At 42.0% G+C, this 144,179-nt stretch overlaps 1 long non-coding RNA gene across 4 annotated transcripts; it reads right to left on the reverse strand.

Annotated features, from left to right (window-relative positions):
* Positions 1–36,325: 36,325 nt before the first annotated feature.
* LOC138832219 (uncharacterized) lies at positions 36,326–100,219 on the reverse strand. Of its 4 annotated transcripts, XR_011373532.1 has the most exons (5): positions 99,657–100,219; positions 98,777–99,066; positions 94,174–97,800; positions 39,115–39,653; positions 36,326–36,538 (listed from the first exon to the last, which is right to left on the reverse strand). It is a non-coding gene; the product is annotated as an uncharacterized lncRNA (long non-coding RNA). The 4 variants fall into 4 exon arrangements; XR_011373533.1 differs by lacking the exons at positions 36,326–36,538; positions 39,115–39,653 and having other exon boundaries at positions 93,683–97,800; positions 98,777–98,883; positions 98,990–99,066; XR_011373534.1 differs by lacking the exons at positions 36,326–36,538; positions 39,115–39,653 and having other exon boundaries at positions 93,683–97,800; positions 98,990–99,066.
* Between the last annotated feature and the right edge of the window lie 43,960 nt (positions 100,220–144,179).

The following is a 144,179-nucleotide window of genomic DNA, read 5'->3' on the forward strand; positions in this document are numbered from 1 at the left end:
TAGAGAGCTCCTCCCTCAGCTTCTGGCTTTACACAGATTGGTTGAAGGCTTGTACAGAGGCTGTTTTCACTAGTTGAATGGCTACCCAGTGCTCTATAGGGGAAAGTGTTTGGGCTGGAACTCATAGCCTTATGGAATGAAGCAGCATTTGATCAGAAGCCCAAGGCACTATGGTAACAAGCAACACCATGAAGAGACACATGTTATCTGCAACCGTGTTATGGTGCTACTTTTTATCATTTTTTCCCTTTTTTTTCTCATTCTCCCTTCTCATATGGAAGACTTCGCTGCTGAGAGGGCAGAGTAGGGGGTAAGGCAGTATGGGATCCTCCAGGAAGGGTCTTTTAAGTCAGATTTTATGTAGGTTGTGTGCTGTTCCCATGGACTACAGTAAAATTACAAATGAGAGTTTATATGAAATTTGATGGATTCTAATCTAGAAAAAAAAAACAGGTTGATAATGGAGGGGCCAAATATCAGAATTTTTATACTAGATAGGGGTTCCAGGAAAAGGTCATAGTCAAGACAAGTTGATCCAGGTGTGTCTCCTGAGAGCCATCCATCCTTGAGTAGCTTACTGTTTAAGTTGACAGGCCTTGTGGATTATTGCAGAGGCTGCATGGCTTATTATTTCAGAAATAAAGCCCAGTCCTAGTGGATGGTAGGAGAAGGATATTTCTTACAGAATAGCCTAGCATAGCTGGGTGCCAATGGCTCATGCCTGTAATCCTAGCTATTCCAGAGGCTGAGATCTGAGGATTATGGTTCGAAGTCTGCCTGGGCAGTAAAGTCCCTGAGACTCTTACCTCCGATAAACTACTAAAACAAGTCAGAAGTGGTACTGGTGCTCAAGTGGCAGAGCACACACCTTGAGCAAAATAAGGTCAGGGACAGCCAGAGTTGAAGCCCCAGGACCAGCAAAACAAACAAACAAAAATAGCCAAAAATAGCCTAACAGTATGTATACTTCTATGCCCATAAGAAATAATGAAATCTCTTCCTAATGAAATCTCTTCCTTTCATTTTTTCTTATGAGTTGAATTTAAGAGAAATACCAATCCTGATGGATTCTGCATATAAACTGATGGTTTGAATGGTATCTCCTTTGTACAGATACTTAAAGATAATTTTTAAAATGCCATTTCAGGGGGGAAATGGAGAACCTATTTCAAAATAGCACTGTTTCCCAAGAGGTTAGTTTTTTTGTGGAAATGTTATTTTATTTTACTTACCTAATTTTTAATCTTCAAATGTTTACACAACAGAATTACAGTTTAACATACCCTTTTGTGGGTTAGTCATCTTGATCAGAATAACCCTTATTTTTTTACATGCAGATACTAGCCTCTAGAATTGAATTCCTTGCTCTTTCAAATGTTCTTTCACTCCCAAGGCCAGTAAAAGTAAGAATGTTTTCTGAAAAATTTAAAGACAACCCTGAATTCTTTCATGTAGAGAATGGTGGAGAGAGAGAAAGCAGAGAAAACTACATTCTTAAAACTTACGGAACTAACAGTGTTTTGGCTAGTATTGAGCCATACTTGCAATGGTGACCATATTTGGTTGTCTGTCCCTGTTGCATTATCTCCCCTGGCTGCTCCTTGTTTCCCAAGTAAGAGAACAGGATTTTTAGGTACTCTAGGATTTGAAGATCAGGAGCTTTAAGGATATATGCCTAGTCTTGTTTCACTTCACTTAATGAAGCAAAAATTTTAAACTAAGCCATTTCCATCTTGAGTATGAATACCAAAAGATAAAGTTTTTTTATGTAAGTAAACACATTACTTTCTGCCAGTATACCAAGATGCTGTTTCTGACATGGTTTGCTCAGGATAGATTAGTATAGTTCAGAAGTAATTCAATTTAAAAATTGCCATTGCCAAAAAAATGGAAAAGCAAAGTCATTTGTTGGTGATACAAACCTCATCCCTTTCCTAAAATGTCAGGAAGAGAGAGACTAAAAAATTATTGATCAGACCTGCTCAAAGTATCCTGTAATCTTACATTATTTCAGAATGACTTTTAATGCTGTGCTAGATGGAAGGAGGCTTCAACTTTATGTAGATAAAGGGTAAAGATTGGAGAGTTGGGAAAGCACATTCCTATATCATGCAGGCTCTCATTTCATGAGGAACAGGTTTGTAAATGAAATACGTTAGTTACAGAAGGAAGAAAAGGAAATCTAAGATCACATCGATTACTCTTATGTAAGATGGACTGTAGAATTACATTGGACTGCCAAATTATTCAAGGAGCAAGAGAACTAACTAGGTTCTTAAATGTTGGCTCTGGGAAGCTCTAAGACCATAAATTCTCTAAAGTGGTGCTCACTCTGTGGGGATATATAAAGACCCTCACAGAAACTGAGATTAGAACAAAATGATACAGAGTCTCAGAGGATAAGACTTAATATATCTAGTAATGTGAACCAGTTAGTACATAAAGTACTAAGAGAAGTATAATACTATATTCTTTAAAAGCCTGCCCAATTGATGAGGACAGAAAAAGGGGCAAATAGTTAAAGTACTCTGAAGTACAGATGATATAAACAGGGTAATGAATGATCCTCTTGAAATCTGAGTTCTTTGGATTTTTGCAATTCAAGAGGTATTTGTGATCCCTGGAGGTGGTTCAAAGTAGCCTGAGCAATTATAATAAAAAAAAGCAATAGATTACCAACATGGACAAGGAAAGCCTCAAAATAAAGCTCTGAGATTAATCAACCTTCTCCTCAAGAGAAAACTTAAATATAAACTATGAATTACTGAGTCTCTCAACTAACCACACAATGAGAGTCCCATCACCATAGGACTAATGATAGCAGTAAGCTAGAAAATAACATATTACCCTTGTTGTGAATACCAAAAATTGGAGATAACTTAAAATGAATAAATCTAGCTCATACATTTAAGAACCCAGAAAATTAGCAATACTGGCACTGACACAGGAAAAGGTAAATGAAAATGTAAACCTTATTTGAAATAGCAATAATAAATGAGATTTATAAAAGAGCCTTACTAATAGATTCACCAAAATATCACCAGTCATGAATATATTAGCTGGCTCCCAGAGGATTCGTGGAATATCACAGACCTTTAAATGGTTATCACAATACAAGATCTAGACAATCAAAGATCACATTCAGGACAAGCTTACTTTCAAATCAGATCAGAGAAAACACATCATGCACAAATACCAATCAATCTAAATTAAACCTAGAAACAACTAGACACCAAGTCTGCAACAACATAATTTTCAGATATAGAACACCTTTCATCACAGCAATAAAAAACATGCAAAATGATACATGAACAAACAGAGATATGTTTCAAACCCTGACAAGGCCCCAGGTGAGAAATACCTTCATAACATCTGGATAATACACCCTATATACAATCAATGATAAATAATCAGGAAAAAAATAGGAAGACACATTTTCAGTACACAGTTTCCCAGATATCTTTATTAAACTTGAATGAAAGCAGTAGCCCAACAAAAAAATAGAAAGATTGGGTGGCAAGATAGCTACAAGCAAAACAACCAGAGCAAAAATAGTAATAGTGATCCAATAGACTTAACTACATATTATTTACCTCTGGTAGAGAATATTTGGAGCATTAATGGAGTACCAGTAATATAAAATGTTTGATGGCCAGGAAAATATGTAAAAATTATGAAATTACTACCAAAAACATCAAGATATTGAATTTATAAACTTCTTTAAGTAGTCGTACAAAGAAGTAGCCATTTAACAAAGAAGTTTATAAATACAATATAAAATACTTAAAGATAATAATAGAAAAAACAAATAAAACTTATAAAGAGAACACCCATTATTCTTCCTACTTCCAATCATGGTAACTGATTATACAAAACAATAACTATTAAAGTATGGATATAAAGACATAACAGTAAATTCCTGGCTGAGCAAACAATTTAAACACAATATGGCCAGTTTTAAAACCTCATAGATCATAGAGACCAACAATAGAATGCAGGAAATTAAACAAGATACTTCTTAAACTCCCAGATGCCATACTTCATAAGAAAAACTACAAGTAAAATGATACAAATAGTGGGAATTATTGTTTTACAGTGGATATGTCTGTAAAGTAAGGTCTTTGTAATGCTTGTTAGTAAATTAAGAGAAAAATATACAATTCTACATGAAGAACCAACAATACTGATTTATAAAACTCCATAGGCTATTTCAATATTTTAGCAATAAATAGCTCATTCAATACTGTTTTTCCATACTAATCAGGAGAATTATGATTCATTAATCATATCATCTATAAGTGATAAAATAATAAGACACTGAAAAATTAGGAACATAAAAGGAGCAAATAATAGAGGGAATTAGAAAGAAAGGTGATTATTACTATGGAAAAGACAACAGATACATATCAGTTTTTGAGTTACACAGTCATGCAGAGATAATCAAAGACAGTGACAAACAAAAATATGGTAATAGAGATATCAAAGACAATGATAGACACCATGTAAAAGAAGCACAAAAGCTGTTAAAATTATTTAGTTAATAGAGACAACATATTATTTAAATATCATACTAACCACTTCAAGTAAAATTACAAAGAAGTCACAGCACTTTGTGTGAGGAGCAGAATAGGAGAGAAGCACTAAGTACATTAAAACAGTATATGTCTACCTTCACAAGGCTATTGTCAACTGAAATCAGAAATCTTGATGACATAACATTATGGCACCTGATCATTATGGACCAATAAACTTACACAACAAAGTTTTGTTTCAGTAGGACTCTACTGTGCATCAAACAAGTACATATTTTCTGAAAAATATTTTGCCTAACTTGTGAGTTTCTGACTAATGAGAGACCTATTACCAAAAGATGTATGGTACCTGTGCTCCACTGAGTAGAGCTGAGTCCTGAAGAGTTGACTTGTATCCAGAGTGATCAAAAACTGGTTACCTGAAAAGCAAAAAGTTGGAAGTAGAGGCATGACTCAAGTGGTAGAGAGCCAGGCGTGAACCAAAGAAAGGTAAGAACGCCATACCCTGAGTTCAAGCCCAGTACCAACAAAAATGTGTCTACTTGGAAATGGTAGATACAAAAAGGGATGCTAGCTTGAAAGGGCCAACCAGGACTCCTCACAGAGGAGAAAATATGCAAGATGGAAATAGACTTGCCGGAATTTTTCCGAGGGCAGAACATATCCACCTCAAAACTGGGAAATGGGGTTCTGCCTGGTCTAATAACCTCCATCATAGCTGGTTTAGACTGATCAGCCTGGAGAGAGACTTGCCGAAATTCGTTTCGAGGGTAGAACATATCCACCCCCAAACTGGGAAATGGGGTTCTGCCTGGTCAAATGACCTCCACAATGCCTGGTTTAGACGGATCAGCCCCCGTGGCCCAGGAAAGCAGCATACCCCAAACCTCAGGACAAAATGAGCCTCAAGGAGTGGTACTTCACTGTCTGCATGACATAAGTAATCATGGCAATGGTACTCACAGTCAATCCATAATTGAAAAGCAGGCAAAATGTAATTGTGGACTCATGGGCTGCCTTGTGATCACACAAATGCACACTAAATGTTTACAAAGGAAGTGGCAAGGGCCACTTTCTTTCTGCCAATGTTGGAAAAATTTACAAGAAGTCTCACAACATTTAACATAAAGGTCACATACATAATAGTGTACCAATTCAGAAACAACCACATACAATAAGCAAGATAGATGTATTAACATAAAGCGTTTAAGGTAGAAGGCAAAATATTAAACTAGCTCCTACAGTGACACAGATAGCAAGCACAGAAATACACTTTGATCTAGGGAAAAGGAAGATGACTCATGTAAAATTTCTAAAATGAAAATGAAAGAAGAGAAGGGGAAAAGAAAAAGATCTGTAAGCTAAAATAACATCTCAGGAGTTTTCCAACCATACATGCTTTCAAAGAACACATGGACACTCATGAGCAGTGTAAATGGATGACAGGTGGGAACTAGAAAATTAGCTGGCCTGAAATGATAAGGATAGTACAAGGTTGTGGGGCATGCACAAACTTTTGATGAAATTTAAATAGACTAGAATCAGACTACAAACATTTAATTAATAAATTTATAAAAATAATAAATTCAATAATACCACAATATAATACAATAATATAATACATACAAAATATGAATTCTATCTATGGAATATATTTCATAAAATAAAATTTCAGTGTACAAACCACTACATACTTTTAAATTCATAATGTGTATATATTATATAGGACCACTACAACATTAATGCCCAGAATAATATGTAGTAAGAATGGTAGACATAAGGCTTTGTGTAGTATTACTCAAACCATCAGCCAGTTTTATAATCAGGGCACTGTTGCTGTGGAGTGCAGCTTAGGAGCCTCCAGAATAATAAAATGTAGTCAAGAAACCCACTTCCCAGCAGAGGGAGTGCAGCATCTATGCAATGAATGGGATATACAATGGAAATTTCTTCAGTAAGAAGATATGGAAAGGTTTAATAATTTACTTAAAAGACAATCATCATTGTTACCAGATTTCCCAACTTTCTGAATCAGGAGGAAGCAATAGTGAAACCTACATATATGTATATATATATACCAATATATATATACCAATATATAAATACCAATAATAAATATATACCAATAATAAATAGAAATAATGGAAACCAAAAAACAAATGTGCTACCTGAGAAGGTGCTCGTCAATTGAAAAGATTAACCTACAGGGTGCCCATGAGAAATCTTGGCAACAAGAGATGAAAATACCTACTAGACAACAGGACACAAAAGAACAATGAAACAAAAATTCAGTAATGTCAGCTCAAATAACTAGATTCATAAATGAACTAATTATTGGCCATACTTCTGCTGCCATCTTGACTACTGCTGCCAAACAGCAGCAACAGTTGCAAACCCTGAACAGAACCCACTAGGAAGTTTAGCAGCTACAATCTGTAGCTGCAACTGTAGCATTGATGTTTGTTGGATAACAAATATTTTGGCTCAATTGCACTTTTATCATAGCTAAGTTATTGAGCCATCATCCTTGTAGCATCTTAGGCACACTTATTTATACCACCATAATTATCACATCCTACTGCCCTCACTGGCGTGCCCTGAAAGGCAGTGTTAATTGCTCGCCTATTATTGTTACACCTACATCTACAACTAGCATAGTAATTAACTCTATAATGAATAACCAAATTAAAGTAGCATAGATAAACATCATTGTAGGGACTTCATTAACAGTTCTCTTGGAATAATAGAAATTCCTACTAAGATGTGATGCTTTACCATCCTAATGGGCCTGATTATCAGGTGTTCCTTTCATCTCACCAAAGACTACTCCATTCAAATGACATATTCTATAAGTGAAAAAGTATGCTGGTGCTTAGGCTGTACTTACACATCAGATCATGAACCAGTAAGTGGAACACACCTACTATTATTAAATGAAGCATGTTTGAAAAATTACGACATTGATTGGCTAGCCACTAGCATGGCTGCTTCTCCATCTGATTGGATGTATTTCTAAACTGGAACGAGTTAGGACTGTTGATGAACTATAAATATTGAATTGAAAAGAGGCACCAATTTTCCTTTTGGCTTTGTAATGCCATATTTCCAGCCTTAGAATAAGATCTGTACTATTCAGGTGAATATTTAATGCATATAACTTTAATGCTTATCCTTATTATATCTCTCCTGTCAGAATAGTGTAAAAAATGTACCTAAAACATTTATACAAACAGTATTTTTTAGTGGTACTATAAAGAAAATAAGTATTTAGGACCCTTACCTCAACTACGTTGAACCTCCATTTGGAGATATTATAGTGCTGCCTACTTTATCAGGGCTTATCTAGTGTAGTTCCTTTTACATCATTACTGAAGATGTCGCTTAAACAATTAGTAAAGGAATTGAGTTATAGCACACTCTCAAGGAGGGAAGCTTTTTCTAACCATCAGAATTTTTATGCTTATATTATGTATTGAAAGCAGTGTTTATCCTATTTTTCCAAGCAGTTCAAATAGCTAAGGGATGGGAAGATTTTTCTCAATTCATCCTCATCTTCAGAATGTAAGGTGGATATGTACAAATGTAATGAATTAGAGTTTTATACATACAGTGAAAATTTAAAGATGTAAGGAGAACTAGTGATTTGCATGTTTCATGTACAATTATGTATAATGATGAGGAAACACATTGTTTATACACACATCAGTCTTGAAGCTTAAAACTTTAGAAACCCAAGACTGCTTGCACGAATCATTTTACATCTTTGTTCAAAAGACTTACTGCATTAGTTCTTGTATTAACTAGCAAAATAAGATATTGGGAATAGAATTATGGAACTGATACAGAATTTTGTGTATATAACACCTAACAGTTTCCCAAATTTTCCATTTTTTGGCAACTACTGTGTAGGAGTTGACTCTATAACAAATGATTTAGATGATATTGCATAGTAGACAAAAATTACTTGATCTGTTAGGTTTTTTTAATTAGAAGCCAGTGCAAGTAAAAGAAGAACTGAACGAAATAAGCACTGGATTCTGCCAGTGCTGCTTACATAACCACACACACACACACACACACACACACACACACACACACACACACACACAAACACACACACACACACACACACACACACACACACACACACACACACACACACACACACACACACACACACACACAGAGAAACATGGCAACCTCAAGCACCAGATTTGACATTATACATCAACTGGTACCATGGACCAAATTTATTTGATAGAACTATGGTAGAAATATAACACGTTGGGAGAAATGCCACCACAATACCATGAAATATATGAGATTATAGCAATTTTAGTATTTTTTTCAACTAAATATGACCTCAAGGCAAACAGCATCCTAAAATCAATCTTTTCTTCAACATCTGTCCCTCTTTAAGGCATGAAAAAAGTTAAGTAACTTAAGTAATTTAAGAAATGAAGTTAAAATAATAAAAAACAACAATAAAAACTAAAAATAAGTCATGCCATTTAAGATATGTAATAAATACAGAGGTGGTTATTCATGGAGATTCAGCATCCAGGTGTGGGTGATAGAGGCAGTACCCTAAGGTGAACATCTTCATCACTTGAAAGTATTACATCATTACTCAAAAGATGTTGTTGCAAGAACATAAAAAAATGAGCTTTCTGCTCAACCCATTGAACACATTCTTAATTGACAACATTTGAGTGAGATCTGGGTGGGTCAGGGAAGGTTGTCCCCAGCAACCATTATAGAAGTTAGAAAAAAAACTTGAAAATATCTTTAGTAACTAGAAGGACTTTTGGAGTAGGCAGATTGACTCCAATGATGATAATGATGACAAAATCCCCATTAGCATGTAAATTTGGACTATTTTTAATTCTCATTATATCATAGTCAGCCCTTTATATGGTGCAGAGCTACTTGTCTTATTTAAAAACATAGCTTAAGGAGACTAATTGTCAAAACCTGTTATGTGCATTAGCAGTAATGCATTAAATGGAAGCCTAGTGACCTGAGTTGATGTAACTCCCTTTTTGCCAAAGCGAAAATTGCCAACAGTACATTGTCACTTAGGCAATTTGGACATCTTATTCAGTGGATAAAATTAAAAATACAATATGGTAACTTCCGCTGTGGAGTTTGTAGCCAAATCAGAGCCAAGACTATAGACTAGCAACCAAATAAATGTAAATAAATAGGGATTTGGTGGGTTTAAATCACCATACAAAATAAACATTGAAAATGCAAGCTACTTTGCTTAAAATTCTGAAATCAAGAATTTCAGATGAGAGTTACTTTTGTCAGCAGTGCAAAAATTGTTCAAGAATTGTTATTCTGTTGTCAAGGCTCATTTCTTGAAGATATCTGTGTTATTTGCAAGAACTTCTATAACAATTACCACAGATTAGGTGATGTAAATAAGTTATTTTCTTTGGAGGTTTGAAATCCAAGAGCAAGGTGTCAGCAGTTGGTTTCTTGTGAGGCTACACTTTGGCTTGCAGATGTTCACCCACTTTCACATCGCTTTCCTTTTATACTCATTCTGTATCCTTATGTGTCCACATTTTCTTGTATAAGGTAACTGGTTATTAATGGATTTGGGTGCATCCTATTTGTTAGGAGAAAGAAAGGAAGTAGGAAGTAGAAAATGAAACCATGACCTCAAACCAAGCTTTAACGAGCATGGGAGAGGAGTGATAGATATCCACTTGAGTAGAATCAGGAAAGAATGGGAAGGGAGAAGGGAGGTTTAAATGGGATTGAAATGGGAAAGTGTGTTGTGGTGTTAGGGTCTGGCCCGTCATAACTGAAAGTGCACTTTCGACCTTACTGGGGAAGAGTAGCTGGATGTAAAATTTCGGGAGTTTGTCCTAGGACTTTCCAACTTTTGGGAATGGAGGGTATGGGTGTGGATTGATACTGTCTCATTATTTGAGACCCTAAGCAGGAATAAAAAGTTGCAGGACATTTGTTCATATCTCAGGCCACTTCCTGCTGGCATGGAGGCAAAGAGAGGTACGGGTTGAGCAGGTTTCTGCAAGCCTGGAGGACTAAGATAGTCTTCCATTTGCTCTCTTTCTGCTGACTAAGAGAATATGGAAATAGGAATTTCTGTAAGAGGTTCAAGATGCAAGGCAGAAAGGTTAATTAATAGAAGGAAAATAAGCATCAGAGGAGTTAACATTGGCAGGAGCCATATTAGGAGTAGGATTGGACTATTAGATCATTTGCCAGTTCCCGAAGGTTTTTGGTTCTGATCCTAACTATCAGGACTTATTGACAAAGAAACAACTATCTTCTCCCAAGAACAGGCAGAAGCCACCCTTTTCCATGGTTAAGTCTAAGCCTCTGGTGAGATTTTGAAGTACCATGGTTGCTGAGGAATCTATCTAGTCCTAGAAATGGGTAAGTTGGAAGGTGATATTGTCTAGGGCCTCATGGAGAGACCTAAACAGCCTCTCAAATTTGTCTAAGGATACTCCAATCCCTGCCACTCAGGTGGCTGCAGTTGTCAGTATTCAAGTTGTCAAGAGTGAGGAGGGCTGGGCTCCTCAATTTCTAATGAAGGTACTACAGGGATGGGAGAATATAGAAAGCAATAGTGTGAGGTGGGTGGTTAGATATGTCAAGGTGCAGGTCCCTGTCCAATTAGAGGGGAGGCAAATTGCCCTGTCTTAGCAGACAAAAAATACTTCCCGTTGTGACTGTTTAGAGATATGTAAAGATATATATATAGAGAGATATAGACAGATGATAGAGATACAGAGATATAGTGATAGTTCAAAGAAGGGATTCTACCCAGTCCTCTTTCACCTCTTGATAATAGACTCTGAGAGTGATGGCCAGGAGTGCTGTCCTGAAGGGGTGGCATCTTGTTTTAATCTGTAGAGGTAATCTAGAGTTCTGCTGCTAATCTGGTGTGTTTTGGTGGGAAATAATGTAGAAAGGTTTTGGTAGAGAATGTAGTTTGCAGTCAATTTTCTGGAAGGGGTTTGGGTTATGGAGGCTGAAAAGGGAGCTTCAATATGGGGAGCACTTCCCTGCCAGAAAGCAAAGATAGTGGTGGAATCTATTTGAAGGTGGTAAGTAGAGTCAGAATGGGCCATGGTCTGTTATTTTTTCCAGTGGTGGCTGAATATAATTTGTCCAAAATGGAGAGGTGGGAGAGATTGAAAATCAATGAACATAACTGAAGATAAATTCCCATGAGTTGTCAACCAGGAAGGGAGAGTGAGTGATACATAATGGGACCTGTCTTGTGGCAGTCCCTTCAGGATGTCCCCCATAATGGCTGTGGCCTCCTTTGGTGAGAGGGCCACTTGGAGGAGTTTCTTTGTAAGATCTCCATTCACAGTGGGGGAAGCACATTGTATTAGAAAGCCCTCATTCTCTCCAGAATTAGGATATTGGAGGGAATGATGTTATGTGTACATTTTGAATCAGTGTATATGTTAACAATGTTGTACAAAAATGAGAGCCCTGGTTAGGGCTATGAGTTCAGCCTGTTGGGAAGAAGTCTTGAGAGGTAAGGCTATAGCCTTGATTACTTTTCAGTGTGTGGGGGGGGCATGGTAACAGAACTTACCATAGTATCTTTCTGTGATAACATTGATTGGATCTTTTTGGGGGGGAGGGTTGTCCAGTCTTGGGGCCTGAACTCTGGGCCTGGGCGCTGTCCCTCAGCTCTTCAGCTCAAGGCTAGCCCTCAACCACTTGAGCCACAGCACCACTTCCGGCTTTTTTTCTTTTTGCTTATGTGGTGCTGAGGAATCGAACCCAGGGCCACATGCATGCAAGGCAAGCACTCTACCACTGAGCCACCTTCCCTGCCCAAGATTGGATCTTTTGTGAACTTCTGTCTGTGAACCAGTCTGGAGCTCCCAGGGAAGGTGGACATTAGAGATATGGTTGAAGGGAGTTATGGCAAGTCAGTAGTCTCGTGCAGGAATGTATGGGTTCATCTTGTGACTGGGATAGTGGGAGGAGTGTTGCTCCCTGAAACCTGGAACAGCATGACAGGATACCAGAGTTGAAGAAATGAGAACAGAGAGTGAAAAAAGTGGGGACTCAGGGGTCAAGGCTCACTGGCTCTTGAACATCAGATTTCCATAAGCAATCCTATTTATTTAATTTAATACAGGGAAGATTATCATAAGTAATGCAGAAAACAAGGCATCAATCTATTGTTATTACAATCATTGACATGAAACAGAGTTTGTGTACATAATGAATATTTGGCTTCCTTGTTTGGAGGGCAAAGACTGCAACTTTAACTTGCATGTCCAATCCTGCCTTATCTGTTTCCACTTTTCCAGGGAGGCAGCCTTCTAAACTCTTAACTCTTTCCTGGCCTCATAGCCAGATTGAGGTTTTTGCGCTATTGGAAGAAAACATGAGGATCCAGAAAGGGATCTACTACACTTACTATAGTAGGTGTATTTTGGATAATGGAAGGGATAGAAAGGCCTTATAAACAAGTCATTGAGGGAACGGATAGGACCTAGAGGGGATTGTGAAGAGTTTGTTAGCCTCAGGAATGAGAATTGGAACAGTAGCCATGATACAGAGGCAAAGGGGCCATCTGCTTCAAGAGATATGGAGCGGGACCACATGTAACCTCCATCCTCTGGTATAACAGATCCAAAGCATGTCCCTTATTGAGTGTAGGAAGACATAGAATGGCTTGGGTAGGATTGGGGAGATAGAAAGACAAGGGATGTTTTTAGGGCTTTAAAGTTAGGTGTAAGAGAAGAAGTAGGAGTGATTCCTATAATGGCTTCATATAATGGCTGGACAATGAGAGAAAAAAATAGGGATTTAGGTACTCAAATAGTTGAAAAGGGCTAGAATAGACAAGAGCTTCTCCTTTCTAGATGGGAGAGGGATATGCAAAAGACCTACAAGTTTTTCAGGGGGAATAGAGAATCTGCCAGGAGAGATTTGGAAACCAAGGTAGAGGACTGAAGTGGACACTAATTGGGTCTTGTATTTTGATACCTAGCAGCCTCAAGTTGCTAGAGCATTAAGGAGTAATATGGTGTGCTATTCTCAGAGTTCTTGGGTGGGACTGCAAAGGAGGTCATTGACATTGGAGGAGACAGCTGGGGAGTAAATCTAGAGAGAGAGGATCTTTCTGGAGGGCCTGGCCAAAGTAATGGGGGCTGTCCCTGAATCCCTGGGGCAGGACTATCCAGGTCAGCTGTTGTGAGTTGAAAGCATCAGGATCTGACCATGTGAAGGCTAAAAGAGATTGAGAGTAGTGGTTTAGACGGATAGTAAAGAAGGTGTCTTTCAGGTGTAGGACAGTATGGAACGCAGTGTGGGGATGAATAGTGGAAAGCACGTTATAAGGGTTAGGAACTACAGGATGAGTGGGTAAAATGTCCTCATTCATCTAAAAGAGGTCATACATCAGCTGATACTGACCATTAAGTTATGTTAGATAGAAATATTATGGGAAGAACAGATGGATATATAAGGAGTTCGGCTGTCAAAAGGGAAGTAATAAGTTTGAGTCCCTGAGAGTACAGGTTTATAAGAGGTATTGAGGAGAAGTGATGAAAGAATTTGGGTCTTTTAGGGAACTAGGACTGGCGTTCTGGTGTGTTACAGACTAAAGGATTAATCTGAGGATGAGCAGGATTGATTTAGGGAGAAAGGAGAGTGGGGCTTCAGGAATGACCAAATCTTGTCTGGGAGCCTTCTGTAAGAGAAAAAAATCATGGTTGAAGGCGGTGGATATGAAGTATTCTCCCAGCTTTCAGAGCAAGTCCAGGCCAAGTAGAGGTACCAGGCAATGGGGCATAATGAGGACTACTTGTTTGAAAATGCCTCGGATTTTAAGGAAATATTCAGGGGTCCCCCCCTAGTATTAGCATTTTGTTTTTGATGGAGGACCTCAGCCAGAAATAATGAGGGAGAAGGAAGCCCCAGTATCAGCCACAGAAGAAATCGTTCAACCTGCCACTGTCCTTGATATCCTTGGTTCGTCATACTAGGTAAATTGTGCAGAACCCCAGCCTCCTCATTCTAATAATTGATGATAGGGGCCTCTGGCATTTATATAGAGGTCAGGATAGGGTGGTCCTGGGGACAGCCCGTTTTCCAGTGCTCCATTAGCCACACATTCGGCAGGATTTGGAAGGGGGCCTTAGGTTAGCACATGCTTTAGCCCAATAGTAGAATTTCTGCAGCAAAAGCCTTGCCTGGTGAAGTAGCGGCTGGTGGGTGGCCAGGGCTGGTAGTAGAAGCCACCCAGATGCCCAGAGATTAAGGACAGAAGCCATCAGCTGGTATTTGGCCTTAAGGTGCTTTTCCTTCTTCGTGAGTAGTCTCTGCCTTTTTCTGATTGGCAAAGTTTTTCTGCAGATATCTGGAGTGGATGGACTAATCAACTGAATGTGCAGAGAGAGCGCCATCAGGTATAGACAAATTCAAATGAGTGTACTTACTTACTGCTTGTGTAAGACAAGCAATAAAGAGTGAGTTTTTCTTCTGGGCCCTGGTGATTGACCTAGGTATGAGCATTGTTTTGCCTTCCTTCTAGGAGGCATGCCATCAAGTGGTTAGTGAGGGAGGACTCATAGGTCTCCAGGCCAGTAGGTCCACACTGGATTTAATGCTGTACTTTGACTGTGTAATCACTGGGCATATTCTTTAGCCGATTGTCATCAGGGGTCAGGATGGAAGTCAAGATGTAATTGTCTGACCAGGTAAGATGATAGGCCTGGCTCAGTGGGGGAATTCCTTACAGAATTTGGTCAGGTTTTCAGAAAGGATACTCAGATGTTCCTCAATTTGTGATACATCAATCATAGAGAAGGAGATATGATCCTGGATAGTATCAGACTCCTACTACCTCTTGTGGGGGAAACTTGTGAGCCATTTACAGAATACATGATCAGGTGTGGGGATGGGACCAGGGATAGACTGGCAGAAGAAGGGAGCTCAGAAGACACTGGTAGAAGGGAGGAAGAGGAAGAAGGGGTTATGGACAGGAATAAGGGAGGATGCCAATTGGCAGGGGGTGGCTCATCATCAGAATCATGAGACTCAAGTCTAGGGTGGAAGCGGAATGGGTGTTTGTGGGAATTGAGTTCTTGGGAAGATCTGAGAGCAAGAGCTGAGGAGCTGAAATAGTGGAGCAAAGAGAGGGAAGGAGCAGAGGAGAAAAAAGCTTTTACATTAGAAACCTGTGATCTATTGCTATTGAGGGTTGAAAGTCCTAAATTTTCTAGAAGATATTGGGGCCAGAATTGTATGCATGGGGACATTAGATTTTTGGTTTTAGTTCAGATGAAGGGCCTAGAGTGCATAGGTTTATTTTAATAGGTAGATCCAGAGGGCTGACTATGGAAAAAATACCATTGAGACCCCATAATAGAGCATGATTGTGTGATAGAAGAGAGGGTCAACCATCTGTGCAAAGGTATCTCCAGGCAGCAGATGTAGGCTGGAGAGAAAAACTTCCGATGAGTGCTAAAGCATCCCTTAAAATGATCTGTCCAACCACTTTGGAAAGCAGTTTGGAGCGTCCTTAGAAGGCTAAAGATTTACCTCCCTTATGACCCAGCCATACCATTTCTAGGCATCTACCCTGAACAACAGGAACCAATATAAAAGGACACATGCACCTCCATGTTTATTGCAGCACTATTCACAATAGCTAGGATATGGAAACAACCCAGATGCCCCACCACAGATGAATGGATCCAAAAATTGTGGTATCTATACACAATGGAGTATTATGCAGCCATTAGAAATGACAAAATAATGGCATTTCCAGGGAAATGGATGGAGCTAAATGGAATCATGTTGAGCGAGGTAAGCCAAGAGCGAAGAGACAAATGGTACAAGGTCTTCCTGATAAGTGGATGCTAAATCCAAAATGTTAGGTGATAACGACAAAACCAACAGGACTTAAGAAAGAAAGAACTCCCACTCAACTGGTCCAACCACTACTAAATATCCCCATGCTGCTGATCACATGTATGGTGTATAACATGTGAACACCGTTATATGTTATAGAATGTGATAGACAATTTGCTCCAGGAAAGTTAGAATGAACTTGTGACTTTAAATGAGCATCATTATTCCATAATACTGTGAAATTCGGGAAATTATGTAATTACTTAATCACAATCAAAAAAAAAAAAGAACCTCGGGGAAGGTAGGGAGGGAAGGGATGGTAGGAGGAAAACAATGGAGGGGGTAACAATGATCAATAGGAAGTGTACTCATTACCTCACTCATGTCACTGTGACCCTCTGTATAGCATCTTTATAATAATAAAAAAAAAAAAGATCTGTCCAAGTAGATCCCCAGAACCTGGAAGGAGAGAGAGAGGTCTCCTATTCTTACTTCACAATGCCCGTGATGAGTTTGGCTGGTGATGGATGTAGATTAGTCCAAATGGCAAATGACCTCTGATCTGGAGGTTGCTGGGAAGGAAAAGGTGAGAAGTAAAAAGACAACAGAGTTCACCAGATTCACCAATATGGACATCAGCAGATAAGGTCTCATCTCCCTGATGTGAGACCAGTAGAGCCAAGCTCCCTGACAGTGGAGGCTTCTGGTTACTTGCAGGCAAAGAAAGGTGGAGGGACTGACTAATTCTTAGAATTCTGTTGCCAGAGAGGAAAGGGTTAAGGGAGAGTGGTGATAGATCCCCAAGCAGAGATTGATGCCCTGTGGGAACTCTGTCCCAGGCTTCAGCACCAAATGAGACAGAAAATGAAACCACAGCATCAACAGATTAGGCCAAGCTTTTTAATGAGCACTGGAGAAGGGTGACACACATTCACTAGAGTCAGGAGATGTGGCACGCTTTGGGGAAGGAGAGGGAGGTTTAAGTGGCATCACAATGGGGAAGTGTGTGTGGCAATTTTGGCATCTGGCAGGTCTTTAATGAAAGTGTAGTTTGGACCTTTTGGGGGAAAAGCAGCGTGCATAAAGTCTTGAGATCTTGTCCCAGAACTTTCTAACCTTTGGGTATGGAGCGTGTGGATAAGGGTAATCAATATTGACCTCGTTTTAACTTAACTTTAGCACACAGTCAAGTGAAAAGCCAGTGGCAGAGAAATGTTCTGTAAAGGCTCTTTAAGCCTTTATGAGGAAACGTATCCAGCATTTGGAACAAGGTGTCTTACGGTTACTTTTCTTAGTTTTCCTCTACGAACAAATTATTTTAGTAAGAAATCAAAAGAAACCTTTTTGGGTTATGAAAGAGAAAGGTCTCAGCTGTACAGCTCCTGAGAAATGTCTTCTGAACCAAACCTCTATTTTGTTTGAGGAATGGTTTGAGTTTGGAGGGGAATGCAGAAGATTAAGTGTTGTTTGGCCTTGTTGGTTCTTCATTCCATAGGCCATATGGCCATGATGGATTTTCCTTTCACAATATTGGGTAAAACAGAAACTTCATATTGTGACGAAAGAGTAACTTCTAGAAGTCTAGAGGAAAGGCTTGGGATGGTAGTGCATTATTTCTGGTATCTAAGGTAAAAGCAATAAGGTGAGTCAAGCTCACAAGCAAATTGGATTTCCTGGTGTGTGGCTCAGCCTCTTGATTCTCCTGAGAGTTAATCTTAAAACAGTTTTATGGGAATACAGACAATGAGAGTTGAATTTTTAAGTCAGTAAGCAGGAAAAGCAAATCCTTGTCAACCAGTTCCAGGGTTGTAAAAGTAGGTAAAGCACAGGTGAATACCCAAGGGGGTCTTGAGGCACTGTTCTACAGGGTTAAGTAGGAGAAGCATGAATGGCACTTCCCACAAACCATCACTTAGGTCTGCCACCCGGGACAGAACCTTTGCACAGAAGGGGTGTCCCTTCCTCGCTGCACACAGGAGCTCAGCAATGGATGCTGGGATGGCTTGTCCCAGTTGGCGTTTACCAGGTTTGGACTCAAGGCCTGGGCACTGTCCCTGAGCACTTGTGCTTGAGGCTAGTATCCTACCAGTTTTAGTCTTCCACTGGACACTTAGAGCCATGCCTTCAGCCTGGCTCGTTGCTGATGGAGATGGAGTTTCAGAGGTATTTTTTGTGCCCAGATGGCTTTGAACTGTGTCAAAAGGAGTCTTTGTTACAAAAGCCCTTTTATTTACAATTACAGCAACAAGGAGATCAATGAGATAGAGATTACCTATAACTTGTTAACAGTTGACTAACAATTACTTGTCAGAGTTTTTTCAATAAAACCCAGTATCTGTTTTTAACCTGTGACTGATTGGCGCTCTAAGCACCACTCAGAGCCTCTGGGAAGCCTGTTTAAAATGGCTTATATACAACATTTATCCTTTACCAAATGTACAGGGCTACAGCAGCATAGCCTATTTAACATCCTGGTTTGTAAAAGCATTTTTGCCTGGCGGAGGAACCTGATTTCTAGCGGCCCCAACAATGCCTACCTGTGTAGGCCTTTAGACAGATCTCAATAGGGACATAATTTCAGCTCCACAAGCTTTTTAACAAATGAATTCAACCCAGCTTAAAAGTTACTGCTAATTAGGTCTTCGAGAAGATACAGGGGGCTTGGGATTTAAATAATTTTTTACATTTTACAACCTTAGGTTTTACTGTTCATTATCACAGATGACTGGCAAGTTTTGCCCAGTTAGACCAATATAGGCTAACATTAGGCATGTTTAAAAATTATCTTTCCGTGACCACCTGACTTTGATCAATTTTTTTGGAGGGCCAAGCTCAAGTAACTCAGGATCTGACATTATTTTTGTCATCTGAGCAATTGCTTGTAATTGCCTCTGGATGTGTTAACATTGCCGGGGTCCCCACAGTGCCCTTTTTATGTTGGGATAAATGCACCTTTGGCATTTTCCTTGGTCAGTCGCTGGACTTGAACTCAGGGTTTGAGTGCTGTCTCTCAGCTCTCTACATTAGGGCTAACACTTGGCCACTTTGAACTCCAAAGCAACTCAGCTTTTGAGCACTCTGCTGGCAGATTAAAGATGACAGTCTCACAGGGTCTTTTATCTTCCTGGGCTGGCTTTCAACTGCAGTTCCCAGATCAACGAGTTTTACTAATGGCCACTTTTACTTCTATTAAAAGCAACAAAGATGGGTCACTGGATGTAGCTTTATAAGCATGGTGTTACCTGGAACTTATTAAGTTACATTTGACAAACTTGTTCTTTTACTGTGGGCCTACTGGAAACTTACAAAAAACTTTAAAGGAAAACTGGAATAATCCTAATTTATCTTTTTTTTTTAACTTTGAAATAAACCTTTACAACAATTTCATCTTTTAAACTTTTGTCTGGGAGCCAGCCATTCCCCACAACTTCCCAAATTTTTACTAAGGGGACTCCATTTTAATCCCTTTTTGTAAAGTTACTTTAATTTGCATTTAAATGCCTCATTGAAACACTGGGCTACACTCTTTACCTCTTAGCAGAATCTTAGCGGAATCATTAAACTGCCAGTTTTTTTCCTGAAGTCTGAGTGACCTGCTGGCAGCATAGTGAATTGAAAGACTGGTCATTTTTCTGCAGTCTTGAGTAAACTTTAGGAAATAAGCAGGGTTTTTTTTTTTTTTGTTTTGTTTGGTTGGTTTTTTCTTTTTTGGGGGGGGGGGTCCGGTCTTGGGCCTGAAGTCTGGGCCTCATGCATCCAAGGCAAGCTTTCTACCACTGAGCCACATTCCCAGTCCTGTTTGGTTTTTTTTTTTTTTATGTAGTAGCACTGTAGCATCTCTTTTCCTTTAGAAATACATCCAATGGTAAAGTACCATAGAAGTCAACTTATGGCCTTTGCTCATATACCCCCTTATGGTCTAATTTGTGGGGATTAATGTTTACAGAATCAAATATCTGAAGTGGCTTGTGTTTTACCCCAAATTAGTAGGGTTTTGGTCATGTGTGATGGAGCAAGGCCAGCAAGGTCTGGGCAAGGCTGTGGCATCTCCCAGCATGTATGGAGTGGCACCTCCCGTTGGTTATCTGTAAAATTCTATATATATTGGTTAAAGGCCTGGTTTACACTGGCTTTTGTAGGTTAGTGTCACTGATTTAAGTAGTTGTTTTTGTTTCCTGGGCATTTCTCATTCAGAGGCCACACTGCATCTTGAGTTACTCTGATCCCTTGATCTTAAAGGGAGTTGATCGGTGCACAGGGGAGAAAACAGAGAATTAAAGCCTTAGTCTTAAATCACAGACTACTTAATATTACCAGTATCATTTACTTTGTAAAGGCAACCATCTTTTTTAACTCGTTTACCAAGGCTTTTTATAAAACTGCCTGCTTTTATTTTGGCTTATAATCAGGTCACAAAGTTTTAAAACAGTCTGGATTAAATCACAGCTTCCATTGACAAAGATTTTTTAGTAAGCAGAATAGTTGGTAACCTTGAAACCATAACCGTTTTTATATAGACAAATAGACATGTTTGTGTACACATTATAGGGCATGCTTAGATTTTAAAGTTGGCCATTTTTGGAATTTTACACGTATTACTTTGCCTAATTATGATGGAGCCACGTGGTCAGTTTAAAAATACAAAACTTTGCCAACAACTAGAATTAGTAAACAGGAGACAAGACACAGACAGGTGGCATAACATAATGGTATACCAGTGGACAAGGTGGGGTGGGGGATGTAGGGTCACAGAATCAAGTTGAGTTGGTACAAAACAGCAGCTGAATTGCCACGATGCCAAAATGGTGCATCTACCACGTGCTCAATGCTAGAGAGAAGATTTAACAGAATTTAATACACTTTTGTTAATATCCAAACTTGCTTACCTTTCTTGGGGGGATAGGAGGGGGAGGGTTAGACTTAAACTCATCCATTTGTTTTTTTTATCTCAATTCATATAAACAAGCTATTGCTGGCTGCATTCTTTCAGGGCTTAACTAACCCATTTAGCATAACAAATACTTGTGAATACCTTCAGTTGGAAGAAGGAAGAGGTTACCAGAAGCTAATTTTGGAACAGCAAGCTGAAGAGTTTAAGGGGGGGGGAGGGGAGAGAGAGAGAGCAAGAGAGAGGAGAGTGTAAGGTATATTAAATAGGTAGGTTTCATTAGGTAGCCAATGAAGAGAAACAGCACGTGCAATTCAGACAGGAAAAGAAGTTTATTTATTTACCAAACTACTGCCCCGTCCATGCATAGTGGAGAAACATGGCTGAAAAGGAAAGGGAGAGGGGCACCCACCTCTGGGCCAGGACTTAGCTAGGCCAGGGACAGGAAGAGGTGTGGCCAGGTGGGGGAAAGGTGTGGCCACCCTGGATCTGGATGTGACCTCAGGGTCTGGGACCCTCCTAAAGTCAGATGGGGAGGCATGTGACCAGAGGTGGCCCAGGATGTGACCTAGCAGGAGGAGGAGGTGACTGCTTCCAGGTCTGCCAGTTATCTAGGTAACAGATACTGGCTGGAAACTTAGCCAAGAAGGAGGGAGGTGTCCCTGTGCAGACCTTACATTCCATCCTTTTGATAATTATGAGAAAGGGTGAAGATTCTTTCTGGCTACTTCTGGCTGAGATGTGGTCTCCTGTGGGAGAAGGCAGCATACAGCAGCAATCATTTGGTAGACGTGACTCCTTAGATGAAGTGTGGAGGAGGCAAGTCTCTTGGATGAAGTCTGGAGAAGTCTTCTCATGCATTGAAGAATTGAAAAAATACTAAAGAGTAAATAAATGGCAAGAGGAAGGATTTGGGGCTAAAAATGTTGGTAGAAATGTCTAGCTACTTCTGACATCTGGTGACTAGGTAGAGGAAAAGTCAGGTAACAAGGGCAAGAATGTAAATTCCTGTCCAAAATAGACTGTTATGGACATGAGAGGCTTCTTTCTTCTATTGACCTCCAGGCTCTGGTTAATTTTGAAAGGGCAGGTACAAAGTAGCTGATGTGACATCATATCCTCTGACTCCTCTCTATGGTCCCTTGTTCCCCAGACTGGCTGAGTCTAGATGCTCATTGCTGGGATGGCTTGTCCCAGTTGGTATTCAAGGAGGTTTGAACTCAAGGCCTGGGTACTGTCCCTGAGCACTTCTGCTCAAGGCTAGCACTCTACCACTTTGAGTTACAGTACCACTTGCAGTGTTTGCTGGTTAGAGAAGAGTCCAGCCTGGCTCTATGCAGGTTAGTTAGGAGATGGAGTCTTAGGGATTTTTCAGCCTGGGCTGGCTTTGAACTGCAATCTTTGCCACAAAAGCCCTTTATTATTTCCAATTAAAGCAACAAGTAGAATAAGTTGAGTTTGCCTGGTTCTTATCAAGAATTGACCAACAAATATTCTGAAATGACAAAACTCATTAGATGTGATGAGAATTTTAACGCAGATATGGTATTGATTTCTTTCTGGTAACCCTAACAGTGTTTAAGTTAACGAAAGTTACAGAAAGAGCCTTAGGTTTTACAAATCCAAAGCAATCTTTCACCATGAAATCAGCTGTGTGTGATGAAGCCACGTGAGACTGCAATCTACTTTTACCATGGTGGAGGTAGTTAGGATGATCTAGGCGGGAATGAGGCCTGTCTTCCAGGTTGAAAGAGATGGACTGGATCTGGACTGCATGTAGAGTGGCTGGCACTGAACTACAAATTCAAACTTAGACCATTTAAGCCAAATAACTTGATTACAATGCCAGATAACAAGTTTACACAGACACACACGGACATACACGTATAAGCGTGCACACACAGAATCAAGTTGAGATCAGCGCAAAATCAAGTTGGTGTGAAATAGCAGCTGAACTTTCATGATGCCAAGATGGCACACCCCCCACATGGTCAATGTTAGAGAGAGCTAAAGATTTGACAGTGAGGGTGCATTGCTTCTAGCACACATGGAGCTTCAAATTCCACCCCCACTACTAAGGTAGAGGAGGGGTCCTGCGGGGGGGGGGGCTTTCAGGAGAGGCCGCAGGGGGGGTCCTCGCACGAGAGGCCACAAAGGAAGGGGTACCTTGCGGTGGAGGCTGCAAAAGTGGGGGAGCCTCATGGGGGAGGCCACAAAACACAGGGTGCCTTGTTGGGGAGGCCACAGATGGGGGTTACACCTCACTTGGGAGGCTGCAAAAGAGGGGAAAGTCTCGCAGGGGAGGCCGCAAATGAGGGTGCCTCACAGAGGAGGCTGCAGAAGTAGGTGGAGTAGTAAGCTTGGTGGAAGTTTGAGTCAAATGAGACCCAATCCTTAACCTACCATATGGCCAGATGGCGAATTTCTGAAAAAACGCAAAGAAAACCTAAGCAAATGGAAACTCTGGCAATTTTCAAACCTAGAATGTCTAGGCTAGCCTTTGAGAGGGAACCTAGAGGGTGTGCGTCCCTGAGACCCAGCCTGCCTGAATCGTACTCTTCAGGGCACAAGCCAAAATGTAGAAAAGAGAAAGGGAGAGATAGGGAAGTTTGCCAGAGAGAGAGCAAAGAAAGCCTGAAAGTAAACATACTTCTGACCATTTACCATTGCAGTGGCAAAAACTATTTACATCTGAGAATGGCATAAAAATGAGGTGCCCAGGGAGCACAGGATGCATTTCAAAGGGGTTTCACGGCTTGGGCGTGACTGGCACCCCATTAAGTGTGTAGGAGAGTCAGTCTGGTGAATGAAGAGGACCTGACCAGACAGAAGCAGCATCCCAACTTCCCCCAGAGCCCTGTAGAGAGAAATGACCAAGCCCACAAAACCAAGCGTCCTTGGCTTCAGAGGTGACCGGCCTTTCAGCTAAAGGCTATAGGAGCTCTCTGGCGTGGTGCCACATATGGACAGAGACTGAGTGACAGAGAACTGTAGAGTGTAGTTTCACTCACCAAAGTAGAGAAGTGGTGTGGACGTGGATGTGAAGGCCAGCAATAGTATTGGTGAAAAGTCTTGTGTGGTGTCTCAAGGCAGTTTGGTTCACAGAAAAGGGGTGGTTAGGAAATTCTACGTTTTCCAACTCAAAAACCCCATCCAAGTCATGGCAACATATGTAAGGTATATTAAATAGGTACGTTTCATCAGGTAGCCGATGAAGAGAATACCACGTGCAATTCAGGCAGGAAAAGAATTTTATTTATTTACCAAACTGATGCCCCCACCATGCATAGTGGAGAAACAAGGTTGAAAAGGAAAGGGAGAGGGGCACCCACCTCTGGGCCAGGAGTTATCTAGGCCAGGGACAGGAAGAGGTGTGGCCAGGTGGGGGAAAGGTGTGGCCACCCTGGATCTGGATGTGACCTCAGGGTCTGGGACCCTCCTAAAGTCAGATAGGAGGTATGTGACCAGAGGTGGCCCAGGATGTGACCTAGCAGGAGAGGAAGGTGACTGCTTCCAGGTCTGCCAGTTATCTAGGTAACAGATACTGGCTGGAAACTTAGCCAAGAAGGAGAGAGGTGTCCCTGTGCAGACCTTACAGTGGTCGGCCTGATCACTCACAGAAGTAGAGTTTTAAATTTGGGGCCAAATTTAACTGATGGAGGTTCAGCAGCCCTCCCAAGTTTCAGGTGGCCTTAATGTAAAGAAATTTAGTGTCCTTCCCATGGATAGCGACCAAGATCCAAGCAGTGGCCACAGAGTGTCTCCTGTGGTGCTATTTGGGTCATCGTAATGGGGACCCACCAGTGTGAAACATCAAGTTTTCTCCATGGGGTCCCTTGGCCAAGATTTTGGTCCGATGGCAGGGATGAGGACCAGTTACCGCATGAAGGTCCAGGTTGCCTTATAGACAGAACTACAGAAATTGGAAACCCAGAACTCTGGTACTGTTACTAACATGGGTAGGACTTAATTAGCGCTGTTGGATGAATAGCAGGTAGAACACTTGGTCAGGAGAAAGTGACCTTGGTGGTCCTCTGGCTACTGGAGTATAGAATCTCAGGATAGGTCCCAGAGCTGCTGGTTGGAACCCCTTTGGAAGTGGGGGGAGGGGGGTGATGAACATACCCACTGGAGGGCCTATCCCCATATGGTCCACCACTAATGAAGGATCCCCTGGGATAGATATCTCAGGGGACCACAGAGCTCTGCAGGCAGTCACTGGAAAAAGATTAATAAGGTTTATTAGAGGAGCCATATTTCCCCCAAGAGGGACCACCTGGCCTCTGTCACCATCCAGGTAGCAGGAGGGGTCTCAGGGGTCAAAAGTGAGGTGGATGGGAGCCCAGGTGGATCTGGGCAGAGAGAGGAAGGGGCCAGTTGTATGGCAAGAATTCCAGGGATGGGGGAGGGGTTTAGGTCTGGGTGGAGCTGAGTGAAAGACCCCAGGCCCCCCTAGGGTACTTTTGTCTACGGGAGGGCGCCCCAGGATCCAAGACTCCAAACCAGCAGATGCAATAAGCAAGAGGAATTTATTCGGCGTTTGTACAAACGGAGTCTCTGCCCCGGTCAGTCAGAGAGCCCCGAGCAGCGGTTACAGGCATTTTAAAGGCAGAAACCCCAAGACTGACACATAACACAAGGCGTCTGGAGATTGGCCTGATTAGAGGTCACTATACATTTTAGTAATCATTTTTTACTACATGGGAAGTTTATAATACTCTTTGTAATAAAACAGTTGGTGGGGATAATCAAAAGGAGGTAGTCACTCTGGGAGGTAAGGGTTAGGGAGTTTACAGAGTTACAGGCTTGTGATTGATTAACTTTTGGCCTAGTTTGCTGGACTTGCCAGGTGGTCCTTATCTTGGGTCCCTATCTTGGGTCCTTATCTTGGGTCCCTATCTTGGGTCCCTATTTAGCCACTTAGGGAATTTTCAAACAGGAACTGGAAAAACATACCTGTTCATTCTTTATCTATGACCACAAACCTTGTCCCAGGGGCAGGCATCTGGGATCCGAGACTTTTTACTCAATTCCTTATTTCCAGAAAGGAGGGGGGGGGGGTTAGTGCTAGGGTGAGAGGGGGGTTAGTGCTAGGGCGAGCAAGTTTATAAAAGCAAATCAGCAGTTAGCAATTGTAAAATGTAATTCTAATTTTTAATATTTCATTCCCTCCTTTTTCTTTGGACTAATTTTAATCTTAAAATTCAGGGTGTCTTTATATTATCAGTTGTTGTTAATGCCTGGTATTGTTGGGTTAATACCATGGCCTGTGTAATAGATAGTCTTTCGCAGATAAACTGAAACAGTCTATTAAGAATGCAGGGGCCACAGGTAAGAAGCAAAAGGAGAACAAGCAGGGTCTCAGAATCGTGGAGACCAGGGTGGTCATCCAGGGTGACGTATTAAACCATCCCTCGAACCAACCCTGTTGGGCTTCACGGTCTTTCCATCTTTGGTTGAGCCTGTCTCTAAGTTTTGCCATAGAATCTCTGACCACTCCCGTATGATCTGCATAAAAACAACATTCTTCTCCTAAGGCAGCACACATTCCCCCTTCCTTTAGAAATAGTAAGTCTAGGCCCCTCCGGTTCTGTAACACTACCTCAGAAAGAGAAGTCAGGGACTTTTCAAGTGCTGACACTGACTGCTCTAGGGCCTTCAGGTCCTCATCTACTGCTGCCTGAAGGGTGGAGAATTGCTGGTCTCCCTGAATTATTGCGGCTGTCCCAGTACCCACTCCAATGGCCACTCCCATCCCCAACAATACAGCCAAAGTGAGGGATATGGGTTCTCTGCGGAATCTGGAGGGGTGCTGTTCATACTGGTTTTCTAAGGTCTCGCCAGGATGGTAAAATACCCTAGGGAAGCACTCGGACCATGATACAGAAATCAGTGGAAAGGTTTAAAACCTGGGTTGCTATGCAAGGGGAGAGGCCTTTGTTACATGCCCATCAAGTTCTGGGCAGTGGCAGTAAATAGGGGCCTGGGCCAGGGTCAGAACTAGTAGAATTGCAGAGGTGGACGTATTCTGGAGGTGGCTGTCCTATACAAGCTACCCGGCCAAAGATTTCTGTCAAGGTGAGGGTAGGTGGGGAGCTGCAGCACCTACTGGCATCCGAGGAGGTAGTATGTGTCCCTGGGACTGCAATGCCTTCATAATAAGGGGGTCTGGTAGCTAGACACGGCCAACAGGATTCTGTTCCCGAAGGTAAAGTCTGATTTAAGGCTAGCTACGCGCCACTTATCAAATTGAACAGGCGCTGCCCCTTGTTAGAAGGTAAGAGGTTGGGTTGGGGCAGTACAGGAAGCTGAGAGCCTGCAACCAGAGGCTTGACAGTAGTTTGGGGGGTAGTGGGAGTGGCTCTGGCTTTGGAAAAGAGACCTTTGTCCCCAGGGCGGGGTTAGGCCCTAAAGGGCAGGGGTTGTTGTTTTCCACCGGAAGGTGGACAACTATGAATCCGCCATCATCATGGTCTTGTTTGTACAGCCTAATCCCCCAGGTGAGCCCAATCCCCCAGCCCAAGTTAGGCACTTTTCCCTTAGCAGTAAGTCTTACGCACCACCTTCAGCAGTATGTGTCTGCACAGCTCCCTCCCCCCCTCCCCGCCCCCGCTGGTCCTCTTGACTGTTATGTAGCCCCAGTAGGAGGAGGGGTTCCAGTAGGTGTCACCAGTGGTCTTGCAGCCCCAGGCTTTACAAAAATAATCTTCCTCCCTCCCGCATTTGTATATAAGGGAAGGGTCCCGATGCCTGCCCGGACAGACATAGACTGGGAACCCTCCCTAGGGGTAATGAGAAGGAGATAAGCCGCTGTTACTGAGATCTACGCAAAAGTTTGGTTTCAGGTGGGGCCACCATGTCCAGAGGGGAGCCACAGTAGAGGAGGACCATATTACATTCCCCCTTCGTTTACCACTTGCCACGTCTGGTTCTGGGGGATGTGTGGGCTTATGCCTGCCAGGGGGTGGACTCCTTGTCCCTCCGCTACTGTCAAGGCCACAACAGCAAAAAAAAACATTAGGCAGTTTTTAAAGAGTCTGATCTTGAGAGGATTTTGAGTGCACTGCAACTTCCATCTGGGTGACTCAGCAGGGTCCCTGTCGACTCCAGGCGGTGCGCGCTTGACGTGGGAGGTGTGGATCCAGGTGGCAATCCCGTCTACCTTCAGCGCAGTAGGGGTAGTCAGTAGTACGGTGTAGGGGCCTTTCCAGCGAGGTTCGAGGGTCCTGGACTGATCTCTTCTTACATACACCTCATCGCCGATCTGGAAGGGGTGTGGGACGGTGGAACTCCCGGCTGTGTAGGCAGCGGCCAAAGGCTTCCACACCTTTCTCTGGATGAGTTGTAGGGCTTGCAGCCACACCTGTAAACTTTGGGTATTTGCAAAAGAATCAATGGCAGGGTCAAGGAAATCTGCTATAGGAGGGGGTCCTCCATACAGGATTTCGTAGGGGGTCAGTCCATGGCTTGCCGGAGTGTAACGAGCTCTAAACAGGGCCATGGGAAGGAGTTGGACCCAGTCTTTAGTGCCAGTTTCTAAGGCTAATTTAGTTAGGGTCTCTTTGATCATTCTGTTCATCTGCTCTACCTGTCGTGAACTTTGGGGTCTATAGGCACAATGTAATTTCCAATCTATCCCCAAAAGCTTGGCCACCATCTGACTTACCTGGGAGACGAAAGCAGGGCCATTATCTGACCCTATTACCTTAGGGAGCCTGAATCGAGGAAAAATCTCTTCCAAAATCTTTTTGACTACTACTTGTGCTATCTCTTGTTTTGTGGGGAAGGCTTCTGTCCAGCCGGAGAAGGTATCTACAAAGACTAGGAGATATTTAGCTCCATACTTGCCAGGCTTGATTTCGGTGAAATCGACCTCCCAATTGGTGCCGGGTCGTTTTCCTCTCATCCTGACTCCAGCGGGTGCTTGGAATCGGCCCGCATTAACCTTGGCGCAGGGAACACAAGAGTCTATAACCTGTTTAATTATGCCCGATAGATGTGGAATGTAATGAAATTGCTCCTCTCTCTGTAAAAGAGTCTCTAGCTTTTTGTAACCCAAGTGGGTCCACCTGTGCAAGTAGGTGACCAGTCTCCTAGCATCCTTTTGAGGCAATATTGTCCTATTTTCATATTCCCAAGTCCCGGTCGAGTCATTAAAGGTTGCCTTTAGCTTTTTGGCCATTTCTATGTCCTGATCTGAATACTGGAAGGGAGGTTGCTTGCTGGGCTGTCGTTCTCGGGATGTGGCCAAGACAATGGTTTGGTTTTGTAAGGCCACCGTCTTAGCAGTTTCATCTGCCATCCTGTTCCCTACCACTACAGGGTCCCTCCCCACCTGGTGACTCGGACAATGCATGATGCTCACCTTCTCAGGTAGGAAGAGGGCCTGTATAGGAGGTCTAGGATTTCCTTTTTGTTTTTAATGTCTTTTCCCACCGAGGTTAGCAGGCCTCGCCTTCGATAAATCTCTCCATGGACATGTGCGGTAGCAAAAGCGTACCGGCTGTCTGTGTAAATGTTGACTTTCTTTCCCTGGGCTTTTGTTAATGCCTATGTCAGGGCGATGAGTTTGGCCCTCTGTGCTGATGTTCCAGGCTCTAGGGCTGATGCCCAGATGACCGCGGTCCCATCTACTACTGCTGCCCCCGCCTTCTGCTCACTGTTATGCAGGAAACTGCTCACATCCGTGTACCAGGTGTGTTCAGCATCTGGTAGGGGCTGGTCGGTCAAGTCCTCACAGGTCCCGTGCACCTCTGCCAGGATTTGATGGCAATCATGTTCGATGGAGAGGTGAGAGTCCGAGATCGGAAGTAGAGTTGCTGGGTTGAGAGAGACCGCGGCCCCGAACCGAATCCGGTCGGGATTTAACAGCATTGTCTGGTAATGGGTGATCCGGGCATTTGAAAGCCAATGGTCAGGGGGCTGGCGAATAACTGTCTCTATAGCATGGGGGACCGTCACCGTCAAGGGCTGGCCCAAGGTTAGCTTATCAGAGTCTTTTACCAACACGGCCACAGCTGCAATGATACGGAGACACGGGGCCATCCGGCTGCCACACTGTCCAGTTTTTTTTGAAAAGTAGGCCACTGGTCTATTCTAGGGCCCTAATTTTTGGGTCAAAACTCCTTTTGCAATTCCCTGTCGTTCATCCACATATAAAGTGAATGGCCTGGTCACATCCGGGAGGCCCAAAGCTGGAGCTGATAATAAGGCCCTTTTGATTTGATCGAAAGCTTGTTGTTGCTCTTTTTCCCACTGAAACGGGGTATTGGCTTTGGTAAGGGGGTACAGAGGGGCTGCCAGCTCAGTGAAACCTGGTATCCACAAGCGACAAAATCCATCACTTCTCAAGAACTCCCTCAGGGCCCTCGTGCTTGTGGGCCGTGGGATCTGGGCGATGGCTTGTTTACGACCCTCTGTTAGCCACCTCTGCCCTCCTTCCAGCTTATAGCCCAGGTAAGTTACTTGCCCTGACACAAATTTGAGCCTTTTTGGCTGAGGCTCTATACCCTAATTCCCCCAGTCTTTTTAAAAGGGCCCCAGTACCTTTTAGACAGTCATCTTGAGTCTCAGCTGCTAGAAGGAGGTCATCTACATACTGTAGAAGAGTGAATTGAGGATGGTTGACTCTGAAATTGGCCAGGTCCTGGTGTAGAGCCTTGTCAAACAGGGTCGGGGAGTTTTTGAATCCTTGCGGTAATCTGGTCCATGTGAGCTGTCCTGAAAAACCTGATTCTGGATCCCTCCACTCAAAAGCAAAGATAGGCTGACTTTGAGGACTTAGTCTCATGCAGAAGAAGGCATCTTTTAAATCTAGTACTGTATACCATGTGTGGCTTGGGGGCAGCATACTTAGTAAGTTGTAGGAATTAGGCACCGTAGGATGTATATCCTCTGCCCTCCGGTTTACTTCTCTCAAGTCCTGTACTGGACAGTAATCTCCCGTCCCGGGCTTTTTGACGGGCAATAAGGGGGGTGTTCATGGAGATTGGCATGGTGTTAGGATGCCTAATTGTAGCAGCCTTTGTATATGTGGCCTAATTCCATTTTTGGCTTCCCTGCTTAGTGGATACTGACGTATCATCACCGGGGTAGCCAACGGCTTAAGTCCAATGACTAGGGGAGGCTGGTTTGTAGCCAGTCCCATTCCCACCATCTCCGCCCAAGCCTGGGGAAATCTGACAACCACTGGGGGTTGATCGAGGCTGACTGAGGGCTTTCATGTAATCGATGTTCATCCTCCAGGCGCAGAGTTAGGACTTAGAGGGGCTGTCCTTGGGGTCCCCTAACTGAGGCCCCTTTTTCTTGGAAGTAAATCTGGGCTCCTACCTTTGAGAGGAGGTCCCTCCCCAACAACGGATAGGGGCAGTCCAGAACCAGGAGGAACGAATGAGTGACTAACCCCGTTACGAGATGCACTTTCCGCTCGGTCGTCCATCGGTAAAGTTTACCTCCCGTGGCCCCCTGTACCCAGGATGTTTTAGAACTCAGGGGACCTTTTGGTTGGGTCAGGACTGAATGTTGGGCACCGGTGTCAACCAGGAAGGTTACTGGCTGGCCCCCCACTCGAAGAGTTACCCGGGGCTGGGGGGGAGGGGGGGCTCCTGGCCCTGACTGTCCTAGTCTTCATCATCCTGTAGGGACAATATTTGCGCCGGTCTTCGGGGTCCTCTCATTTGCCCCTTTTTCTTGGGGCAATCCCTGACCCAGTGCCCTATTTCCTTGCAGTACGCACACTGGTCACGGCTCACTTGAGGTCTCTTTTCGTCTCCCAGGCCCCTACCTAGCCTAGCTCGTCTCTCTTCTGGCTGTCGCACTACGGTGGCCAAGATTTTACTTAGGTCTTTAGTGCGTCTCTTGTCTCGCTTGTCCTCTGTCCTCCTGCTCCTTACGCAGTCTCTCTTCCTTCTCTTCCTGTGTCTCTCTTTTATTAAAAATGTTTTCCGCTTCCTTGACTAAATGCTGCAAGGTATACCCCTGAAGCCACTCCAACCTCTGTAGCTTAGTCCGGATGTCCGGGGATGATTGCCCAATAAAGGACATGATAACATCGGACTGTCTATCTGCAGCAGATGGGTCAAAGGCCGTTATACATACGATATCCTTCCATCAGCCTGTCCAAAAACCCCGCGGGTGTTTCCTCACCTCCCTGTATTATCATAGGTACCTTGGCCAAATTGGTGGGGTGCCTTCCGACCCCTTTGAGACCCTCCAACAGAACCTGGCGATAAAGACGGATCCGCTCCCTACCAGCTGTGGTGTTGAAGTCCCAATTAGGGGCGGGTCAACGGGAACACCTCATCAATCTCATTAGGCAACTACATAGGTCTGCCATCCTCTCCTAGAATGTTTTTGCGAGCCTCTAGGAACACTCGCTGCCGTTCCTCTGTGGAGAGGAGGGTCTGTAAGAGCTGTTGACAATTGTCCCATGTGGGCTGGTAGGTTAGCAGAATGGATTCAATTAAGCCTATCAGGGCTTGAGGGTCTTGGGAAAAGGTCGGTTTATGGGTTTTCCAATTATATAAGTCTGAAGCAGAAAAGGGCCAATACTGAACTTGGTTGGCCACTGTCCGGAGGGGAAAGGCAAGGGCTGTCCAGCCCCCCTCACTCTCCCCACCCCGATCGCGGTGGAGGCGTAAGCGAATGCTGGGAGGCAGCAAGGCCGCCCGGGATGGCGCCTGGGGCCCGGCTTCCGGCTCAGTGGAGTCCAGGGAGGGAGCAGGTGGGGAAAGGGAGTCCTCTTGTAGGCCCCTTTGTTCTTCTATCGGAACGAGCTGAGCATAAGGTGGTGGAGGGTCCAACATCGGTGGGGAATCTAACAGTAGCAAATCCGGACAGTTCTTTTAGAAGATAGAGAGAGGATGAGGATGAGGGTGGAGGAAGAGGGACAAGGGGAGTGGACGGAGGCAGGAGTGCGGGTGGGGAAGGGGCAGAAGGGAGAGGGACAAGGGGAGTGGGAGGAGGCAGAGGAACTGGCAGAGGAACGGGCGAGTGGGAGAGGAAGGGCTTGACCCACTTTGGGGGGTCTCGGGCAAGATCCTCCCAAGTGACTATGTAGGGGACCTGATCAGGGTGTTCATGAGGGCCAGGCTGAAAAACTCAAGCCTTCACCTGTAAAAGCACATCAAGATTGAAAGAGCCGTCCTTTGGCCACCCTACGTTAAGAACAGGCCATTCTGAAGAACAGAAAGTAATCCATTTCTTTTTCCGGACCTCCAGTGACAAGTTATGGGTCCGGGCCGTAACTTCTTTCCAGTGATCTAAAGTAAGGCTTAAGGGGGTTGTTAATTGTTGCCCCATCTCTTTAATGGCCACGAAGCAAATAACAAAGACGATTAACACTAAACAGAGACAGACAAAACCAGACAGACGCCGCACGGTGCCCGAGTGAGTACAGATGAGGAAGGAAACTTCAGATGGGAGGGGCCGGCCGTGCCTTAACTCCCCAGAACAGAGAGACACTCGGATCTCTTCCTTCCTCCAGATGACCCTAGAGAAGGATTCCAGGGCGGGACCAGGGTACTGGGCACGTCTGCCTTTCCCACTGGCCCAAATTCAGATTCAGATACAGGTCCTGTACAGGCACTTTTGGATCCCAGAACGCAGAACGAAGACGACAAACACGGAAGACAGGGAACATTAGAGCTCTATCTTACTTCCAATCGGCCTTGGAATTGGGTCTGGGGGCACCGTTATCCCGGACGAGCCCCCACTGAAAGACCCCAGACCCCCCTAGGGTACTTTCGTCTATGGGAGGGCGCCCCAGGAACCAAGACTCCAAACCAGCAGATGCAATAAGCAAGAGGAGTTTATTCGGCGTTTGTGCAAATGGACTCTCTGCCCCGGTCAGTCAGAAAGCCCCGAGCAGCGGTTACAGGCATTTTTAAAGGCAGAAACCCCAAGATTGACACAACACAAGGCTTCTGGTGTTTGGCCCGATTAGAGGTCAGTATACATTTTAGCAATCATTTTTTACTGCACGGGAAGTTTATAACAGTCTTTGTAATAAAACAATTGGCGCGGATGATCAAAAGGAGGTAGTCACTCTGGGAGATAAGGGTTAGGGAGTTTACAGAGTTACAGGCTTGTGATTGATTAACTTTTGGCCTAGTTTGCTGGACTTGCCAGGTGGTCCTTATCTTGGGTCCCTATCTTGGGTCCTTATCTTGGGTCCCTATCTTGGGTCCCTATTTAGCCACTTAGGGAATTTTCAAACAGGAACTGGAAAAACATAGCTGTTTGTTCTTTATCTATGACCACAAACCTTGTCCCAGAGGCTGGCATCTGGGCTCCGAGACTTTTTACTCAATTCCTTATTTCCAGAAAGGAGGGGGGGTTAGTGCTAGGGCAAGAGGGGGGTTAGTGCTAGGGCGAGCAAGTTTATAAAAGCAAATCAGCAGTTAGCAATTGTAAAATGTAATTTTAATTTTTAATATTTCACTGAGGACCAAAGGTGAGCACAATATTAGGGCTGTGGCACTGAGACCCCTGAAAATAGGACAATAAGCCAATTCCAATAATTAATTCCCTGGCATATTGGGTTGGCTGAATGCCCAGTCTTATTTGTATAAGAATGATCCTGACCAATAAAATTTAAGAGAAGCATGCTCAATAGCCCCATATGATCAATGATTTTTTCATCAGGCAAGATGTAGGCCCATAACTGTCTTCAGGTTTGTAAGCAAGGTGATGTCCCTGGACACAGTGGTAAAGACTCAAATCCTAAGGAAATATTATAGGGTATTCCTTCCTCATCTGGATGAGTATATGTTGCCATTAGTGTTGAAAGACCCCAGACTCCTTGGATACTTACGTCAACGGGAGGGCACCCAAGAAACCAAGACTCCAAACCAGTAGATGCAACAAGCAAGAGGAGTTTATTCAGCGTTTGTGCAAACAGTCTCTCTGCCTCGGCACAGGAGAGAGCCACGAACCGCGGTCACAGGCATTCTTAAAGGCAAAAACCACAAGATTAGCATATAACACCAGGTGTCCCCGGGATTGGCCCATTTAAAAGTCACTGTACACTCCAGCAATCATTTTTACTATGCGGGGAAGTTTATAATACTCTTTGTAAAAAAGTTGACTCAGGGCAAGTCTAGGGGGAGCGGTCACCCTAGAGGGGAGTTTAAATAGTTACAGGCTTGTGATTGATTAACATTTGGCCTAGTTTGCTGGACTTGCCAGGTCGTCCTTATCTTGGGTCCTTATCTTGGGTCCCATTCTTGGGTCCCATTCTTGGGTCTCATTCTTGGGTCCCATTTGACCACTTGGGGAATTTACTTGTTTGTTGTTTATTTATGACCACAGACCTTGTCCCGGGGCCGGCATCTGGGCTCCGAGACTTTTTACTCAATTCCTTATTTCCAGAAGGGAGGGGTTTAGTGCTAGGGTGAGCAAGTTTACAAAAGCGAAATCAGCAGTTAGCAATTGTAAAATGTATCTCTAATTTTTAATCTTTCAGTGTACACCACTGGCCCTTGGTGTAGCCAATCCACTAATTTTAGCAGTGGTGCATGAGAGACATAGGCCCAATACACATGTTCACAACTCACTGCAGAAGTACTGGCAAACACTGCAATCATGGCCAAAAACTGATGTTCAGGTGTTCTAGAGGTTTTTGTACTGACCAGGACGGCTTCTGCCTTGTGTGTCAACACCTTAATCTGACCCCATGCTGGTGGGGTCAAACTGGTTTTCTTATGATAAGGACAATGGTGTCATTGGTACTTCAAGCTTAGGTCTGCAAAGCTGTGTACTAAATCTTCTTTCTCAGGGTTGGTTGTGTTGTTTTTGTCTCTCAGAGGGTTGGATGAGTCAAAAAGGACCCAGATGTTGCCGGTGGATCCATCTGTAATGATAGAAGCATACCCTTTCCCCTTATGGATCATTAGTTGCCGCGGACTGAGTTCTGTCGGGACGACAGAGGATACCTAGGGGAGGAACCTGGAATAGGATGGGGAGATGGCAAACAGACAACTCACACACAAGAGGAGTGGATGCTGAGTGCTGAGTGCTGAGTGCTGAGTGTGATTTAATGCAGAGGATAACAAACTTTTATAGCAAAAAGTCTCCATAAGAAAGGGCAGAAGGTTACATAATCTTGCTGCAGGGCTTCATTCTTGGGTGGTCACCAGCTGCTTGCCTGAAAGGGCAAAAGGTTACACAACCTTGCTGCAGGGCTTCATTCTTGGGTGGTCACCAGCTGGTCACCTGATAGGCACTTGTTTCCGGCTTATCTCTAAGAAATATAATGGGTTTTGATGTTTGTCACCAACTAACCATTACCTTATTTCTATAGAGGCCTTAACTGTCTCATAAGATCTTTTCTGTTCCTTCTTTAATAGTAAACACCAAGGAGACTTAGATCTAGCAAGTCTCTTAGTAAATGAAAGAGAGTAGTAGGAAGTTCTTTCTCCTAAGTAGTTATCTCAGCAATTGCCATACATTCTTTCTGTTCTAGCCGCGCCTACAACTTTTTGTAAATCTCTTACAAACAATTCCTTCTGCTGAAGTGACTTTGTGAAACCCCCAATACTTTTATATTTGCTTATGACTTGTCTACTAGCCTCCATAAGAGGGGCTTTAGGTTAGCACTTAACTCTGGTGAGTTAGTCATATTTTTAAGACACTCATCAGATATTAGAGTCATCAACACTCTTAAGAAAGAGCTTTGTATAGGGAAACGTTGACAATGAGCAAGTACAAAGAGCAGTAGAAACAGTAAAAGATTAGTAGGCACTCTTATGAGGAAAAGATAGGCAGAAACACATTTTTTCCAGGGGTTTTGCCAGCCTTTTCCCAGGAGTAGGCCTCTTAGAAGCCCTATTCTCCGAGGTAGACTTCGGTGAAGTCCCAAAACTTGGAGATAGGTTTCTGAAGCCCCTATCATGGTCTGATAGATGGTTTCCCATGCTAAGCAGACTCTACTGGGGTCAGCGTGGCAATTAGTCCTGGTCTTCATTGATTAAATTCTTTAAATCATCTGAGAATACATACCAAAGTGGTGCTGGAGAGGTACAATGCCTTTCAGCTCTAGTGAAAGGTTCACTTTGAGGCAAAGTTTAAAAAAATTAGAGGAAATAAGGTTAAGGCAAGAGTTTCCTTTGGAGATTCCCTGTTTTTTGTTTTTCAATAATTGAAACTTAAGTGTTTTATGGGTGTGTACACAGTTGGTATAGGTTGATTAAGGGGTCTGACTTTACTAAATTTCCCTAATATTTTTCTAGTACAACACTGGCTTTTATAACTTGGCGTGGGGGTAGTTTATCAGGGTGACAGGATTTTGCTAACCACATTTTACTCCAAATTATAATTTAAGCATAATTTTTTAACTTCTAGTAACTGCACGGACCCCTTTTTGGGCCTCTAGCAGTATAGCCCCAAAAAGATTTGTAAAAGATTTAAATAGTTAGTCTAGGATGTTTAAAGGCAGGATCCATAAGAAGTCCCACTTATAGGTGGTCAGTGGCAGTTTTGTGATTGACAAACAATTTACAAAAGCAGAACTAGTAGTTAGTGATTACAAATTGCACCAAGGCAAAGTAGGGTGGTTGAGTCCAAACAATTGGTTGCAGACATCCTGGTGTCTAGGCAGGAGATGGGGGCAGTGCACCCAGCTTCAATGTCTGGAGGTGGGAAAAGTCTTATCTTTAAGTTCTAGAAAAATACGACCTCCCCAAATCAGGGAAAGCATTGTTGAGCTTTTCAAATAGCCTCGAGGTGGGATAGGCCATCCTTAGAATGCAGATGTTTAGTGTATCTATCCTGGTAAGCACTCTTGACTCAGCCCTTACCATTGAAATTTAACATTTGGCCTAAATCTTAATACAAATGGTCAGGTTTTTAATAATTATCAGACCACAGTTTTGTTTTCTTTCTAGTGTCTTTACCTATGTTTCTCTGCTTACCTGGTACTTGTTTGTCCCAGCTAAATATTAATTTTCTTCTTCCTTGGTCTAATTAATAGCTTATCAGTTTAATTTTGATCTGGTCCTAACAATTTTACGTTTTATTCTTAAACAAATGAATTTATGTGGTTGGTGTCAGCCCAGAATTTACGGTCAATTAAGGTTTTAAGCAAACATAGAGCAATTGGGATTTAAACTATTTCTCACATTTTACAGCCTTAGGCTTTTACATTCCATTAGTCCAAATGGCTGACAAGGTCTTGCCCAGTTATGCATGCTTATAAACGATCATTCCATGACCTCCAGCTCTGATCATTTTACAAGGGCCAAACATTATTGTCAAAGTCTCAGGAGTGCCTCTTTCCATAACATTTCCCTTGGTGGTCACTGGACTTGAATTTTAGGGCCCGAGTGAAAGGATCTGTCACATCTGTAAGGTCCGCTCCTGGATGGCGAGCAGACTCCACCCTCCTCGCAGCAAAGTCTCCACCCAGTACCTGCATTACCTAGGCAACTGGGACACCTGGAAGAGGTCACATCTGCATCCGCTGAGGTCACATCTGAATTTGATGTGGCCACACCTTTCCCCACCCATACCCTACATAAGGGCTAGCCCAGGCCCAGACTCTCCTTTTTTTCTCTCTCTGTTCATTTCTAGCTCTTGCTGCTCTTTTCTTGCTCTCTTGCTCTCTCTCTTTCCCAGCCACGTGGAGTGCCAACCTTGCTGGTCCCAGCAGGTCTACCCCTTACCTGAATACCACGTGAGTGCTACTGTTCTTACCCCTCTCTCTGCTCTTTTCTCTCTCTTTCCTCTCTTCCCAGCTCTCTCTCATTCCCAGGCCTTTCCCAGCCACGTGGAGTGCCACCCTTGCCTGGTCCCAGCAGGTCTACTGAATAAACCCCTTACCTGAATACCACGTGCGTGGTGCAGTTCTTACTCGGCCACCTCTTTTTAAAAAACCTAACAACATCCATCCCAGGAGACCACGTGGAGAAAGGCAGGTACAGGAGAAAGATTATTTCAAGCTTTACTAGAGGAGCCATATTTCCCCCAGAAAGAGAGCACATGGCAGCCTTTGCTAGCTAGGTAGCACAGGGTCTAGGGTAGGAAGTGAGGTAGATGGGAGTTCAGGTGGGTCTGGGCAGAGACAGGGAGGGGCCAGCTGTAAAGTGGGAACTCCAGGGCAGGGAGGAGCTCAGGGTGGAGCTGAGGACCAAAAGATGGGCATAATGCTTATATTCACAGCTCTGTTGTTCAATAAAAATAGGGGGTACTAGGCGGGAGGGGGGGGTGCGGAGGAAGGGGTAATGGGCGGAGGTTGTTTCTTCTGGAAAGAGGCAAAGTAGTCAGGGATCCTTGTTTCATTGCTCAACCAGGTACCATCCAAGAATCATCTGTTTGACAGTGGCTGGTAAAGGTCCTCCTTTTTCCATGACAATAGTTATCTAATATGTAAGACACAATTAATAAAAGGCAAAATTGCTGTTAAAGCAAAAATTACTGTTAGCAACCCAAGAGAAGAATATTCCATGGCGGGGATTGATTGCCAGAATGGGGGTATCAAAGACTTGAAATTGCCTTTTCTGTCTCAGATTGGAGACATAGCAAGGCACCTGACTCCTGGCATCCTGGAGGAGGGGGGAGTAAGACTTTTCCTGCTTTAGGTTCACAGTGACTTGAAGAGGAGGTAGCAGAAATATTTAAAGGTACCAGAGCCAACAGACGTCCTGGGCTCTTTTGGTTACTTCCTGCTGGACTGGGGGCATCAAGGAATCCCTCGAGCTGGGGTCCTTAGGGTCCGGGTCTGCACTGGGCAAGGCAGGGCAGTGTAAGTAATGTCTCTGGTTGCTTGAAGGAACAGGATGACTGCTCTTGACTTGTTCCCAGGTGGTATCCTAGGCAAGGGAGACTTGGAAAGAACAGGCAAAAAGCTGAAAGGTGACAAGGTCAGATAATATGAATGACATAGGAGAACACACATGGGCCATGGGCCATAAATGTTCCATTTGGAGTATAAGCCCAATTGCCTTTAGGAAATTAGCAATTTTTCTAAATGTACTAGCACTGTAGCATCTTATTTTCCTTTAAAATTCATCCAATTGTAAAGTAGCATAGAAGTCAACTTATATCCTTTAGTCATACACCCCTTATGATCTAACTTGTGGGGATTAACATTTACAGAACCAAGTATCTGAAGTAGCTTTTGTTTTACCCCAAATTAGCAGGCTTTTGGTCATGTGTGATGGAGCAAGGCTGGAGTCTGGACAAGTCTGTGGAATCTGTTGCACTTCCTGGTTACCTGCAAAAATTTCTACATATACTAGTTAAAGACCTACTTTACACTGGTTTTGCAGGGTGGTGCCACTGGTTTCACTCTGGTCCCTTGATCTTAAATAGAGTTGATGGGTGCATAGGGGAGAAAATGGAAAATTAAAACCTTAACCTTAGATTACTAGCCATGGTTAGAGGTACAATATTTAAATCAGCATAGATGGACAAAAGAATGACATAAATCAAAGCCAACTTAATTACCAATTTCATTTACTTTGAAAAGGAATGCATCTTTTCTAACTGCTTTCCCAAGGCCTTTTAAAACTGCATGTTTTATTTTGTTTGTTTGGGTTTTTTTGGTTTGGCTTATACTCGGGTCACAAAGTTTCAAAGCAATTTGGATTAAATCACAGGTTCCATTGACAAAAACTTTTAGCAAGCAGAGTACTTGGTAACCTTGAAACCATACTCATTTACATATAGACAATTAGACATGTTTTGCACACATTATAGAGCACGCTTAGATTTTAAAAGCGGCCATTTAAGGTTTTCTGGAATTTTACTTTGCCTCATTATGATGGAACCACGTGGTCAGTTTAAAACACAACTTTGCCAACAACAAGTAACTTTTAGTAAACAAGAGACAAGGCACAGACACATGGCATGATATAATGACACTGCTGGTCATGTCAGGAGGCGGGGTTGGGGGAAGTCACAGAATCAAGTTGATTTGTCATGAAATAGAATTGGCATGAAATAGCAGCTGAGCTCCCATGATGCCAAGATGGCGCATCTCCCTCATGGTCAATGCTAAAGAGGGCTGAAGATTCTGATAGTGAGGGTACATTGCTTCTGGTACACATGGAGCTTCAGGTTCTACCCCACATACACACACACACACACACACACACTATAAAGGCAGAGGATGGGTCCTGCAGAAGATGGGGTGCCTCACAGGGAGGCTGCAGAGAAGGGGGTGCCTCATAGAAGAGGGGGACTCACAGGAGAGGGGGTCCACAGAGGAGGAGTCTAAACTTAAACTCATCCATACTTCCATACTTTTACCTTCAGTTGGAAGGGAGAGGTTAAGACAGAATGAGAGTGAGTTCTGCCTGCCCGAGCACTCACATAAGTGGAGTTTTAAATTTGGGGCCAACTTTGATTGTAAGGAAATTTAGTTCTGTCTTTCTCCATGGTAAGTGACTCTTCACTTAACTGGACTTAATTAGCCGGTGTTGGGCAGCAGGTAGAGTGCTCGGTCAGGAGAAAATTACCTGGTTGGCCTCTGGCGATAGGAGTATAAGATCTCAGGCTAGGTAGGTCCTGGGGAAGCTGGGCAGACCCCCAACCAAAGTGGAGGCAGGGATCAGTTCCACCAGGGAACCTATCCCCGTAGAGCCACCAATGAAAGGATCTGTCACATCCATCCCAGGGGACCACCTAGATGCAGGCAGGCATAGGAGAAAGATTATTTCAAGCTGTACTGGAGGAGCCATATTTCCCCCAGAAAGAGAGCACATGGAAGCCTCTGCTATTTAGGTAGCAGCAGGGTCTGGGGTAGGAAGTGAGGTAGATGGGAGTTCAGGTAGGTCTGGGCAGAGAGAGGGAGGGGCCCAGCTGTAAAGTGGGAACTCCAGGGCAGGGAGGAGCTCAGGTCTGGGTGGAGCTGAGGACCAAAAGGTGGGCATAATGCTTACACTGAGCGCTCTTCCTCAGCTCTCCAGCTCAAGTCTTTACTCTGCCACTTTGGGCTCCAAGGCAATTCTGCCTGCTTTTTTGATACTGCTGGCTGATTAGAATTGACAGTCTCACAGGGCTCTTTTTCTGCCTGGGCTTGCTTTGAACTGCAGTTTGCAGCAGGTCAATCAGTAGAAAAGGCCACTTACTCTAACAAAAACAACAAGGTAGTCAACATAGAAGTAGCTTTTTAAGCATGGTCTTACCGGAGCTTATTAAAAGCCAAAGTTACACCTCACAAACCTCTAAGACTTCTCTATTCTTTTCTGTAGGCCTGCTAGAACCTGTTACAGAAATCCTAGAAGAGTAAACTAAAATGACAATTAAGCAATCATTTTGGTAGCCTTAACATTTCTTTTGCGAGTATATCTTTATAATCAAACTTTTCTTTTAGTCCTATGGTATTTATATCTAGTAAACTATTATCTATGTGAACTTCAAATGAGAGTTTATTTTTCCCAATAAAGACATGGATAATAGTGTAGTTAAATACACGGAAAATAATTTCAGATACATGGGTATCATCAGGTTTTTCACTGTTTTTTTTTTTTTTTGCAAGACCTTAGTCAGAATTTGACATCTGGTTCATTAGTTGGATTAGTTTGGTTGGTTTAAAGTATCATGCTAGATGCTAAGAATGTCAATTTGTAGAGATGTTTGTCTAACGAAAATGACTACTATATAGGTATTTTTAAGTCATTCTGGAAAACTTGAGTCCAGGAAATATTTCATATTGTAACATCATAGTAAAATATATTTAACCAAGGAAATCTAATTCTACTACATCATCAGAACCTTTTTAAGATTATGAAAAGGCAACAGAAACAAGCATATGGTACTGTTAATCCTAAAATCAGTTATCATTCTCATTTAAAAATTTTGACAGCTTACAAAATTCATTTGACAGTTACAAAATTCAATAGCATAAAAACTTACTAGAAGTCTGTTTAATCAATTTAGTACCAATATGCAAAAATTAGATATGTGACACTTTGGTTTTTGTGGTGTGTGTGTTGCATAGAAAAGTAACAGTTTTAGTTTTGAGTAGATTGAGTTTTTACTATTTGCTCAACCTAGTTGTATGTATTAGAATGAGGTCTTTACTATGTCTTTTTACAAGTTTTACTTGGTTACGAAAAGCAATATTGGCCCAATTCCCAATAGATACTGAAATCAAGTAATAGATACAAAATGAAGTAAACTCCAAAATGTGATACTGACTAGAACCAAGGCAACTCTATTAGTAAACTGATAACATGGTATAAATATGTATACTGTGTTTTAGTCAATGTATCAAATTGAAATTTTAAACACTGTGCCTGAAAATCTTAAATTGGAAGTTTTTCTATTTTTGCCTAAGAATAGGCTTAATAATAAATAGATTAAAGCTTTTTAAAAAAGGGAACTAAGTTTGTAGTTATATAATATCAGGCTTTGCCAAGTGCACTGTAAGAAATATAAGTAGATTCTGACATATGCACAACCAACTGAGGAAAGATAAGACCCATTGATCCAAACAAACAAATCTAGAGAAAGTTGTTGTTCAGTTCTCATTTAAAGACTAAGAGAATAAATAGTCTGGAAAGATTTAATTTTACAATATAACATGATGGAGTGAGAAAAACAACTTACTCTTATAATTCCTTTTCCCACTCATACTTCTATCCCACAATATCATCCAAATCTTTTTTAACCTATTTGTATAAGGAAGAGGCAAAGAGAAGTAGGACATTTGCACGATTGATTTTCTTCCCCAGTCCCTTCTTTTTCCCTCCTTTACCATTCATGAAGGCTCACATGCAGGGCTGGTCACTGAGGCTGGTTGCTACATGCTGCAGTGACTTGACACCAAGCCTGCACACTTGTTGACTCATAAATGTGGCTTCTAGAGTCGAAAGAATACTTTTCACCTTCTAATGCTTTCTTTGCAGTTTGTTTTAGTACAGGGTCCTACATGTTTCTGGGGCTGTCCTTGAGTTTCCTAGGCTTATTTCCTCCTGCCTCATCCTTTTGAGTAGCTGGAAATAGCACAACCTACATGCCAAGTCCAATGTAGTTTTAAGACTAGCTCAATAAAGCCATAAAATGACATTGTGCTCTATGTGGCCAAACCTGATTTCAGATCTTGGCTCAAGGTCTCTCTATGTTTAGTTATGTTTATACATCTACCCTTTCTGGACATTTCACATGAAAATAATCAGGATTTCACTGCCATTTGCATTTGTCATTTGTATGTTTTGGGAGCGTTCATCCATGGTGCAATATATATCAGTGGATTTTTCCTCATTGCCATTGAGTATGTAGACCACTGAAGAGAAGCCAACCTCTTTACATTCTCAAATTGCTTGTTTCTTGACTTGTTTCTTTTCCCCCTCCAATGACTCAAAGTGAGGGGGCAGTTCTATTCTGGCAGAAGTCCTCCCCAGGCTGCTGCATGTCTCATTCCTCTCCTAGTAAATAGCAAAGCTCAGCTAACCCTAAAGAGGCAAGGCCTTTGAAGCACACCATGGAAGTTTCCTTGTTAACAAAAAGTGAGGAGAAATGTATTATTTGGGACTCAGGTTAGTATTGTGTGAATGATGTCTACAGCTTCCAACTATGTGCAGACAATAAAAGAAGACATTTATGACCTAGAAATGTCACAAGGGAATTCTCAGGATTCTTGATGTCATAGATGGGACAAAATGAAACCTATCTGTGACCATTCTATTCCACTGTGGCTCACTGAACGCCTTAGAGGTAAACTTAAGTTAGGAGCTCTTTAGGCCAAAAGCATCTTTCAGAGTAAGCATATGATGTTCCTAGTGTTTAACTGCTCCTACCCTGATGACATTGCCAAACACAGACTTCTTGAACTACCTACCTGCTTGATATCCTGGGAAAACTTCTCCATCAACATGTTCTTAAATTGTGGTCCTGAATAAGAAGAACTTTTTTTTTTCTACCTTGTGATATTAACACTGGTCATCACCTGGTATGTACAAAGGTTTTCTAGTGTCTCTTTTTTATATGACTTTAGTCAACAAAAATAGAAATAACCTGTTTATCTCATCAACATATCTCTAGCCCTTAGAAGTGATTATGTACATGAAAATCACTCAAAATATATTTGTTCAATGAATAGTGAATAGCATAGCACTGTGAGGGTTAGCTGTGTGTTATGTTTATTATTTTGATAATAGAATATCATATCTTTTATGAATACTCAGTGGAATAATTGAAGACCCTGTCAGAATAAAAGAGTAACAAAAGAGCATCCATGGCTAGTGATTCTTAATGCAGCCTGGGGGGTTAGGTGATTACACAAAAGTGATGGGTCCAAACTAGAATCAAGAGGGCTAGACAAAGGGAAATCAAGAAAGAAATTACATTCCTTTTGAGTGACTCACCAGTGACTTGTTAACTTCCCCCAAAGAATTGCTGTTCAACTTCTACTGTTGACTTAAAGGAAATAATTGAGTCTAAGTTTAATAATTTCATAAAATATCCAGAGTCAATTTCAGTATATACTATTTCTCCTTTAATTATTTTCTATTTTACCTTACTGTTTTTCAGAGCCCGTATGGCTTTCAAATCAAACATTGTATTAGGTCAGTTGTCTTAATGTCTAATAAATTTGAAGTACATTTTATGTATCTGTAAAGTTCAAGAGAAATATTACTAGTTGAGAATGCTTTAACCCTGGTTAAAGTCAAATGTGTTCTTATCATGAGGTTTGTTCAACAGTATAACAACGCAGGGAATAGTACAAGATCTTAGTTAATCTGAACCACATTGTCCTCTGATTTATTAGTTTGATTTGTGGATTAAAGTTTGATACTAGGTAGAGGTTAAGAATGTCAGTGTTTAGAACTTTCTGTCCAACTATAATGACTACTATAAATTTATGTTAGAAAATTGAGCCGAGGGAATATTCAATGTTTTTACAACATAGTAAAATATTTTTAATCAGAGAAATCTGATATACGACATCAAAACCTATTTAAGATGATAAATATAACAAATAGAAATAAACACATTAGTAGAAATGCAAAAATAATAAATTGTACCTAAAATCAATAATCATACTCATTTAAAATAAGGATTTGGTAATTTGAACAAATTCACCAAGTATATAGGGAGAAAAATTATCAATTTGAGACCAAAATGAGAAGACTGAGTATTATATGGGAAAGAACAACAGATTTCAGTTTTGAGTAGAACAAGTTTTTACCGTTCCTATGTTATATGCATTGGACCTGGCCTTACCATATCTTCTTATGAATGAAGCGATTTCTGGTCAGCAAACAAATGCAAATTTGGCCTGTTTTCTTAATTAGGACAAAAATGGTAACAAAATCAGGTGCAACTCTGGCTTGAATAATGTAATTACATTAGGAATTTCATGAGCTGTGACATACCTATTTATGTTTTGTACTAAAATATCAAGCTGAAAATGTCAACACTGGACAGTTTTGCATACTTTATATTGAAATTCAATTTTTATTTTACCCTAAGAATAGGCTCAGTAATATACAGCATTTGAAAATGGGGAACTACATTTGTCTTCATATTAGGGCCATGCTTTGCCAGGTATACTATAAGATATATAAGGACAGTGTGATCTATGAATAGCCAACTTTGGAGAGATAAGGTCCATTGAGCCATGTAGACAAATTTAGCTGGTTCTCTTCATTGTGTCAGAAGAGAAATTAGTTCTTCATTCATTTCCCATTTAAAGACTGCTAACAGAGTTCATAGACTGATAGGGTTTTTTTTTTAAATTACAAAATGTAAATGATTGAGTCAGAACAGCCCTGTGCTTTTTATTCCTTCTTTCTGTTTTCCACTAGTATCTGAGAATGGCACCTAAATCTGTTCAATAACTGTTCAATAATGAATAGGAACTGGAAAGTAGAATATCTTTTCTTTCATTTTTCTTTCTCCTTTTTGAAAAAAATATTTTTATCTGAAAGCATAACTAGACTCAGTTGTTGTTGGCTCAGTTGCAGTGGGAGTAATTGATCCTGGCTGCCACATGCTGGGATGACTCAAGGCTAGGACTGCATTCACCTAAAGCCTTGCTCCTTTACAATTACATTCCCAGGGCTAAAAAGTTAGAAACCAGGACTACTAACTGCACTGCCTTCATGGGGCTTCACTAGCATCAGGGCTGGAGAACTACTGATGTTTTTGGCATTTGTTATTTGTTTTAGTATTGGGTTCAGCATATTGTCTACCCTAACCTTGAGCTCCTGGGATCAAGTGATTCCTCCTGCCTCAGCCGTGTTAGTATCTAGGTAGAACTACAAGCACACTCTACCATTCCAGGTCAAATGTAGTTCTAATAATGTTCCCTTGTGCTCAATGTGGCCAGTCTTCATTCTTAATCTTGGCCTCTGGCAATCATCTTACTTGGGTTTGTATATACATCTGTCCTTTCTGGACATTTCACAAAAATGGAATGATGGTAAATATGGACATTTTACATTTGTTGTTATTTCTTGTCATGTTTGGTGGGTTCCTCCACTGTATGTATTGGTGGCTGGTGAGTACATGCCACTGGTTGTTCATGGGGCTTGAACTCTGGGCCTGGGTACTGTCTCTGCACTCTTTGGCTCAAGACAAGCACTCCACTGCTTGAGCCACAGCACCACTTCCAGTTTTCTAGTGGTTTATTGGAGATAAGAGTCTCACACTTTTCTGCCTGGGCTGGCTTTGAACCATGATCCTCAGATCTCAGCCTCCTCAGTAGCTAGGATTAGAGGTGTGAGCCACTGGCACCTGGCTTAGAAACTACATTCTTCATGTTCTGTCATAAGACTTTTTTTCTTTGATCTCCTGAAGCACTGTTCCTGCTCATAGTTCCTCCATTCTCATATGAATAGACAAAAATAAGCCCACACTACTAAGGCCATGCGGGTGAAGTATATCCAGAAATTGTTTCCTTGCTAACCGTGGGGAGAAATGTGTCCTTTGAATTTAGTATATATCTATACCCCTCCTGTGCCCCAGTGGCAGTAAATAAGACATCCTTGATCTGTGGATGTCCTGCTAAAATACTTAGGCATTATTATGTCACTGCTGGGATAAATGGAAGCTGTCTATGACCATTCCTTTGTGACATACCTAGACCCCAAAGATAAAGTTCCATGTAAGTGGCCAAATGTTCTGTGTAATGGGCCAAAAGCATCATTAGAGAAAATAGTGCCTAACTGTCTATGCCTTCTAGGAGGAGTCTGTTCACAGATTTCTTCGCATGTCAGCCTGCTTGGTCTTCTGGGAAAACTTTTCCATCAACTTGACTTAGATTGTGGACCAGAATAGGTGAGTGTTTTCTTTTCCTTGCAGGATTAATGCTGCTCATCATATGGTTTGTGTGATAACTGACTAGTATCTCTTTCCACAAAAGGTGTTACTTATATAGTGTCAGTCTTTGCCAGATATAGTGCAAGATACATACATAGAACAACATAATTACAAAGGATTTAGTCCGTAGATCCAAGTACCAAAATCATCTGGTCCTCTCCGTTCTTCTACAGGAAGTTGTTCATCACTTCCTACTTAAGAAGTGCTAAAAGCTGGTCTTTAGTGCATCATTCCTGAAATCCTAGCTACCAGGAGGCTGAGATCTGAGGATTGTGGTTTGAAGCCAGCCCACTCAGAAAACTTCATGAGACTCTTATGTGTAATTAAGCACCAAAATATGAAGTAGAGCTGTGGCTCAAGTGGTAGAGCACTATCCTTGAGCGAAATAGCTCAGGGACAGCATCTAGGCCCAGAGATCAAGCCCCAGGACTCTCACCAAAAAAAAAAAAAAATACAACTAGAGTGCATAACACACACACACACACACACACACACACACACACACACACACACACACACACACACTCTATATATATTATATAAACATATATATATATATATGATGAAGAAGCACATTTTTCTATTAAAAATTTTTCCTGATCTGTTCCTTTCAGTTCCTTTCTGACAAAAGTCCTTCCCACTTCCCTGTCTCATGACTTGTCCATATTTTTGTTAATAGGTAAAGCTGAGCCCACCCTAGAGAGGCCAGGAAGAGAAATGTTTCCTTGCTAACACCAGGTGAGGAGAAATGTCTTCTTTTGGACTTGGTTTAGTACTGTGAGCATAATAGCTACTGTCCTATATCTACCCAAGATCACTGAAAAAGAAGACATCCTTTACTTGAGCATGTCACATTTGAAAGCTCAAGGTTCTTGATATCACTGTTGGGTCACAGTGAGTCTTTGTGAGTCACCTAACTTCTCAGAGATAAAGTTCCGGTAGCTCATGCCTGTAATCCTAGCTACTGAGGAGGCTGAGATCTGAGGATCGTGGTTCAAAGCCTGCCCGGGCAAGAAAGTCCGTGAGACCTTTATTTACAATTAACTACCAGAAAACAGGAAGTGGTGCTGTGTCTCAAGTTGTAGAGCGCTAGCCTTGAGCTGAAGAGCTGGGGGACAGTGCCCAGGCACAGATTTGAAGCTCCATGACCGAGAAAAAAAAAGTTCTGTGTAGGTGCTTTTTCTAAAATGGGCTAATAACATCCTTCTGAGGATGCAGGAAGGTGCTGGTGCTTAACTAATCCTACCCACAGGTGGTTGCTGTTCACATAATTCCTGGGGATACTTGTTTGTGTGGTTTCCAGGGAACACTTTTCCATCAACTTGTGCTTAGAATGCAGATCTCAATAGGTGAGTACTTCTGTATTTCTTCCTTGCTATTTGTGTGATAATTGTCTATTTTCCGTACAAGAATTTACAATCCGCTGGGGCTGGGAAGATGGCTCAGTGGTAGAGCGCTTGCCTTGCATGCCTGAGGCCCTGGGTTCGATTTCTCAGCACCACATAAACAAAAAAAAAAAAGCCGGAAGTGGCGCTGTGACTCAAGTGGTAGAGAGCTAGCCTTGAGCTGAAGAGCTGAGGGACAGCGCCCAGGCCCAGAGTTCAGGCCCCATGACCGGACCCCCCCCCCAAAAAAAAGAATTTACAATCCACAACAATAGAACTAACCTCTATTTATCCTATCATCATATCTGTAGCTGTTGGCAGAGGCTATGTAGTAGAAAACTACATAATAATGAATAATGAATAAATAACACTCTACATGTGATAGATTTTGTTTCATATTCATCATTTTGATAGTGAAAAGCTTACTGTATATGAATACTCTATGGGATACTTGAAGGAGCACGTCAGAATAAGTGAGTTCCCGAAGGTTTCTGAATGTAGCTCGGTGTTAAGATAGTCATACAAAAAAAGTGACGTAACTGAAGTTGACTGAATAGGACTAGGTGAAGGTTATCATGACAGAAATTTCATACCTTTAACCTATCTTGTAGTCATTTTTCTAAAAATGTAGTAACTTTCTGAAAAATAGTCATTTGACCTGTATCTTTTATTTAAAGGAAATAAGATATATTTCTAAGCTTAGTCTGCTAAAAATAGTAAAAGAACAGCTCTGAAGCAATCATTATATCGTATTTTTTCCACAAGGGTTTTCTACTTTGTTTCTTAGAGCCAGTAAGCCTTTCTAATCAAACTTTATTTTAGGCCAATTATCTTTATGTCTGATAAACTGAAAACACTTTGGCATATGTATTTGGATTTCAAGAGTTCATTTTTTCCTCAAGGAACTCTGGTGCCTTATTAGAGTCAGTTAAAAAACAAACCTTCAGCCAGGCCAGCCGGGTTGATGGCTCACACCTGTAATCCTAGCTACTCAGGAGGCTGAGATCTGAGGATAGCAGATTGAACCAGTGCAGCAGGAAAAGTCTGTGAGACTCTTATCTCCAATTAATCACCAGAAAACTGGAAGTGGTGCTGTGGCTCAAGTGGTAGAGTGCTTGCCTTGAGCTGAAGAGCTGAAGGCCAGCAGGCAGGCCTAGAGTTCAAGCCCCATGACCCACCAAAAAAAAACAAAAACAAAAAAATGCATTATTAACAGGTATGTCCAATAGTAAAACAACCCTAGAGTTAAAAAATGTTAGTCTATGCCTGCTGGATAGTTTGACCAAAACTAGTCTCTGATTTATTAGAGGACCGAGTCCACAGAAATTCAATGTTTTAAGAACATAGTAAAATCCATCTAAGCAAGGAAATCTAACTTTATGACATCAAAACATACTGAAGATTATAAAAAGTCAATAGAAATACACATTATGTATGTGCATTATCTAAAGCCTCCAGCTATGCAAGGACATTGGGAAAAAAAAATTCCTGATCTGAGAATGTCACAATGGAATACTCAAAGTTCTTGATGTCATTGTTGGGAAGCATGGAGGTTCCATATAACCATACTTTTCCTTTGTGACACACCTAACCCCAGAGAGACAGTTTAGTGCAGGTGACTTTTCTGTAAAGGGCCAAGAGCATCCTTAGTTGAAAATGGAACAGTGGTAGAGCGCTTGCCTTGCCTGCTCAAGGCCCTGGGTTCGATTCCTCAGCACCACATAAGCAAAAAGAAAAAAGGCCGGAAGTGGCGCTGTGGCTCAAGTGGTAGAGCGCTAGCCTTGAGCTGAAGAGCTGAGGGACAGCGCCCAGGCCCAGAGTTCAGGCCCCACGACTGGAACAAAAAAAAAAAAGAAAATGGGAGGGGCTGATTCTTAACACTTTCTACTCACTTGATGTTGCTGTTCACAGACTTCTCAGCCTCTATTGTCAGCCTACTTGGTTTCCTACATTGGTCATCAACTGAGTAGTGTGATAATGTTTAATGTCTCTTTTTGATCTAAAACTTTACAGTCCACCAGAATAGAACTAGCCTTTTTTCCTCATCATTATATCTCTAGCCTTTGGAAAAGGCCATGTACATGAAAACTGCTCAAAATAAATTTTTTAAATAGCAATCTATGAGTATTAGCCATTGTGTTTACTCTTACTATTTTTGACAGATATTCCTGTATTAAAACTCAATGGAATAATTGAAAGAATCTTCAATATGATTTTGTAGTGAAAATTTATTTATAGGCTTATTGTCTTTATGTCTCATAAACTTGAATGGTTTTTGACACATACATGTGTGTATGTATGTATATTATATAATTATGTATATCTATAATTATATATTTGCATATTTATGTATATATATTTGAACTCCATAATAGGTCATTTTTTCCCTAAGTGAGCCCTGCTGCCTAATTAGCATAATGCAAAACAAGTTCAAATGCAGTCTTACTAGTGTAACAACCCTGAGGACTTTGTATGATCTTATCAATAACTAAATAATTAGGCCCAAATTGGACTCTGATGTTTAGTTTGATTTTGGATTAAATTGTATGCTAGCCGGATGTCGAATGTCAGTCTTTAGACCTTTCAGTAGAACTAGAATGACTACTGTAGAGGTATCTTTTAAATTATTTAGAAGAGTAAGTCCAGAGAATATTCAGTGTTGTAATGTCACAATGAAATATTTTTTAGCCAGAGAAATTCCATTTTACTGAATCAAAACCTAATATTTAAGATGATAAAAACATAGCAGAGACAAGCACATAAGTGACTGTATATACAGAAATTAAAATTATCTAAAATCTCATCTAAAATCAGTTATCATTAATTTATAAGGATTTTGACAAGTTATACAAATTCACAAAACACAATAAGATTAAAATCGATAGTCTTTGGATTGCATCAATTTAGAATCAATATGCAATGAGTATTGTATGGCAAAGTTGGTTTGTCCCCTACCTCCATGGAAGAATACAGATTTTCAAACTTTAAGTAGTGCTGAGTTTTACTATTCCCTCTAATGGTATGTGCATTGGCTCTAGCTCCTTACCATGTCTTCTTAACAAGACTTTCAGAATCTACTGAGAAGTGATCGTGAAACAAAAGCAAACTTGTCTCATTACCCAATGGATTCACTTAAAAGCTGGTAAGAAAATTAGGTACAACTCCAAGATGAGACACTGTATAAGAACCAGGCTGATTTTATTAGGAATTTAATTAGTTTTTTAAAAGAAGTTTTTATTTTATTGTAAAGATGCTGTACAGAAGAGTTGCGGTTACATGAGTAAGATAATGTGTACATTTCTTGTTGAGAATTATTGCCCCCTCCTTTGTTCTCCCATAATCTTGTGGGTATCATTGTTGTAATGAGTCATCCTGTGTCCTTGTTTAAGCATTTTGTTATTCCCCTTTCCCTGTCCAAATTGAACAAATGTATATACAATATGCAGGCTACCAATATCAAAAACAGTGACAACAGGAGATATACCATAGGGAGAAGAACATACAAAGGAACAAAACATTTTCCTAGTACATTCAACAAAAACAACAAAGAAGTACCACTGTGTCCATATTTTAGGGGTCGTTTCACTTGGCATCATCTTATATGGTCCTATGTACAAAGCTTTTGAGCTTTTCTGCTTATCTGATAAAATTATCCTAGACATATACTAATTTTTGCAAATGAGGGAAACCATGAGGGAAAAACAACAGAAAAAGAATGAACTGTATAGGGGGCCTCTAAAGAGAACCTCTTTTTCAAAAGTTGGGGTTTGTGTTAATATGCGTAATTAGTTTTTAAAATCTATTATGCTCCATTGTGACAACATATCTAGATAAACATTTAACACTGCCTGCACTGTTGTGCCCTTTAAATTAAAAATCTGATTTTTCTATGTCCTTTTTTCTTTGCCCTTCAAATGAGTTCATTAATAATTGTATGAAGCTTTAAAAAGAAAAACTAAGTATATTTATTTCCGCCTTTCCAGTTACATTGTAAGATGTATAAGTAGATTCTGGTATTATAACAACCAACTTAGTAAACATTTACTATTGACCCATGCAGACAAATTCAACTGTCAAAAAGTTCTTCTGTTCAATTTAAGAACTAAGAGAGAACATAGACTGAAAAGATCTTTTCTTTACAAAATACATGGACAGAGTCCAAATACACAGCCCTACCCATCTAATTTCTTCCTTCCCAATTCTTACTTCTACCCCAGAGCAGTATCTAAATCTGTTTCTGAACTTGCTATTGGGATATTGAATAGGAATTGAGAAATAGAGCATTGGTTCCTTTATCTTCGTTTCATTATACTTTTAATTTACAAGTATAGACAAATGCAGAAATACCTCATTCCCATCATCTCAAACAAAGTATAACCCTTTGTATTTTGTTTGTACCCCTAAGTACACCACATATGAACAACACAAAACAGCAAACGAATATTTTTATGGCATACTAGTATCTCGGGAGTGTTTGTATATTCAGGAAAATTAGGTTGTGGGGGAAGAACAGAGATATATGAATAACATGATTTTCCCTAGATCTTGGTGTGGGTATAGATGAGGAAAAGTGGCTGAGTGGATGAAAATATACTTCCAAAGAGAGGAATTGTTAGGATATGATTCATATGAGAGTTTCAGTTTGAAAATAAAAAGACTAAAGAAGAAAGCCCAACCAAATAAGTACCAGGAAATGGGTACTTGCAAGAAGGGGGGCGGGGCATTGAGGAAGAGAGATAATGAAGGGGATAGATGAGAGAATGCAAACAAGAATACATTGTATATATACCATAGGAATCAGAAAATTAAGGGAAGGGGATGGGCTAAAGAGGGGTAAAAATGTTGAAGGGATGGCACAGATTGAGATGCATGGATACATACTTCTTAGTTAAATGTTAAAATTTGACACAAAATTATGAAAAGTAAAGGAACAGAGGTTGAGTTGGGGAGGGCAGGTGAGAATGTTGAAAGGGGTGACATTGATGTGTATTCATAAACTGTTTTTTGAATGGCATCTAAAGAATATTTTAAAGAAGAAAGAGGGTAGTACAGAATTCAAGGTTTAAATAGATGGAGTGATTGGTGAAATTGAAAGATAAATGGCTATTTTATGAATTACAGCTGAGAAAAACCAATCGACAAACAGTATAATCAATACAAAGTCAAAGGCTACTAGACTGATACACAGAAACTTTGATATCCTTGTTCTTGTAAAAATTGACCTATATATGTATTCCAGCAGGTTGCAATAATGTTGAGTTTTGCTCCCCTTATAGGACCTTTAAGTGGGGGGAAGGACCAGAGAGGTTAATCTGCCGGATGATGCTCTGTATCGCTATGTTTTGGCTCAACAGGGAATTAGTTCCTAGCCTGCTTGGCCACAAGACGCTACCCTCAGTCTTTATCAACTGATTCCATTTGCTGGTTTATTTGAGCTGTTTTACTCAGGGGCACAGAATTTTGAGGGCCCCTAATGATTTCCCAAGTATGACACAGCCCTCAAGTCTTCCTTCCCAGGCTGAAATTCCCAAGCCTGTAGTGCTTAGATATCTTTTTCAGGCTTCTGCTTTCTTTGTTAAATCTTAACTATGCCATAGTGAATTGTTTTTCACCAAGATGTGCCTTTCTCCACATTTCGTGTGGGCTCTTGTCAACAGTTTAGGTTTCTATAGTTTGGCTATGTGTCCCCCTCATATTTCTGGAGGGGTAGGTTACCAAGTGAGGGTGGGGCAAGTAACCAGAAAGATGTGTAGGAAAAAAATATTTTAAAAAGAAAACAAAGATAAGAGGAAAACCACAATCAATCCAGATATAAAAACACAAATAAAAGAATTAACCCTGAATCCAAAAACAAAATAAGAACAGCTCAAAATATATGAAGCGCGCACACACACACACACACACACACACACACACACACACACACACACACACACACACACACACACACACACACACACACACACACACACACACACACACACACACACACACACACACACACACACACGAGAAAAAGAGACCCAGTACATTCATTATTCTGTCTTTGTTGAGGTTTAATTTGTTGCCCAATAAATTCAAGAAGGATCTGCACTACTAGTTACAGGTTCCATTTCCTGATCTGGCATGAATTAGTCCATTTCTTCTGGTAGGACAGGAACTGCTATTTTAGTATTATGTTGTATGCCCCAGAAGTTCCCCAGGATAAAGTGCTATTTTTGTTGCCATTCAGACCTAGATTGTGGGAGATCTGCTGAATAGCCAGCCACCACTCCTCCCCTGGGCAGGAAATTTCTGCCAGCAGCTGGTATTTTCTTCTTAATTTGTATATTTTTCCTGGGTGGGTAAGGTAACCTGTGGAAGGTGGTTTGTAACTTTGTTTTTCACTTGCCTCTACTGCATGGATCTTAGGAGGAAGTTAGTCATCTGCCTTGGATACTGGCTTGGTCATTTTTCTAGCATTCTCTGGTGGAGCAGCAGTTTTGTGGTGTGGAGATTCTCTTGTGGATCAGTGTGGAATTCCTCAGTTTTAGTGCTTTTCTGTTGTACTGAGGAAGTATCTGTTGCTCTCTGCGCTACTAAGTATTTGCAAAACTCTAAACCTGGCCCTGAAGATTTCTGTTTCCTCTTGCTTGTGTAGCCAGAGAGATATTTTCAGCTTAAACAAAAAAGATAAGAAAAGAAAGTAGGTAGGGTTCCTGTCCCTCAACTGCATCAAAACTCTACCCTTAGCCAAGGTTCCTGCTAACACCTAGAGCTGTTTATTTGGAATTTTTTGTGTGTTAGATGGTTTAGGTTTTTTTCCTCCTCTTTTTTTTTTTTCTTCTTCTTGGAACTTAGGTCCAAGGCACTATTTCTGAGCAGTTTTTGCAAAAGGTTAGCAGCCTGCCACAGCTATTCCCTGGCTTTTTGGTAGTTTATTGGAGTTGAATCTGACTGGGCTGGCTTCAGACTATGAGCTTCAGATGTCAGCCCACTGATTAGTAGAATTACAGGTATGAGCCACCCTTACCAGCTTTCCTACTCTTTAGAAATTTAATGTAATGGCTGCTGAAAGGAGACTACCATGCAGTCCAGGCAGAAGAGTTTGTTTGGGAGAGCCAAACTTCTTGCCTGCATGTGTGCAGAGAGAGAATTTATGGCAGGGAGAGAGGTTATATAGGGAGAAGGGTGGGGGAGGATGTATGGATGTAGCACATGAAGTGACCACAGAGCCTTTGGGACTTCCTGCTGCACCAAGGTGTGCCAGTTACCTGGTTTACAGGTGGTGGGACTTCTAGAGAGGGCCATGTATGCTTGGAGGGAGAACAAAGGGAAGGGGTCTCCTGCTCCAGACCTAACATTCCTAACATTCTTTGGATGGTTAAAAAGGGTACTGACTCTCTTGGGCTCCTTCCTGGTGACAGGGGGCATCTACATTAGTGGTTGAAGGTGGAGATGTCAGCCGGACCAGGATAAGGCAGAAGTAACAGTTCCTTGAGTGGTACATGAGTGTTTGTGTCCTTGGATGTCTTAAGAGGTAAGGGCTGCATAATAAGAAAAAAACATTGTTGGAAAATAAAAAAAATTTGGATGACTTGGAGATGACAAAAGGAATGAGGTGGAGAGGGATGCAGTCAGCTCCATGTTATTTTCCATTCTCTTCAGGAATGTGAGACATTATCTTGGTAGGTCTGAGAGAAGAGCAGACTTACCTCCAAGTCAGTGTTGGGGCAGGAGCAGGAGCCTTTTTTTCCTCTTGACAGATGAAACCACTGTGGCTGTCCCTTGAGCTTAACTGTGGTCAGAAGGACTTGGTGAGGGCCTGCCCATTTATGATAGAAATCAGGTGGATTAAGGGTCTTGAGAAAGACTTGGCCACAAGGCAAAATTAGGGAAGAAAGGAAAGGGCCTGATGAGGCTGGGGGAGACGTTTTGTCAGCATGTTGTCATAACATATATCTAAGGAATGTTAGGACAGGTGGAATCCTTTGCGTTGTTAGTATGGAAATTTCCTAGTGGAAAAGTCTTCCATACATTAATTCAAAGCAGCTAAGAAAGTAGGGCTGCTGCAGAGGTGGCATGTAAGTGGATGACTATTAGAGGTAACAGTGCTGGCCAGTTTCTGGAATTCCAAGGAAAGTTTGGCAATTTGTGTTTTAAGAAGTACATTTGCTCTTCCAACCTTTCCAGAAGATTGGGGTCTATAAGGAATGTGAAGATTCCACTGGACATTTAAGGTAGGTCACTTTGGAAATGAAGGTAGGTCTGTTGTCAGATTGAAGTTGTAGTGGAGAGGGGGCATGAGACCATTCAGTCTGCAGTGAAAATGTAAAAGATTTTATTGAGTGAAAAGTGCTGATGCGCCAGGACTGCACTTGGAGTCGGGATCCCAGGAAATGGCCCCAACTGCCATCCCACATCGGCTTTTAAGCATTTTGGGATAAAGCGGAGAAAGGGGGAGGTTGGGTGTTGGTTTTAGCCAATGATTGTTACAAGAAATTCATAAATTTGCTGGCGGGAAGCAGGAGACTAGAACAAGGGTGGTGATGGTTCAGCTGAGCTGGTTCAGTGAGCTGGGCTCATATTGTTCAGAAAATAGCAGAAGCAGAGTTACAGATTTACAGGGTTACAAAGTTACAATTACAGTTACTAGGTAAAATAGCTAGTTACCAGGGAAGTCTTATCCATACTACACTTATATTTATATCTTAAAATCATTCATTATCAATTTTACACAATCCAAGTCAAATATTATATTCCATCTTTACTATCTCCACCATATCAGAGTGACCTGGGTAGGCCAATCTGAGGAATAATTTTAGTAACACAGAAGTAACAGTGTCAACAGTCTCTGATGTTGTAAGATAGGTCTTGATCCATCCTGTAAAAGTATTTACCATAAAAAGGTATTTTTGTGGCTTAAATGAAGGTATGTGAGTGAAATCTATCTGCCCATCTTCCTCTGGGGTATGTCCTCAGACTTGGTATATAGGAAAAGCAGCTGCTCAGAGGCTGCCCTGTAAGGAGGTAAGGGAACAAGTAGGCCAGGACAGCAAAGATTTAAATTGGTGGGAGAGAGGGTTTTTTTAAATGTGTAGGGCCTGGTTAATCTGGGAAAGAAAGCTGTCTGCTTGGGTTTGGGGAAGAACAAGTCATCCCCCTGTGCTTCCTGGGAGGCTCCTCAGTAGATAAGTTCCTCAAGTTTCTGTGGGATGTAAGAGGATTTGATTGGAAGCAGTACTTAGGAGTAAAGGAGCTTGTGGCGACTGCCTCGACCCGCAAGGATGACGCGACAACAGGTTCTTCTTTCAGGTGGTTTATTCAGGACCTTTTACAACATCATCTTCTCCTCCTCTTCTGCCCGCTTCTTCCTGCTTCTCTTTTCCTCCGCCCCCGGGCTCCGGTTATAAGCCTCCTGGATGGCCAATCCCGAAGTGCCACGTGGCATATACTGATAGGGCTGCAAACACGTAAGCAAACTAGGAGCCAAGTCATAGCCATATAAGCAGTTGTTTTTTACAGAGAGCACTTGTCACCGGGAAGACGGAAGGCGGGAGCCAGCGCCATACAATGTTGCTTTTGCGGCCGCGCCTTACGGCCGCGCTGTCTTTGGTCGCGGCTCCCACAGCTCTCCACAGCTCCCCCTTTTTTGTTTTATTAAGCAACAGGTAAGAGTAGTGGTTGGGCCTCTGTCTAAAACATTAATGGGAGGACCTTGCACTGGTGTTCGCCTGAGGGGCGCCTTCCTCAGTGATGACCAGGCCCGTCCGATGCCTTTTTTGCCGAGGTGGGATCTTGGGCATCAACCCACTTGCAACCCAACATGCTCTTCTTGGGCTCACGCCAGGGAGTGATTCCCAAGTGCAGTGCGTTTGCCTCGCACCCTGTGCTATTCCTTTAATGTGGCAAGCCACGCGTAGGGGGACTGTCCGGCCTCAATGGCAGTGAAGGCCTGGACCACCATAGCCATACTCCTATGCTGCGAGCTCCTAATCCGGCATATGCACCACAGGCACAGCAAGATCACCAGTGCCAGGATACCAATAAGGGAGCCCATTCCCGCCCAGTCCTTCAAATCATCCACAGCTGTCAAACTCTCCAGTCCAATTGCCTAAAAGATAAGGGCATCGGTCTCGGGAACATGGACAGGATCCCCCATCTTGGCACTGGTCTTACAGGCTGTATCATTGTGAGGGCGATCAGAAGAATCATCACCACCCCTTGCATCTTGTGCTTCTTCTCCTTGGACCCTCCTAACGAGTCGTTCAGGTACCCAAACTGGATCCTGTTGGTCCTGTGGAAAAACACAAACAGAACCTCGTGCCCATGTTAGCATGGGATCAGGCCCGTGCCAGAGCCCTGTTAAAATATCTTTCAATTTTACCATTCCTTTTGTTAGACCTTGAGACTTGTTATGCCTGTCCGCCGCAGACAGGCCTTGAGCATCCAAATTTAAAAAATTAATAGTGAATAAAGCAAGAGAAAGACTTTCCTTAGGGGTACGGCCATGGCCAATTCCCTCTTTTTGTTTTTGTAAAGTCTCCTTTTGCGTACGATGTGCACGTTCTACGATGCCTTTACCTTGAGGGTTATAGGGCAACCCATGAAGAAGTTGAACATCCATTGCTTTGCAAAAGGAGAAAAATTGATTTCCTGCATATGCAGGACCCTTATCAGTTTTGAGCTGTTTTGGTTTGCCCCAAGCTGCCCACGCCTCTAGGCAGTGGGTAATAACCTGATGTGCCTTTTCTCCAGTCATAGGGGACGCATATATAATGCCAGAGCATGTGTCTACAAAAACGTGTACGAATTTCTGGCGTCCAAATTCAGGTACATGAGTTACATCCATTTGCCATATTTTAAGAGGCAAAAGGCCTCGAGGATTAACACCAACACTAGGTAAGTGGTGATAAATTACACAATGAGGGCAATCTAAAACTATTTGTCGGACATTCGCAAGGGAATGTCGAAATTGTTTTTGTAAAGCTTTTGAGTTAACATGAAAGTTATGAAAAGTTTTTGCTCTATCCAAATTTGAACTAAAAAAAATCCAATCTTGACGGGTATAGCAATCAACAATATCATTGCCTTCGCTTAAAGGGCTGGGCAGACCAGTATGGGCGTGAATATGTAAGGGATAGAAAGGGTGTTGTCGTTGCCAAAGCAATCGTTGTAAGCGACAAAACAAATATCCAACAGGAGAGGCCTGTTTTATTGGCCCTGCAGCCTCCAAGACTCTTAAAGCATTTATAACATAAGCAGAGTCTGAAATTAAATTAAAAGGAAAAGGACAGGTTTGAAACACTTTTACAACAATTTGTAGTTCCACTAATTGTGGAGCACCGGCTTGAAACTGGTGGCGGACTGGGTCATGGCCTTCCACCATGTACACGCCTCATCCCGTTTTAGAGCCATCGGTAAAAATATTGCAAGCTCTAGCAAGGGGATTTAAGGAGGTAACTTTAGGAAAAACTACGGGATGTTCTTTTAGAAAATTTAACAGGGGGATGTTTTGGAAAATGGTTATCTATCTGTCCTTTAAAACTACATTGTAAGACTGCACAATCACCTACAGTAGCGCATAATGTTTGTACTTGATGATTAGTATATGGAACAATAATGAAGCATGGAGCATTGCCAAAATATTGGACGCACTCCTGAACCCCCGACAATGCCAGACTGGCTACCGTAGCAGGGTAATACTCAGTGGATTTTGCCGGAGAAACTTTTGGGTAAATCCAAAGCAATGGGCCATCTTGCTATAAAAGCCCTGAAGGTTGAACACATGTAGGGAGAATACACAAAGTAATTGGCTCACCTTCCTTAACTCTTTTTAAACATGCCCTTTGTAACTCATGCTCTACCTTTCGTAGTGAATCATGTGCCTCATCCGTAAGCTGTCTTGAAGAATCTAATGCAGAGTCTCCTTGTAGCATGTTATATAAGGGCTTAAGTTCATAATTTGGCAGCTTTAAATAACATCGGATCCAATTAATGTCTCCCAATAACTTTTGATAATCATTCAGGGTTTTTAAATGATCCTTCCTCAGTTCTACCTTTTGGGGTACAATATGAGATTTATGTATGGTAGCCCCTAAATATTCAACAACAGAGTAGTGTTGTGCTTTCTCCGGCAATAAACAAGCTTTTAGCATTTAACAGCTTGGTAAGTTCCTCATAAGCTTTGTGTAGTAATTGCTCTGATTTAGAGGCCAACAAAATATCATCCATATAATGAATGCAGCGCACCTTGGGATATTTTTGTCTAAGCAGCTTAAGAGCCTCGGCCACAAATAACTGACACATGGTTGGACTGTTTGCCATGCCCTGGGGAAGTACTACCTATTCGTACCGTTTGTCCGGTTCCTCATGATTACAGGAAGGGAGGGTAAAAGCAAAACGTTCAGTGTCCCCAGCAAATAATGGAATAGAAAAGAAATAATCCTTTATGTCAATGACTATAACAGGCCAATTTTCAGGTAGGGAAGAAAGAAGCGGTAAGCCCCTTTGAACTGGACCCATAATTTGCATTTGTCCATCGATTGCACGCAAGTCTTGTAGCAATCTCCACTTTCCAGATTTCCTTTTTATTAGAAAAATAGGAGTATTCCAAGGAGAAACAGAAGGCTTAAGGTGCCGCAGTTCTACCTGTTCTTGTACTAGAGTTTGAGCAGCAGCAAGCTTTTCCGAGGGCAGTGGTCACTGAGGCACCCATACTGGATCCCCCGTCTTCCAAACTATGGGAATGCCCGCCCCAGTGGCCGCTATGAAAAACCCAGTCCCTGTTTGTCTAACTTTTGTTTTACTTGGATGGGCTCTTTATTGCCTTGTAGAAATTTCCCTAGGCCAAAGCCAGGATGATACCCCATGCGAGTCATCATATCTTGAGAACAGCTGAATATTCATTGCTCAGAGTAAACCCCATCTCTTTTAACAGATCTCTTCCCCACAATGATACTGGCTGCTCTAGCACGTAAGGCTGAATAGTGCCTGAGTGGCCTTCATCGGCCTTCCAGGAGAGTTGTCTTGCACTCATTTCAGGAGTTTTTGCGTATCCTAGGCCTTGTAATACTTGAGGAGAGGTCTGTATAGGCCATCCCAATGGCCAATCCTTTTTTGCAATTATACTTTTATCTGCCCCAGTATCTAGAAGACCTAATATCTTTTTATTGTCTATTTTTAGTTCTAGCACTGGTCTTTGGTCCAAATCAAGAGATATAAATGTCAGATCTACTCCTGTGCATCCGAAACCCTTTTCTGCCCTAGTCTGTTGCTGCGCTTCAAAATGCTCATGGAGGCTAGGTAAAATAAGCAGCTGTGCAATGCGGTCACCAGGAGATATGGCAAAAATTCCTTTTGGTGACTCAACCATGATTTTAATAGTTCCAGTATAATCAGGGTCTATTACTCCAGGGTGTATTTTAAAACCCCGTAGAGTAACAGACGACCTGCCCAAAAGCAACCCTACTGTTCCTGGTTCTAAGGGTCCTTTGAAATCTGTATCCACTAACTGAACGCCCATTTGGGGGGTTAGTACGAGTCTGGTGGTGGCGCGGAGGTCCAGTCCTGCGGAGCCCTCAGTGGCTCTCCGCGGTTCTGTGGGTGCCATAATGTCGGCCACTGTTCCAGTTTTGATTGTCCTTGCTCCACTGCCCCATATATTTGTGGGCCCTGGGGACGAGGGCCCCGCTTCCCGTTTTTTGTCTGCTCTAGGGGTTGGCCGTTGATGTCCTTAACGGATCTGCATTCATTTGCCCAATGCTTCCCCTTTTTGCAGTGCGGACAGAGGCCAGGCTGTTTTTGTGGTCCCGGGAGCTTGCTACCTCCCTCTCCTCTATGGGGACAATTACACTTCATATGTCCATCTTTCCCACAGTGATAGCACGCCCCTGTCCTTCCTCCCTTTTTGTGTGTTAACTGCAAGACTGCAGTGGCTAATCCGGCATTGGTTAAAGGCCCTCCAAGTTCTCTGCAAATTTTCATCCAAGCCTCCAATCCCTGATTTTTGTAAGGGGTAATAGCAGACCTACACTTTTTAGTGCATTGCTCAAATACTAGTTGTTTAATTAGGGGCATGGCTGCATCAGGGTCCCCAAAGATTCTTCCTGCTGCCTCAACCATCCTTGCTACAAAGTCCAAGAAGGGTTCAGTAGACCCCTGTATGATTTTTGTTAAGTTCCCACTTACTTCTCCTTTATTAAGCAAGACTTTCCATGCTTTAATCCCTATCTTGTTAATCTGTTGATATACTTCTACTGGATATCCTATCTGTTGGTTGGCAAACCTTCCTATACCTAGAAGCATGTCTCTATCCCAAGCAGGATTGCCAGCAGCTTGGTTTGCTGCGGCTTCTTCATTTGCAAATTCAACTAAATAAGCTTTCCAATCCAAGTATTGTCCAGGGCTCAAGCAGGATTTCACGAGACTAGCCCAGTCTCCGGGGGTCATGCAATGCCTTTCTAATACCTCGACTTGTCCAACAGTAAAGGATGCAGTTACTCCGTACGTAAGTACAGACTCAGCTAGAGACTTAATCACCTTGAAGTCTAAAGGCTCATGGTATCTCTGCTGATTAGCATCCACAAATACTGGAAAAGTCTGGGGTAACTCACTTCGTGCCTCTCTCCATGGCCCTGGGTTGAAGGACCAGCCCGAGACCTTGAAACCTTCACTATAAGGGGGAGAAACTGTCAGTGTTCTGGGGCATCTGGAAGTCCCACAGCAGCACCCTCTATCTTTCCCTAACTCCTTTTCCTCTTCTTTTCCTTATCTGATATCTTTGTCCTTTCAATTTGTTCTGTGATTGCTTGAACCTCCTCGAAGTCAGATTCCTCAAGGGAATCGAGCTCTGTAAAATCGGGGTATAATTTTGACCTTGGCCTTTTTGCAGTGCCGCTAGCAACACTGCCTCTCTCTGATCTTTCTTCCTGCAGTCTCTAAAGCTGCTTGCCCAATCTCCACTACCTCGCTGCAGCGCTGATCCTCCAGGCAACTTCTCACTAACCTCCAAATTGGTCTTACCCCACTCTTAAATGTTCCTTGTTCATAATCAAAATCTAAGTCCTCTCCCAACTTCTCCCATGAGGCTACCATGAGGCTCCCTGAGAACACAAACCATGGAGCAACAGAATCACATTCATTTAAAAATCTTTCTAGGGTATCTGTCTTTAACCTTTTTGAGTATAACAGCTCCTTAAGAGCCAGCAAAATTGGGTGTGAAAAGGAAGCGACCATGTTTCTCAAATAATCTTTTACTTTAGCTTTTAGCTAGTAAATAAACTAGCCCCGGATTGCCGCGCTCTCTTTGTCTACAGAGAAGAGCGAAAAATCCCTCCCTCTTTTATCGCGGATCCCCTCTTACCTGGGGACTTACCGGTGCACCCCCTGACCGCTGAAAGTTCTGAATCCCGTCGAGCCCCACGTTGGGCGCCACCTGTCGCGACCGCCTCGACCCGCAAGGATGTTCTTCTTTCAACAGGTTCTTCTTTCAGGCGGTTTATTCAGGACCTTTTACAACATCTTCTCTCCCACTTCTTCTGCCCGCTTCTTCCTGCTTCTCTTTTCCTCCGCCCCCGTGCTCTGGTTATAAGCCTCCTGGATGGCCAATCCTGAAGCGCCATGTGGCATATACCGATAGGACTGCAAACACGTAAGCAAACTAGGAGCCAAGTCATAGCCATATAAGGAGTTGTTTTTTACAGAGAGCACTTGTCACCTGGAAGACGGAAGGCAGGAGCCAGCGCCAAACAATGTTGCTTTTGTGGCCACGCCTTACAGCCGCGCCGTCTTTGGTCGCAGCTCCCGCAGCTCTCCACAGGAGCCAGAAGTTGTCTCTGGGCTGCTAGCTTTGCCTCCTGGTCTGCCTGTGATAGTGTCCAGTCCCATCTGATGTCCCAGCAGTGAATGATGCCTGCCTGTTGAGGAAGGGAACTGGAGAATAAAAGTGCAACATTAGTACCGGGGGGGGGGGGGGGGGGGGGGAGGGGGGGAGGGGGGGGGGCGGGGGGAACTTTTCCAGACCAGAAGCCAGGCCCCAGATTGCTGCACATGAATGAAGAATATGATAGGCATATTTTCAATCTGTATAATGTTAATCATTTGACCCCTGGGTAGGTTAAGGACCTAGGTAAGGCTGTAAGTTCTGCCTTTTGTGAGGGAGGACTGTCCAAGTCAGCAGTTGTGCCCTAGAGGTGTCTGGGTCCAGCAAGGTAAAAGCAAAAAGGTCCTGACAAGGGTGTAAGGGGATTGCAAATAACATGTCTTTTAGATCCAGTACTTAGAAGTGAGTGGTGCCAGTAGGTATATGTGAAAGGAGACTCTAATAGGGTTGGGCACTACTGGATGAATAGGGAGTGCTGCAGTGTTAATAATGGTGATCCTGAATTAGGCAATAAGTTCCCTCGGGCTTAATTAGTGGAAAAATGGGGATGCTAAAGGGAGAGTTAGTAGGTCTGAGAAGTTGTTTAAGAAGGTAGAGGATGATGGGGTTTAAACTTTGCCTGTGACAAAGGGAAATGTGGGGTATTGGGGTGTGTTGGGGAAGGATCCTTAAGTTTGATGAGGACAGGAAAATGGTGCCAAGCTATAGTAGGTGTGGAAGTGTCCCAGATGAAAGGATTAACAATATCTGGAGGGAGGGGAAAAGGGTTCTCTTGGGAGGCCATAAATGGAGATTCATAAGACAAAAGTAGAATGGGGTGTTAGCAGTCTTGGACCATGGAATGAAAGTGAGACTTGGAATTTAGAAACTATGTCCCTCCCTAGAAGGGGTATGGGACCGTGGGAATCTATTCTACATTATACCAGCTCAGTAGTTGGAGAGCAGGTAGGAGGGCTGGTGACTTAGAGTAGAAGGGGTTCTTTAAGGTTGGGTAGAGCCAGTGTTGAGGCCTGAAGAAGCGCCTGTTTCAGAACTTAAATGGGGGTGTCAGTTGGCTTTGTGGGGCCTGATTGCAATTGTAGGGTGCCCTTTGCTACCTCATAAAGAAGTTTAGCCAAGGTATACAAACACAAAGAGAGCCACATAGAGAGAGAGAAACAACAAAACAACAGGGCCATAGGTAGAAGTCACTCATAATGGGTTGGGGGGTAGGTAATGCTGGGGAAGGCAGCAATGGTAAAGATGAGAGATCCATTGTGGACTTCCTTCAGCTATTTAGGTCCATGGAAGGGCAGTTAGGAGGTATACTGACCCTCAGAAAAAGCAGAGGGGTTCCAGAGACTCCTTTCCCAAGTCTCAGCACCATATGTAAGAGACTTCCACATGGTCCAGGCAGAAAAGAGTATATTTGGGAGAGCCAAACTTCCAGCCTGCATGAGATGTAGTATGCAAAAGGAGAACTTAAGGTGGGGAAGAGAGGGAGAGGGTGGGGAGGTGGTGTGGCTACAGCAGATGGGGAAGTGACCTCAGAGGATAAGGAAGTGACTTCAGAACCTGGGGGACCTCCCACTGCCCCCAGGTGTGCCAGTTACCTGGGTTACAGGTGCTGGGTGGGGACTTCTAGAGATGATCACTTGTGCATGGAAGGGAGAATAACGGGCTATAACAAAAAATACTTGATTTCTACTAGACTTTGCTGCTTATATTTTGCCCGAAGGCCCCATTTAAATTGACTTTCCTTGCTGTAGTCCTGTACTTTCTGATGGTCAGAGGAAACTAAACTTGCTGTCAGCTACTTATCCTTCTCTGCCTTAGCCTTTCTTTCTAAATTGAATGTTTCAAAATATTTTATATTTCATGCTAAGTATGGTTTCTTATGTTGGCAGATCCCAAAGTTAATGGAACGTCATTCTTTAATAGAAATCTGCAAAAAAAAAAAAAAATGAGTGTAAGGGTAAAAAAGAGACTATGGGGACTGTTGGGAAGATTAGAAGTTTAGACTGAGAGGAAAGACACAATTTTATTATGTAATAGTAGGGAAGTAATTGTATTGGAATAAAGCATATTGAGGAAAAGGCAATAAGCACACATTGGTAGCTGTCGTTCAGTTTGTTGGTTTTAAACAGTCACAGTTGTACTATAAAATGTTCCCCACAGAGCAGGTACCTATCTGGTAGCATTAACTTTGGGGAGGTTCTAGCAACTGATCCTGTCTAGGCAAACAGAGTATTCTCCACCCACTCACTAAAGAATTAAGGTGGGCTGGGAAGGTGGCTCAGTGGTAGAGCACTTGCCTTGCATGCTCAAGGCCCTGGGTTTGATTCCTCAACACCACATAAGAAAAAAACCGGAAGTGGCGCTGTGGCTCAAGTGGTAGAGTGCTAGCCTTGAGATGAAGAGCTCAGGGACAGTGCCCAGGCCCAGAGTTCAGGCCCCACAACCGGACTCTGCCCTCCCCCCCCCAACAAAAAAGAAAAAAAAGGATTAAGATAAACAGTACATTTAGCCATTAAAGGAAAGAAGATTCTCCTTCCAAATAAAGGCGTCAGAGAAAGTCCAAAGGAGTCCTTTCTGAGGACAATTTTTATAATAAGAGAGCTCCTCCCTCAGCTTCTGGCTTTACACAGATTGGTTGAAGGCTTGTACAGAGGCTGTTTTCACTAGTTGAATGGCTACCCAGTGCCCTATAGGGGAAAGTGTTTGGGCTGGAACTCATAGCCTTATGGAATGAAGCAGCATTTGATCAGAAGCCCAAGGCACTATGGTAACAAGCAACACCATGAAGAGACACAATGTTATCTGCAACTGTGTTATGGTGCTACTTTTTATCATTTTTTCCCTTTTTTTTCTCATTCTCCCTTCTCATATGGAAGACTTCACTGCTGAGAGGGCAGAGTGGGGGGTAAGGCAGTATGAGATCCTCCAGGAAGGGTCTTTTAAGTCAGATTTTATGTAGGTTGTGTGCTGTTCCCATGGACTACAGTAAAATTACAAATGAGAGTTTATATGAAATTTGATGGATTCTAATCTAGAAAAAAAAAACAGGTTGAGAATGGAGGGGCCAAATATCAGAATTTTTATACTAGACAGGGGTTCCAGGAAAAGGTCATAGTCAAGACAAGTTGATCCAGGTGTGTCTCTTGAGAGCCATCCTTGAGTAGCTTACTGTTTAAGTTGACATGCCTTGTGGATTATTGCAGAAATTGAGTTTGGACTTGTTTTCTTCTGTCATCCCCAAAACAACAATGAGCATAATTAAAACTTTTTTTGTGAAATTTCAGCTGCTAGGGAGTCAGTCTGTTCCTGCAGATTTATAAAGGTTTGGGCTAAGTCATAGGCTATCTCTAGCAACAAATTTCTGTGGACTAAAACAGAAGAAATAATTCCTTCTATTCCTCACTCTAGGCTTAATATATTGCAAGTTATATAGCCCCATACATGGAATGGGGCTTCTTGGCTTCTCCTGTTGCTATAAAATTAACAGGTATCAGAAAGGCAGATGCAAGTTGCCATCCCATTGGGAGCTAGACAAACAGGTGCATCAGGTAGCACCTGTTTGAAGTATTTTTCTTAATCTCTTTGCTTTAGTTACTTTTGAATGGGCAAGCACACATGACTGCATTTGGAATTTCGGAGCATCCCCTCTTATCTGAACAGCTTTTTTTCAGCAGTATGGTGTGGTCCCTTCTCACTAGAATATGCCTGGTTCCAATAGGTCTCTCGTTGCTGGTATAATTTCCCAATTAGTGTTTCAATTCATTGCTGTGATGAAACACATCCCAGTTTTTGTGAATCCCATTAGGTTTCATGTTAGGTTTCAGATGGAAGGTGGACACTATTGAGAATTGGATTAGTTGAGCATCTTTCTCAACATTTTCCTTGTTCCAGCTGTTCAAGCACATACAGCCCACTGTATCCATATTGTAGGGAGATCCATATACTGCTAGAGTTTGTGACAAACCTCTTTAATGTTTATTTGAATAGTGATAGAATTGGTGAGATGTTGAGAGAATTGGTGAGATGTTGGGCTACTTTGGAAATGTGTATGACAAAGCGACTTTGGAGGCTAAGGGCAGAAAGTTATATGTTAAAAGATATAATTAAAGGCTTATATGTTAAAAGATTTGACACCCTTGATAGTCAGAAATTCAATCCTCTGAGTTCAATGCCAATTTACTAAGAGTGAGATTTGGGTCTCAGAAAAGAGGATATTAATGTTTATTAATTTCCCCAGGGAGGCTGCATGGCTTATTATTTCAGAAATAAAGCCAGTCCTAGTGGATGGTAGGAGAAGGATATTTCTTACAGAATATCCTAGCATAGCTGGGTGCCAATGGCTCATCCCTGTAATCATAGCTATTCCAGAGGCTGAGATCTGAGGATTACGGTTCGCAGTCTGCCTGGGCAGTAAAGTCCCTGAGACTCTTACCTCCAATAAACTACTCAAACAAGTCAGAAGTGGTACTGGTGCTCAAGTGGCAGAGCACACACCTTGAGCAAAATAAGGTCAGGGACAGCCAGAGTTGAAGCCCCAGGACCAGCAAAACAAACAAACAAAAATAGCCAAAAATAGCCTAACTGTGTATACATCTATGCCCATAAGAAATAATGAAATCTCTTCCTTTCATTTTTTCTTATGAGTTGAATTTAAGAGAAATACCAATCCTGATGGATTCTGCATTTAAACTGATGGTTTGAATGGTATCTCCTTTGTACAGATACTTAAAGATAATTTTTAAAATGCCATTTAGGGGGGAAATGGAGAATCTATTTCAAAATAGCACTGTTTCCCAAGAGGTTAGTTTTTTGTGGAAATGTTATTTTACTTTACTTACCTAATTTTTAATCTTCAAATGTTTACACAACAGAATTACAGTTTAACATACCCTTTTGTGGGTTAGTCATCTAGATCAGAATAACCCTTATTTTTTTACATGCAGATACTAGCCTCTAGAATTGAATTCCTTGCTCTTTCAAATGTTCTTTCACTCCCAAGGCCAGTAAAAGTAAGAATGTTTTCTGAAAAATTTAAAGACAAACCTGAATTCTTTCATGTAGAGAATGGTGGAGAGAGAGAAAGCAGAGAAAACTACATTCTTAAAACTTACGGAACTAACAGTGTTTTGGCAATACTTGCAATGGTGACCATATTTGGTTGTCTGTCCCTGTTGCATTATCTCCCCTGGCTGCTCCTTGTTTCCCAAGTAAGAGAACAGGATTTTTAGGTACTCTAGGATTTGAAGATCAGGAGCTTTAAGGATATATGCCTAGTCTTCACTTAATGAAGCAAAAATTTTAAACTAAGCCATTTCCAACTTGAGTATGAATACCAAAAGATAAAGTTTTTTTATGCAAGTAAACACATTACTTTCTGCCAGTATACCAAGATGCTGTTTCTGACATGGTTTGCTCAGGATAGATTAGTATAGTTCAGAAGTAATTGAATTTAAAAATTGCTATTGCCAAAAAAATGGAAAAGCAAAGTCATTTGTTGGTGATACAAACCTCATCCCTTTCCTAAAATGTCAGGAAGAGAGAGGCTAAAAAATTATTGATCAGACCTGCTCAAAGTATCCTGTAATCTTACATTATTTCAGAATGACTTTTAATGCTGTGCTAGATGGAAGGAGGCTTCAACTTTATGTAGATAAAGGGTAAAGATTGGAGAGTTGGGAAAGCACATTCCTATATCATGCAGGCTCTCATTTCATGAGGAACAGGTTTGTAAATGAAATACGTTAGTTACAGAAGGAAGAAAAGGAAATCTAAGATCACATCGATTACTCTTATGTAAGATGGACTGTAGAATTACATTGGACTGCCAAATTATTCAAGGAGCAAGAGAACTAACTAGGTTCTTAAATGTTGGCTCTGGGAAGATCTGAGAACATAAATTCTCTAAAGTGGTGCTCACTCTGTGGGGATATATAAAGACCCTCACAGAAACTGAGATTAGAACAAAATGATACAGAGTCTCAGAGGGTAAGACTTAATATATCTAGTAATGTGAACCAGTTAGTACATAAAGTACTAAGAGAAGTATAATACTATATTCTTTAAAAGCCTGCCCAATTGATGAGGACAGAAAAAGGGGCAAATAGTTAAAGTACTCTGAAGTACAGATGATGTAAACAGGGTAATGAATGATCCTCTTGAAATCTGAGTTCTTTGGATCTTTGCAATTCAAGAGGTATTTGTGATCCCTGGAGGTGGTTCAAAGTAGCCTGAGCAATTATAATAAAAAAAAGCAATAGATTACCAACATGGACAAGGAAAGCCTCAAAATAAAGCTCTGAGATTAATCAACCTTCTCCTCAAGAGAAAACTTAAATATAAACTATGAATTACTGAGTCTCTCAACTAACCACACAATGAGAGTCCCATCACCATAGGACTAATGATAGCAGTAAGCTAGAAAATAACATATTACCCTTGTTGTGAATACCAAAAATTACAGATAACTTAAAATGGATAAATATAGCTCATGCATTTAAGAACCCAGAAAATTAGCCATACTGGCACTAACACAGGAAAAGGTAAATGAAAATGTAAACCTTATTTGAAATAGCAATAATAAATGACATTTATAAAAGAGCCTTACTAATAGATTCACCAAAATATCACCAGTCATAAATATATTAGCTGGCTCCCAGAGGATGCGTGAAATATCACAGACCTTTAAATGGTTATCACAATACAACATCTAGACAATCAAAGATCACATTCAGGACAAGCTTACTTTCAAATCAGATCAGAGAAAACACATCATGCACAAATACCAATCAATCTAAATTAAACCTAGAAACAACTAGACACCAAGTCTGCAACAACATAATTTTCAGATATAGAACACCTTTCATCACAGCAACAAAAAACATGCAAAGTGATACATGAACACACAGAGATTTGTTTCAAACCCTGAAAAGGCCCCAGGTGAGAAATACCTTCATAACATTTGGATAACACACCCTATATACAATCAATGATAAATAATCAGGAAAAAATAGGAAGACACATTTTCAGTACACAGTTTCCTAGATATCTTTATTAAACTTGAATGAAAGCAGTAGCTCAACAAAAAAAAAAAAATAGAAAGATTGGGTGGCAAGATAGCTACAAGCAAAACAACCAGAGCAAAAATAGTAATAGTGACCCAATAGACTTAACTACATATTATTTACCTCTGGTAGAGAATATTTGGAGCATTAATGGAGTACCAGTAATATAAAATGTTTGATGGCCAGTAAAATATGTAAAAATTATGAAATTACTACCAAAAACATCAAGATACTGTATTTATAAACTTCTTTAAGTAGTTGTACAAAGAAGTAGCCATTTAACAAAGAAGTTTATAAATACAATATAAAATACTTAAAGATAATAGTAGAAAAAACAAATAAAACTTATAAAGAGAGAACACCCATTATTCTTCCTACTTCCAATCATAGTAACTGATTATACAAAACAATAACTATTAAAGTATGGATATAAAGACACAACAGTAAATTCCTGGCTGAGCAAACAATTTAAACACAATATGTCCAGTTTTAAAACCTCATAGATCATAGAGACCAACAATAGAATGCAGGAAATTAAACAAGATACTTCTTAAACTCCCAGATGCCTTACTTCATAAGAAAAACTACAAGTAAAATGATACAAATACTGGGAATTATTGTTTAACAGTGGATATATCTGTAAAGTAAGGTCTTTGTAATGCTTGTTAGTAAATTAAGGGAAGAATATACAATTCTACATGAAGAACCAACAATACTGATTTATAAAACTCCATAGGCTATTTCAATATTTTAGCAATAAATAGCTCATTCAATACTGTTTTTCCATACTAATCAGGAGAATTATGATTCATTAATCATATCATCTATAAGTGATAAAATAATAAGACACTGAAAAATTAGGAACATAAAAGGAGCAAATAATAGAGGGAATTAGAAAGAAAGGTGATTATTACTATGGAAAAGACAACAGATACATATCAGTTTTTGAGTTACACAGTCATGCAGAGATAATCAAAGACAGTGACAAACAAAAATATGGTAATAGAGATATCAAAGACAATGATAGACACCATGTAAAAGAAGCACAAAAGCTGTTAAAATTATTTAGTTAATAGAGACAACATATTATTTAAATATCATACTAACCACTTCAAGTAAAATTACAAAGAAGTCACAGCACTTTGTGTGAGGAGCAGAATAGGAGAGAAGCACTAAGTACATTAAAACAGTATATGTCTACCTTCACAAGGCTATTGTCAACTGAAATCAGAAATCTTGATGACATAACATTATGGCACCTGATCATTATGGACCAATAAACTTACACAACAAAGTTTTGTTTCAGTAGGACTCTACTGTGCATCAAACAAGTACATATTTTCTGAAAAATATTTTGCCTAACTTGTGAGTTTCTGACTAATGAGAGACCTATTACCAAAAGATGTATGGTACCTGTGCTCCACTGAGTAGAGCTGAGTCCTGAAGAGTTGACTTGTATCCAGAGTGATCAAAAACTGGTTACCTGAAAAGCAAAAAGTTGGAAGTAGAGGCATGACTCAAGTGGTAGAGAGCCAGGCGTGAACCAAAGAAAGGTAAGAACGCCATACCCTGAGTTCAAGCCCAGTACCAACAAAAATGTGTCTACTTGGAAATGGTAGATACAAAAAGGGATGCTAGCTTGAAAGGGCCAACCAGGACTCCTCACAGAGGAGAAAATATGCAAGATGGAGATAGACTTGCCGGAATTTTTCCGAGGGCAGAACATATCCACCTCAAAACTGGGAAATGGGGTTCTGCCTGGTCTAATAACCTCCATCATAGCTGGTTTAGACTGATCAGCCTGGAGAGAGACTTGCCGAAATTCGTTTCGAGGGTAGAACATATCCACCCCCAAACTGGGAAATGGGGTTCTGCCTGGTCAAATGACCTCCACAATGCCTGGTTTAGACGGATCAGCCCCCGTGGCCCAGGAAAGCAGCATACCCCAAACCTCAGGACAAAATGAGCCTCAAGGAGTGGTACTTCACTGTCTGCATGACATAAGTAATCATGGCAATGGTACTCACAGTCAATCCATAATTGAAAAGCAGGCAAAATGTAATTGTGGACTCATGGGCTGCCTTGTGATCACACAAATGCACACTAAATGTTTACAAAGGAAGTGGCAAGGGCCACTTTCTTTCTGCCAATGTTGGAAAAATTTACAAGAAGTCTCACAACATTTAACATAAAGGTCACATACATAATAGTGTACCAATTCAGAAACAACCACATACAATAAGCAAGATAGATGTATTAACATAAAGCATTTAAGGTAGAAGGCAAAATATTAAACTAGCTCCTACAGTGACACAGATAGCAAGCACAGAAATACACTTTGATCTAGGGAAAAGGAAGATGACTCATGTAAATTTTCTAAAATGAAAATGAAAGAAGAGAAGGGGAAAAGAAAAAGATCTGTAAGCTAAAATAACATCTCAGGAGTTTTCCAACCATACATGCTTTCAAAGAACACATGGACACTCATGAGCAGTGTAAATGGATGACAGGTGGGAACTAGAAAATTAGCTGGCCTGAAATGATAAGGATAGTACAAGGTTGTGGGGCATGCACAAACTTTTGATGAAATTTAAATAGACTAGAATAAGACTACAAACATTTAATTAATAAATTTATAAAAATAATAAATTCAATAACACCATAATATAATACAATAATATAATACATACAAAATATGAATTCTATCTATGGAATACATTTCATAAAATAAAATTTCAGTGTACAAACCACTACATACTTTTAAATTCATAATGTGTATATATTATATAGGACCACTACAACATTAATGCCCAGAATAATATGTAGTAAGAATGGTAGACATAAGGCTTTGTGTAGTATTACTCAAACCATCAGCCAGTTTTATAATCAGGGCACTGTTGCTGTGGCGTGCAGCTTAGGAGCCTCCAGAATAATAAAATGTAGTCAAGAAACCCATTTCCCATCAGAGACAGTGCAGCATCTATGCAAAGAATGGGATATACAATGGAAATTTCTTCAGTAAGAAGATATGGAAAGGTTTAATAATTTACTTAAAAGAGATAGATATCCACTTGAGTAGAATCAGGAAAGAATGGGAAGGGAGAAGGGAGGTTTAAATGGGATTGAAATGGGAAAGTGTTTTGTGGTGTTAGCGTCTGGCCAGTCATAACTGAAAGTGCACTTTCGACCTTACTGGGGAAGAGTAGCTGGATGTAAAATTTCGGGAGTTTGTCCTAGGACTTTCCAACTTTTGGGAATGGAGGGTGTGGGTGTGGGTTGATACTGTCTCCATTATTTGAGACCCTAAGCAGGAATAAAAAGTTGCAGGACATTTGTTCATATCTCAGGCCACTTCCTGCTGGCATCGAGGCAAAGAGGTACGGGTTGAGCAGGTTTCTGCAAGCCTGGAGGACTAAGATAGTCTTCCATTTGCTCTCTTTCTGCTGACTAAGAGAATATGGAAATAGGAATTTCTGTAAGAAGTTCAAGATGCAAGGCAGAACGGTTAATTAATAGAAGGAAAATAAGCATCAGAGGAGTTAACATTGGCAGGAGCCATATTAGGAGTAGGATTGGACTATTAGATCATTTGCCAGGTCCTAAAGGTTTTTGGTTCTGATCCTAACTACCAGGACTTATTGACAAAGAAACAACTATCTTCTCCCAAGAACAGGCAGAAGCCTGGTTAAGTCTAAGCCTGTGGTGAGATTTTGAAGTACCATGGTTGCTGAGGAATCTCTCTAGTCCTAGAAATGGGTAAGTTGAAAGGTGATATTGTCTAGTGCCTCATGGAGAGACCTAAACAGCCTCTCAAATTTGTCTAAGGATACTCCAATCCCTGCCACTCAGGTGGCTGCAGTTGTCAGTATTCCCAGCTTTGCCATGAGGGTGTCAAGAGTGAGGAGGGCTGGGCTCCTCAATTTCTAATGAAGGTACTACAGGGATGGGAGAATATAGAAAGCAATAGTGTGAGGTGGGTGGTTAGATATGTCAAGGTGCAGGTCCCTGTCCATTTATAGGGGAGGCAAATTACCCTGTCTTAGCAGACAAAAAATACTTCCCGTTGTGACTGTTTAGAGATATGTAGAGATATATATAGAGAGAGATATAGACAGATGATAGAGATACAGAGATATAGTGATAGTTCAAAGAAGGGATTCTACCCAGTCCTCTTTCACCTCTTGATAATAGACTCTGAGAGTGATGGCCAGGAGTGCTGTCCTGAAGGGGTGGCATCTTGTTTTAATCTGTAGAGGTAATCTAGAGTTCTGCTGCTAATCTGGTGTGTTTTGGTGGGAAATAATGTAGAAAGGTTTTGGTAGAGAATGTAGTTTGCAGTCAATTTTCTGGAAGGGGTTTGGGTTATGGAGGCTGAAAAGGGAGCTTCAATATGGGGAGCACTTCCCTGCCAGAAAGCAAAGATAGTGGTGGAATCTATTTGAGGGTGGTAAGTAGAGTCAGAATGGACCATTGTCTGTTATTTTTTCCAGTGGTGCCTGAATATAATTTGTCCAAAATGGAGAGGTGGGAGAGATTGAAAATGAATGAACATAAATGAAGATAAATTTCCATGAGTTGTCAACCTGGAAGGGAGAGTGAGTGATACATAATGGGACCTGTCCTTGTGGCAGTCCCTTCAGGATGTCCCCCATAATGGCTGTGGCCTCCTTTGGTGAGAGGGCCACTTGGAGGAGTTTCTTTGTAAGATCTCCATTCACAGTGGAGGAACCACATTGTATTAGAAAGCCCTCATTCTCTCCAGAAATTAGGATATTGGAGGGAATGATGTTATGTGTACATTTTGAATCAGTGTATATGTTAACAATGTTGTACAAAAATGAGAGCCCTGGTTAGGGCTATGAGTTCAGCCTGTTGGGAAGAAGTCTTGAGAGGTAAAGCTATAGCCTTGATTACTTTTCAGTGTGTGTGTGGGGGGGGGGGGCATGGTAACAGAACTTACCATGGTGTCTTTCTGTGATAACATTGATTGGATCTTTTTTGGGGGGAGGGTTGTCCAGTCTTGGGGCCTGAACTCTGGGCCTGGGCGCTGTCCCTCAGCTCTTCAGCTCAAGGCTAGCCCTCTACCACTTGAGCCACAGCACCACTTCCGGCTTTTTTTCTTTTTGCTTATGTGGTGCTGAGGAATCGAATCCAGGGCCTCATGCATGCAAGGCAAGCACTCTACCACTGAGCCACCTTCCCTGCCCAAGATTGGATCTTTTGTGAACTTCTGTCTGTGAACCAGTCTGGAGCTCCCAGGGAAGGTGGACATTAGAGATATGGTTGAAGGGAGTTATGGCAAGTCAGTAGTCTCGTGCAGGAATGTATGGGTTCATCTTGTGACTGGGATAGTGGGAGGAGTGTTGCTCCCTGAAACCTGGAACAGCATGACAGGATACCAGAGTTGAAGAAATGAGAACAGAGAGTGAAAAAAGTGGGGACTCAGGGGTCAAGGCTCACTGGCTCTTGAACATCAGATTTCCATAAGCAATCCTATTTATTTAATTTAATACAGGGAAGATTATCATAAGTAATGCAGAAAACAAGGCATCAATCTATTGTTATTACAATCATTGACATGAAACAGAGTTTGTGTACATAATGAATATTTGGCTTCCTTGTTTGGAGGGCAAAGACTGCAACTTTAACTTGCATGTCCAATCCTGCCTTATCTGTTTCCACTTTTCCAGGGAGGCAGCCTTCCAAACTCTGAACTCTTTCCTGGCCTCATAGCCAGATTGAGGTTTTTGCGCTATTGGAAGAAAACATGAGGATCCAGAAAGGGATCTACTACACCTACTATAGTAGGTGTACTTTGGATAATGGAAGGGATAGAAAGGCCTTATAAACAAGTCATTGAGGGAACGGATAGGACCTAGAGGGGATTGTGAAGAGTTTGTTAGCCTCAGGAATGAGAATTGGAACAGTAGCCATGATACAGAGGCAAAGGGGCCATCTGCTTCAAGAGATATGGAGCGGGACCACATGTAACCTCCATCCTCTGGTATAACAGATCCAAAGCATGTCCCTTATTGAGTGTAGGAAGACATAGAATGGCTTGGGTAGGATTGGGGAGATAGAAAGACAAGGGATGTTTTTAGGGCTTTAAAGTTAGGTGTAAGAGAAGAAGTAGGAGTGATTCCTATAATGGCTTCATATAATGGCTGGACAATGAGAGAAAAAATAGGGATTTAGATACTCAAATTGTTGAAAAGGCCTAGGATAGACAAGAGCTTCTCCTTTCTAGATGGGAGAGGGATATGCAAAAGACCTACAAGTTTTTCAGGGGGAATAGAGAATCTGCCAGGGGAGATTTGGAAACCTAGATACAGGACTGAAGTGGACACTAATTGGGTCTTGTATTTTGATACCTAGCAGCCTCAAGTTGCTAGAGCATTTAGGAGTAATATGGTGTGGTGTTCTCAGAGTTCTTGGGTGGGACTGCAAAGGAGGTCATTGACATTGGAGGAGACAGCTGGGGAGTAAATCTAGAGAGAGGGGATCTTTCTGGAGGGCCTGGCCAAAGTAATGGGGGCTGTCCCTGAATCCCTGGGGCAGGACAATCCAGGTCAGCTGTTGTGAGTTGAAAGCATCAGGATCTGACCATGTGAAGGCTAAAAGAGATTGAGAGGAGTGGTTTAAGAGGATAGTAAAGAAAGCTGTCTTTCAGGTCTAGGACAGTATGGAAAGCAGTCTGGGGAGGAATAGTGGAAAGCACGTTATAAGGGTTAGGAACTACAGGATGAGTGGGTAAAATGTCCTCATTCATCTAAAAGAGGTCATACATCAGCTGATACTGACCATTAAGTTATGTTAGATAGATAGAAATATTATGGGAAGAACAGATGGATATATAAGGAGTTCGGCTGTCAAAAGGGAAGTAATAAGTTTGAGTCCCTGAGAGTACAGGTTTATAAGAGGTACTGAGGAGGAGTGTTGAAAGAATTTGGGTCTTTTAGGGAACTAGGACTGGCATTCTGGTGTGTTACAGACTAAAGGATTAATCTGAGGATGAGCAGGATTGATTTAGGGAGAAAGGAGAGTGGGGCTTCAGGAATGACCAAATCTTGTCTGGGAGCCTTCTGTAAGAGAAAAAAATCATGGTTGAAGGGGGTGGATATGAAGTATTCTCCCAGCTTTCAGAGCAAGTCCAGGCCAAGTAGAGGTACCAGGCAATGGGGCATAATGAGGACTACTTGTTTGAAAATGCCTCGGATTTTAAGGAAATATTCAGGGGTCCCCCCCTAGTATTAGCATTTTGTTTTTGATGGAGGACCTCAGCCAGAAATAATGAGGGAGAAGGAAGCCCCAGTATCAGCCACAGAAGAAATCGTTCAACCTGCCACTGTCCTTGATATCCTTGGTTCGTTATACTAGATAAATTTTGCAGAACCCCAGCCTCCTCATTCTAATAGTTGATGATAGGGGCCTCTGGCATTTATATAGAGGTCCAGGGGGCAGCATAAGCTGGTCCTGGGGACAGCCCGTTTTCCAGTGCTCCATTAGCCACACATTAGGCAGGATTTGGAACGGGGTTTAAGGTTAGCACATGCTTTAGCCCAATAGTAGAATTTCTGCAGCAAAAGCCTTGCCTGGTGAAGTAGCGGCTGGTGGGTGGCCAGGGCTGGTAACAGAGGCCACCCAGATGCCCAGAGATTAAGGACAGAAGCCATCAGCTGGTATTTGGCCTTAAGGTGCTTTTCCTTCTTCGTGAGTAGTCTCTGCCTTTTTCTGATTGGCAAAGTTTTTCTGCAGATATCTGGAGTGGATGGACTAATCAACTGAATGTGCAGAGAGAGCGCCATCAGGTATAGACAAATTCAAATGAGTGGACTTAGTGGCTGCTTGTGTAAGGCAAGCAATAAAGAGTGAGTTTTTCTTCTGGGCCCTGGTGATTGACCTAGGTATGAGCATTGTTTTGCCTTCCTTCTAGGAGGCATGCCATCAAGTGGTTAGTGAGGGAGGATTCATAGGTCTCCAGGCCAGTAGGTCCACACTGGATTTAATGCTGTACTTTGACTGTGTAATCACTGGGCATATTCTTTAGCCGATTGTCATCAGGGGTCAGGATGGAAGTCAAGATGTAATTGTCTGACCAGGTAAGATGATAGGCCTGAGTTAGGTGGGGGCATTCCTTCAGAATTTGGTCAGGTTTTCAGAAAAGATACCCAGATGTTCCTCAATTTGTGATACATCAATCATAGAGAAGGAGATATGATCCTGGACAGTACCAGACTCCTACTACCTCTTGTGGGGGAAACTTGTGAGCCATTTACAGAATACATGATTAGGTGTGGGGATGGGACCAGGGATAGACTGGCAGAAGAAGGGAGCTCAGAAGACACTGGTAGAAGGGAGGAAGAGGAAGAAGGGGTTGTGGACAGGAATAAGGGAGGATGCCAATTGGGAGGGGGTGGCTCATCATCAGAATCATGAGACTCAAGTCTAGGGTGGAAGCGGGATGGGTGTTTGTGGGAATTGAGTTCTTGGGAAGATCTGAGAGCAAGAGCTGAGGAGCTGAAATAGTGGAGCAAAGAGAGGGAAGGAGCAGAGGAGAAAAAAGCTTTTACATTAGAAACCTGTGATCTATTGCTATTGAGGGTTGAAAGTCCTAAATTTTCTAGAAGATATTGGGGCCAGAATTGTATGCATGGGGACATTAGATTTTTGGTTTTAGTTCAGATGAAGGGCCTAGAGCGTATAGGTTTGTTTTAATGGGTAGATCCAGAGGGCTGACTATGGAAAAAAGACCATTGAGACCCCATAATAGAGCATGATTGTGAGATAGAAGAGAGGGCCAACCATCTGTGCAAAGGTATCTCCAGGCAGCAGATGTAGGCTGGAGAGAAAAACCTCCGATGAGTGCTAAAGCATCCCTTAAAATGATCTGTCCAACCACTTTGGAAAGCAGTCTGGAGGGTCCTTAGAAAGCTAAAGGTTGACCTCCCTTATGACCCAGCCATACCATTTCTAGACATCTATTCTGAACAAAAGGAACCAATATACAAGGACACATGCACCTCCATGTTTATTGCAGCACTATACACAATAGCTAGGATAAGGAAACAACCCAGATGCCCCACCACAGATGAATGGATCCAAAAATTGTGGTATCTATACACAATGGAGTATTATGCAGCCATTAGAAATGACAAAATAATGGCATTTCCAGGGAAATGGATGGAGCTAAATGGAATCATGTTGAGCGAGGTAAGCCAAGAGCGAAGAGACAAATGGTACAAGGTCTTCCTGATAAGTGGATGCTAAATCCAAAATGTTAGGTGATACGACAAAACCAACAGGACTTAAGAAACAAAGAACTCCCACTCAACTGGTCCAACCACTACTAAATATCCCCATGCTGCTGATCACATGTATGGTGTATAACATGTGAACAACGTTATATGTTATAGACTGTGATAGACAATTTGCTCCAGGAAAGTTAGAATGAACTTGTGACTTTAAATGAGGATCATTATTTCATAATACTGTGAAATTCGGGAAATTATGTAATCACTTAATCACAATAAAAAAAAAAAACCTGGGGGAAGGTAGGGAGGGAAGGGATGGTAGGAGGAAAACAATGGAGGGGGTAACAATGATCAATAGGAAGTGTACTCATTACCTCACTCATGTCACTGTAACCCTCTGTATAGCATCTTTACAATAAAAAAAAAAAAAAGATCTGTCCATGTAGAACCCCAGAACCTGGAAGGAGAGGGAGAGGTCTCCTATCCTTACTTCACAATGCCCATGATGAGTTTGGCTGGTGATGGATGTAGATTAGTTCAAATGGCAAATGACCTCTGATCTGGAGGTTGCTGGGAAGGAAAAGGTGAGAAGTAAAAAGACAACAGAGTTCACCAGATTCACCAATATGGACATCAGCAGATAAGGTCTCAACTCCCTGATGTGAGACCAGTAGAGCCAAGCTCCCTGACAGTGGAGGCTTCTGGGTACTTGCAGGCAAAGAAAGGTGGAGGGACTGACTAATTCTCAGAATTCTGTTGCCAGAGAGGAAAGGGTTAAGGGAGAGTGGTGATAGATCCCCAAGCAGAGATTGATGCCCTGTGGGAACTCTGTCCCAGGCTTCAGCACCAAATGAGACAGAAAATGAAACCACAGCATCAACAGATTAGGCCAAGCTTTTTAATGAGCACTGCAGAATGGTCACACACATTCAGTAGAGTCAGGCGATATGGCACGCTTTGGGGAAGGAGAAGGAGGTTTAAATGGCATCACAATGGGGAAGTGTGTGTGGCAATTTTGGCATCTGGCAGGTCTTTAATGAAAGTGTAGTTTGGACCTTTTGAGGCAAAAGCAGCGTGCATAAAGTCTTGAGAGCTTGTCCCAGAACTTTCTAACCTTTGGGCGTGGAGGGTGTGGATAAGGTAATCAATATTGACCTCGTTTTAACTTAACTTTAGCACACAATCAAGTGAAATGCCAGTGACAGAGAAATGTTCTGTAAAAGCTCTTTAAGCCCTTATGAGGAAACATATCCAGCATTTGGAACAAGGTGTCTTACGGTTACTTTTCTTAGTTTTCCTCTATGAACAAATTATTTTAGTAAGAAATCAAAAGAAACCTTTTTGGGTTATGAAAGAGAAAGGTCTCAGCTGTACAGCTCCTGAGAAATGTCTTCTGAACCAAACCTCTATTTTGATTGAGGAATGGTTTGAGTTTGGAGGGGAATGCAGAAGATTAAGTGTTGTTTGGCCTTGTTGGTTCTTCATTCCATAGGCCATACGGCCATGATGGATTTTCCTTTCACAATATTGGGTCAAACAGAAACTTCATATTGTGACGAAAGAGTAACTTCTAGAAGTCTAGAGGAAAGGCTTGGGATGGTAGTGCATTATTTCTGGTATCTAAGGTAAAAGCAATAAGGTGGGTCAAGCTCACAAGCAAATTGGATTTCCTGGTGTGTGGCTCAGCCTCTTGATTCTTGTGAGAGTTAATCTTAAAACAGTTTTATGGGAATACAGACAATGAGAGTTGAATTTTTAAGTCAGTAAGCAGGAAAAGCAAATCCTTGTCAACCAGTTCCAGGGTTGTAAAAGTAGGTAAAGCACAGGTGAATACCCAAGGGGGTCTTGAGGCACTGTTCTACAGGGTTAAGTAGGAGAAGCATGAATGGCACTTCCCACAAACCATCACTTGGATCTGCCACCCGGCGCAGAACCTTTGCACAGAAGGGGTGTCGCTTCCTCGCTGCAAACAGGAGCTCAGCAATGGATGCTGGGATAGCTTGTCCCAGTTGGCGTTTACCAGGTTTGGAGTCAAGGCCTGGGCACTGTCCCTGAGCACTTGTGCTTGAGGCTAGAGTCCTACCTCTTTTAGTCTTCAACTGGACACTTAGAGCCATGCCTTCAGCCTGGCTCGTTGCTGATGGAGATGGAGTTTCAGAGGTATTTTTTGTGCCCAGATGGCTTTGAACTGTGTCAAAAGGAGTCTTTGTTACAAAAGCTCTTTTATTTACAATTACAGCAACAAGGAGATCAATGAGATAGAGACTACCTATAACTTGTTAACAGTTGACTAACAATTACTTGTCAGAGTTTTTTCAATAAAACCCAGTATCTGTTTTTAACCTGTGACTGATTGGCACTCTAAGCACCACTCACAGCTTCTGGGAAGCCTGTTTAAAGTCGCTTATATACAACATTTATCCTTTACCAAATGTACAGGGCTACAGCAGCATAGCCTATATAACACCCTGGTTTATAAAAGCATTTTTGGCTGGCGTATGAACCTGATTTCTAGCGGCCCCAACAATGCCTACCTGTGTAGGCCTTTAGACAGATCTCAATAGGGACATAATCTCAGCTCCACAAGCTTTTTAACAAATGAATTCAACCAGCTTAAAAGTTACTGCTAATTAGGACTTCGAGAAAATACGGGGGCTTGGGATTTAAATAATTTTTTGCATTTTACAACCTTAGGTTTTACTGTTCATTATCACAGATGACTGGCAAGTTTTGCCCAGTTAGACCAATATGGGCTAAGGTTAGGCATGTTTACAAATTATCTTTCGGTGACCACCTGACTTTGATCAATTTTTTTGGAGGTCCAAGCTCAAGTAACTCAGGATCTGACATTATTTTTGTCATCTGACCAATTGCTTGTAATTGCCTCTGGATGTGTTAACATTGCCGGGGTCCCCACAGTGCCCTTTTTATGTTGGGATAAATGCACCTTTGGCATTTTCCTTGGTCAGTCGCTGGACTTGAACTCAGGGTTTGAGTGCTGTCTCTCAACTCTCTACATTAGGGCTAACACTTGGCCACTTTGAACTCCAAAGCAACTCAGCTTTTGAGCAGTCTGCTGGCAGATTAAAGATGACAGTCTCACAGGGTCTTTTATCTTCCTGGGCTGGCTTTGAACTGCAGTTCCCAGATCAACGAGTTTTACTAATGGCCACTTTTACTTCTATTAAAAGCAACAAAGATGGGTCACTGGATGTAGCTTTATAAGCATGGTGTTACCCGGAAACTTACAAAAAACTTTAAGGGAAAATTGGAAAAATCCTAATTCATCTTTTTTTTTTAACTTTGAAATAAATCTTTACAACAATTTCATCTTTTAAACTTTTGTCTGGGAGGCCAGCCATTCCCCACAACTTCCCAAATTTTTACTAAGGGGACTCCATTTTAATCCGTTTTTGTAAAGTTACTTTAATTTGCATTTAAATGCCTCATTGAAACACTGGGCTACACTACCTCTTAGCAGAATCATTAAACTGCCAGTTTTTTTCCTGAAGTCTGAGTGACCTGCTGGCAGCAAAGTGAATTGAAAGACTGGTCATTTTTCTGCAGTCTTGACTTACCTTTAGGAAATAAGCAGGGTTTTTTTTCTTTTTTTGTTTGTTTGTTTGGTTTTTTTTGGGGGGGTGGTCCGGTGTTGGGCCTGAACTCTGGGCCTCATGCATCCAAGGCAAGCTTTCTACCACTGAGCCACATTCCCAGTCCTGTTTGGTTTTTTTTAATGTAGTAGCACTGTAGCATCTCTTTTCCTTTAGAAATACATCCAATGGTAAAGTACCATAGAAGTCAACTTACGGCCTTTGCTCATATACCCCATTATGGTCTAATTTGTGGGGATTAATGTTTACAGAATCAAATATCTGAAGTGGCTTGTGTTTTACCCCAAATTAGTAGGGTTTTGGTCATGTGTGATGGAGCAAGGCCAGCAAGGTCTGGGCAAGGCTGTGGCATCTCCCAGCATGTATGGAGTGGCACCTCCCGTTGGTTATCTGTAAAATTCTATATATATTGGTTAAAGGCCTGGTTTACACTGGCTATTGTAGGTTAGTGTCACTGATTTAGGTAGTTGTTTTTGTTTCCTTGGCATTTCTAATTCAGAGGCCACACTGCATCTTGAGTTACTCTGATCCCTTGATCTTAAAGGGAGTTGATCGGTGCACAGGGGAGAAAACAGAGAATTAAAGCCTTAGTCTTAAATCACAGACAACTTAATATTACCAGTATCATTTACTTTGTAAAGGCAACCATCTTTTTTAACTCGTTTACCAAGGCTTTTTATAAAACTGTCTGCTTTTATTTTGGCCAATAATCAGGTCACAAAGTTTTAAAAGAGTCTGGATTAAATCACAGCTTCCATTGACAAAGATGTTTTAGTAAGCAGAATAGTTGGTAACCTTGAAACCATAACCATTTTTATATAGACAAATAGACATGTTTGTGTACACATTATAGGGCATGCTTAGATTTTAAAGTTGGCCATTTATGAAATTTTAGACTTATTATTTTGCCTAATTATGATGGAGCCACGTGGTCAGTTTAAAAATACAAAACTTTGCCAACAACTAGAATTAGTAAACAGGAGACAAGACACAGACAGGTGGCATAACATAATGGTATACCAGTGGACAAGGTGGGTTGAGGGATATAGGGTCACAGAATCAAGTTGAGTTGGTACAAAACAGCAGCTGAATTGCCACGATGCCAAAATGGTGCATCTACCACGTGCTCAATGCTAGAGAGAAGATTTAACAGAATTTGATACATTTTTGGTAATATCCAATCTTGCTTACCTTTTTTGGGGCAGTAGGAGGGGAGGGTTAGACTTAAACTCATCCATTTGTTTTTTTTATCTCAATGAATATAAACAAGCTATTGCTGGCTGCATTCTTTCAGGGCTAAACCAACCCATTTAACATAACAAATACTTGTGAATACCTTCAGTTGGAAGAAGGAAGAGGTTACCAGAAGCTAATTTTGGAACAGCAAGCTGAAGAGTTTAAGGGGGGGGAGGGGAGAGAGAGAGACCAAGAGAGAGGAGAGTGTAAGGTATATTAAATAGGTAGGTTTCATTAGGTAGCCAATGAAGAGAAACAGCACGTGCAATTCAGACAGGAAAAGAAGTTTATTTACCAAACTACTGCCCCGTCCATGCATAGTGGAGAAACATGGCTGAAAAGGAAAGGGAGAGGGGCACCCTCCTCTGGGCCAAGACTTATCTAGGCCAAGGACAGGAAGAGGTGTGGCCAGGTGGGGAAAGGTGTGGCCACCCTGGATCTGGATGTGACCTCAGGGTCTGGGACCCTTCTAAAGTCAGATGGGGAGGCATGTGACCAGAGGTGGCCCAGGATGTGACCTAGCAGGAGGGGAAGGTGACTGCTTCCAGGTCTGCCAGTTATCTAGGTAACAGATACTGGCTGGAAACTTAGCCAAGAAGGAGGGCAGTGGCCCTGTGCAGACCTTACATTCCATCCTTTTGATAATTATGAGAAAGGGCCAAGATTCTCTCTGGCTACTTCTGCATCGACAGTAGGGGTAAAAGGCCGAGATGTGGTCTCCTGTGGGAGAAGGCAGCAGCAGTCATTTGGTAGACGTGACTCCTTAGATGAAGTGTGGAGGAGGCAAGTCTCTTGGATGAAGTCTGGAGAAGTCTTCTCATGCATTGAAGAATTGAAAAAATACTAAAGAGTAAATAAATGGCAAGAGGAAGGATTTGGGGCTAAAAATGTTGGTAGAAATGTCTAGCTACTTCTGACATCTGGTGACTAGGTAGAGGAAAAGTCAGGTAACAAGGGCAAGAATGTAAATTCCTGTCCAAAATAGACTGTTATGGACATGAGAGGCTTCTTTCTTCTATTGACCTCCAGGCTCTGGTTAATTTTGAAAGGGCAGGTACAAAGTAGCTGATGTGACATCATATCCTCTGACTCCTCTCTATGGTCCCTTGTTCCCCAGACTGGCTGAGTCTAGATGCTCATTGCTGGGATGGCTTGTCCCAGTTGGTATTCAAGGAGGTTTGAACTCAAGGCCTGGGTACTGTCCCTGAGCACTTCTGCTCAAGGCTAGCACTCTACCACTTTGAGTTACAGTACCACTTGCAGCGTTTGCTGGTTAGAGAAGAGTCTTGAGCCATGCTTCCAGCCTGGCTCTATGCAGGTTAGTTAGGAGATGGAGTCTTAGGGATTTTTCAGCCCGGGCTGGCTTTGAACTGCAATCTTTGCCACAAAAGCCCTTTATTATTTCCAATTAAAGCAACAAGTAGAATAAGTTGAGTTTGCCTGGTTCTTATCAAGAATTGACCAACAAATATTCTGAAATGACAAAACTCATTAGATGTGATGAGAATTTTAGCGCAGATATGGTATTGATTTCTTTCTGGTAACCCTAACAGTGCTTAAGTTAACCAAAGTTACAGAAAGAGCCTTAGCAAAAATCCAAAGCAATCTTTCACCATGAAATCAGCTGTGTGTGATGAAGCCACGTGAGACTGCAATCTACTTTTACCATGGTGGAGGTAGTTAGGATGATCTAGGCGGGAATGAGGCCTGTCTTCCAGGTTGAAAGAGATGGACTGGATCTGGACTGCATGTAGAGTGGCTGGCACTGAACTACAAATTCAAACTTAGACCATTTAAGCCAAATAACTTGATTACAATGCCAGATAACAAGTTTACACAGACACACACGGACATACACGTATAAGCGTGCACACATAAAATCAAGTTGAGATCAGCGCAAAATCAAGTTGGTGTGAAATAGCAGCTGAACTTTCATGATGCCAAGATGGCACACCCCCCACATGGTTAATGTTAGAGAGAGCTAAAGATTTGACAGTGAGGGTGCATTGCTTCTAGCACACATGGAACTTCAAATTCCACCCCCACTACTAAGGTAGAGATGGGATCCTGCATGGGGGGGCCTTTCAGGAGAGACCGAGGGGGGGTCCTCGCACGGGAGGCCACAAAGTTAGGGTACCTTGTGGTGGAGGCTGCAAAAGTGGGGAGCCTCATGGGGGAGGCCACAAAACAGATGGGGCCTTGTTGGGGAGGCCACAGATGGGGGTTACACCTCACTTGGGAGGCTGCAAAAGAGGGGAAAGTCTCGCAGGGGAGGCCGCAAATGAGGGTGCCTCACAGAGGAGGCTGCAGAAGTAGGTGGAGTAGTAAGCTTGGTGGAAGTTTGAGTCAAATGAGACCCAATCCTTAACCTACCATATGGCCAGATGGCGAATTTCTGAAAAAACACAAAGAAAACCTAAGCAAATGGAAACTCTGGCAATTTTCAAACCTAGAATGTCTAGGCTAGCCTTTGAGAGGGAACCTAGAGGGTGTGCGTCCCTGAGACCCAGCCTGCCTGAATCATACTCTTCAGGGCACAAGCCAAAATGTAGAAAAGAGAAAGGGAGAGATAGGGAAGTTTGCCAGAGAGACAGCAAAGAAAGCCTGAATGTAAACATACTTCTGACCATTTACCATTGCAGTGGCAAAAACTATTTACATCTGAGAATGGCATAAAAATGAGGTGCCCAGGGAGCACAGGATGCATTTCAAAGGGGTTTCACGGCTTGGGCGTGACTGGCACCCCATTAAGTGTGTAGGAGAGTCAGTCTGGTGAGTAAAGAGGAGCTGACCAGACAGAAGCAGCATCCCAACTTCCCCCAGAGCCCTGTAGAGAGAAATGACCAAGCCCACAAAACCAAGCGTCCTTGGCTTCAGAGGTGACCGGCCTTTCAGCTAAAGGCTATAGGAACTCTCTGGCGTGGTGCCACAACTGAACAGAGACTGAGCGAAAGAGAACTGTAGAGAGTAGTTTCACTCACCAAAGTAGAGAAGTGGTGTGGACATGGATGTGAAGGCCAGCAATAGTATTGGTGAAAAGTCTTGCGTGGTGTCTCAAGGCAGTTTGGTTCACAGAAAAGGGGTAGTTAGGAAATTCTACGTTTTCCAACTCAAAAACCCCATCCAAGTCATGGCAACATATAAGGTATATTCAATAGGTACGTTTCATCAGGTAGCCGATGAAAAGTATACGACATGCAATTTATTTACCAAACTGATGCCCCCACCATGCATAGTGGAGAAACAAGGTTGAAAAGGAAAGGGAGAGGGGCACCCACTTCTGGGCCAGGACTTATCTAGGCCAGGGACAGGAAGAGGTGTGGCCAGGTGGGGGAAAGGTGTGGCCACCCTGGATCTGGATGTGACCTCAGGGTCTGCGACCCTCCTATAGTCAGATGGGAGGCATGTGACCAGAGGTGGCCCAGGATGTGACCTTAGCAGGAGAGGAAGGTGACTGCTTCCAGGTCTACTAGTTATCTAGGTAACAGATACTGGGTGGAAACTTAGCCAAGAAGGAGAGACATGTCCCTGTGCAGACCTTACAGAGGTCGGCCTGAGCACTCACAGAAGTAGAGTTTTAAATTTGGGGCCTAATTTGACTAATCGGGGCTCAGCAGCCCTCCAAGTTTCAGGTGGCCTTAATGTAAAGAAATTTAGTGTCCTTCCCATGGATAGCGACCAAGAGCCAAGCAGTGGCCACAGAGTGTCTCCTGTTTGGCTCATCGTAATGGGGACCCACCAGTGTGAAACATCAAGTTTTCTCCATGGCGGCCCTTGGCCAAGATTTTGGTCCGATGGCAGGGATAAAGCTCAGTTACCCCAGGAAGGCCCCGGTTGCCTTACAGACAGAACTACAGAAATTGGAAACCCAGAACTCTGGTACTGTTACTAACATGGGTAGGACTTAATTAGTGCTGTTGGATGAATAGCAGGTAGAACACTTGGTCAGGAGAAAGTTACCTTGGTGGTCCTCTGGCTACTGGAGTATAGAATCTCAGGATAGGTCCCAGAGCTGCTGGTTGGACCCCCTTTTGAAGTGGGAGGGGGTGGCGGGAGAGATGAACAAATCCACTGGAGAGCCTATCCCCATATGATCAACCACTAATGCAGGATCCCACACATCTATCCCAGGAGACCCCAGAGGCAGGCAGTCACAGGAAAAAGATTAATAAGGTTTATTAGAGGAGCCATATTTTCCCCAAGAGGGACCACATGGCCTCTGTCACCATCCAGGTAGCAGGAGGGGTCTCAGGGGTCAGAAGTGAGGTGGATGGGAGCTCAGGTGGATCTGAGCAGAGAGAGGGAGGGGACAGTTGTATGGCAAGAATTCCAGGGATGGGGAAGGGGTTTAGGTCTGGGTGGAGCTGAGGATCAAAGGTGAGCACAATATTAGGGCTGTGGCACTGAGACCACTGAAAATAGGACTATAAGCCAATTCCAATAATTAATTCCCTGGCATACTGGGTTGGCTGAATGCCCAGTCTTATTTGTATAAGAATGATCCTGACCAATAAAATTTAAGAGAAGCATGTTCAATAGCCCCATATGATCAATGATTTTATCTCAGGCAAGATGTAGGCCCATAACTGTCTTCAGGTTTGTAAGCAAGGTGATGTCCCTGGACACAGTGGTAAAGACTCAAATCCTAAGGAAATATTATAGGGTATTCCTTCCTCATCTGGATGAGTATATGTTGCCCTTAGTGTATACCACTGGCCCTTGTTCTAGCCAATCCACTAATTTTAGCAGTGGTGCATGAGAGACATAGGCCCAATACACATGTTCACAACTCACTGCAGAAGTACTGGCAAACACTGCAATCATGGCCAAAAACAGATGTTCAGGTGTTCTAGGGGTTTTTGTACTGACCAGCGTGGCTTCTGCCTTGTGTGTCAACACCTTAATCTGACCCCATGCTGGTGGGGTGAAACTGGTATTCTTATGATCAGGACAATGGTGTCATTTGTACTTCAAGCTTAGGTCTGCAAAGCTGTGGACTAAATCTTCTTTCTCAGGGTTGTGTTGTGTTGTTTTTGTCTCTCAGAGGATTGGATGAGTCAAACAGGACCCAGATGTTGCGGGTAGATCCATCTGTAATGATAGAAGTATACCCTTTCCCCTTATGGATCATTAGACCTGGTCTTCATTGATTAAATTCTTTAAATCATCTGAGAATAGATACCAAAGTGGTGCTGGAGAGGTACAATGCCTTTCAGCTCTAAATTCTTTAAATCATCTGAGAATACATACCAACGTGGTGCTGGAGAGGTACAATGCCTTTCAGCTCTAGTGAAAGGTTCACTTTGAGGCAAAGTTTTAACAAATTAGAGGAAATAAGGTTAAGGCAAGAGTTTCCTTTGGGGATTCCCTGTTTTTTGTTTTTCAATAATTGAAGCTTAAGTGTTTTATGGGTGTGTAAACAGTTGGTATAAGTTGATTATAGGGTCTGACTTTAGTAAAGTTCCCTAATATTTTTCTAGTACTACACTGGCTTTTATAACTTGGTGTGGGGTAGTTTATCTGGGTGACAGGTTTTTTGCTAACCACATTTTACTCCAAATTATAATTTAAGCATAATTTTTTAACTTCTAGTAACTGCACGGACCCCTTTTCGGGTCTCTAGCAGTATAGCCCCAAAAAGATTTGTAAAAGATTTAAATAGTTTAGGATGTTTAACGGCAGGATCCATAAGAAGTCCCACTTATAGGTGGTCAGTGGCAGTTTTGTATTGACAAACAATTTACAAAAGCAGAACTAGCAGTTAGTGATTACAAATTGCACCAAGGCAAAGTAGGGTGGTTGAGTCCAAACAATTGGTTGCAGATATCCTGGTGTCTAGGCAAGAGATAGGGGCAGTGTACCCAGCTTCAATGTCTGGAGGTGGGAAAAGTCTTATCTTTAAGTTCTAGAAAAATACGACCTCCCCAAATCGGGGAAAGCATTGTTGAGCTTTTCAAATAGCCTCGAGGTGGGATAGGCCATCCTTAGAATGCAGATGTTTAGTGTATCTATCCTGGTAAGCACTCTTGACTCAGCCCTTACCATTGAAATTTAACATTTGGCCTAAATCTTAATTCAAATGGTCAGGTTTTTAATAATTATCAGACCACAGTTTTGTTTTATTTCCAGTGTCTTTACCTATGTTTCTCTGCTTACCTAGTACTTGTTTGTCCCAGCTAAATATTAATTTTCTTCTTCCTTGGTCTAATTAATAGCTTATCAGTTTAATTTTGATCTGGTCCTAACAATTTTACATTTTATTCTTAAACAAATGAATTTATTTGGTTGGTGTCAGCCCAGAATTTACGGTCAATTAAGGCTTTAAGCAAACATAGAGCAATTTGGATTTAAACTATTTCTCACATTTTACAGCCTTAGGCTTTTACGTTCCATTAGTCCAAATGGCTGACAAGGTCTTGCCCAGTTATGCATGCTTATAAACGATCATTCCGTGACCTCCAGCTCTGATCATTTTACAAGGGCCAAACATTATTGTCAAGGTCCCAGGAGTGCCTCTTTCTATAACATTTCCCTTGGTTGGTCAATGGACTTGAATTTTAGGACACAAGTGAAAGGATCTGTCACATCCATCCCAGGGGACCATGTGGAGACAGGCAGGTACAGGAGAAAGATTATTTCAAGCTTTACTAGAGGAGCCATATTTACCCCAGAAAGAGAGCACATGACCAAAAGATAGGTATAATTTTTATATTCACAGCTCTGTTGTTCAATAAAAATAGGGGTTATTAGGCCGGGGCGGGGGTAGGTGGGGGAGGAGGTGGTAATTGGCAGAGGTGGTTTCTTCTGGAGCTACTTCCTGCTGTAAAGAGACAAAGTAGTCAGGGGTCCCTGTTTCATTGCTCAACCAGGTACCATCCAAGAGGCATCTGCTTCACAGTGGCTGGTAAAGGTCCTCCTTTTTCCATGACAATAGTTATCAAATATGTAAGACACAATTAATAAAAGGCAAAATTGCTGTTAAAGCAAAAATTACTGTTAGCAACCCAAGAGAAGAATATGCCATGGCGGGGATTGACTGCCAGAAAGGGGGTATCAAAGACTTGAAATTGCCTTTTCTGTCTCAGATTGGAGACATAGCACGGCACCTGACTCCTGGCATCCTGGAGGAGGGGGGAGTAAGACTTTTCCTGCTTTAGGTTCACAGTGACTTGAAGAGGAGGTAGCAGAAATATTTAAAGGTACCAGAGCCAACCGACGTCCTGGGCTCTTTTGGTTACTTCCTGCTGGACTGGGGGCATCAAGGAATCCCTCGAGCTGGGGTCCTTAGGGTCCGGGTCTGCACTGGGCAAGGCAGGGCAGTGTAAGTAATGTCTCTGGTTGCTTGAGGAAACAGGATGGCTGCTCTTGACTTGTTCCCAGGTGGTATCCTAGGCAGGGGATGTTATCCTGTTGAGACTTTTGGAAAGAACAGGCAAAAAGCTGAAAGGTGACAAGGTCAGTTAATATGAATGACATAGGAGAACACACATGGGCCATGGGCCATAAATGTTCCATTTGGAGTATAAGCCCAATTGCCTTTAGGAAATTAGCAATTTTTCTAAATATACTAGCAGTGTAGCATCTTTTTTCCTTTAGAATTCATCCAATTGTAAAGTAGCATAGAACTCAACTTATATCTGAACGACCCCAGAATCCTGGGATACTTTCGTCAATGGGAGGGCACCCCAGAAACTTAGACTCCAGGCCGGGAGATGCAATAACCAAGAGGAGTTTATTCAGCATTTGCCCTAAAGGGCTCTCTGCCCCTGCAAGGGAGAGAGCCCCGAGCAGCTGTTACAGGCATTCTTAAAGGCAAAATCCACAAGATGTGGGGTGTCAGTTGTTCTCAATGCTTGGTATTGGGATCTCAGAACTAATAGACGGACTGCGCTGATCTTTTTCTTTTACAAAAGACACCAGTCTGTTGAGTATACAAGGTCCGATTGTAACTAAATTAACAGTACCAAAGCCCCTTACATTTTTTTTCACCAGTCCTGACTCCGTGTATCACAATTAACTTAATTTTATACCAGCTGTACTTGTAACCTCCAATTTTAAGACATACTCATACCATTTGTTACATACTTAAACTTTCTGAGGTTTGTCTTAAAGACAATCCTTACTTTTCAAATTTCCCCAATTCCTTTTCCAAGGCTTTCTTTACTACCTTCTTTCTTTACAATTCCTCGAGCATCTTTGTGGCTGGAGTTTAAAACTGCCCAATTTTCCTTTGGCTTGCGGAACCTTTATCTTAGAACAGCCTTAAGGTACCACTGTGATGCAGAACCTTCCTAGATTTTAAGGCTAAGAGTATTGATAACAGACTCAGGTTATTACCATACCAGAGCCAAACTAGGCTGTGACTATAGAGTGGATTTCCAGTCACTATGCACTGAAGTGCCTAAGATAAGCAAGCCAGTGATATCCTTGTCCCCAATATCCACTGTGGGAAGAGAGGGTTTCTGGATATCACCCAAAAGAATGTCCCACAAGATCTTAGATGTAGCAGCAGTCAACCAGGAAGCAGACTCAGGTGATGGAATCAGGCAGGACTTCTTTAGGTGGCTTTCAGGCCGTCGTTGAACTTTACCCATTAGGGTATGCAGCAGCAGCAGCAGCAGCTCTCTCAGTGGCTCCAAGGGACTGTCACACCTCATGCTGGGCTGTAAATTCCTACACAGACTGGTTAAGGATACATTGCATAGGCTTGGCAGGCTTTGATACTGCTGGTTTTAAAGATCTTCAAACAATAGCCCAGGACAATTTACCAAAATCACAACTTTTTTTACTAACCAGATATTTTTGTAAATAGACACAGAAGGCTCAGTCTTGTAACCATCTCTGACAGATGTAGTTTTTACACTTGCACACCGACAACTGTTAACACTATTCTTTATGACTTTTTAAAAAAAATTAGTTTATCTATTTTGCCTCATTTCTCCAAAACTGACTCTGGACCCTTGATCTTAAAAAGGGGTAGAATGGTGAAGGTCCATCTTCTGTAACTTCTGCAAGCTGACATCAGGGGAGTTGATCTTACCTAGCCAGGAACTTATAACCTTAGCCTATTTTATAAAGAGGCCATCAGGGTTAGATGTCATTAAGAACAATATTTAACTTTTGACAACTGCACAGACCTTTTCCCCGGCTACAGCAGTGCAGCTTGTTTAGCACTCTGGTTTGCAAAAGCATCTTCCTAGATGGCTTAGGAATGTGATCTCTAATGATCCCAACAATGCCTACGTTACCTTTGTCGGCCTTTAGACAGATATCAATAGAAACACACTCTAAGGTTTACAAACTTTTTCCTGAGCAGATGAACTTCATGTAACTAGTGTCAGCTCAATTAGAGCTGCCAATTAGAGCTTTTGGCACATAAAGGGGTTGAGATTTAAACTATCCCCCACATTTTATAACATTGGCTTTTTACTATCACAGAGGACTGGCAAGTTCCTGTCCCTTACAAGGTAGATAGTCATGGACATTTGGCATGCTTACAAACTCCTTTTATGACCTCCAGGTTCTGACCAGTTTTGAAGGGCCACACACAAATGACTCTAGGATCTGACATTTCTGCCATCCAAGTAGTGGCTTACTGTCTCTGGATGCTCCTCCATTGCTTTTGTCCCAGGAGTGTCTTCTCCACATTGGGATAAATGCCTCATTGGCATTTCCCTTAGCTGGTTGCTGGACTTGAACTCAGGGCCTGAGCACTGTCCCTCAGCTCTACAGCTCAAGGCTAGCACTCTGCCACTTTGAGTCCCAAAGCATCTCTGCTTGCTCTTTCAGCACTCTGCTGGCTGAGTAGAGGTGACAGTCTCACAGGGACCTTTTTCTGCCCGGGCTGGCTTTGAACCAGTTTGCAGATCAATGAGTCTTATAAAAGGCCACTTTACTCCAATTAAAAGCAACAAGGTGGTCAACATAGAAGTAGCTTTTAAGCATGCTCTTACCTGAAACTTATTAAGAGTCAAAGTTACATCTGACAAACTTGTAAGAATCCTCTGTGCTTTGCTCTGGGCTTGCTGGAAACTTAAAAAAAACCTATAAGAGCAAACTGGAATAGCAATTATTTTGATAATCCTAATTTTTCTTCTGTGCACATTGAAGCCAATGTTAAAAACAACTTTACTTTTAAATTTTATATCCAAAAATCCATTCCCTATTTTTTTAAGTCTCCTATTAATCTTCTGTTTAATATTGTATACTTTAGTTTTCATTTGCATTTTGAAAAGATCCCGTGAAATCTTGAGGCCAAGTGTCATTCATTGCCTCTTGGCTGCTTGTTTTAAAACAGACACATATTAAGATTTTTACATTTAAATGACAATTTTTCCTTAATTTGAAAATAACAATCATCATAACTGAACCAAAAAGCTAGACTTAGCATCTTTATGACTTTTAAAAACATCCTAATTGTAAAACATTAAAAGCAAGTCACATTATACAAATAACTTTTTAACCCTCTTTTTAAGGCCTTCCTAATTTTAATGTTAACACATCCAAGGGGAAGTTTTAGCAATACTAATCAGATCATCACATCACTCATTTTAACCATCATGTTTTCAGTGTCTATCTGCAGGGAAAAGAGAGAACAAAGATGGGCCACTCAGCCCCTTCTATGGAATGGGCACACACCCAATCTGACCCTTTAGGGTTAGATGAACTGCGTTTGTGCCAGCTTACCCTCTTTCATCATGTGTGGACTCCTCCCAGGATCTGTCCTACCATGCATGACCAGCTGAAGTGCACTTCTGCCTGTTCACCCCTTACCCCTAAGACAGGTCTTCTGTTGGTTTCTAATTTTTCCCCTTGTCTCTTCTCTTGGTTCTTGAATGAAATGCACAATTTTAAACAAAACAGGTACTGCCTTTGACAGTGTTAAACTAACCTTTACATTTAAATTTCTAATATTTATCCCCAAATTTTAGCCAAGGGAACTAGATCCCAAACAGCCAATGCATTTTTGTTAAGCCAGATAACTTGATTACAGTATAAACAGTCTTATGCATTTTAAAATACTAGTTTTTAAAATACCAGATTTTCTAATTTGCAAGTTAAAGAATCTTTAAAAAGCCATTTAAAACAATGTGAAGATTTTTTTAAATTTTTGGTAATGTCCAAACCTCATAACCTTTTGAATTTTAAATTTAAACTCACCCAATTGTTACAGCATGCTGACAATTCTTATCTTTGAACACATTCACAGACACATACAAAACACTCACACAGATCTTAAAGTGTGCAAAAATCAAAATCAGTCATAGGTACACCTTTTAAAGTTTTTAAACAAAAATTTAAGACAGTATTTCTTTTAAACTAGGTACCTTTGTTGGGGTTTATTTTCCCAGAGCTTGTTTGTCTAGCAAGGCAATTCACTAATTAATCTTTTGAATCCCTTCTGTTGGAGGAGGGCTGGGGGAGGAGGTCACCTAAAACTAAATTGGCCAGATTTTTTAATCCAATTTTATACAAGAGCACTTTACAAATTGTTACATTTTCAGGACTAGCTGAAAAAGTCCAAAATAGGCATACAGCCTTCTACACCCTCCCTGCTGGCAGCCTCCACAAGGAGAAAATGCAGCCTGAGGCTTGAAGGGAACCAAACTAGCCCAGTAACCTTCTATGCCTTACAGGGAGGGTGGGCTTGGCAGGTCTGTGACGGAGCCCAGCTGGAACTTTTATTCCCCCAGAGATAAACACAAAAACCAAGGATCGACATTTAAAACTGGTCCCAATTCTAAAACAGAACTAGACAAGAACTGATGGTTGAGTTGGGGACTAATGGGCCCCAGTTTATCCTTACCGGAACTCTGTGCTGCTCCCACTCAGCAAGCTGAATCCAGAGTCTGCTGAGTGAGCCTGCCACACTCACCCAGAACTTCCCTACCCCAGAAAACATAAACACACACACTAAACAAGACAAACAAGTGGCCACAAAGACAAAATCAGGTCTCAGTGAATGGGGCGACATCTCACCACCATTCACTTACCAGGGGACTCAACCCCACCTACTCACTTCCGGAGGATTTTCTCTTAGATTCCTGCAGACATTGACCCAGGAGCCTTCCAAGGCGGAGGAGAATTCCCAGTCATCTGGAGCAAGGGAAAAAAAAAATCCCTAGCGGCCGTCCCCTCAGACTGACAGGTTCTCCCCCACGCTCAGACCCCCCCCCCCAGCCAACGCCTGAGGCTGAGATCTAACTGGGGCCACTTGCAGGTGGTCAGTGGCAATTTCATAATTGACAAGCAAGTTACAAAAGCAGAACCAGCAGTTTTGTTTTTAAATGAACCAGGACAAGGTCTAAGGGTGTCCTGGGAGTGGACTCACTTGTTGTCCCATCTCTATAGAGAACACAAAACACACATTAAAAACGAGTAACACTAAACAGAGACAGACAGAACCAGAAGCCACAAGGCAACCCAGTGAATACAGATGAGGAAGGAAATTACAGATGGAAGTGGCCGGCCGCGCTTTAACTCCCCAGAACAGAGAGACACTCGGATCTCTTCCTTCCTCCAGACGACCCTAGAGAAGGAATCCAGGGTGGGACCAGGGTACTGGGCACGTCTGCTTTTCCCTCTGGCCCAAATTCAGATTCAGATACAGGTCCTGTACAGGCACTTTTGGATCCCAGAATGCAAAACGAAAGTGACAAACATGGAAGACAAGAGCTGTATCTTACCTCCTGCCGGTCCTGGAGTCTGTGGGCGCCGGTTTCCCGGCCAACGCACCAAATGAAAGACCTCAGACTCCTGGGATACTTTTGTCAACGGGAGGGCGCCCCAGAAACTCAGACTCCAGGCCGGGAGATGCAATAAGCAAGAGGAGTTTATTCAGCGTTTGCACAAACCGTCTCTCTGCCCCGGCAAGGGAGAGAGCCCCGAGCAGCTGTTACAGGCATTCTTAAAGGCAAAATCCACAAGATTAGCATATAACACCAGGTGTCCCTGGGATTGGCCAGTTTAAAAGTCACTATGTACTCCAGCAATCATTTTTACTATGTGGGGAAGTTTATAACACTCTTTGTAAAACAGTTGGCTTGGGGCAAGTCTAGGGGGAGTGGTCACCCTAGAGGGGAGTTTACATCATTACAGGCTTGTGATTGATTAACATTTGGCCTAGTTTGCTGCACTTGCCAGGTGGTCCTTATCTTGGGTCCTTATCTTGGGTCCCTATCTTGGGTCCCATTTTGCCACTTAGGGAACTTACTTGTTTGTTCTTTATCTATGACCTCAGACCTTGTCCTGGAGCTTGCATCTGGACTCCGAAACTTTTTACTCAATTCCTTATTTCCAGAAAGGGGGGATGGGGAGTGAGTGCTAGGTGAGCAAGTTTACAAAAGCAAAATCAGCAGTTAGCAATTGTAAAATGTAATTCTAATTTTTAATCTTTCAATATCCTTTAGTCAAATATCCCTTATGGTCTAACTTGTGGGGATTAACATTTACAGAACCAAGTATCTGAAGTAGCTTCTGTGTTACCCCAAATTAGCAGGCTTTTGGTCATATGTGATGGAGCAAGGCTGGAGTCTGGACAAGTCTGTGGCATCTGTTGCACTTCCTGGTTACCTGCAAAAATTTCTACATATACTGGTTTTTCAGGCTGGTGCCACTGGTTTCACTCTGGTCCCTTGATCTTAAAGAGAGTTGATGGGTGCATGGGGAGAAAACGGAAAATTAAACCTTAGCCTTAGTTTACTAGCCATGGTCAGAGGTACAGTATTTAACTCCTAGCATAGATGGACATAAGAATGACATAAATCAAAGCCAACTTAATTACCAATTTCATTTACTTTGAAAAGGAATGCATCTTTTCTAACTGCTTTCCCAGGGCCTTTTGAAACTGCATGTTTTATTTTGTTTGTTTGGGGTTTTTTTGGTTTGGCTTATACTTGGATCACAAAGTTTTAAAGCAATTTGGATTAAATCACAGCTTCCATTGACAAAGATTTTTAGTAAGCAGAGTACTTGGTAACCTTGAAACCATACTCATTTACATATAGACAAATAGACATGTTTTGCACAGATTATACAGTGCGCTTAGATTTTAAATCGGCCATTTAAGGTTTTCTGGAATTTTACTTTGCCTAATTATGATGGAACCACGTGGTCGGTTTAAAACACAACTTTGCCAACAACAAGTAACTTTTAGTAAACAAGAGACAAGGCACAGACACATGGCATGATATAATGACACTGCTGGTCAGGTCAGGAGGTGGGGTTGGGGGAAGTCACAGAATCAAGTTGATTTGTTGTGAAATAGAATTGGCATGAAATAGCAGCTGAGCTCCCATGATGCCAAGATGGCGCATCCCCCTCATGGTCAATGCTAAAGAGGGCTGAAGATTCTGATAGTGAGGATACATTGCTTCTGGTACACACACACACACTATAAAGGCAGAGGATGGGTCCTGTAGAAGAGGGGGTGCCTCGCAGGGAGGCTGCAGAGAAGGGGGTGCCTCATACAAGAGGGGGACTTACAGGGGAAGGGGGGGTCCACAGAGGAGGAGTCTAAACTTAAACTCATCCATACTTTTACCTTCAGTTGGAAGGGAGAGGTTAAGACAGAATGAGAGTGAGTTCTGCCTGCCCGAGCACTCACATAAGTGGAGTTTTAAATTTGGGGCCAACTTTGATTGTAAGGAAATTTAGTTCTGTCTTTCTCCATGGTAAGTGACTCTTCACTTAACTGGACTTAATTAGCCGGTGTTGGGCAGCAGGTAGAGTGCTCGGTCAGGAGAAAATTACCTGGTTGGCCTCTGGCGATAGGAGTATAAGATCTCAGGCTAGGTAGGTCCTGGGGAAGCTGGGCAGACCCCCAACCAAAGTGGAGGCAGGGATCAGTTCCACCAGGGAACCTATCCCCGTAGAGCCACCAATGAAAGGATCTGTCACATCCATCCCAGGGGACCACCTAGATGCAGGCAGGCATAGGAGAAAGATTATTTCAAGCTGTACTGGAGGAGCCATATTTCCCCCAGAAAGAGAGCACATGGAAGCCTCTGCTATTTAGGTAGCAGCAGGGTCTGGGGTAGGAAGTGAGGTAGATGGGAGTTCAGGTAGGTCTGGGCAGAGAGAGGGAGGGGCCCAGCTGTAAAGTGGGAACTCCAGGGCAGGGAGGAGCTCAGGTCTGGGTGGAGCTGAGGACCAAAAGGTGGGCATAATGCTTACACTGAGCGCTCTTCCTCAGCTCTCCAGCTCAAGTCTTTACTCTGCCACTTTGGGCTCCAAGGCAATTCTGCCTGCTTTTTTGATACTGCTGGCTGATTAGAATTGACAGTCTCACAGGGCTCTTTTTCTGCCTGGGCTTGCTTTGAACTGCAGTTTGCAGCAGGTCAATCAGTAGAAAAGGCCACTTACTCTAACAAAAACAACAAGGTAGTCAACATAGAAGTAGCTTTTTAAGCATGGTCTTACCGGAGCTTATTAAAAGCCAAAGTTACACCTCACAAACCTCTAAGACTTCTCTATTCTTTTCTGTAGGCCTGCTAGAACCTGTTACAGAAATCCTAGAAGAGCAAACTAAAATAACAATTAAGCAATCATTTTGGTAGCCTTAACTTTTCTTTTGCCACTTTGAAATGAACATTAAAGACTATTTTACTTTCAAATTTTATGTCCAGGAATACAGTCTTTGTTTTTAAAAGCCTTTTACTAACTCCTGATTTAACACTCTATACATCAGTTTTAGTTTTCATTTGAATGACCCTTTAAAATCTTAAGGCACTAAGTACACTCCCTAGAAAACAAATCTTTAGGAAATTTTGAAACCAAATAGCAGTTTTCCTTAATGCAAGAACTGCAAATGCCAAAACTGTACCAAGAATCCAAACGTAACATCCTTTTGTCTTTTAAAACATACCCAATTGTAAAATAGGATTAAAACCGAATTATATCACACATGTAAATATTTAGCAATGCTGACCACATCATCATACCACTCACTTTACCATCATGTTTCCAGCATTCAGCTGCAAGGAGAAGAAACAGGACAAAGGCCATTTGGCCCCTCCTATGGAATAGGCTGATATTTATCATACTCCTTACAGGTAGATCAGTTGCCTTTGTGCCAGCTTGTTTCCTCCCACCATGCATGTGCTGCTGAGCTGCACTTCTGTTACCCCTCACCTCCAAAGACAGGTTTTTTTTTTTTTTTAATTGGCTAGAAGCTTTTCTTTCCTTGTTCTCTTGGTTTTAAACTGAGATACCCAAGCAGTTGTAGTGGGGAGGGGCAGTGAGACCACTCAGTCTGCAGTGACAATGTAAAAGATTTTACTGAGCGAAAAGTGCTGATGTGCCACTGCACCTGGAGTTGGGATCCCAGGAAACAGCCCTGAGTGCCAGCCTATATGGGCTTTTAAGCATTTTGGGCTAAGTGGAGGAAAGGGGGAGGCTGGGTGTTGGTTTTAGCCAATGATTGTTACAAGAAATGCACACCTTAAGTTTAAATTTCCCACCAAGGTTTTGCTTGTGGGAAGCAGGAGAATAGAACAAAGGGTGGTGATGGTTCCACTGGGTTAGGGCTCCCATTGCTCAGAAAACAGCAGAAGCAGAGTTACAGAGTTAGAGAGTTATGAAGTTAGAGTCACAATTACAGTTACTAGCTAAAGTAATGAGTTACCAGGGAAGTCTTATTCATAACACACTTACATTTATATCTTAAAATCATTCATTATCCATGTTACACAATCCAAGTCAAATATCATATTCCATTTTTATATCTTAAACCATATCATTCCCGCCTTTTGTTTTGTCAGGGGTCAAATCCTTGACCGCTGAGTATCCTTAGCTAGGGGCATATATTGGACACACAGGGCCATGAGTTTTACAGAACTATTACGGTCATGGATATATTCAGTTATGCATTTTAGTGTACAAAGTACTTTACATACTTATTTATTTGGTACCATTTCTGGGGCTTGACATCAGGGCCTGAGTGCAGTCCCTGAGCTTTTACCTTCATGGCTAGTGCTCTACCACTTGAGCCACAGCACTACTTTCAGCTTTTTCTGCTTATGTGGTGCTGAGGAATCGAACCCAGGGCCTCATGCATGCAAGGCTAATTACCACTGAGCCACGTTCCCAGCCCCCGTATTTTTTTTTCCTTTTTAAATCAGTGTGTTTACCAGGCATGGTCCCACTGTCCACACTATTAAAGAAGCTTTGATAAATTTGAGGATCACCACCGGTTGTCCTCACTGGCACACAGGTCCTCTCTTACTTTGGCTAAAGTATCTCTAATTATATCAGATGGGTTTGTATAAAAGCAGCAGACCTTTCCTAAGGCCATGTATAAAACTTGTTCCATGAAAAGGAAGTCTAGTCCCCAGCCATTTTAGAGGATTACCTCTGCCAATGAGATTACCTAGTGTTTTAGCCAAGAGGGTCTTTGAATGCCTCTAAGACTACCTCAGTGCTTAGTTCTCTGAAGTTGTTATATCCAACTATCAGGGCTGGCATTCCCCATGCTGTGGATCCTGCAATTCCTACTCTCACCAGCAGTTGACCTAAAAGCGGGGGCTGCTCGGTGAACTAAACCAGCATCTAAGTTGAAATGGGCCCATCCCACCATACAGATAGACATAAAGAATAGTTTCACATCAGTGAACCAATCCTGACTTTCTGTATATAAGCTCCATTTTAAGACATACTCATACCATTTGCTATGTACTTAAACTTTCTGGGGTTTGTCTTCCCTTAATAAGCATTTCAGGACAATCCTTACTTTTAAAATAGTTTATTATTTAAAGGAAACCATTTTGTTTTATTAAAAATTCTTTTCCAAGGCTTTCTTTACTACTCTCTTTCCTTACAATTCCTTGAGCTTCTTTGTGGCTAGAGTTTAAAACTGCCCATTTCTCCATTGGCTTGTGGAACCAAGCTATCTCAGAGCTGCCTCAAGTTATCACTGGAGTGGAGAAGCTTGTTAGCTTTTAAGGCTGAGTGGCTCTGCTCTCATTCCTCTTACTACCTCCACTGATAAAGATCTCCTTTCAGCCATTGTTGGTAGTCGTCTGGTAGGGGAAGGAGATGTAAGGGCTATGGTATTCTGGGCTCACCCACAACCAATGAGACAGGGTCTAGTCTGGCGAGGTCTACACTTTTAACATCCACCCAGGAGGAAGAAGGTCATTACCACGCCAGAACCAAACTGGGCTGTGACTATAGAGTGGATTTCCAGTTCCCTATGCCTTGAAGTGCTTAAGGCAAGCCAGTGACATTGTCCTTGCCCTTAATATCCACTGTGGGAGTAGAGAGGCTTACCGGATATCACCAAAAGAATGTTTCACAAAATCTTAGTTTCAGGAGATCCAAAGCAGCTTTCCACCGGGAAGCAGTCGTGAATGATGGAATCAGGCAGGAGTCTAGTCCACTTTTACCATGGTGGAGGTGGTCAGGGTGATGATACAGATTTCCCCTCCATATGACTGTCAGGCTCTCTTTGAACTTTACTCAGCTGCACCAGGGTGTCTCAGCGGCTCCAATGGATTGTCACACTTCATGCTGGACTATAAATTTCCACATAGACTATGCATGACATAGGCTTGGCAGGCTGGTGTCCAGCTGGTCTTGAAGGCAACCTTTTAGGCAGTGGCCTGGGACAATGTACCATATGACAACTTTTTTCAACTAGATATTCCTTTTGATAAGGCTAGGATTTTTCTAGATATACACAGAGGGCTTGGGCCTGTACCACTATTTCCCAGGCCTCTTCTTTCTTTCTATTCTGTCTCATTTTTCCAAAAATGACTCCAGTCCCCTGACCCTAAAAATGTATTGATGGGCGAAAGTCCACCTTCTGTAACTTTTTCAGGCTGACCAGGGGCGCTGACCCTGTCTAGCCAGGAACCTATAACCTTAGCCTATTTTACCAAGGGGTTGCCAGGATTAGATGTCACTAGAAACAATATTTTACTCCAGACTATAAATTATATACATTTCACTTTTAGCAGCTGCACTGTCCTGACTCACAGGACGTCAAGAGGGCAGTGAACCTAAGCGAGAAGGAATGAAGGGACAAGAGACACGAAGAATGACAGCAAGACAAGGATTCTGATCAAGCTGCAGATTTTTATTTTTCACACAGGGGTATTTATATGCTTGGAATAAGGAAGCTTTTTCATTGGCCCAAGCAGCTGTAGGATGTTTGCTTAGGGCAAGGTGAAAAGGTGGTCATTAGTAGCTGCAGGGTGTTTGCTTAGGTCAGAGTGAAAAGGTTGGATTCTGTAAACTCAGCCTCAAGATGTTCCAGTGAGATAGTCAAGCCTATCATGTTGAGAGACTCAACTTTCGGCTCCCTACATCTCCCCCTTTCTCATTTAGAAAATTGACCATCAATTGTTGGCTGCTCTTTTTAAGGGAGTGACAGAGGCTCTGTTCCTCTAAGGGCCCAGAGGTTTTCTCCGCTCCCAAGTGAGCATCCTCACTTGGGGAGGGGAATTTTACAAGCCTTGGCATATTTTTTGAGGAGACGGCTTGTGGGTATGCATGCCAACCGTCATGCACCAGAGCTTGCCACTCAGGGGGTCTTGGGTTTTGGGATCTCGCCGATCCATCCCCCTGCAGTCTTACCTGCACCCTTGATTAAAGCATTTTTTCTTCCTCCCATAGGTGCATCCTCCCCCAAGCAGAGGGGCCTATAAGAGGAGGGGTGAACCTATCCCTTATGGCAAGGGCGCAATAGGTCTTGCCCGTTGAATGGTCAGGAGTTATGAATAAGGAGAAGGATTTTCTAAATAAGAAAAAAAGGGGGGTAGGGCTTCCCATTGGAACAAGCTCATGGCAAAACACTAATTAAAAGCCTGGGGTAAATCCTATATCTCAATGCCGCGGTCTGCCATATCAAGATGATGGTAATGAATCTGTATAGGCTTAGAAGCCAAGAGATTAATCTGTTATTTAATAAATTCAAACAGGAAGGTCCACGTCTGGAGTTCTAGCTGCATCTGTAAGAGAAAAGGCATCATCCTTCGGGGGGTGGGGGAGGTTTCCCCTGGGTTGTGATAAGTCATTCACCTGTTTTATCAAGCGTTCTGGCAGCCACCTTGGGGCCGCTTGTTCTTGATCTAAAATACAGGCTGAACCTCGCCCCCCGATAAGAACAGGATCTTGGCACTGGTATAGGCAGGGCTGTTGTCTGTCTTTATGTGGGCTGGTTTTCCCATTACAGAAAAGGCTAAAACAAGGTGAGAGAGAACATCTTTGGCAGTTTCTCCTGAGTGTGGTGAAGCAAAAACAAACCCGCTAAATGTGTCTATGGAGACATGTATATATCTTGTTTTTCCAAATTCAGGAAAATGGGTAACATCCATTTGCCAGATTTGATTAGGTAGCAGTCCACGGGGGTTAACACCCAGGTGTTGTACAGGAAGGGAGACACACAGGCAGGGCCTGCCTTTACTATCTCCCGTGCTTGTTGTCTAGTAATTTTACAAAGCAATCGAAGACTCTGGGAATTTAGATGGTGGAGATTATGTAATTCTGTAGCCTTTTGGACAGACCCAACAAAAACCGGAAAAAATGGAACGAGTGATTATAGGCAATCTGTGTAACAAACTGCTGGGCGATGGCCTCAGTAACTTGGGTTAAGGCATTTCGTGCATTGGGAGTAAGCTCACGAGGAGAGGAGGGGTCAGAATTGCCTTTTAAAATCTCATTAAGAGGCAAAAGCACGCTGGTGGGCAACCTTAGGTATGACCTAAGTCATTGAATATCTCCAATCAACTTTTGAAAATCATTAAGGGTGTGAAGATGGTCTAAATGAAGTTGAATTTGAGGAACCCAAATTTGATTATTTTGGAGTTCTAGACCCAAATAAGTATAGGGATCCTGTGTTTGAACTTTATCGGGGGCAACCTCTAGTCCCAGGGCAGTAAGGGCTTTATAAAGGTCTAAATAGCAGTTTCTAAGTTCGTGGGTGTCAGGTGCAGCAAGCAACAAGTCATCCATATAACGTAATATATAGATGCGCTGCCATCGTTTTCTCACAGGGTCCACTGCCTGGGCAACATATTTTTGACAAAGGCTAGGGCTATTAGCCATACCTTGGGGGGGGAGGGAGTACCTTCCATTGAAATCTTTGCATGGGGCCTTGAAACTTAATGCGAGGAAGGCTAAAGGCAAAATAGGGTCTGTCCTCAGGATGTAGGGGAATGGTAAAAAAAAAACAATCTTTTAAATCAATAACCATTTTGTAATAGTCTCTGGGAATAGCCACCGGTGTGGGAATGCCTGGCTGTAGTGCTCCCATTGGGAGCATAGCTTTATTAACGGCACGTAGATCTTGTAATGGCGCCATTTGCCTGATTTTTTCTTGATAACAAAAATAGGAGTATTCCGTGGTGAAGTAGAGGGCTCTACATGGCCTGCCACCAACTGTTCCTGTACTAACATGGAGGCAGCCTCCAATTTTTCTTGGGTAAGGGGCCACTGATCCACCCACACAGGGGTTTGGGTTTCCCAAATGATTTTATCTGCATGGGGCACAGAAGGGTCAGGGGCCAATACTAAAAATCCGAATACCCAAGACCATGTTTATCTGTTTTTTGGGTAGCTTGGATGGGCTCAACGATTCCTTGTCCTGATTTTCCAAGACCCGTACCAGGGACAAAATCCATACGGAGCATTTGATGTGTAACCACAGAATTGGAACTAGCAAGGATAACTTCCATCTGGGTCAAGATATCCCGGCCCCATAGGTTAACAGGGAGGTCAGGAACAACAAAAGGAGTAGCAGTTCCCCTATTGCCCTCTTTGCCAGTCCAATTAAGAACCCTGGAGCTGACCAAAGGGTTTTTTGACTAACCTATGCCTTTAAGGTCAGTTAGGGACGAGGTAAGGGGCCAACTTGGTGGCCAATATTTTTGGGAAATAACTGTGGCATCTGCACCAGTATTCAAAATTCCATGAAACACCTTTCCTTCAATTAGCAGGGTGAGGGTGGGTCTTTTTTGAGTGATAGGCTGAACCCAATACGCATCAGAAGACCCCAAAGAAGCAGTTCCTCGCGGTGTGGTCTGAGCAGTGGAAGAACCCCCTGAATTTAATGGGAGCAGTACCAGTTGGACAAGCCTAGTTCCAGCTGGAATAGCTGCAATCCCATTAATGGCCTTGGCCAAAATTTTTGTTTCTCCTGTGTAATCATTATCAATAATACCAGGAAAACTTGGACACCTTGTAAGGTAGCAAAGGCTCTTCCAAGAATAAGGGCACACATATGAGACGGAGGGGGTCCCAGGGTCCCAGTGGCTATTATTTGAGGTCCTTGTATAGAGTCTAGTACTGTGTCGGTGGCGGCACAGAAGTCCAGTCCTGCACTGCCTGGGGTGGCCCGCTGGAGGGAGGCAATTGAGAGAGGTGGGGGGCTTGTGCAGGAACGGGAGTTTGGGAGGGGACAAAACCTATCGCCCCTGGGCTTGTCTTGGGGATAGTCAGGGCCAGGAGCTGGCCTCAAGGGAAGTTTCCTGAAAAAACGAGAGAATGGGTTGTCCAAGGGCATTTGTTTTGGATCTATATTTTTTGGCCCAATGACGGCCATTACCACATTTGGGACAAAGACTAGCAGGGAGTGGTCTACCTGTAGCTTGGGAGGGCATTGGCCCTTGGCTTTGTTTGCCAAAGGGACATTCACGCGCAAAGTGACCAGGTTGTTTACAATTAAAGCAAGTATGCAAGCCGGGGACTGAACCTTGAAATGCCTTGGTAAAAGCAGCGCCTATGGTGAGCCCCATGGCGTGAGTGGTCCCTACTCCAGCACAAAGCCTAAGGAACTCAGAGAGGTCACCCTTGTTTTTATGTGGCCAGAGGACATCTTGACATGCCAGATTAGCATTTTCAAAGGCAAGATGTTTAACAAAGGCACTTTCACTTTCACTCGCCCAAGAAGGCTTTCTGCAGCCAAGTTAAGCTGAAAGACAAAGTCAATGTAGGATTCCTCTGGCCCCTGTTTAACTTTTGCCAGGGAAGTAGTAGCCGATCCCTTTTGAGGGAGACGCTTCCAAGCATAAAGGCCAGCATTTTGAATTTGTGCCAAAAGTCTGGTAGGAAAGCGCACCTGTTTAGCATTGGTATCAAAGGGCGCATTACCCAAAAGTTTAGTATAGGTCCAGGTGTTTGAAGATGTTTTAGCCAAATTTTTTTGCGCGGTCTCTCTACATTGTTCCTTAAACTCCGCATTCCATAAAAGAAAATCACCCCCACTAAGGGTGGCACGGGCCAGAAACTTCCAATCATTAGGGGTGAGCCAGCGCGCACTTTGGTTTTCTAATAAGGCTAACGTATAAGGGGCAGTCGGGCCATATTGGGCACATGCATTTTTAAGCTTTTCAACAAACCGGAGGCTAAGCCTCTTATACTCTTGTTGGCCTTTTTTCTGGGTGGATTGTTCCTCTTCATTCCCAGCATCCTGTTCCTCATCCTCCTTTTCCTCCTCTTCGGATTCGTCCTCCTCACCCTCTGAGGCCCTATCTGTCTGGCTCCGAGTTACTGGACAGGCGAGAACTGATTGATGGTGTGATCTAACCTTAATTTTATCAGGCGTTTTTGGCGTATCTGCCAAGGCCAGTGTGCAGAGTTCATAATCAAGGGACCGCAGTTCTTTTAAAAGTTGAAGGTGTTCTTGCCTATGTTGAAGGGACTCGCGTAAAGGGGCCAGGTTAGGTAAAGGGGGGAGAGAAAAAACATCTGGATCTGGAGGGGCAGTGGGCCCTTGAAGGGCCAGGCCATAAAAGGAACGTGGCACATAGGAGGGATGTGGAATATTTGAGGTAGAAGGTTTAGTCTGAGGTAGGGGGTGACTGAGTAAGGGGGGGCCGAAAGGCATGTTGGAGAACCTCCTCTCCCATTTTTACAAGTTTTAAAATTCCACTATCAAATAGAGAACATTTTAAAATGTCATTAATCAAATTCCAATAGGAAAAGGTGGTAGCAGGAACCTTTTCCGAACCAAAGATTTCATAATAATCTGTTAAACAATCTCCTACTCTTTGCCATCTTTTTGCATCTATGATTTCTTCAAAGGGGAACCAAGGACACAAGTCCTCTATGAATGAGAAAAATAATTCTAAATCCTTTTTCTTAACCCGCGTTCCCCGTGTCTTGAAGGCCTCCTTGAGATCTGACAGAAATAGATCATGTGATGATATTGTTTGTCCCATAGTAGGTCACTCACCATGTGTTGTCCTCACTCTCCTCCTGGATCTGTCTCTCAGCGGGGCCTGTAGAGGCGATCTCGGACTGTACTTGGCCAAGTTTTCCCGGAGGACGGCGTTCCTTCCTTAGTCAGAGGCTGGTGCCCCACATTGGGCGCCAGTTGTCCAGACCCGCAGGATGTCAACAAGGGTGGTGAACCTAAGCAAGAAGGAATGAAGGGACAAGAGACACGAAGAATGACAGCAAGACAGGGATTCTGATCAAGCTGCAAATTTTTATTTTTCACACAGGGGTATTTATATGCTTGGAATAAGGAAGCTTTTTCATTGGCCCAAGCAGCTGCAGGATGTTTGCTTAGGGCAGTGTGAAAAGGTGGTCCTTAGCAGGTACAGGGTGTGTGTTTGGGACAGGATGAAAAGACCAGATTCTGTAAACAGCTTCAAGATGTTCCAGTGAGATAGTCAAGCCTATCATGTTAAGAGATTCAACTTTTGGCTCCCAACAGCCACACAAGTACACACAAAGACAAGGAATGGACACACATGTGGCCACACAGACAAGAAACCAGATCTGATGTGAAATAAGCCAGACTTAGATTAGAACCAGATTCAAACTCAAACCCCTGCTCAGTTACACCCGACAGGGCAAATGAGGGCCTGGGGTGTCCCCCTGGGACCTCTGACTCTGAGATTAACGCTGTGTCCAGCTTTCTCAGGAGTCTCCCAAATGTGCGCACTACACAAACGGACTCACCTCTGGAGGTTTGCAAACTTTTTGCTCCACGACTCCAATAGCAAAAAGGCAGGTACTTCCAAACATGCAAACGAGCAGCTCAGCCTAGGTGGAGCCCATAGTCAGTGGAATCTAGGAACAAAAAGGCAGGGTGCCTCCAAACATGTAAACGGCAGCCTGGCCTCAATGGGAGCTGGTGGCCAGCGAGAACCCCCTTACCCGGAGGGTCATCAAGCTGTCAAATCTCACTGGGGCCTCCAGAATGTAGTGGGGAGGGTCAGTGAGACCACTCAGTCTGCAGTGACAATGTAAAAGATTTTACTGAGCGAAAAGTGCTGATGTGCCAGGACTGCACCTGGAGTTGGGATCCCAGGAAACAGCCCTGAGTGCCAGTCCATATGGGCTTTTAAGCATTTTGGGCTAAGTGGAGGAAAGGGGGAGGCTGGGTGTTGGTTTTAGCCAATGATTGTTACAAGAAATTCACACCATAAGTTTAAATTTCCCACCAAGGTTTTGCTTGTGGGAAGCAGGAGAATAGAACAAAGGGTGGTGATGGTTCCACTGGGTTAGGGCTCCCATTGCTCAGAAAACAGCAGAAGCAGTTACAAAGTTACAGGGTTATAGAGTTACAGAATTACAATTCCATCTTTACATCCTCCACCATATCATAGCTTTAAACAGACTAAACAGGTAAAGTCCTTTAACAGTGGTAACAGTGGTAATATTAAAATTTCTAATAGTTATCCCCAAATTTCAGTCAAGGAATATAAATACCAAATTCACAATGCTGTTTGCTAAGCCAGGTAACTTGATTACAGTGTAAATGACATCATGCATTTCAAAACATAGATTTTAGAATACCAGATTTCCTGATTTTTAAATTAAGAATCCTTAAAAAGCCTTTTAAACAATGCAATAACTTTTTTGAACTTTTAGTAACATCCAATCCACACAACCTTTTAGAATTTCAAGCCTAGACTCAAATCTTTGACAGCATACTGACAGTTTTTATCTCAAACATGTTCACACACATGCAGTCACACTCACATAGATCTTAAAGTGTGCAAAAATGATAATTAGTTGTATGTACACTTTTGAAACCTCTAGTGGCACAATATATTTTTGCAGTCTTTACTCTTGCAGATGACAAATGTTTAAAATGAAACCTTTTAACTAAATACCTTTCGTAGGTCATCATTTTTTTCCAGGGCTTGCTCATTTTGCCATAAATCTCACCAATTACCATTTTGAATACCTTTAGTTAGAGGAAGGCTGGAAGAGGGTCACTTGAAACTGAACTGGCCTGACTCTGCCTTTAACCCAAGAGCACTTTACAACTTTCCTCACTGCCAGGACCAGGTCTGAACCAAGCTGAACCAAGCTCTCAGTTCCCTGAACATTTCCTCTGGCAGTCTCCACAGGGAGAAAGCACAGCCTAAGGCTTGTATTCAGGTGATCTCAAAATTTTCAAGACAACTCAGACTACATCACAGCTTCCATTGACAAAGATCTTTTAGCAAGCAAAATACTCAACAACTTAAAACTATGACCGTTTTACACATTTTACATATCGACAGACAGGCATACAGACAAATATGTTTGTGCACAAATTGTAGAGCATGCTTAGATTTTAATACTGGCCATTTAAGATTTTTTTGAATTTTAACGCTGGTATTTTGCCTAATTATGATTGAACCACATGGTCAGTTATAAAACAAAACTACCAGCAACAAAAACTTTTCAGCAGACAGGAGACAGGACACAGCATACCATAACAAGAACAGAAGAACTTTTTTGCTATGTCTTCTCCTTAAAGTGATGAAGTAATCAATGTTTCAAACTAACAGTTTCTTTATCCTCTTCTATCCACCTCCATGATGTCATGAAGGAAAGCCCATGTCACCCAAAACTGAGGGTCAATGTTCTCTCCCTGCCTGTGAGCTCTCTTTAAATTGTTCTTCACTTTCTGCCATACTTCTTCATCCAAAGTTCCTTCATTAGGGAACCAAGGATTATATTCACAAACCATGCTGAGACATTCTAGAAGTTGTCCTTTAGACAACTTTGCTCCGCTTCTCTTAAGAAAGTGGTAAACTAGATTGACAAACCGCTGAGCTCGACTTTCCGATTGTCCCATAATGAAATGAATTTCACTCACCTCCTTCTATGGGACACCTTGTCCTTCTAGCAGAACTTTCTCTACTTCCAGTGCCTGTTCTGGGCACCACTTGTTGCTGTTCATACAGCGGGATCTGGGAACACGATGTCTGGACATGCCGGTATAGACAGTTTATTGACATCACATGCTTATATATAGCACACAAGCAGGAGAAGTAAATCTTCAGTCAGAGGGGAGCGTTAATCTTAAACCGTTTTATGGGAATACAGACAATGAGAGTTTAATTTTAAGCCAGTAAGCAGGACAAAGCTAATCCTTGTCAACAAATGTGGACTAGTTCCAGTCATCAAGGTTGTGAAAGTAGGTAAAGCATGGTGAATACACAAAGGGGGTCTTGAGGCATTGTTCTATGGGGTTAACTAGGAGAAGCATGAATGGCACTTCCCACAAGCCATCACCTGAGTCTGGCACTGGGTGCAGAACCTTTTTCCTGCATAGAAGAAGGGATGTCCCTTCTTCCCCCAGAGGAATGCATGCCTGCATGCACCCTCATGGCACGCAGGAGCTCAGATGGGGTTATGTGGGTTGATGCCTCCCACACTGGACTGCAGAACAAGAATAGTAAGGAAAGGTTGGGGCATAGGGAACTTCTGACCACTTGCTGTTTCATTTCATTGTGAAAAGTTGATTATCTAATTGGTATTGGAGGCAAATGAAGGTAGAGGAGGTGACATTACTTCAAGGCTTTTAGATTCTTGATGAGACAGCCATTGGGAAAGAGTACCAGCATTGAAATTTGGGAACCAAGACTGAAACCCTATTTATAATATTCCTCAATCAAAGTATTCAGTCAAGGCAAAAATCCTTTGGTCAGTGAAAGGACATCTGCACTTTATTTCCAAAGGGACCGCCTGAGGTCTGGACCACTTCTGAATAGAGGGCACTATCAAATCTGTAGAATCCCAGCTCCTACAAATGTATTTCCTGCAAATATATCTACCGGCTCATATTAAAAGGGGCAAGGAGTCTTTATTAGCTGTGGTGACTATGCCCTACTCATCAGGTAGTAAAGCATAGCAATCATGCTTTCTCACATCGTGACTTATATAGCAAAGAGGTCATGCACAGATAGCAGTGTACAGAAAGAGCCGCGTGCAGGTGGCTGGTGTACATGACAAATAGCAGTTTCCAGTAAAACAGAAAACATCCAAAAACATCTATTTACTCTAACATCTTTCACACCTCCCAAGTTCCCTATTTACCAAGTCTAAGACCAAACTATTTTCTGGGTTTCTAGGCTTTTACTGAATTCTGCTATATTTCAGTAACCTGATGTTTAACTTGTTTATTATTTTATTCTTTACTTTGGGTCTTTACCTCTGGAATTTCTCTTTCATGCTTTGCTTATTTTCAATAATTAATAATTTTGTTCCATCTCTGATTTCACGTTTTACATTCCCCACTTCCCCTTTCCACAGATATCAAATCATTGATAGATGGGTCCTACATCTTCCTGTCTAGCCAGGGGTGTATAACAAGCCTGCATGTGTAGTACCATGAGTTTCATGGCCTGGACTCACTCCCTGATGTAATGATTAAGGCAATTGAGTATGCAGGGTCCTACTGCTAGAGTGAGAATCATAAGGCTGTTGGGCCGGCCAGGGAAGTGATCAGTGTGGTAAGCAGTTGGTAACCAAGAGAACAGGTACTGATACCAGCAATCAGACTCATGCCTCCTTCTTTTTTTTTTTTTTTTCTTGCCAAGGCTGGCTTTTTAAAAACTGTTTAATTTTTTTATTGTGAAAATTTTTTTATTGTGAAAATACATAGGAGTTACAATAACAGGGTTAGGTAATGAGTACATTTCTTTTCTTTTTTTTTTTAAATTTGATTTTATTTGTGAACATACTGTCCAGAGGGGTTACAATTACATGGGCAAGAAAATGCATACATTTCTTACCAGGGATTGCAGCCTCCTCCTTTGTTTACCCTTCACCTCCCTTCCCAGCCTCCCCCCTCCCCCCCAATCCTTCCCCCCCCTTCCCCCCCACTGACATTATAAAGCTCCTTTTTGACGTGACAATTTGTACTTCTCATTGTTGCAACAGGTCCACCTGAATCCTTAAATGACTTGTTTTTCCCCATCTCCTCCATAAGTTATACTGACATCAAATATATTGAAAGCGGGGGTTATACTGTGGGGGAGGGACATACAAAGCAACAAAGAAATAAACTTATAAATGCGTTAGAAACACATGCATGAAAGAAAAAAAACATTAAAATACCTATCTAAGGATTCATTTTCCTAACATCACATTATCTGACTTTTTCCGCTTGACTCATACATATACTAGATATTGCAAATAAGGGAAACCATGGGACCTGTATTTCTTTGTGTCTGGCTTACTTCACTTAATATAATTTTTTCCAAGTTTTTCCATTTCCTAACAAATGGGGCAATGTCATTCTTTCTGCTGGAGGCATAGAATTCCATTGTGTATATATACCACATTTTCTTGATCCATTCATCTACTGAGGGGCATCTGGGTTGGTTCCATATCTTAGCTATGGTAAATAATGCTGCAATAAACATAGTTGTGCTGGTAGCTTTAGTGTGGTCTTGTTTGTAAACATTAGGGTAAATGCCCAAAAGTGGGATTGCTGGGTCATAGGGGAGCTCTATGTGAAGTCTTTTGAGGAACCTCCATACTTCTTTCCAAAGTGGTTGAACAAGTTTAAGTTCCCACCAACAATGAAGTAAGGTTCCCTTCTGTCCACATCCCCTCCAGCATCTGTTGTTGTTAGAGTTCTTGATTTTTGCCATTCTAACTGGAGTGAGGTGGTATCTCAATGTTGCTTTGATTTGCATTTCTTTTATGGCTAGGGATGTTGAGCATTTCTTCATGTGTCTATTGGCCATCCTTCTTTCTTCTTCAGAGAAGTTTCTCTTTAAGTCTTTCGCCCACTTATTTATTGGGCAGTTGTTTCTTTGAGGATTTGTTGTTGGGGGATTTAATTTTTGAGTTCCAAGTATATTTTAAATATGAGACCCTTGTCCGTTGTATGGCTAGTAAAGATCTTCTCCCAATCCGTGGGCTTTCTATTGATCTTGCTAGCTATGTCGTTTGCCATGCAGAAGCTCTGCAACATTATGCAATCCCATTTGTCCAACCTTTCTTTGATTTGTTGTGTTTCCGGGTCTCTCTTCAGAAAATTTTGGCCTGAGCCAAGGAGACCTAGGGTTTCTCCTATTCCATCCTGTAATGTTTTCAGAGTGTCTGCTTTGACTTCGAGGTCTTTGATCCATTTGGAGTTGATTCTGGTGCAGGGTTATATATAAGGATCTGGCTTTAGTTTTCCACATGTAGTTAACCAAATTTGCCAGCACCATTTACTGAAGAGGCTGTCTTTCTTCCATTCTATTGTTTTAGCTCCCTTATCGAAGATTAGATGGCTATAGGTCTGTAGGTTCATTTCTGGGTTTTCAATTCTATTCCATTGGTCCTGAGGTCTGTCCTTATGCCAATACCAAGCTGTTTTGATTACTATGGCTTTATAGTAGAGTTTGAAATTTGGTATTGATATTCCTCCAGCAGTGTTCTTTCCGTTGAGGAGCGTTTTTGCTCTTCTGGGTCTTTTATTGTTCCATATGAATTTTTGGATTGCCTCTTCTATTTCCTTGAAGAATGAGGTTGGAATTTTGATAGGTATTGCGTTGAATTTGTAGATAGCCTTGGGAAGTATTGCCATTTTCACGATGTTAATCTTGCCAATCCAGGAGCATGGGAGGTCTTGCCATTTTTTAAGTTCTGTGTTGATTTCCTTTTTCAAGATTTTAAAGTTTTCATCATAGAGGTCCTTCACTTCTTTGGTTAAATTAATTCCTAGGTATTTTATTTTTTGTGGGGCTATTACAAATGGAGTTGCTTTCCTAATTTCAGCCACACTTTTTTCATTGTTGGCATACAGAAAAGACATTGATTTTGGGGGGTTAATTTTATTTTTATTTTTTTGTTTTTTTTTTAATTTTATTTGAGAACATACTGTACAGAGGGGGTACAATTACATGGGCAGGATAATGAATACATTTCTTACTAAGCATTGCAGCCTCCTCTTTGTTTACCCTTCACCTCCCTTCCCAGCCACACCCTTCCCCCCACCCAATCATACCCCCCTCCCCCCCCACACCAACATTGTAAAGCTGGTTTTGACATGACATTTTGTACTTCTCATTGTTGCAACAGGTCCACCTGAATCCTTAAACGACTTGTTTGTCCCCATCTCCTCCACATGTTATACTGACATCAAATATAGTGAAAGCGGGGGTCACACTGTGGGGGAGGGACATACAAAGCAACAAAGAAATAATCTTATAAATGCGTGAGAAACACATTAAAACATTAAAATACATATTTAAGGGTTCGTTTTCCTAACATCACATTATCTGACCTTTTCCGCTTGACTCATACCTATACTAGATATTGCAAATAAGGGAAACCATGGGACCTATGTTTCTTTGGGCCTGACTTACTTCACTTAATATAATTTTTTCCAAGCCTTTCCATTTCCTAACAAATGGGGCAATGTCATTCTTTCTGCTGGAGGCATAGAATTCCATTGTGTATATATACCACATTTTCTTGATCCATTCATCTACTGAGGGGCATCTGGGTTGGTTCCATATCTTAGCTATGGTAAATAATGCTGCAATAAACATAGTTGTGCTGGTAGCTTTAGTGTGGTCTTGTTTGTAAACATTAGGGTAAATGCCCAAAAGTGGGATTGCGGGTCATAGGGGAGCTCTATGTGAAGTCTTTTGAGGAACCTCCATACTGCTTTCCAAAGTGGTTGATCAAGTTTACATTCCCACCAACAATGAAGTAAGGTTCCTTTCTGTCCACATCCCCTCCAGCATCTGTTGTTGTTAGAGTTCTTGATTTTTGCTGTTCTAACTGGAGTGAGGTGATATCTCAATGTTGTTTTGATTTGCATTTCTTTTATGACTAGGGATGTTGAACATTTCTTCATGTGTCTATTTGCCATCCTTCTTTCTTCTTCAGAGAAGTTTCTCTTTAAGTCTTTCGCCCACTTATTTATTGGGCAGTTGTTTCTTTGAGGATTTGTTGTTGGGTGGTTTAATTTTTTGGGTTCCAAGTATATTTTAGATATGAGACCATTGTCCATTGTATGGCTAGTAAAGATCTTCTCCCAAACCGTGGGCTTTCTATTGATCTTGCTAGCTATGTCATTTGCCCTGCAGAAGCTCTGCAACCTTATGCAATCCCATTTGTCCAACCTTTCTTTGATTTGTTGTGTTTCCGGGTCTCTATTCAGAAAATTTTGACCTGAGCCAGGGAGACCTAGGGTTTCTCCTATTCCATCCTGTAATGTTTTCAGAGTGTCTGCTTTGACTTCGAGGTCTTTGATCCATTTGGAGTTGATGCTGGTGCAGGGTTATATATAAGGATCTAGCTTTAGTTTTCTACATGTAGTTAACCAATTTTACCAGCACCATTTACTGAAGAGGCTGTCTTTCTTCCATTCTATTGTTTTAGCTCCCTTATCGAAGATTAGATGGTGATAGGTCTGTAGGTTCATTTCTGGGTTTTCAATTCTATTCCATTAGTCCTGAGGTCTGTTCTTATGCCAATACCAAGCTGTTTTGATTACTATGGCTTTATAGTAGAGTTTGAAATTTGGTATTGATATTCCTCCAGCAGTGTTCTTTCCGTTGAGGAGCGTTTTTGCTCTTCTGGGTCTTTTATTGTTCCATATGAATTTTTGGATTGCCTCTTCTATTTCCTTGAAGAATGAGGTTGGAATTTTGATAGGTATTGCGTTGAATTTGTAGATAGCCTTGGGAAGTATTGCCATTTTCACGATGTTAATCTTGCCAATCCAGGAGCATGGGAGGTTTTGCCATTTTTTAAGTTCTGTGTTGATTTCCTTTTTCAAGATTTTAAAGTTTTCATCAAAGAGGTCCTTCACTTCTTTGGTTAATTCCTAGGTATTTTATTTTTTGTGGGGCTATTACAAATGGAGTTGCTTTCCTAATTTCAGCCACACTTTTCTCATTGTTGGCATACAGAAAAGCCATTGATTTTGGGGGGTTAATTTTATAACCTGCTAGTTTGCCAAAGTTTTGAATGAGCTTGAGTAATTTGGGAGTGGAGTCTATGGGATTCTTTAAATATAAGATCATGTCATCTGCAAAGAGGGAGAGTTTTATTTCTTCTTTCCCTATTTGGATCCCCTTTGTGTCTGCATCTTGTCTTATTGCTGTAGCTAGGCATTCTAATACTAGATTGAAGAGAAGTGGAGAGAGTGGGCATCCTTGTCTTGTTCCTGAGTTAAGAGGAAATGGCTTTAGTTTTTCACCATTGAGTACAATGCTGGCTGTAGGTTTGTCATATACAGCCTTTATTGTATTGAGGAATGTTCCATGGATTCCTAATTTTTCCAAAACCTTCATCATAAAGGGGTGTTGGATCTTGTCGAATGCTTTTTCTGAGTCTATTGACATTACCATGTGGTTCTTGTTCTTGCTCCTGTTGATGTGATGAATGATATTAATTGATTTGCGTATATTGAACCAGCTTTGCATCCCTGAAATGAATCCTGTTTGATCGTGGTGTATGATTTTTTGGATGAATTGTTGAAGTCGGTTGGCCAAAATTTTGTTGAGAAGTTTTGCATCAATGTTCATCAAAGAAATGGGTCTATAGTTCTCTTTCTTTGATGAGTCCCTGCCTGGTTTTGGGATGAGGGTTATGATGGCTTCATAGAATGTGTTCGGTAGTGAGCTTTCTCTTTCAATTTCATTGAAGAGTTGGAGGAGAATTGGTGTGAGCTCTGCTTTGAAGGCCTTGTAAAATTCCGCTGTAAAACCATCTGGTCCTGGACTTTTCTTAGCTGGGAAGTCTCTTATTGCTGTTTCTATTTCAATGCTTGATATGGGCCTGTTAAGATAGTTTAACTCATCTTGGTTTAGTTTTGGCATGTCAGTATTTGCTAGGAAGAGGTCCATTTCTGTCAAATTGTCAAACTTATTAGCATAAAGTTTTGAGAAATATTCCCTTATAATGTTCTGAATCCTGGTTGTTTCCGTGGTGATGTTTCCATTCTCATCTCTGAGTTTATTAATTTGGGTGTGTTCTCTTCTTTTTCTGATAATATTTGCTAAGGGTCTGTCAATTTTGTTAAGTTTTTCAAAGAACCAACTCTTTGTTTTGTTGATTCTTTCTATAGTTTTTTTGGATTCTAATTCATTTAATTCTGATTTAATTTTGATTATTTCTTTCCATCTACTGGATTGGGGTTTATCTTGCTACTCTTTTTCAAGGAGGTTTAGATGTGTCATTAAATTGTTAGTTTCCGATCTCTCCAATTTGTTGATGTAGGAGCTCAGAGCTATAAACTTGCCTCTGAGTACTGCCTTTGTTGTGTCCCAGAGGAGCTGGTAATTTGTGTGTTCATTTTTGTTGAATAGCATGAACATTTAAATTTCCTTTCTAATCTCTTCCATGACCCACTCATGATTCAGCATTGTGTTGTTCAGCCTCCATGTGATACCGGACTTTCTTTGGTGGCTTTTGGTGTTGAGTTCTAATTTTATTCCCTTGTGTTCAGAGAGAATGCAAGGTACAACTTCAACGTTTCTGAATTTAGACAAGTTTACTTTGTGGCCTAAAATGTGGTCTATTTTAGAAAATGTTCCATGTGCTGCTGAGAAGAACGTGTATTCTGATGCTGCTGGGTGAAATGTTCGGTAGAGGTCTGTTAAGTCTAGTTAATCTATGCAGCTGTTTAGATCTGCGGTCTCTCTGTTGAGTTTTTGCCAAGTTGATCTATCTAGTGGGGAGAGTGGTGTGTTAAAATCCCCAACAATTAATGTCTTTGGATCTATATGGGATTTGAGGGAAAGTAGTTGTTCTTTGATAAATTTGGGAGCTCCATTGTTTGGCGAATAGATATTTAGAATTGTAATATCCTCCTGAAGGAGAGATCCTTTAATTAGTATGTAGCGACCTTCTTTCTCTTCTCACGAATTTTAATTTGAAGTCTATTTTATCTGATATTAGGATTGCAACTCTCGCCTGTTTATGGGGGCCGTTTGCTTGGTAGATTTTGTTCCAGCCTTTAACATTGAAAATGTGTTTGTTTTTACGGGCAAGATGTGACTCCTTCAGGCAGCAGATAGAAGGGTCTTGTTTTTTAATCCAACTAGACAGTCTATGTCGCTTAATTGGAGAGTTCAGTCCGTTAACGTTAAGAGATAGGACTGAGAGGCATTTGGGAGTTCCTGCCATGTTATCTACCTTCTTGGGGGTTGCGAAAACTGGGTTCTTCCTATGGTTCTTGGATTCTCAGTTTGGGTGCAGTTTGTTGGCCTTTATTGTGGTCTTGTTGGTTTTCTATGTGTAGGACATCTTTAAGAATCTTTTGTAGGGCTGGTTTGGTGGAGATGTATTGTTTCAATTTTTCTTTGCTGTGGAAGGTTTTTATTTGGCCTTCAGTTATGAAGGAGAGTTTAGCTGGGTATAGTATTCTTGGTTGATAGTTGTTTGTTTTTAGGGCATGGCATACATCATTCCAGGCTCTTCTTGCTTTGATTGTCTCTGCTGAGAAATTTGAGGTGATTCTAATTAATTTCCCTTTATAGGTGATTACCCTTTTCTCCCTGACAGCTTTAAGAATCTTTTCCTTGTTCTGAGTTGATCCTGTGTGGATTATAATGTGACGGTGGGATGTCCTATTCTGGTCTGGTCTATTTGGGGTTCTAAAGACTTCTTGTATCTGAATAGGCCTGTCTTTTTGCATGTTTGGGAATTTTTCTGCTAGGATCCTGTTAAACAAAATTCCTAGACCATTAACTTCTGTTTTTAGGTGCTCCTCTACTCCCATTATCCTTAGATTAGGCTTTCTGATGGTGTCTTCCAGGTGTTGAATAGATCTATCATATTTCTTGGACTTGTCTTGGATGGTTGTATGTTCTTTCTCTATAATATCTAGGCTGTCTTCAATCCCTGAGATTCGATCTTCTGCATGGTCTAACCTGCTGTTAAGACTCTCTACTTTGTTTTTTATCTCTTTTCCTTCTAATTGGTCAGCTTTGATGGCTTCAAGTTCTTTGTTGAAGCTCTGTTTTAGGTCTTGTATGAATCTCTTTACTTCCTTAATTTGGTGTTCAGTGTTTGTCCTCAAATCACTTAGTTGATTGGTTATGGTTTCTTTGGACTCCCATTCCTTCTGTTGGGTTCCATTCAGCTTTCCCTTTGTGGTCTCCCTTTTCCTTCAGCTCTTTGTTAATGGATTCCATGGATGCCTTTAGTGATCTTTGTGTGTTCTCATCCTGCTCTCTCAATTCCTGTATTACTCTTTGATTAGCTTCCTCCCGTTCGCGGGATTCCTGCAGTTCTCTTTGAGTGTTCTCAGCCTGCTCATGCAAATCCTGTATCAGTTTTTGAGTAGCTTCCTCATGCTTATGATATTCCTGTATATACTTTCAGGTTGCCTCCTCTTTCTCCCTATCATGCTCATACAGAGTCCTTTGTATGTTTTCAAACTTTTCATTTATAATGTTTTCCAGCAGTGTTTGTAGAGCTATTTGGGAACTCTCCTCTGGATTATTCATTATCTGTTCTGTCCCCTGATTATCAAGATTGGGAATTGAGATACCTGGATTTGCCTTTTTTCTTGTGTTTTTCCGGCTTACTCTGCCCATTTGAGATGAAAATCGTACCAGTTTTGTGCTAGAACACTATCTTAAGGCTACCATCAACCAAAGTATGAATTTGTACAGTCAATAGTCTATAGATACAATCTAGTTCAACAGATACATCTATTCAACATCAAACAACTATATGTTAATGGGCTTCGAACCGCAGAGAAGAATTTGGAAAACCAGAAATTATTAGGGTTAGGGAGAGATGTGAGTAAAAAATAGGAATAGATTGGTGTGGGGAGGCACAGGGAGAGTTAACTATGTCCTAATCTCAAAGCAGGAAATAGGTTGGGTAGTATGCAAGTAGAGAGAAAGAGGAAAAAGAAGAAAGGGAAAGGGAGATGAAAAGAGACCAGAAAAAATAGACAAGTAAAAATTAATGATATTATGGAGATTCAAGAACAATCTATTTAGAGGAACGTGAGTATATTGAGAGATGGGGGGGACATAGAGGAGATGTGAAAGACTTAAAAAAATGCTTAAAATGTTATATAGGTATAAAGAGGTAGTACTGCTATTAAGGAATTTAAGTCTCAGAGGTTTTGTATTGAGTAATAAATTTGTGGATTAAGTGTGTATACAATGGGGGATAGGGTCTACTAGTTAACTACGGGTTTGTCTGAGGATGTGCAGGACAAGAGTTAAGTCATATAAAGAAGAACAAAGTAGAGGAAAAGGTGAAAAGGATAAGAAAGGGAGAATAAAAAGATCAGAAGTTTAGTAGAGCTAAACCAAAAACAAAAAGATAATTAAAAAAGAAGAAAAAAAAGAGAAAGAAGACAAGAAAAGAAAGAAAAATGCACCTTCACGTACCCCTAAAATAAAAATTATAAGAGGAAATAAAAAAGTTACTGGAGAACTATTTTTTTTCAAAAAAGGCAAAAATTAAAGATTAATAAAAGTTTTAGAAAAGAAAAAAATTTTTTTCTTATATATAAGGAACCAAAAAAAAAAAAAAAGAAAGAAAAAGAAGAAGAGGAAAGAAAAAAAAAGTTCTTTGATTTTTTGGGGAGGGGTGGGAAAAATCCTGTATCTCCCTTGTGTCTGTAGCCAGCCTCTTGATGGAGTCTCTGGTCTGCTTGAGGTCCTGTGGCTTGATTGGTTTCTTAAGTCAGATTGTTTGAACAGGCAGAAGCATGTTCTGCTTTACCCAAGATTTTGAGATCCCCTTCCCAGGTTAGTTTAATGGGAGGGTGATCTGGTTTGAGAATCACAAAATAGGGGAATGCAGTGATGAGGCTAGGTTCTGGGTAGAGTTGAGGCCTTTCAACAAACAGTAGCTTTTCCCTGGGGCTATTTTGTGAAAACCTCACAGAGCCCAGCCGGGAGCCATTCTCAGGGTTTCTGTTTTTCAATTGATTGTGGAGGCTGCTAGAGGGAGGGGCAGCCTCTGGCTCTGGTTACCCAGTGGGGAAAGCCACTCCTATGGCTGGCGCCCGAGCTGGGTGACTTTTCCCTGGCTGGAGCTGAGTCTGGCAGGTCACGCAGCCATTAAGCTCTTGTGACCTGCTAAATGACTCATTTTATTCCAAGACCTGAGCTGGAGCTCGCAGCTCCGCCGAGCTTTGTCGGTATCCAAGATGGAGATCACCGGTGCTGGGGGGGAGGGGTGGCCTTCCCTCCTCTGCTCCCTGAGAAGGAGTGAGGATGTTGGGCTTCTACTCACGCCGAGTCTTGTATCCTGGGTCGTCTCTGGTCTGCAAACTGCAGGATGAAGATGTCCGCTCCTTGTCGGTTCTTGCTGGTGTTGAGTAGAATGCGCTCACCCGCCGCGTCTGGCTCCTTCGTCCCGGACTCTGTGGCTCAGTTATGGTGTCCTGCAGTTGCCACCGCGACCGTTGCCGCCGCCGTGGCGGCTGCTGGCAAGTGCTCAGATGTGTCTCTTTGCCTTGATTTCCCCTCTCTTGCCTAACCCTCTGTCCTGTGATGGTACACTTGGTGTGGTTCTCTGGCTTAGGGCTGTTCACTGGAACTCTAAAACTGCTTTCTATGCGAGAGCTTGTTCACATTCCAGCTTCTCCTCCGCCATCGTCCCGGAACTCTCATGCCTCCTTCTTTACCTCCTTTTTTAGATTATTCCCGAGCAAGACTTTCTCTGATAACTCCTGACTGATTAGCAGAAAAGCTACAAATTTCCCAAAGACGTACAAAGGCTGCATTGCTTCATGAAGACTTTGGAAAATTACCTCCTTCAATAAGGCTACCTGGATTTCCAACTGGGAAATAGGGTCTTTAAGTGCCCAATGTCTATATCTAGCTCAGCACTTAAGTCTCTAAAAATCATTGTGTCCAACTATAAGGGCTGATGTTCCCATGGGGCAGATGCTGCAATTCCTAATCCCACTAGTATGGAACTAAAATGGGGACTGCTTTATTGATCCTTTTCTTTCTCCAGGCTCTAACTAAATCAGCATCTAGGTGGATGTGGGCCAGTCCTTCCTCCCCACCAAACAGGTAGACATAGTTCCACATTAGTGTGACAATGATGACTCTATGTGTATCATAACTGATGTAATTATATACCAACTTTACTTATAAGCTTCATTTTTTAAAGATATACCATTTGCTACATACTTAAACTTTTTGGGGTTTGTCTTCCTTGCCTTTTCTACTTTAGAATAAGCTATTTAAAACAATCCTTACTTTTCAAACCCTTTCTTATCCAGAGGAAACAATTTTTTTGCTTCCTCAAATCCTTTCCTGAGTCTTTCTCTATAGAAGGAGATGCAAAGGATATGGTATCCTATCCTGGATGGTATCCACATCCAGTGAAACAGGGGCCAGTCTGCTGGGACTGCTGCTTCTAAATCCATACCCAGGAGAAACAGGCGATTATCATACCAGAGCCAATCAAGGCTATGACTATAGAGTGGATTTCTCCAGTTACCCATGCTTTGAAATTCCTAAGGCAGGCCATTGATGTTGTCCTTGCCCTCAATATCCACAGAGAAGGTGATTAGATATCACTGAAAGAATGTTCCATAAAATCTTAGTTTCAGCAAATCCAAAGCAGCTTTCCACTGGGAAGCAGTCATGTGTGAGGGAGTCAGGCAGGAGTCCAGTCCACTTTCACTAAGGCTAATGATGTAGATTTCCCTCCAGATGTGAGTCAGGCTGCCTTCAAACTTTACCCAAAAGTGTGGGCAATAATAGCATCAGCAGGGTCTTTCAGCAGCTCTACTAGATTGGCACACCTCCTGCTGGGCTGCAAATTTGTACACAAGACTGGTTAAGGATATATTACATAGGCTTAGGCAGTGGCCTAAGACAGTTAACCAGAGTGACACTTTTTTTAAACTAGATATTTCTGCTTAATAAGATTAAGACTTCTTAGGCAGATATAGAAGACTTTGGCCTTGTAAGCATCTCTGAAAAGTGTGTTGTCCACACTTGCCCACTTGTTACCATATTTCCCATGTCTTTTTCTGCCTCGTTTTCCAAATAATGACTCTGGCCCATTGGTCTGAAAAAGGGGAGGTTAATGGGTGAAGGTCCATCTTCTGCAACTTTTTCAAGCTGACCCAGGGGTGTTGGTCCTACCTAATCAGGAACATATAATCTTAGCCTCTTTTACCAAGGGATTGCCAGGATTAGATGTCATTAAGAACAATAGTTTACTTTAAACTTGAAATTTATATAACATTAACAACTACACAGACCTTTCCTTGGGCTATAGCAGTATAGCTTGTTTAGTATCACCTCTGGTTTCCAAAAGCATTTTTCTGGCTGGCTAAGGAAAGTTGATCTCTAGTGACCCTGACAATGCCCAATTTACCTGTGCACTAAGCTCCCCAGCTCAAGGCTAGCACTCTGCCACTTTGAGCCCAAAGCAACTCAGCTTTTCAGCACTCTGCTGGCAAATCAGAGATGACAGTCTCACAGAGACCTTTCTCTGCCTGGGCTGGCTTTGAACTGCAATTTTCAGATCAGTGAGTCTTACAAAAGGCCACTTAACTCACTTAAAAGCAACAAGGTGGTTCTTATAGTTTCTAAGCATGTTCTTACCTGGAACTTGAGGGCCAAAAATTCTACCTGACAAACTTGTAAGAATCTTGTCCCTCTCTGAGGACCTCCCTACAATTGTTACTGAAAACTTCCAGGCAAACTGGAATAGCAATTAAACAATCATTCTAGTAGTCTTAATTTTTCTTTTAGCACTTTGAAACACTTAGGACAATTTTATATTTAGGAACCCATTTCTGATTTTTAAAAGTCTTTTTCTGTTTTGGCAATGGTAAACAGATCAATCTTGATACTGCAGAGGGCTACTTCCCAGGGTCCCCTGCTGGGAGGACCGGGAACTCTTACCTCTTGAGGATGAGATGGTTAATGGCACATGCAGGAGACAAAATGGCAAATGGCCCTGGCCTAGAGTTCATGATAGAAGTTAGGTAGCAAAAGAAGGGTAGAATAATGAACTTAAATGGCAAATAGCCTCTGATCTGGAGGTCTGGAGAAGAGTATAGTCAGAAGGGGAAAGAGAAATTCCAGTGATCTTACAACTGAGTTTACCAGTCAAGATAATATAGGTCTAGGTCAAGACCTAGCCTCCCTTACCTGGCAGTTAGGCAGTAAGAGCCAAGGGTTCCAGGTCATGTCTGGCCACCATATAGCGAAAGCAGGAGAGACTTAACTGGCTCTCAGGAAGCTGCTGAGGATTAAGGAAAAAGAGGGGGAGAGACAGGAGGGATGGACAGAGTCCTCTGCAAGGGTGAGAATCCTCCAGGGAACTCTGTCCCAGGCTTTGGCACCATTTAACATGCCTCATTTTCCCTAATCTATCCTGCCTCACTTCATTCCTGAAGGGGATCAAGCTTTTCTCTTGATTCCTTCCTTAAATAGGCATTAAAGCAGTTTAGACAGAGGAGACAATGCCTTTGATGGTGACAAAAAAGTCTTCATACTTAAATTTATGTTAATTAGCCTTAGTTTTTTATAGTGAAGAGAACTGAAATAAAAACATCCTCAAAAGAATTTTTTAGGAGTCTAAATCCATGTCCTGTATTTTTAACTTCCATCAACTACAATTTACAAGGAAACAATTTTTAGGGAAAAGGACAAATTCAAAAGGTGAGAAGAATGAAAGCAAACAAAGATACCAACCTTAACAGACTACATCAACTTTAATAAAAGTAATGGAAGTTAAAGAGGGATGCCAGGGAGATTCTAAGGAGAGTCAGGAGACATGAGGCATACCAGGGGGCAGGGGTGAAGGGACTGAAGTAGACTCCTGGGTGGAGGTAGGGTTTGAATGTGGCTGGAGGGTACAGAAAGTTTGGGGACATGCTTTGCAAGTTTGTGGTTTCAGCCTGAAGTCATTTATGCAGGCCTGGTTCCAGGAACATGTGCAAACCTCTAAGCAGATCTCAGTTCAGCTAGGTGTGGCCTGTTTGGGAAAACTGTTGCCTGTTACACAGAATGGTGGGAGAGTGGGCTTTCACATTTTGAGATCACAGATTCCTATCAACAATTTTTTAAGTAGATACACATCAGTCTTTATCATCAGGTAAAGTTTAAGAGGAAAAAAAGACCTTTAATTAAAAGTAGTCACACATCAGCCTGTTTGCTTATAAAGAACTAAGCGGTACAAATTAGGTTTTATATTGCAACAAATATCTAATTAGAGAGAGATAAATTCAAACATTCTTTTCCCTTAAATCAATACAAAAAATAATATTTACCAAGGGCAAGGCAAAGCCCAGTTTAGGTGCTGTTTCCTCACCCTTTAAATTAAACCACTATGGAAAACTATTTCCAGAGAAACTGGACTGTATCTATATGAAATACAGAAACATGTAAATAAAACTCTACAATTATTTTACCAAGACAATCCTCAAACAAAATGAAGACAAATTTAAGACTTTTCTGTGGATTGTTATTGGCAAGAAAGTGGCAAAGTTAGACAAGAAAGCTAAAAGGAGGAAAAAAAAGAAACAAAAAAAGCCAACTTTTTTTTAACTGTGCATGTTCTCAAAGCCAGTATGATAATCTCCACCTCCTGTAATGTCCTTTACTGATTACCAAAGAAGTGTACCAGATGCAGATGAGGGATTGTGAAGTTTCCCTTTGAAAGTAGGGATTCTTCTGTGATTGACTTCAATCATAGAATAAGAATTTCTGGACAAGTCATAATAGACATAGGGCCTCCTTGGTTTCTGTACCAGTCTCAGTTCTGGCTCACACACTGTACCATTCCTTCCTCTCATTTCAGGTTTTGCTGTTTATTATTTTCACCACTAAGTTTATCTCTGGGTAGAATAAACGGATTTTACTTGCTGACTTCTTCGTCACTCTCTTCTTTTTTTGTGGGGTTCCAGTTGTGGGACCTGAACTCAGCCTGGGTGCTGTCCCTCAGCAATTCAGCTCAAGGCTAGCACTCTACCACTTGAGCCACAGCGTCACTTCTGGCTTTTTTTTGTTTTTGCTTATGTGGTGCTGAGGAATTGAACCCAGGGCCTCATGCATGCAAGGCAAGCGCTCTACCACTGAGCCACCTTCCCAGCCCCTTGTCACTCTTCTGATCAGGAGAGCTGTCAGTATATGACCCGACATTCCTCCTCCATGGGTTCATTTCTTCCTTGATTTTCTTCTATGTGGCTTGTTGGATCTGTACCAACTCATTATAGGTTTAGTATTTCCTTTGTCCTCTCATTACTGTGGTGCTGTGTTAGGTGTCCATGAGTTGATTTTTGTAATTTTATTCTTTAAATAGTGCTATCACTTGACACAGTCTTTGCCAGTTTTGCTTGGTTGGTTTTGTTCTAAGACAGAATTTTACTAGTTAGTCCAGGCTGGCCATGAACATTAAATTGTTATGCCTTCGCCCCCTGCATGTTGGGAATAGAGTCATTTGTCACCTTGCCTACTGGTTTTAGGCTTGAGAATTGTTGTATACTGATTGTTAGAGTATACCTCACTTTGTCAGAAAACCATGTAGACATCCAGGTAAAAAGAACAAAGAAAAGGTTTATTGCCAGCAAAGAAACTGGTAAGACCCCTTCTCACAAAAGAGAAGTGTCAGCTATTATCTGAGATGACCTATATAACCAATTGAGACTAGCGGGGTCTAGGAGACAGAGACTCTGGTATGGACTTGAGGACCAGAGGCTATATCAAGACAGACTGGGATTTATGGCTACTGCCCAGGTAGTAGATAAGGGGTCCTGTAGCTTCTCATACCTGAAGATCACTCTTAAGGGGTTCTTGCTGCCTTATATGGTGGTAGCTGCCCTAGAAAAGTGCCATTTTAAAGTAAAGGGAGGTTGGAGACTGACTATTTACTGCCTTTACTAAATGAGTGTAGTGTTGCCTAGGAAAGGAGAATAGTAAGCTATAGGAAGGGAGCTCATTGGGCTAACATTCCCAACTCTTTGGTTCAATAATTGAACCGGGGTACCAGGTCAAGATTATGGCTGAAGGTCATTTTCTCTGGAGCTGCTTCCTGCTGAGAAGGGGGGGTGAAGTAGTCAGTGGGGAACATTTGACTGGGTACCCTTCTATGTTGGGTCTTCGTCCGTCCCACGGAAGACAGACAGGGTCCGAGGAAAGGTAAGTGCACCATTCACCCATTCCCCAGCCTGCCTTTAGCCTCAGAGACAGTCAGACACAGCAGGGAGTCAAGTCAAGCAGAAACATGTTTATTACCACACAGCAAGCACTTTTAAAGCAAAAAAATCACATGGCATGGAAGGGGAGGAAAAGGAACCCACCAATCACTGTAAAAGTCACCCCATCACGCGCTTAAGCTCTCTATACTATCCCTGCTGTCTGCAAGCTGTTCACGCACTGACATCACTTTGCCTGATCATTGCATCTAGTCAGATGTTAATGTAAACAACTTGGGCTCTGCCCACTCAATTTGCTCTCAGTGCCATCTTTGCTGCCCATGTGCCCCACAAATTCCCCCTTTTTGTTTTAATGGCAGACCAACCCCTTTGCTGAGGTTCAGGTCAGGGAACATCTCATGAGGTTCTGTCTGGAACCTCTTTTTTGCTGAGGTTCGCCTAAAGTAGGGGGTAATCTTCGGCACTGAGCTTACCATAATGGACATAGAGAGCCACAAGTTGGATCTCTTGAGCTCTATCCTTTTTGATATAACTGCAACCCCCACATCTGCCCACCTCCCAGTTAGTTATCCTTTTTCCCTCCTCTGTAAAGGTTATTTTAACAGGATTGCATTGGTAGGAAGAGCATCAGCCATGCAGGGGGTTCGAGGCAAGTCTGGGGGGCGAGATTCACCGGACAAGGATAGGGTCCTTGTGCATGATCCAAGAGCCTGTCCCAGTTACCTCACATCCCCACCTAGCACAGTAATAAACATCAGCCCCACCACAGTTAGAAATGTCTGAAGCAGTTCGATTACTTCTGGGCATATATAAAAGTCAGTAGCTTGTAAGGTCGCCCTCTTTAAAACATGGGAGCAGCCTGGCTATTGGGGGTCCCACACATGAGGCACAGTGCATCCTCATGGGCCCCCCCACATTAGGCTGTCAATCTCCAACATCCCAGAATCGTCTAGCCAGGTCACAGAGGTCAAAATTAAGGTCAGGCCACCAGGTCGAAGGACAGCTTCTCTTGTGGTGCTATTGATGATTTCTTCATTACCAGCGCTGATTACTGCCCAGGTTACCTGTTGAGGTTGATGTGGATTCCGTAGGGCCATTGCTGGGACTGGGAGGGTCAGGACAGCCAAAAGCTGGAGTATCACCATCTGCGATTGTTAGGCAACATAAGAGCTTCTAAAGGGCTGGTTGCCCTTGGGGATGGTTAGTAGTTATCTTTTTAGCTTTCCCTCTTTTAAACACAAGCTGCCACCACCATAGCTGTTTTCTTTCCTTGTTGGTTAGTTTATCCTTGGGCATCCTCCTGTATAGAGGAAATGGGTAAAAGCTTAAGGATCCTGGCTGGGATCTAAATGGGGGCTGTCTCCCCTATGGGAAAAATGCATCCAAATCCTCTGCCCATGGTAACTAGGGGGTCAGGTCCTGTCCATTGTTGTGTCAGAAGGTCTTTCCACCTGACTTTCACTTGGGGCTTAGGGTTTAGTTGGCCCTAATGCTTCTGAAATCTGGATTCAGTTGCCCCTTTTGAAAAATTTAAAATGTTAATGGTAAATAAAACTATCTTTAACTGTATATGTGGGCTAGCTCCCCTTTTTTGTTTTAATCATTGCTCCTTAAGACATTGGTGATTTCTTTCTATAATTGCTTGGCCTTGGGGATTATAGGGAATTCCTGTAGTATGATTAATATGCCATCTATCAAAAAACTCTGACATTGCTTTACTAACAAAACAGGGTTCATTATCGGTTTTATCTTGTGCTGGTAGACCCAAGGTGGGCATTGAAGAAAATATGCTTGTAAATGTTTAGTTTTTTTCTCCTGTAAGTGCTGTGGCCCAGCATGCTCCTGAAGGTATCTATAGAGAAAAAGATATATTTAAGCTTACCAAAAGCTGGGAAATGAGTAACATCAGTTTGCAGAGGACATTGGGTTTGAGGCCTTTGGGATTTACCCTGGTGGTTGTAATGGGGGTACTTTAAAAAAGGGCTGGCATGTTTTGCAGGTATGTACTATCCTTTTGAGGTCCTTTATGGGAATCTGAGGGAATTTATGTTGAAGACCTTTTCAGTTGATGTGGGTTAAACCATGTAAATAGGTGGCCTCTTGTAATGTTAATGCTTGTGGGCCGACAGCCAACTGGTCCACCCGATTATTGCCCATGAATAAAAACCCAGGAAGTTTTGAATGCCCTCTCAAATGTTGAATATGAATAGGGGCTCCCCGTCCTTCTAATAGGCTATTAAGGGTAACCATAAGGGGGGAAATAGGGTTTTCATCCAGCTTGATATGTGCTTGGGGAATATGAGGGAGCAAATTAATCATATATAGGCTATCAGAATACAAATTAAAGGGTTTTTTAATGTCCTGAAGGGCCATAATTACGGTGAGCATTTCTTTATATTGTGCTGACCCTTGTCAAGGTTGAAATCTTTATTGGCTCGGGGTCTTTTGTTGCTCCTCAAAGGCTGCATATGCAGAGCCTACTTTACCCCCATCAGTAAAAATGGGGAGGGCACCAGGAATAGGCGTAGGAGAAAACAAGGCATTTTGAGGGGAAGTCGCCATAACATGACAGTCCATTTGGATAGCCCGTAATGGCAGTCAGCATGGCCTAGAAACCCCTCCAAGGAGAGAGCAAGACGAGCATTGGCTCAAATGAGCCACTGAATGTTTGCCATCCGAAAAGGAAAAAAAATGAAGTGAGGGTTGAGGCCATAATGCCTATGGGCTTGGGTCCTTCCCTTGACGATAGCATCGCAAGTTGGTCTGCCTGAGAGTACACCCAAGGTGAGTGTGAATCCATTCTAATGGCTCCCCCTCTTGAGTTAAAACTGCAGAAATCAATGTAACATCTGCAAACAACCAAAGGGATATGGGCTCAAAAATAGAATACCTCCTCAGGGAAACTTCATCCAGGGATTGTTGGAACTGTGAAAATATTGCCCGATGGCTGTCCGTAATTGTGATAACTTCTTGGGACGTTCTGTCTTTAGTAGGGCAAATAAGGGCACAAGACTATCTTTAGGGACGGGAACCCACAGCAATAGCCAATTGATTTCCCCTAAAAGAGTTTGAAATTGGGTTAGGGTCAGAGAGGCTGGGATATCTAGCAAAGGCTTAAGGGGGCTGGCCTGAGTCGAGGTAAGGTGGGATCTGAGCACCTTAAAAGGAAGTACCTTTTGAATTTTATTGAGGGCTCTGGTAAAATCCCCCTTTTTTAATATGGCGAGAACCTGGGCCAGAAGGCCTCCAGGCGTCCTGGGTCTTGGTGCCCCAGAATTATATCATCCATGTAGGCATAGGCAAGGGAAGTATCTGAACCCAGCATAGGCCCTAAAAATGGGGCCAAGTATTGTTGGCAGAAGGCTGGGCTATTGGCCATACCCTGTGGCAGCACTGTCCATTCAAACCTCCGATCAGGGTGGGGAAAATTAAGAGAAGGGATGGAAAAGGCGAACTTCTCGCAGTCATCAGGATGCAGTGGGATAGAGAAAAAAACAATCTTTAATATCAATCACAACCAAGGTATATTCTGAAGGTATAGCGGAGTCCAGGGCATACCTCTTAGGGGCCATCCTACTAGCTCCATCCTTTACCGTACATAGGTCTTGGAGCATATGCCAGGCCCCGGATGCTTTTTAGATAACAAATATGGACTCATAGGACTCATAGAGGGGCATATGTGCCCAAGGTTTATCTGTTCCTCCACCAAAAGGAAGGCTGCAAGTTTAGGTTTGGTCAATGGCCACTGCTCCACCCAAATAGGGTTTCCCAGCTTCCACCTAATGGGAGGTACTTGGGGGGGGGCAGTGGCCTTTAGGATTGGGGGTGCACCCGAGTCGGTCCCTTATGTTCCTCTCTGTAGTTATGAAAGCTAAAAAAATCCTTTTCCTTAACTCCCTCTAGATCCCATTTAAGCCTTTGTGGTTCTTCTCCATCTAGAATATTGTCAGAGAATGCTTGATGGTTCGTAGTGACCATGGCATCCATTTGTCTTAGCATCTCTTGCCCTAGTAAATTGGCGGTGAGGTTTTTTTTGCCACTAAAGGGCGTATCTTTCCCTGCTCTCCATCTGGGCTAATCCATTTCATAAGAGAGACCATCTCTTTGTACTGGGAGTTGCCCCCTACCCCCAATTATGGGGGCCCGGGTGCAAGCTTCCAGTCCAAGGGCACTTCCTCCTCCCTGAGTAAGGTTTGATCTGCCCCTGTGTCAATTAGGCAGTGAAACACTTCCCACCTATAAAAATACTCATTTTAGTGCAGAGTCCTTCCACCAGGGTGACGGTCCAATGGTCCTGGGTCGTCCTGACATGGGGCTGCCTGGGCCTTACAGCAGAGGGGGTTCTTTGAGTTAATGGGGCTGGAGAATGCCACTACCCTAGTTTAAAGGCTTCCCATCCAAATCAAATTTGGATCGACAATCCTTTTTCCAATGGTACCCCTTCCTGCATCTGGGACAGGGCATAGGGGGTGGTTTGGACCCCCCAGGCCAGTTGGGGGGGGGATTATTGTGAACAGTCCCTCTTAAAGTGCCCCTCCTGTCCACATTTAAAACAAGTCTCCCTCCCTGATGGCCTTGGGGTCCCTTGGCCCTGGGCTACCAGTGCCTGGGTGATAGCCTCAGTCATTGATGTCTGAGCTTGTAAAGCTAAAGTTAGTGATTGGAACTGGTGCTGTTGCGTTCCCACATCCTGCGAGCCCACCACCCATCTGCTCAGGGAACTCACTCTCAATCCTGCACAGGCCATGTAATGGTCTATATACATCCCTTCCCAAATCAGTAGCTTTACAAATTGATCCCGGAGGTCCCCCGCGGGCAGCTTATGATGAACACTCTGTTGGACTCGGTCTATAAAATCAGGTAGAGGCTCACCCAGTTTTTGTCTCACTCCTGTGTTATGGGGGACTCAGTGGGCCCTTCATCTAGTTGTACCAAGCAGCAAGTCCTGCCTGCCTTACTTGATCATGATATAGACCAGGTATTGCAGCCTGTTGGATGCCAGTGGAGTACCCTTCCCCTTTCCCTGTTAACATGGTGTATGTAATAGGTATTGTGGGTTGAGCCTGCTGGTTATTCTCCGCCTGCACTCTGCATTCCTCCTTAAAGAAGGCACAACATTTAAGAAACTGAGAACTGGTGAGGATGGCTTTGGCCACATCTAGCCAGTCCTTAGGGACACACGGGTAATAAGCAATGTCCTGTAATAGGGTTTGGGCCCAAGGAAAGTTCGGGCCATCCTGCCCCACCTCCTTGCAGAGCTCTTTAAGATCCTTAGCTTCCCATGGATACCATTCCAAGGATCTGTTAGCTCCTGGTGCCAGATTGACAGGATATACTTGAGAAAGTGGATCCTGTGGCCTAGGGTCTGGGCTCCCGGGTGGCCCTTCCTTTACAGGGTAGGCCTCCACGTAGGTTACTTCCCTGGCCCTAAGCTCCTCTGTAGAAGGTCAGTCATAGGGATCCAGGTCTCGCAGGTCCTGCTGTAGGGCCACGTAGCAAGTACTTTTAAAGCAAAAACCGCACGGCATGGAAGGGGAGGAAAAGGAACCAACCAATCACTGTAAAGGTCACCCCATCATATGCTTAAGCTCTCTATACTATTCCTGCTGTCCATTAGCTGTTCACACACTGACGTCACTGTGCCTGATCATTGCATCCAGTCAGATTTTAACATAAACAACTCGGGCTCTGCCCACTCAACTTCCTCTCAGCACCATCTTTACTGCTTATGTGCCCCACACTCCTAGGAGCATTTGATTGGCAGACTGCTTGGTGAAAAGTCTGATCTTTCCCATGAAGATGTTCCACATGCACTTGAGCAGGCAAGGCACAATCAGTATAAGGCAAAATATTGCAGTTAAAGGACCCAAGATAGGCATGCGCCAGGGAGTAAGCCACCCAAATAGGTCCCATCCCCTTTATTTTGTTGGATATTTTTTGCAAGTTCTTGAGATGCATTATTTGTTCTTTAATGGCATAGATGTTATTATTAAAACAGCATGTGTTTTTAACCTCCTTGCACCCTTGATGCTGGAGTAAGGTTAGGTAACTGATGTCAGCACAGTTGTTAAGGATAGTCTGCCTATGTTCCTGTTTTTTGATTCAACAATGCAGTGGCAGAGGAGCTATAGTTAATGCTTTTTGCCACTATGCATGTCAAACATATGACACCCTTATAGGCTCCTACCACCAGCCCTGGTATTTCCATCAAGGGGAAAGTGAGGGCAATATTCTGTTTTAGATAGTATAATTTATCAATACAGTTCTCACCCAGCACTAGACCTCTTGTTTCACTAGTCTGCTGAAGCTGGAAGAGCTCCTTGTGGGGTAGTACAATAGCTAGATGACTTAGGCAGCATCGGGAGTTACAAAACAGATTGGCAGGGGATATAGTTAAAAGTATAACTCTCACAGGTAAAAGTATAACTGTCACAGCCATTAGGTAAGGAGATGTGTTTATAGTTGACAGTTCTCTATGGTGCAATATTGAACCTGAGCCACGAGTGTTGTTTTCAGGCATTATAATCCAGGGGGGTAGTAGTGATGGTGGTGGTGGTGGTGTATACCATTAGCACATCCTATTTTTAAACACAGGATACAAGGTTTCTTCATGTTTTTCACTGGACATTTTGAAGTTTTGTTACTTATGTTTAGATCTACAATGTGTTATGTACTCACTTTTTTGTATAAGAGTAATTATAGATTTTTCTCTTTCAAATATATGTTCAATTAGTCTGACCAATTTATTGTCATTGTAAAATTATTTGGTATTTAATTTATTTTAACACAATGATATGAAATATTTTCATATCTTTTCATTTAAAACTTGTACTTTAATGATTTATGTTTAGACATACAGTGTGTTTTGAATTCATTTGTTACATAAGTTGAGACATAAAGTAACTTTTAAAAATATGTAACCAACTAGTGGGACATCATTTATTATAAAATTATTTAATACTCAACTTACTTTTTCAAAATTAACTGATAGAATCATTCTGGGAAAACATTTAGAGGATTTGGAGACAACTTTAATTACAAATTTATTAAAGGTTTACTTCATTTAGTTATTTTCTTTAGTAGGTTTTGGGTAGTTTGAATTTTTCAAGAGATTGTTATTTTATTTGCTTTGTTGAATTTACAGCTGTCTCTTTTTGTTATATGTGACCAATATACAACAGCGTTATAATTTTAACCTCTAAGGAGTAATTATTTCTCTTGCATGCAAAAGTTTAGATATATTAAAGAACAGAAGAAAAGAAATACAGTTTCTGATATTTACCTAAGTAATTACAATTTGTTACATTTTTTTTGTTGTTTAGGAAGTTCCAGTTTTTCTTCTGGTATCAATTTCCAGTATCATTCAGTAATTGATTTATTTTATTTTAAACTCATGTCTAAGAATGTCTTCTCCATTCTCTTTATTCATGAAGTATATTTTCTGTGACTACATAATCTTTGTTGAAAGTTCTTTTATTTCAGCTTTATAAAATTGTCTTATTACACTTTATTACCCATGGTTTCTGATGAGAAATATTTAATTACTATTCTTCTGTATTTACTGGGTTAGTTTGGGCATGATTTTATGGTTAGTAATACTATGTACTTATATAGTTTATTTAAAATAACTAGTTTTCACAGTTTAATTATTATGTGACCAAAAGTAAGTTAAAGATGTACCTTTCATCAAACAAGAGGAAATTTATTATTAGTAATAATATTTCTTTAATTTTTTCCTGTACTAATCATTTTCTTTTCTTTTTGGAACTCTAATACCTGAATGCTATAATTTTGAATTATATGAATCTAGAAATGCTATTCGTGTTTTTACTGCTGTTGTTAACGATTGAATAATTTCAGCTGACCTGAATCAGTGATTCATCAGTCTGTATTCTTTCATCTCCATTTTACCACTAAGAACAATTCAGTATTTTTAGCTAAATTGTGTTTTCAGTTCCCAAATTTTCTTTTTCTTTTTGTTTTATATAGCTTCCACTTTTTTGTAAACATGCCTGTCTTTATAGTCATTTCTCAAGAGGTTTATCCCTTCCTTCAAAGGCATAAGAGTAGTAATGGCACCTGTATCTGCTAATTGTCCCTTGTCGAGTTGTAAGTTTTCCTGGTTACTTTGTATAATGTTTTATATTTTGTATATTTTGAATATATTTTAAGTCTTGAGATCTTATTAAAATTCTCTGAAGAAAAACATTAAGCTGTTTTCATTTGGATCACAAGTGCAATCTTCCTTCTGTGGTTGTGGTTCTATTGTTATTTAATGCTGCTATTTGGATATGGATATATGCTGTATCTTCTGTTTGTGATTCACCAAAGGGCCAGCCCTCATCTAGCCTGTCCTAGGCTATCCTCTGCAGATGCATCCTCAAAGACTGTGCTATTCTACTTCGTATTTCTTCCATATAATGTCATCTTTTGGATGAGCCCTTGACTTTATGCATAGATTAAAAAGTTGTTCTTTCTGGTTCCCTTGTCTCTATGACTTCTCCTGTACCTTGTAAGACTAATAGAATTTTTATCCTGTACCCCTGATAAAGGAGACTTATCTTCACTGCACTATTTACAATTCTCTTGACCAAGTCCGCCACTCCGGGAAACTTCCAAAAGAACAAAAGAGAAATGTTACAGAAACCCCTCTATATGTTATTAAAATATGCTTTTATGTTCTGTCTCTAAGAACGTTTTGTTTCAGAGTTTTGTAGATACTTGCACATTCTTTTCATCACAGAAGTGAAGTTACACCATCAGATCAGATTTAATTTTTTTAAATAAGTAATTTATGTATGAATTTTCCCCCAGAGACTTGTATTACCTGGGAAAGAAAATTAACACTTTACCTCACTAACTCAAAGTAAAAGCATTATTATTTTTCAAAACATTTATTTTATAAAATGATATCCATTTGTGACTTAAACAGTTCCATTTATTGCAGCTTTCAGGTATGTTGTAAATTAAATAGATTTTCAGGCTTACTGAACATTTTCACTTTAACATCACTTGTATAAGATTTTTTTTTTTTTGGTCGGGCATGGGGTTTGAACTTAGGGCCTGGGTACTGTCTCTGAGCTTTTGTGCTCAAGGCTAGCACTCCACTACTTTGAGCTATACCCTCACTTCTGGTTTTTTGATGGTTATTTAGAAATAAGAGTTGCACAGACTTTCTTACCCCAGCTCGAATCAAACCAGAGTCCTCAGATCTCAGCCTCCTGAATAGTTAGGATTACAGGTATGAGCCACCAGCACCTGACTAAGAAAATATACTTTGATTCTAAATATAGTAATCATTATATAAATTTTTAGTCAGAACACAACTTACTCTGTTGTATCCTCCATGTAACAAACAGGTTTGAGGGGCTGGGAAGGTGGCTCAGTGGTAGAGCGCTTGCCTTGCATGCCTGAGGCCCTGAGTTCGACTCCTCAGCACCATATAAGCAAAAAGAAAAAAAGCCGGGAGTGGCACTGTGGCTCAAGTGGTAGAGCACTAGCCTTGAGCTGAAGAGCTGAGGGATAGCGCCCAGGCCCAGAGTTCAGGCCCCACGACTGGACCCCCCCAAAAAAAAACACAAAAAAAAACCAGGTTTGAGCTGGTAAAAGTAAATAGCTTTTTCCCTGAAGATCTTTGTCTGATCATGCTATCTCAATTTGTTCATTCTCTTTATTCTAGTAGTTACAAAGAGATTCTGTTGGCTGATAGCATTATGATTTTCTTATATACATATATATCATGTATTTTAAATTATCTTTAAGTATTTGTGAAAAGGGTTTCAACATGTCAGTTTAAGAGTACAATACATACTGATCAAATTCACAGCTTCTATAATTGTCCCAACTTATCTCAAGTTACCTGGTTCCTTTTTCAAATTGAATATTATAATGTATTTGTCTACTCTTTCATTATTGATTCTTCTCTCTGAGCCTGATTTATTTCAAACAACATAATTTCTTCTAGATCCATCCAGTTTTCTAAAAATAACATTAATAGTTGGTTTTTTTCCTGATAGACGAGTAAAATTAAAGGGTGTGTGTGACTCTTAGACTGCCATTCTTCTATAACTTGCTTATAGTAAATAGTACAACAATAATCAAATGACATGTAATGCAAATTATTTTAATGTATTTTGACATGTAATCTTTTGAATAAATGCCTAAGTGGGTATTATTCAAGATCATTGGATCTTAATGTAGTTCTATATTTACATTTTTGAGGAAACACAAAGCTGCCTTCCATACTGGTTGCAACTACTTTATATTCTCAACAAGAGTGTAATAGAGTTATTTTTCTTCTCACCAGGAGTTACTGGTTTTCTTGATGATGGCTAATTCTCTCTCCACTTTGTTCAGCCCCTGTAATTCTACTCAGAAGCTCATGTCTCTGGCAATTAGGCTATCAGGTCTGACATTAAAGTTTTTGGTCTATTTGCATTATTATTAGTACAAGGTTATAGAGAGGGATCCAGTTTCAGTCTTTTGCATATGGTTGTCCTGATTTTCTAGAACTTGTTGAAGATGCTGTCTTTTTCCCACATATGTTTTTGGCTCTTTTGTCTAATATGAGATGGTTTGTAGGTAATACATTTTTGTTACTGAGTTTTCTAGTCTGTACCATTGTTTTTTAAATGTTTTTGTGGCAGTTATCACTGAAATGTAGTGATAACTATAACTGGGGGTTTTATTTGTTTTTGTACAGGATTGCTGTATTTTAAGCCTTCTGTGATTCTGTATGAAATTTTGGATTGTTTTCTTCATCTTTGTGAAGATTTACATGGAGATTTTTTTTTCTAATTATCTTTCTTTTTATTAGCAAGTACTGGTTGTACAAGAAGGAGGTTGTGAAGTTCCCATACATGGATACAATGTATCACAGTCATACCCCCTCCATAACCTACCCAGTCTTATTTCCAGTTAACACTAAAAAGCCAGAAGCAGTGAGGTAGCTCAAGTGGAAGAGTACCAGCCTTGAGCAAAAAACTGAAGTGACATTACCAGGTCCTGAGTTGAAGCCCTAGTACAAGGACCACCACACCCAACAAAAATAAAACATTCCATGGGAATGAATGTAGATCTTGTAACATACAACTACAGAAAATAGTAATGTCTGGCACTGAGCTTCCTTAAATTATAAATAACATGAGGAAACTGTTAGGTTTTTAAAAAAAGGTAGCCGAGTAAGAACTGCACCAGCACGCACGTGGTATTCAGGTAAGGGGTATAGACCTGCCGGGACCAGGCAAGGTTGGCACTCCACATGGCTGGGAAAGGCCTGGGAATGAGAGAGAGCTGGGAAGAGAGGAAAGAGAGAGAGAAAAGAGCCAGAAAAGAGCAGAGAGAGGGGTAAGAACAGTAGCACTCACGTGGTATTCAGGTTAAGGGGTAGACCTGCTGGGACCAGGCAAGGTTGGCACTCCACGTGGCTGGGAAAGAGAGAGAGCAAGAAAAGAGCAGCAAGAGGAAGAGAAGAAGAGCAAGAGCAAGAGCAAGAGCAAGAGCAAGAGCAAGAGCGCGTCTGGGCCTGGGTTAGGCCTTATGTAGGGTATGGGCGGGGAAAGGTGTGGCCACATCAAATTCAGATGTGACCTCAGCGGATGCAGATGTGACCTCTTCCAGGTATCCCAGTTGCCTAGGTAACGCAGGTACTGGGTGGAGACTTTGCTGCGAGGAGGGTGGAGTCTGCTGGCCATCTAGGAGCGGACCTTACATTCCAGCCTTTTAATAATCATGAAATAGGGCAAGGATTCTCTCTGGCTACTTCCTGCTGACAAGGGGCGTCGACAATAGGGGTAAAAGGCTGGAATTTGGTCTCCTCCCAGAGATGGCAGTGAGCAGCAGCTGTCCCTTGGTGGCGTGAGTCCTTAGATGAAATCTGGAGAAGTCTCATGAGCATTGAGGGGCTGGAAAAAAATACTAGAGAGCAAATAAATGGCAAGAGGAAGGACTTGGGCTGAAAATGTTGTTAGAAATGTCCCTAGTTACTTCTGACATCTGGCGACTAGGTAGAGAAGTCAAGTGACAAAGGCAAGAATATAAATTCCTGTTCAGTTAATAGGTAGACAGGTATAGACACTGGCTGGGTAGGCTTCTTACTTCTACTGACCTCCCGGTTCAGGTTAATTTTGAAAGGGCAGGCACAAAGTAGCTGATGTGACATTATCTCCTCTTACTCCTTTCCACGTTCCCTTGTTCCCCAGACTGGCTGAGTCTAGGTGCTCATTGCTGGGATGGCTTGTCCCAGTTGGTATTCAAGATTTGAACTCAAGGCCTGGGCACTGTCCCCGAGCACTTCTGCTCAAGGCTAGCACTGAACCACTTTGAGTTATAGTACCACTAGTATTCAAGGAGGTTTGAACTCAAGGCCTGGGCACTGTCCCTGAGCACTTCTGCTCAAGGCTAGCAGTGAACCACTTTGAGTTATAGTACCACTTGCAGAGTTTAGCTGGGAGACGGAGTCTTAGGAATTTTTTAGCCCGAGCTGGCTTTGAACTGAAATGTTTGCCACAAAAGCCCTTTATTATTTCCAATTAAAGCAACAAGGAGATCAAGTAGAATAAGTAGAGCTTACCTGGTTCTTATCAAGAATTGCCAACAAATATTCTGAAATGACAAAACTCATTAGATGTGATGAGAATTTTAGCACAGATATGCCCAGTATTTTAGAACCACGTAGTCAGTAGTAGAATACACAACACAAAACAAAAAAGGCAAAACTTAAAACCTAACAAAGCATATCAGCTGGTTGGGCCTCCATTACCAGGGCCTGTGAAAAGAGCAACTTGTTAGCAAGGCACCTTAGAATAGATGGAGTAGTAAACAGTGGAAGGTTAAGGGTCAGATGGGGCCAAATCCTTAAGCCACCACGTGGCCAAGATGGCGAATTCAAGATGGCGAATCTCTGAAAGAATGCAAA

Source organism: Dipodomys merriami, unplaced genomic scaffold, assembly GCF_024711535.1.
Source record: "Dipodomys merriami isolate MVZ:Mamm:240054 unplaced genomic scaffold, mDipMer1.0.p SCAF_2, whole genome shotgun sequence".
In the NCBI taxonomy this organism is placed as follows: Eukaryota; Metazoa; Chordata; class Mammalia; order Rodentia; family Heteromyidae; genus Dipodomys; species Dipodomys merriami.